General features: G+C 42.5%; 11 protein-coding genes and 1 pseudogene across 20 annotated transcripts in view; 9 read left to right on the top strand and 3 right to left on the bottom strand.

Annotated features, from left to right (window-relative positions):
* The first annotated feature begins 22,978 nt into the window (after positions 1-22,978).
* Positions 22,979-86,327, top strand: gramd1bb (GRAM domain containing 1Bb). 6 transcript variants are annotated; one of them, XM_084020208.1, is made up of 23 exons: positions 22,979-23,480; positions 30,039-30,116; positions 32,849-32,875; positions 64,588-64,798; positions 66,689-66,709; positions 68,759-68,782; positions 70,781-70,801; positions 71,437-71,460; positions 77,435-77,519; positions 78,517-78,620; positions 78,795-78,890; positions 79,235-79,315; positions 79,437-79,552; positions 79,950-80,112; positions 80,229-80,421; positions 80,587-80,730; positions 80,826-80,944; positions 81,028-81,170; positions 81,333-81,436; positions 81,518-81,818; positions 82,265-82,372; positions 82,735-82,855; positions 83,727-85,867. In XM_084020208.1, exons 1-23 carry the CDS (start codon positions 23,071-23,073, stop codon positions 83,814-83,816), a joined length of 2,784 nt encoding a protein of 927 aa, XP_083876334.1. In that variant the 5' UTR covers positions 22,979-23,070; the 3' UTR covers positions 83,817-85,867. The 6 variants fall into 6 exon arrangements, 1 of the variants encoding a protein (XP_083876334.1); XR_014597887.1 differs by lacking the exon at positions 68,759-68,782 and adding an exon at positions 85,928-86,327 and having other exon boundaries at positions 22,981-23,480; positions 83,727-85,789; XR_014597888.1 differs by lacking the exons at positions 66,689-66,709; positions 68,759-68,782 and adding an exon at positions 85,928-86,327 and having other exon boundaries at positions 22,982-23,480; positions 83,727-85,789.
* Positions 86,328-89,322: 2,995 nt separating this feature from the next.
* dact3b (dishevelled-binding antagonist of beta-catenin 3b) lies at positions 89,323-98,927 on the top strand. The gene is made up of 4 exons (XM_084019048.1): positions 89,323-89,777; positions 95,019-95,151; positions 95,525-95,632; positions 96,146-98,927. The coding sequence occupies exons 1-4, from the start codon at positions 89,547-89,549 to the stop codon at positions 97,627-97,629; spliced, it is 1,956 nt and encodes a 651-aa protein (XP_083875174.1). The 5' UTR covers positions 89,323-89,546; the 3' UTR covers positions 97,630-98,927.
* A 136-nt stretch (positions 98,928-99,063) lies between these two features.
* On the bottom strand, positions 99,064-100,620 carry c5ar1 (complement C5a receptor 1). Its single transcript, XM_084019055.1, has 2 exons — positions 100,466-100,620; positions 99,064-100,181 (listed from the first exon to the last, which is right to left on the bottom strand). Exon 2 carries the CDS (start codon positions 100,167-100,169, stop codon positions 99,126-99,128), a length of 1,044 nt encoding a protein of 347 aa, XP_083875181.1. The 5' UTR covers positions 100,170-100,181; positions 100,466-100,620; the 3' UTR covers positions 99,064-99,125.
* Positions 100,621-101,611: 991 nt separating this feature from the next.
* lbhl (LBH regulator of WNT signaling pathway, like) lies at positions 101,612-107,372 on the bottom strand (the record flags this gene model as incomplete). The annotated part of the gene is made up of 5 exons (XM_084020487.1): positions 101,612-101,866; positions 103,446-103,749; positions 103,885-103,957; positions 106,792-107,061; positions 107,260-107,372. 5 exons carry the CDS (start codon positions 107,370-107,372, stop codon positions 101,796-101,798), a joined length of 831 nt encoding a protein of 276 aa, XP_083876613.1. The 3' UTR covers positions 101,612-101,795.
* Positions 107,373-108,696: 1,324 nt separating this feature from the next.
* On the top strand, positions 108,697-109,482 carry LOC311019583 (complement C1q and tumor necrosis factor-related protein 9-like). The gene is made up of 3 exons (XM_084019123.1): positions 108,697-108,764; positions 108,898-108,960; positions 109,060-109,482. Exons 1-3 carry the CDS (start codon positions 108,722-108,724, stop codon positions 109,455-109,457), a joined length of 504 nt encoding a protein of 167 aa, XP_083875249.1. The 5' UTR covers positions 108,697-108,721; the 3' UTR covers positions 109,458-109,482.
* A 2,862-nt stretch (positions 109,483-112,344) lies between these two features.
* Positions 112,345-113,628, top strand: LOC311019585 (complement C1q and tumor necrosis factor-related protein 9-like). The gene is made up of 2 exons (XM_084019125.1): positions 112,345-112,413; positions 113,195-113,628. Exons 1-2 carry the CDS (start codon positions 112,371-112,373, stop codon positions 113,587-113,589), a joined length of 438 nt encoding a protein of 145 aa, XP_083875251.1. The 5' UTR covers positions 112,345-112,370; the 3' UTR covers positions 113,590-113,628.
* A 192-nt stretch (positions 113,629-113,820) lies between these two features.
* Positions 113,821-115,896, top strand: polr2i (RNA polymerase II subunit I). The gene is made up of 6 exons (XM_084019453.1): positions 113,821-113,982; positions 114,161-114,215; positions 114,371-114,444; positions 114,642-114,716; positions 115,326-115,377; positions 115,572-115,896. The coding sequence occupies exons 1-6, from the start codon at positions 113,921-113,923 to the stop codon at positions 115,632-115,634; spliced, it is 381 nt and encodes a 126-aa protein (XP_083875579.1). The 5' UTR covers positions 113,821-113,920; the 3' UTR covers positions 115,635-115,896.
* Positions 115,897-116,370: 474 nt separating this feature from the next.
* Positions 116,371-118,577, top strand: pglyrp5 (peptidoglycan recognition protein 5). 2 transcript variants are annotated; one of them, XM_084020421.1, is made up of 5 exons: positions 116,871-116,970; positions 117,130-117,237; positions 117,338-117,533; positions 117,604-117,722; positions 117,905-118,577. In XM_084020421.1, the coding sequence occupies exons 2-5, from the start codon at positions 117,225-117,227 to the stop codon at positions 118,078-118,080; spliced, it is 504 nt and encodes a 167-aa protein (XP_083876547.1). In that variant the 5' UTR covers positions 116,871-116,970; positions 117,130-117,224; the 3' UTR covers positions 118,081-118,577. The 2 variants fall into 2 exon arrangements, with proteins under 2 accessions (XP_083876546.1, XP_083876547.1); XM_084020420.1 differs by lacking the exons at positions 116,871-116,970; positions 117,130-117,237 and adding an exon at positions 116,371-116,443.
* LOC311020401 (fatty acid-binding protein, liver-type pseudogene) lies at positions 116,554-116,953 on the bottom strand (annotated as a pseudogene). Its single transcript has one exon. The product of its transcript is annotated as a fatty acid-binding protein, liver-type pseudogene (transcript).
* A 1,736-nt stretch (positions 118,578-120,313) lies between the features above and the next one.
* foxg1c (forkhead box G1c) lies at positions 120,314-122,251 on the top strand (the record flags this gene model as incomplete). Its single annotated transcript, XM_084019054.1, has 1 exon — positions 120,314-122,251. The coding sequence occupies one exon, from the start codon at positions 120,314-120,316 to the stop codon at positions 121,523-121,525; it is 1,212 nt and encodes a 403-aa protein (XP_083875180.1). The 3' UTR covers positions 121,526-122,251.
* A 2,478-nt stretch (positions 122,252-124,729) lies between these two features.
* On the top strand, positions 124,730-127,460 carry snrpd2 (small nuclear ribonucleoprotein D2 polypeptide). The gene is made up of 3 exons (XM_084019334.1): positions 124,730-124,846; positions 125,605-125,784; positions 127,039-127,460. Coding segments are annotated over exons 1-3 (357 nt in total). The 5' UTR covers positions 124,730-124,844; the 3' UTR covers positions 127,214-127,460.
* A 6,962-nt stretch (positions 127,461-134,422) lies between these two features.
* Positions 134,423-142,719, top strand: part of vaspb (vasodilator stimulated phosphoprotein b) — a 24,711-nt gene continuing 16,414 nt past the window's right edge. For all 3 annotated transcript variants that reach the window (XM_084019052.1, XM_084019053.1, XM_084019051.1), the window contains exon 1: positions 134,423-134,582. In XM_084019052.1, coding sequence (XP_083875178.1) covers positions 134,578-134,582 — 5 coding nt within the window. In that variant the 5' untranslated portion in view covers positions 134,423-134,577. The remainder of the gene's footprint in view (positions 134,583-142,719) is intronic.

Raw genomic sequence — 142,719 nt, 5'->3', positions numbered from 1 at the left:
TGCTTTGAATATATATGAATTTCAACATAAAACCAAAGCAGACCACAGTAAGGTCACTTACCACTGTTATTCATTGTGTTGAATAGTGAAGACAAGAATAACAGAAATTATAATATAATATTATAATATTATATTATTATAATATCTATTTCATAGGGAAACTATTATATTAATAGTGATTAAGTAAAAAAGTGAGATAAAATTATATTAACTCTAAAATATAACATAAATTTACAATATGAAGTCTAAAATACACAAATCTTTGAATAGAGTTATCACTTTTACACACACTTATAAAATATAAAATACATTTTTCACTTTTATTCACTGAAAACAAAATATTAAAAGCTGAAAGAAGACAAAAACATTGTAGTTACTGCACTCTGCTTTTGCATTATGATGAGAACCTTTTACAGCAATGCAAAACCAAAGTGCAGTTACTACATTTTTGGGGTCAAAGGTCAAACACATAGTGATGATTTTTTTTTAGCATAAAAATTACATCATCAGTACATGTAGAAATAAGTGTCATATCATATCACTTCCCTACCTGAAACCCATTTGGATGGCTGGTTAAAAAAACTTTAAAGCAGTAACAGCAAGTAATACACAGAGTGAGACGGCAAGGTGAAACTAGATTTCAAAATTAGTTATAAAGAATGGAACCTTAAGTGACAGTAATCAGCAAAAAGGCTTATGTCAAAGGTCCATGCACAGGAAATGATATATGTTCTTCCTGTTTATGTCTCTATATTCCAGTCTGCTGATTTTGTGCAGTTAATGGTGTTCCAGACATTATAAAACATTAGTTCAGTTCTGCTGCTCTGTAATCTCGACTCTCTCGTCTAGTTGAACAGAAAATTACAACATACAATGATCATTTAGCTAATGCAAGGAAACTGCTTACTTTCCCTCCGGGAAATGAACCAGCAACTAGCAAGCAAAATAACTTCCTACGTGTCACACAAGAGAGCGGCTGTGACAGAAACAAAAAACCAGAGGGTTGGCACGGCACCTGCTATAATTAGCAGCTGTCATCACGATGCTTGTACGAGAGAAGACGGCTTTTATAATTAAGCTTACTGCGAGGAGCGGTTGTCTCTGAGAGCGGTCCTGGAGCCCCTTTAACGACATCAATTTGCAAGTGTTGCCTTCATTCATATTGCACCTGGTGGTGGAGTCATTTCTGACACACGACTGCCGCGCTGTGTGTGTTTACCATGATACAAAATTGAACTTTGCAGATGACAGGAGACACGCTGACTCAACCCACGCAAATAGGGCTGAGGATCTATACAGTGTGGTCCATAAACACAACACGTCAGTGGTGGAGTAGACATTTGGCACGCCTTAAGGGCAGATTTGGAGCATCTCTCCCCCATACGGCTGCCTGAAAGAAGAATCAACATAACTAATGGCAGGCAAGTGTGACACAACATCTGTCAGTAGCGCTGGGTTCTAGTGTCCCATGAAGGAATGTGGTGATTCAGAGTGCAGAAGGAGTTGGAGGAAGGAGATGAGGTTCAGAATGAAATGTCTTTGTTCAGACATTTATGGTCATCAGAGGATGAATCCTCATAACTTTGTTGATCCCCACGTTTCCATTAGTGCCATCATGGAGTTCACATTTGTGGTTGTGAGTGAAATAACTATTTGATGGATTCAAATGTATTTTCTTAGGCCCCCCTCAGAATGAATTGTGATAACTTTAATGCCCCCTGGACCTTTTTTCAAGGGTGTATGTATGTAGGTAGGTAGGTAGGTAGGCCACTACCTATCTCTGCTTTACCTTTTATTTTTCTTTGACCAGTTTGACAGACCTGTCTCCTGCTTCCTTCTTCTTTTTGATTGATTTGGATGGAAGCAGCTTTCATTTTATCCTTTGTCTTTGCGGATGTTTGATGAGACCGTTTACTGTGTTTGCGATCTCTGGCTGCTTCTCTATTTTGATTAGTGTTATGGGCCTACCCTATCAATAATTGTATTAAGCCTTTATTTGAAGCCCTTAATGAAAAGTGTACGTGGGCCTTGTAAATGGGCAAAGTCTATTAGTCCACACAGGTCTTATTAATTCATTTAAATAGCTCATTTGTTGTTCCAATAAATCACTCGTTTATTGCCCAGGACCCAAACTTGCATCTTTTATTTGATTACCTATTGCAGTAAACGGTGTAAAACCATAATATGAGACCATGTTCAAGATCTCCGTTCACACGGATCACGCCAAGCTTTTAGGAAAAAATGGTGGAGAGACAAAAATACACCCAAATGCAAAAGAGCACTGAGGTGGTGAAGACCATGAAGCCGCATGCAGGTGAGAGGATGTGTTGGATGTTTTGAGAGCAGAAAAAAAACACAAATGCAACACACAGACAGTCAGACGGGACTTACAGGGGTTTTAAGAGCTTGGGAGCACATTCCTTCCCACCAGTTACCTGCGATAAAGTCAAGACTGCAAGCAGAGCTCAGACACCAGCACCTGCTGACACAAGCCCAAGGCTGTCGCACATTTCACAGATTTAATTAAATGGGCCCTAATGGCATCGCTACTACATGGAGCGATTACGCTGTTCATTAAAATCCTCATTCTAAAACAGAAACGGATCAATCCGCAATCTAGAAGCATCATCTTGTGCTCCCTCTTCACTGTCCGTGCATCTACAGTCAGGCTTCTCAGGCCCCTGAAACACCCTTAAATAACATCCTTGTCAAAACAACACTTGTATGGTTGCAGGACCGGTGGCACTATGGAAACAATATGTCCGCCCCCCTCTCTTTGCAATCCAAACTTGTCAACTTTCAGCAAAGTTTGCCATTTTGCATCCAAAATAGATCACTTACATGATGAGTGCCGATCCCATGAGTTTAAAAAAAAAAAATTGAGATGCAGCACATTTCACGAGCAGCCCAGTAGCGTCTCTCCGCCGGAAACTCTGAGCAGTGTCCTTTAAATCCGTCATGCTGTCTCTGACTCCTCGATAGGTGTTGCATCTCTTCTTCTCTGCAGTGCTCCTTTTGTGTTTTGACGATCACAACACAAACTGTAACAGGGTTCAGAGCTGTAAACTGAGAGATGCAAATCTGCACCTTCAGTTGAACCTGTGTTGTGTTTTGTCTATTTTTTTTTTTTTTTTTTTGCTATTTATCATCGACTAGCTGTCGTACGCACTTGAAGTTATTGGAAACTAACAGCTGTAATCTTGCAAACAATATTGGACCATTTTTAAGTAACTGGGGGAAAAAACTGAAATGAATGTGCAGTAAAATAAACAAGCAAAGAACAGATGTATAACCTCTAGGCTCATACACTTCCTTTGTGTTTTTGCCAATACTATACGTGTGCTATAACAGTGCATTGTTATATTTCTGATATCAGTCTGCTTGCAAATGCAGGTGGGATTATCATCAGCATGCAAGCAACACAAAATGTCAAATAATGAATAAATCAAAAGAAAAATGGATGAGGAATGTGCAAAAAAGGTATTTGGCCTTTCAGTATACAAGAATATAGAATAGTACAATGAATATTTTATGACTTGTCTTTCTATCGTGTTAAACAATTAAAAAAAAACCCCCCGAAACAATCACAGTCAAAATATGAGTAAATATGCGTCTCAAATGATCTGCACCATTTTTGGTTTGATGTGGTTCCGTTTGCCCTCTGGATAGATTTTCATACACTCAGACTGAGCGTGTTAAACCATATGTGTTTTCACTTTTTAGATCAAAGTGAAGCGGTCATTTCATTTTCATTCTGTCTTCAGGGGCGTTTATTATGCTGACTGATATGTATGGGTGAATTAATTTCATACAGAAGGCTGTTATTGTACATTTATTATGTGGAAACTTCCAGATTAATTGAGTGGCTGGATTTCACTCTCTTTGGCAAGAAAGGGAGATGATTCTGTCTTGAAGGAGAAGGTCTCTGTAATTTAAAAGAACTGTGACCTCTTTGAAAACGGATTCATGTTTATCACGGGGACTGAAACTGAGCCATATGTAGCTAATTTGAAAATTGTATATCCAGTAATTTATTATTTTATTTCTTCATGACAGATCAAACTGAAAAGAGAGTAGGCTTGATGTTTTTGTTTTTATTTTGAAGAGCAGGAGCCCTCCGACGCAATACAAATTGAAAATTTGCATTTGTTGACATGAGAGCTATTCACTATTGGAATCTATTGTAATTGCCGTTATTTACGCTACAGCCTGAAAACTAAAGGCGGAGTCTCACTCATAAAAACATTGCTCCACTGCACTACTAGCGGTCAAAAACTCTTGATGTTCTTTGTCTCGCTCTAAAATTTGGCCAGTTTGTTATGTTTTTTTGACGTGAAATGTAGATCACTGTCCATTTTGTTTTCATTATGGTTGCAATCGTCATCACCTCAGACACAATCGCAAATCAGGAGCAAATAAACCGTTGTGGTTGCAAAATGTTCAATCATTGCATATCTGTTCTGATGAATTGCAACAGCATTTAGATCGACAGGACTAATTTTCAAGCGTTATTGCAATTATGTAGTCAAAAGATTACAGTTGGTCTTTGTGGACACTCGGAAGGTAATTGTGATGAAATGAATATTATATTATGAATGGTTTCTGCCTTGCAGATGCTACACCAAAGGGTTTATGAATAAAATATGAACCTCTTAAATGTTTTTTGAGAAGGAAATGGCATGAAGTCCCAGTTTCCTGGAGACTAGGACTGTGCCACCTGTTGACTTGTATTAAAGTGTTTCTGTATGCTGAATCCCAAGGTGCTGCATCTGTACAGGCGCTGTTATGGAACGGTAATGCTAAGTCTCTAGAGAAATGACTTCCTGTGTGATTTCGTCGCATAAATCAATATCTAATTGTAGGCAATATCTGGCAACTGCAGTCAGAGAGCTTTTTTAATTGAACACATAAGGGTTGTATTGTAACAATGCATATTGAGTCGGGGACAATTTAAGCCACCATTACCATCACAGAGTAAAACCTTTGTCCTTCATTTAGCAGTTGATGCTGTGGTCCTCGGAGAGAAGCCCAACATATTGTACATTTTTTTCAGCTACAGTGGCCTGTTACTTTCCAGCACTAATTACCTACTTGTAGCTGTTTCCAGATGGCTATACACTCCTGAAGGTCCTGACTTGTTTATAAATAATAGCCTCATGAAAAATATCAAACCTCAAGTCTGAAATAGAAACGTCACTTAACTAAACTGCATTCCTGGGTTTTTCCTCACAAAATGTAAAGAAAAATAGAAGTTCCATGTCTGCAAGATATATTCATATTGGCACTGCCAAACGGGTTTAGGCTCTAAAGTGGAAATGTATTCCAAATGCTGAAAACGGGTAGATCTGCTTTTTATGTAATATAAGTCATTGCAGAAGATCTCATTTAGGCAAATGTAAGCATTTTGCTGCACATGATTAGCCGATGCAAATGTTCTCTGGAGCAGCAGACTTTTATGTAAGGATATTCATGATTGCACACTTTAATGTTTGAGGTAAGCATTAACAAATTTGCCTTATTACCCAACAGACTTGCAATTTATTTTTACGTTTCATCCCTTCTATTTTAAGAAGTTCATGTAGAGTTGTCGATGACTTTAATGCTAGGTTCACAAATAAGATAATTGTAGGTTATTTAAGATTCAGAGTTGGAAACAGCTGTTGAGAAAACTGTGTCACCACAAGCTCCATCTGGTATGCTGTTCTGGAGCTTTTGATTGTATCCCATCATCTTCATCAGCAGATGGACTTTGCTCTGTTGTCATGAAATGTAAATTTCAAGTTTTCATTTCATCGCTGCACTATAAGGACTTAGTTGTCTTTGCTGGCTCAAAAGCTGAGGTTGACAGGTTGAAATCAAAATTAAATTGGATTCAAACCATCAAACATTCAGCTTGTATCGGCCAACAAGCTGAGAAATAAAGAGCTCCAAAACAAGAATGAAAATGTGAACGTCTACGTTCTTTTTCAATGCTGAGGAAATCATTGGACACAATACAAGCTAAATTGACATTTCATTTTTGTCTATATGATCAAATATCACCTATGTAATTGTCAGTCCATAATTGCCAAAATGCAGATTGTATGAATTAAAAGCTATATATTACCTTACATATAAAAAATGTCCATCAGTAAGATGTCCCTAATGTGTTGCCAGTCACTATAATGGGCAAGTGTGAAGTGTTTACTGTGAAACGTATCCTCCATCATTACAAAAGAGCTCCGCGGGGAGGACATACTTGAAAATCCCAAGGCTCATTATCTGTGCTGAGGTACAAATGCACACTGTATAGACACTGACTTAGTCTCTGGTCCCTTGATAAAAGAAATAGCACTGGCTTCTGTCTGCCAGCTGACTTTAATTGCCCGCTGACTCTTTGTAGTCCCCCATCTCAGAAAGTTTTCCTTCAGTTAGTGCTCTTTCTATAGTTCTTCTTTTCAATGTGTGATAGTTAGTAGTTTAGGTTCATTTGATAAGATGACTTAGAGTGAGTTTGTTCCAGTCTATTGTAGAACTGCTGTCTGAGGTGCACATCATCACTTTATTCTGCCATCTGCAGCTGTATCCTGCATCCTTTGACTTCATCACAGTTTGTCAAAGAATATTTTTGGTGTTGGTTGGTGATATCAGATCAACCGTGTGTGCACACTGTTTGTCATTCTGTTACAAAAGGAACATATTCACTCACGGAAAAGCAGACGGGCGGATTCTTTCCAAAAGCTTTTCCAAAGAGACTGAAGAGCTGAAATCCTCCAAAAGCCAACTACTGAGATAGCTGGCTGTCGGCTTCATCCAACAATAAGCAGCCACGCTCTCTGTGGTGCATCAATCACTCGGCATCCCAAGGTACATACAGGCTGCTTTTCAATATGCAAACTTGCGCTTCCTTGCCTCCTCTCACCTCATTTGAAAAGTCTTTAAGCACCAGCGATATAAAAGAGGCACAGCTGTAATAATCTCAAACCAAGGCAGGACTCTTCAAATGTACCTGTTCCTTTTGTGTTCATAAATTGTTATTTAACATCATAAAATGTGCTTTTGCCTTGTACGGCACTGTTCTAAGTGTATACTGGATTCAGAGCTCCAATACGGCGACTTCTCCTGTTATAGAGACGTGTCTCTGTGCCGTCGGGGGGCCATGCAGTGAAGGTTCATCTGGGAGTTAGACGTACTGTCAAACCAGCATGGACACGATGCTTTGTCACTAAAAAACAAAACAAAATTATATAATATATAATAATTCACTTTGTTACACAGTGACTCATGGTGACTCACAGCTGGTTCATTTATAATAGTAGCAGGCCATAAAGTCCAAATGTCATTTTGTCATAATCTCTGGGATTTATGGTCTGCATTGTACCACGCAGAGGAATAAACTGCGGAGAGAGATGGAGATGAGTCTTTCAGGCAACACTCTGCTCCTTTCTTGAGCGGTGTACTGATCACCACAATAGGACACAAAGAATCACAGTTCATCCTTGCTTTGTTTGGGATAAGTTGTGCATCCTCTCTGTATGTTACGACTCTCCCAGCATGAAAACATTAAGTTGACGAGATGTTGAATTGATTTGACGATCAGCAAAAACCATCCACATGTGTGTATGTAAAATGAGAAATATATAATTGCCCCATGTGTTTGCAGGAGCGGTCATTCATATATTGAGTTAACGACAGTGGCAACACTTGTTAGATTAAACTGCAGTGTTACTTGTCACAATTACTAACAACCTTGGCATACTCTGAGTTTAGTATATATTTTGCCCTTGTTGCAAAATGCAAAAAAACTCAACAAAACAACAACAATCGGTATCATTTCATTATCCTACCTGGACATCACCAGTGTGACGGGAAAATCTTTCATTTCAAACAAGACTACTACAATTACAGCATGAAGACAAATCTTCATGTCAGTGCTTTGTCTGAAATTTTCAATTTAGCTTGGAAGTATAGTAATGATTCATGGCTGGCCCCATAGAGCCAAGGTCACTTCAAGTCTGTTATTTTGTGTAATAAATCAGTGGCATTCCTGTTCAAGTGCTGTCAGAATGATTTCCTACAGTCCGCTGTTCAATACTTGACTACCAACATAAATTGACTTGTGCACCAAAAAAAAAAAAAAAAAGTACGCAAGTCAGGGATTAATGCCAGTAGATAGTTAGCATACTATAGTACAACTTGTGTATGAGAATAGTAGAATAGTAACATCTAATGGTAACCAGTTGGAACTGCAACATCAGCGATCAAGTCTCTGCCATGACTAAAGCACAATATAAGGAATGGAAGAGATGCTTTCAATACTGAACCCCAGTTAACAAACTTGTATGATCTGAAGTTAAATATAGCAGCGAATTACTATCTTTCTGTTGTTGCCAAGTAAAATTATAAACCCCCACGCCTGTTCTGTATATTTATAACCTCATCTTACACGCCAAATGTGTGTGAAAGAGTCTTTTCATGGATCTGTGGGGAGGTGGCTGAGGGGGAGTCGATAATAACAACTAGATTCTTCTCCATTCTTCTGCCAGATAGGCGGCTGAAGATGAATGTGACGTAGGAGCATGCTGCAATTACCTTTCCAAGACTGGTGCAAAGCCTGCGCTCTCATTCTCCTACTCCATCTCTCTGTTTTTATTTGTCTCCACTTTGTCTCTCCAGACCTCACAGACTCATAAGAGTATTAAATTATACAGTGCAGCAGGCTGTGCAGTATAGCTATGCAGCGATATAGTGAAATACATGTAGATGCTTTTCACTGTCGTTGCCAGTGCTGTCAGTGTGAGGCAGCTGTTTCAGGTGAACGGTGAGTAATAAGGTAAGCATCACGAATGGTAACTTAGAAACTGGGTTATGAGCCCGTACTGTCTTACCATACTTGGCCAAAGAAAAATTATGAAGTTTAAACACTTCACAAGACTTGTGACTTTATTGGACCAAATTGGCTTTTTGATAGCTGGCACGGTTTTTATGAAATGGTTTACTTTCGGGGAAATTTTCCAGACCGTTCCAGATTTTGTAATGGGTGTGTATTGAAGGGAAATTTCTGAGCTATACGGACGCCATCACAGCTGGAGAGGAGCTTTAAAATCTTTTGGAAAAAATATTTTCAGCTTGCTCCCACAAATTTCTCTCATACATCATATATCACTTCACCAACTTGAAGTCCAATATTGTATTCCTTTGGTGATCACATCAAGTATTAATCTCATCCCCTCATATTGTATTTGTGTATCTATGCGCCGTGTTTGTCTTGTTATTATTGCTGCAAGTATGGAAGAACCAATCGGCCCCAGACAAAGAAACGGTCTTGGTCTTGAATTGACCTTTGAAAAGCATCTCCATAGCAGATAGCACCGTGTGTGGAAATCCGAGGCCAGTTTGATTTAAATCTCCATTCAGCAAATACACCCATGAGATCAAAATGTATCTCAAAGGGTAACTGGGAGATTGAATGCTGTGAGAGGCTTCAGTCAGCCCGCCCAGTAGCCTTATGTCTCGGACAGTGAATGATGATGATTGTAATCTGACAATAACTCCAGATCTGTCTCTTTCTCATCTGTTGGACTGTCTGCCTTTTTTTTCTCTCTCTGTCTTTCTGTCACGTTCTTATCAAAAGAGACATTGTTCAAATCGTCTGTAGAATCCAGGAACCGAGTCGTTTCTGCCAGACAACAGGCTTTTGCGAGTACAAGGCCCCAGAAAAAGTCACACTCTTGATAGGGAGGGGTGGAATTACACAAACACACACAGTTCAACCACACACCGACAGACAGACTGCCCACATTGTTTGTCTGTGACCTTTAACCCTTTGTTCCCAAAGAGGAGAAAAGGTCAGGCTTCATGATCTGTGACATAAATTCTCTGCAGACTGTAATCTTCCCTTTTGTGCCATCTTTTAAACTGGTGGATCCCTGGTGAGGGTCAGCTCTACTGCGCCAAATTATATGTTCACACTGCCAGTGACAAAGCGGCCATGCGTCAGTCATTGTCAGTGGTCAACGTTGAAGTGTTGCCCAAACTCTCGTTGACTTAGTTATGTCATTAAATAGCACTGAAAATTGCCTAACGGCATTTTACATTTTTTTTTTTTTAGACTGGGTGAGGGAAAAAAAAACATGGCTGATGCCTCCAGCTCAACTTTGATTTGTTGCGCATCACACAAAGACGAGTATCAGGCGTCCGTTTGTAGCTTCGTGCCACCGGCTTCCATTGAAAGTGACTTGTAGCCTGTTGCTGTGTCGTGTGAACGCAGCATGAGAGGATCAAATAAAATCTGGATCTATCGATTTAGTTTTATTTAGACGGTACTTGAAAGGGACATGTTGACATGTGCATGTAGAAGAAACAACCTGGATACAGCTGTTGTGTTGTCTCTTGATGTCCACATGCAGTAGAAGGTTATATCTTTACATTACAGTGGCAGAAGAAGCTACTTTCGACATGGCTTATGTTAACAAAAACACACATTGTTAGAAAGTCTTGTTGTCTTCGGGTAAACATCTGAGGTTTGCGTCCCCTACTGGTGACTTTCTCTCTGCAGCAACTGTGTAGAGACACCATTGCAGTGCTTTGATGAATGAATGTGTAGCCTTTTCTTCCATCTATTGTCATGATCGTCATTGTGTTTCACCGCTTGTGCAGCAACTATTAAAAGTATAGAACAACTTTTCACAGATTTACGAGGAGTGTTCTTTTGCCTTAATGGCAGAGGTTTTGCAACAATGCTGACTCACTGAAAAATATACCTTCCATATACAGTGTGTCAGTAAACACAATAGCTTGGCTTACCCTAAATGAAATACAGCTTAATGTTATTGAGTACACCAGGGGTGTATTCCAGAAAACAGGCTCAACCAACTCTGAACCTAAACCTGAACTCTGAGTCAACTAACTCTGAGATGGGCAACGCTGAGTTTTCAGTTCCAGAAGAGCTGCTATGAATTAGTTCAATCAACTCTATGTGAACTCTGAGTTACGCACGTGCCTGCCGACTCTACAAAGCCATCATCAATCATCAATGGAGCTCCGATACTACCATTCACCATGGCAACCGGCAGAGAGTTAGAGATATTGAGTGTTTATGGAGAAAACCAGCTCATCCTTAGAAAGTGGAGCAACATAACTGCAGCAAAGTAGGGATAGTTGGCGTGGAAGACAATTACTGCCCGACTTAATGCGTATAACTGAATGAAACAGTGGATTTATCTAAAGTTGATCATGTTTTATTTTCAACTCCCGTGGTTCACGAGTGGAAGTAGCGAAATATAGAAATAATCATTTTCATATAGGTGTAATCCCACAGGCACAAAAAGAACGTGGCTGCAGCTGAAAATCAAGCATAAGAATATTGCGCAAATAAGTAGCCTAAGGCATGTGGTTTTAATCGTATTTCACATATCAAACTGAGTAAATATAAGTGACTATTTCAACACAGAAATGTCCTTAAACATTTCAGAAAACTGCCGTTCACAAAAAATCTAAAGCCCTCTGCAAAGAATCTAGTTGCGGATTATGTATGAAAAGTTGAAAATGTAAGTTGGAGAATATTGTTTAGATATGTGATCGGTAGAAAAACATGGTAATTTTCTACTAAGTAATCAAAATCCTCTCCCGACATAAAGCTGTTAGAATCACTTGTTTGGTTCGGATTCTGGAAAAAGGCGGAGACATGTAGGAGAAACTCAGGGTTTGTTGAGGAAAACCTGCCAAGTTAGGTTGACAGAGTCAGTTACCATGGTAACTCAATCAATGGTTCAATCTCTTTATGGAACGGAAAACTCTTCTCAGTGTTAACAAACTGAGAGTTTTAGCAAAACCTGCTTTCTGGAATGGGCCCCTGTGCCTTTCCTACCAATATGTCACCTTGCTGTGTTTTTTTTTTATTTCTATCAGTGAGCTGCAACAGTAATGCTATAGGCGTGTCCTTTTGAAGGGGAGGGGCACTTATAATAACATGCATTAAATGTGTAGTTGATTCATATCACTTTGCAGAGATCTGTTTTCACTTTGATATGTGTTGATTTAATTTTATTCAGATATTTTTTATCTTGTCAATGAATCAGCTTGGTGAGAATCCCCTGACTAGATCTTTAATACACTGCCAAATACACCCTGACCCACAGATCGCAGGGCTACGACGTGTTACGAATATTAACCGTCGGAATCATGCAGATTAAAAGCGCACTGAGCCACTAAGGGGTTAAAAGGAGGGAGGTCAGTCGCGGTGTTTGGTCCTACACTGATAGGTCACTGCTCGGTGGTGTGCTCTCCGCGGATCTCATCCGTGAAGTAACGGGCTGCCGGTCTCCGCCTCCGAGATGCACTGATTGCCAAAACGAAGCGACGGACGGATCTATTGAAGCCGGCAACATGGACGAGCGGCGTCTATGAAGCGAGAAGTCCTCTGGCCTCTTTCGGCTGCGTGAAAGTGGCGGAGCGACAAGTTCGTGGAAGAAGAAAAAGAAGACGAAGAAGGTACAACTGACTTTTACCGGGAGTTTGCTCAGCTTTCATCTACTAACAACGGTCGCTTTTGTAAAAGAAACTTAGCGAGCAGTAAAATAAACAAACGGCAACTCGGCGCGCGCGACATAACAAAACGTCAATTATCCAATCGGGTGACATCAAAGCGACAATCCCAAAATCACACGCAAGTGGTGAGCAAAGTGCTCTCGTGCACTTGCTGTGTCCGTCCACTTCCTGCTGCGTGTATCGCACAGATGCCGCCGTGTGTGCGTCACCTGTTTGTTTTTAATAAGCGTTCACACAAACGTGTCCTCAGTTGACTCGCATGAATATGAAGTTGCTCTATGAACCGGTGTCTTTTCACTTCTTTTTTAATAATGGAAGAAACGGCCTGAACAGCGCTGTGAGCTGCAGTAGAAGGGTTACAGGTTCGATTCCCACCTCCTCCTGTCTGCTGTTGAAGTTTAAATTAGTGGGCAACGTTCATGGAAGAGACTTTTCACTTTACTATCAAGTTAAGTAACGTGTCATTTATTTGCATTGCCATGAACTGTCAAATGCTAAAAAGAAAGCAAGAATGTAAGTTCTTACTGTGCATACAGGAGTCAACCTGATACAAGAAACCCAGCAGCAAACAATGCTCTTACTTGTTCCACATCTTAACCTTGACATTGGCTGCAACAGTCACCTGCCCGTCCTGTGTACAGTAAAACTGCCGGTGCAAGTTGGAATGAAACGCTTGGTGGAAGTTTACTAATTTCCATTCAAGTATTTTGTCACATTATTTTACAGTCAAGTGCAGACTGTTTAATTTAAATCCTGACTTTGGCCACATCTCCTGTGTAAACCACCACCATGTTTGCAGTGCGTTTGCTCGTGTGAAGGTGAGGTCAAAGCGGACACGCACACATTTTCTGAGCCAAAATTTAGTTCCGTGAAAAGGAGTCGGCACCGTGCAGTAAATGCAACACAGAGTGAAAACACGCTAACATCATATGAAAGGATGTAACCTGTTTTCTCTCAACTTTTTTCCTGTTTTTTTTTTGTTTTTTTTATTTAAATAGTTTGTGTGATTGATTCTGTTAATCCTGTAAATCTTCTTCCCATATAATCTTGCATTCTTTACTTTTTGTAAGAAGTTGCATATTAGGGAGCTGCTGATTTCTTTTTTTAAGGTTATAATAAAAAGCACTGAAAACAATACTGAATTACATCCATAAAGTAATCAGTATATGCAGGTTCAAAGGCCGCCACAGCTGTTGTGAATGATTTTGAATAGGTCTACCTGTGCTGATCAATACAAAGATGTTGTGACATGAACATCGTGTGGTGACTGTAACAGATGCTCGGTTGGTTCTGTCATGTGACCGCCATCCAGCTGGTTGAGAGGACACGTATGGTGTGTTGTGCACATGCAGCACAGCAGGAGTGTTGAGCGAAACGCTTCTGGGGTGCTCAAGCAGTTCATCCCCATGTGTCACAGCAGGATCTCCATCAGTTCAGTGTGTGTGTGTGTGTGTGTGTGTGTGTGTGTGTGTGTGTGTGTGTGTGTGTGTGTGTGTGTGTGTGTGTGTGTGTGTGTGTGTGTGTGTGTGTGACATGAATTCATAGTCTCCGGCATTTTCCTTTCATACAGAACATGTGACACTTGAAGGGTAACCGTTTTTTAATGACCTTCTTATTTATAGCGCACATCATAATTAAGAGGTTCAGAAATAAACGGTTCGAAACAGAAGGTGTTTTTCTACCAACACAATGACTGCAGCATCTGAAGGCTGACACTTTTGTTCCTCTAGATCCGGGCAACACTTGAATGTATCACGGTTCTAGAGGTGTAGTTACTGTGTAACCTGCAGCAAAACAACAGCATACTCAGGACAAGAGCAGTCACAAACAGTGTGGTAGTCGCTCTCTCTCTCTCTCTCTCTCTCTCTCTCTCTCTGTCTGTCTCTGTCTCTCTCTCTCTGTCTCTCTCTCTCTCCCCCTCTCTTTGAATGAGGCCACTTTGAATGCATCTCACAGTCTAATCTCTCCTAGTTTCCGACAGGCCTTCTTCTCTCAGCTGTTTGCGACTGTCAGGCCTGGGAAAGTGCCTGTGAACCCCACAGGAAATGGCAGTTGGTTAACAGAGAGTGCTGTTGCTTGCAGTTGTTTTTATCTCGGGGGTTTTGTGAATCAAGTAGTTGTACAGATTGTGCTGATGCACAAGATTCTTCAGTGTTTTTCAAGGTTTCTGTCACTTGTTGATTACTGATCTATTGTTTATTTCCCTGTCTTATCTGGCTCTATTATTATCTTGGCCTGCAACCTATAATATAATATTTTTATAAACAGTGGCAATAAATAAGTATTTTCCAGACTTTTGAAATTGCTGTGTTATATATTCTTCTGAGAATATGCAAGTTTTGTGGGCAGAGCTCTTTTCCTGTTGAGCATTCTGCGTGGTCTAGACATGGATTTCCTGGCTATTGAAGTTTGACAAACAATTTCTTCATTTCGTTAGTGTTGTGTTCTTCAGTTTTCTTTTCTTCAGTGTCAGTGCTGCAAAAACAAAACATTAATCCATTCATTAACGACTAAAATAATAACAGTTTGCCAGCAAATTCATGTGATTCTGCGTTAATTAACCGGCCATGACAAGTTTACGCTGCGAAGATGAGTTGTCAGCATGAATCCAGAAAATAATCCTCGGATGTGAGAAGATTGTTATTACTGCAGATTTTTTTTATATTTTATTTTTTTGTTTGATACAAATGAAGAAACTTGTGTGAGTTGTGTGACACTTAGTGCAGTGTTTGTGCAGCCAGGTGGAAACCTACAGCTATACAGCAACACATCACTCTTATTGGCAACAACAGTTGTGGGAGGCAGTACAGCGTGATCCAATTAGTGTCTTGTCACCACTTCATTAACTACCATCGCTTAATGGCTCCTAATTACGGCCATTAAACAGAAATCTAATGGAACCAATCACACCTCATTCTGACAAATCGTGCTGTCATTTGGGCTAAAACATGGTTAAGAAGCATAAACCAGCTGTTTGTTTGGTGCCTTGAATGCAGAATCCAGCCATTATGGAGTTATGGAAGCCAATATGATTCCTCTTTGGATTTTTTGTTTAGAGTATCATGGCATCTTTTAGGGACTGATATTGATTAAACGCTGCACAAGCTGCTGCTTTCCCACATGTTGAAACATGTTAAAACGAGGCATCATTCTGCAACTGCGTGGTCCGATTCTTCATCTTAGATTTACTCAGAAAAAGATTTAACCAATTCTGATCAACACCATTCAATCACGGCTTTCCTTAACCAACGAAATTCATTCAGACAGATCTTTTTTAATCAGTTGATTCCGTTTATCTCAACTCCCTTTCATCACAGTTGTGACTTTGATTGAGCTACTACAGGGTATCGCAGCCTCACAGAATCCTACATACTGTGTCGTACTTCTCCCAAAGAGCCGTGCCTGGTTCTATAGATTAACTTGGCTATATTTATAAGGCAGGGTCTCCAAATAAGAAATGAAAGCTTTGAATTTGATCAGTATGGCAAGTCTCTATAGACCGTAGAGTAGGAGGAGGCAACACGTTTTGGGATGAGAACCGTGAGTCATAAGATTGTGTACTAGCTCTAATTAAAAAAGGGTACACTTAGTGACGTCAGAATTTAATTAAAGCATCTGTATGTTAAAGTTTCTGTAAGAAGCCCCCTCCCAAATGTGTGAAGAAGCCTTTTAGGATAGTCTTTCAGCATGTTTTTGTCACTTTATAGCTGGGACTTGTACGTAAGTAATAAATAACTGAAAATAGCCTTCCAACTTCCTTGAGTCGGGCTCCACTAAGAAAGAGAGTGGTCTGTTTGCATTGCAATTTATTTGCAGTACAATGTGTTCCTTCATTGGTCTTCACAGCGAGTCAGTGTGCAGTCAGATGCCAGCCTGACTGGACCGGTAGGGAGATGTATACAGCAACGCAGCGAAGGGAAAAGGCTAGGAGTGATGCATATTATGTGAGCAGGGTTTTTAATCCCATCATAGCGTCACGGTGCATCTAATAATCTCCCATCACTCGACTAGCTCCACCGCGATAACCTGCTGCAACCCTGTTGTGTTGCATGACGCACTCCTGTGAGTAATTGTTCAGGTTTAATAGGGAGGGGGGGGGGGGGGGGGTGTTTAATATGGACTCCACATCAACAACAGCATCGTGCCTGTGAGAAAGACATCACGCAGAATCCGGGTGTGAACATTTAATCTGAAAATATTATTTCATCTCGTTTGTCTAATTCTTTTTTTAAATTTGTATCCCCTTTTGAAAGTAGACCGTCTCACATCACACATCAAATTAGAGGTTTCTTACATTCGTTCTTGTATGTGCTTTTTTTTTTGCACAAGTCAGAGTTAATAGAGAGGACTTCTGGAGCTTGGTTGCCATGGTTCCTACATAGATGTCATGACTGTTGAACCTCTGGTGTGGTCACATTATATTCGCTACACTTAATTACTTTGTAGCACGACTCACTGTCATAGGTCACTAATTAACTTTTTAGAGTTAGACTTTCTGAGTTTAACTAGAATACAAGGAAACAGCAGTAGGTCCTTTATTTTGCATGATTGGTAAAGATTGTTATAGTTCATACTTCATCAACCAAAACTAAAATATTTCCCAGTCCCCTATTTTTTGCTCTTGTACAGAATTAATATGATTAATGGGAGCACTTTATGCTGCGTGTATTTTCATGAGTGTTAGTTTAATCAGCATCAGCATGCCGCTGTAATCTGCCCTTCTGTCTTTGACATTGTGCTGAGCCTGACAGGGACACAGCACTAAGAATAGAGACGCGGGGAACAATAGAGCTGAACTTTAATGGTCAGTAATCACATGGTTGTTGTGTGCTGCGTAGCCATCGCGATGATGGAAAACTGTGATCTCTCTCTCAGCTGTAACAGCAAAGCTTCTCCGTGGTCGGTCCATCTGTTGACACCGCGGACATATGCATGGCAAAGTGCACAAGGCACTGAGACGCAAGATGGCTAGACCATCAGGGTCCTTCCTGCTGTGAGCTCCATTTTTATTAATATTGTTATAGTGTACTTACACTGCACAGGTGCATCAACATTCTCTCCAGCTAAAGAGCAGCGTTTCACACTTTCTATTTTCTAATATATGATTAAACTAAAAAACACCGCGAGACATAAAAATCATGGCAGTGGCTTGAAACGACACTAAATCCCTAGTCATGGCCATATGGTCAGCCATGACATCACCTGCTCATCTGAGTTGAGCCCAGCGATGCCAGAGCCCAACCTGAGGCTACTAGAACGTGTGAAACTGAAACAGGAAGCGTTGTCGTGCCATAATTAATGTATGATGTTTCCCCACCTCCGTTCTCAGCCTCCAGGTCAGTGTGTGTGTGTGTGTGTGTGTGTGTGTGTGTGTGTGTGTGTGTGTGTGTGTGTGTGTGTGTGTGTGTGTGTGTGTGTGTGTGTGTGTGTGTGTGTGTGTGTGTGTGTGTGTGTGTGTGCATAAATAGTATCATGATGAAACATGCATAAATTGTATTGACACCATAATGAATGCTAAACAGTAAGTTCATTATGATTTAAACATGTAAGTCATCTATGATCATATGATCTCTTCTATCTCAATCATTTGTAACAGATAGGGGTGGGCGATATCGCAAAAATATCATCACGATTTTTTTCGTGATCTATTTGTGACTTGAGCGCCAAAAATGAAGACAACTGTTGATCGTTTTTTCGTGCAGAAAGTAACACCTGTCTCCCCTCGCACCGTAAGATACCGGTCCTGTCTCACTGTCTCCCCTCGTCCTGTCTCACGCGTCTCCGTCCGACCTTTACTGTCGGAGTGTCGTCTCCGCAGCGTCTCAGCAGCAGGCAGCCACAAACCTGAGCAGTGAAGACTCAGACATGATAGTTGGTTATTTTGATTTCTTGTTTTTGTTGAGATTTAAATAAAGAAAAAACTAATTAATCTTTAGATTTTTTTCCTTTCTTTTTTCTTATCTTTATTCCTGTTTATAGTCATTGACTGAATGTGTTACGAAATAAGTGTATATGGGAACTATATACAATGTTAATTTTTTATCTGATTAATCGATGGAATAATCGGTAGATTACTTGATTATAAAAAGATTCGATAGCTGCAGCCCTAGTTGGCAAAACAACCGTGTGACGATTATTCTAATTTTATTAATAAAAAGCAGTATACAAAATGTTGATGCAGCCATTTTTATTATTTCAGAATATCAGAACATGCAGATGTTTCAAGTAGCAGAAGGAATTTGAACGGTTTTCACCAGGAATGGGGAATGTGTTCACTGAACTGTTTGCCTGCCTTTTAGTGCTGACCTTTAAACAGGCCAACTGCTTTAAGTCAAATATTTGCAAATGAAGCAGTGCTGCTGAGGTCCAGGGGAACCCTTAATATTTGCCTGGCTATCTCTATTACATTGATAGCAATGTTTGCTTTTACAGTTTTATCTATAGTGCCTCAAATAGATGGTAGAAAAGGAATAATCTGCCCCTCAGACCTAATTCTTGTTGAAGTCATTTATCTGTCAAGTACCTGCCTGCATAACTATTGGTCCATCTGCAAATAGCTTGAATTACAAGTTATTGAATAAGGAATCTCCTTGCAAGTGTCAGACATGCTTCTTTCAGCACCACAGCATTGGTTCTACATTGCTCCATATCAACACTGATATTTTTATAGCTGCAAATTAAGGTCAATACACAGTGCCGGTGCTTGTTGACCTCAATGCTTTGACTCAACGTTAATAAACGGCTTGATGCAGTGGGTCACTGTTTAATGGTGTGAATGGTTAACATTCACATTTTTAACTGGAAACCTTTTGTCTGCATGCTTTTAAAATGACTTATGGACACAATATTTATTGATTTCGGCCTCATCCGGGACGCTTGACGAGTCTGCATACAGACATAGAGAACTGTCCCTCTGGTGTAGTCGGATCAACTTCGAGCCCCTGGCCCCGACACTGCCCCCCATCAGCGTCCTGAACACTTTGTGTCTGTTCTGGAAGCCTTCAAGTTTCCACCATCTCCCAGGACCTCAAGTGGACCCCCAACATAGACAGTAAAGAGTCCCAGCACAGGCTCTACTTCCTGCCTATTTGCCTAAGGAGATGGTGATACAGTTCTATACATCAATAATCCTCAGTCAGTTCTCATGACAGTCAGGACTGCAGACGAAATCCTTGGTGCCTCCATCCAGCATTTAGACACCTCCAGAGTTGGGAAATGGGCAGGAAACACCATTGCAGACCCTTCACAAGCTGTTTCAACTTATCTCCTCTTGGAGGCGCTAGAGAACTCAACTAGACACAAGAGCAGTTTCTTCACACAGGCTGTCACTCTGGCGAACACTCAACAGTCATACTGGCAATAACCATCTTGCACCAAAACATCCACTGCTGCCATAATAAATAATCACGTTTAAGGCACAATTTGTTCAATAAGTGCATATCATCTCTCACTCAATATAATACTGTTCAGTCAGGACCACTTTGTCAAAAAGAATCTTTATTTATTTGCACAAGTTTCATTTGGCGGTATGGTACTGCTCTGGGACTCCCTGCTCTTCCACGCACTTGCGTGGAAAGCCTGAGGCAGGAAGAGCACCTTCCTGCCCTTCATGAGCCATCATGAACGGCATAAGCAGGGAGCGCAGCAGCAAAGAAAAACCCCAGACAGAGCAGAGCAACCAACAAGAACAATGGTAAGGTACATAACAGATGACTGGAGGAGCTGGGGTGGAGGTGGGTTGAAACGCCGGCAGAGGGAGCAACGACGGAGGTCAGGCTAGAGCAGTTTAAATAGCGCGCTCTGAATGCAATTTCCCAATAGGAAGCGAGCACGGGGAGTCAGCTGAGCCGTCAGCTGATCTCCTCGGTTTTGACAGCTACGCTGTTGCTGCTGATTTAGAGCTTGACGTCGTGGCCTGCCAGAACTAACGCTACGCTTGATTAAATCCTATGTAGACATCATTACTTGTATACTCTACATAATCCAGTCTTTGTATATCAATTCAGTATTTATTTCTTTGAAATAGTTTACAACTTAGAGGACACTTGACTTGTACATTTGAATCATAATATGTATATTTACACAATTATTTCACTGCATGTGTACCATTAGCTTTGTTGTTTCTGTTCCTACCCGAGATGGAAATATTTTAATATGTAAGTTAATTGAAAGAGATTTTTTTTTTATTCAAATTCCCTGCATGTGCAAGAAAGCTGATTCTGATAACATAATATTGCTACGCCCATGACCGCTGTATCTGCGTGTTCACCACAGTTATAGGTTAAATGTTGTATTACATCACATGGCACTCATGATGTATTTCTTCCGACACTGACATGATGAAAGTTATTTTTGTCTCATTATATTTCAGCAGTCCTTAATAATCCAACTTTCGGGATGCAAGATTAGATGAGCTTTATAATCACGTAAGCTCTCTTGGCCGTAGCTTTAAAACCCTCTGCCAGAAACTTTGGAATCATTTTTTGTCTTAACATTACAGTACCTTCTGTAGTGCACTCGTCAAACTCCACTTCTGTTAAGTCTCTTGGATCAACTCTAAGATCAAGCCTTTTCTCAGTTGTCCCATTTAAGAAAGGGCTTTTTCATGTTTTCCCCCCCTCTAGGGTAGATTATTGCATGGTTGAGTTCCTCTCTCAGTAGGAGCAGCAACAAAGCTTAGATTTACAGGAGACACAACGCCTGTTCAGATTCCGAATCAGTTACGCACAAGCCCCTTCCACATTTATGATCTTCCAAGTCTATAGACCGTTTCCACATAATTGTATTGCTAGGCAACAGACTGGGTCCATGTTAAGCTGATTCACGTACACTGCAACACGTGTAGTGCTCTTGCCCTCCAATAGGAAATTATATTGAAATAGAATAATCTTCTAAAGATCTTTGACACTGGAACTTCCTGGCTTAACCTTTTGACTATATTTTAAAACGTATCATCTGTAAACGTCATATAAATATCATTTGCCAGCTCTAATTGATTGGGAAATAGATACAAATTATTATTAGGTAGTACGTGCTTGTATTATTATTCAGTGCTCTCTGTTCTATCTCAGTAGGCACATAGCTGTTCCACCTGCGAGTTGTTTCTCACTTCATAGATGCCCAGCTGAGAAGTCATATGTACAGACCAATTATTCTCGTCATTCTTCTGGCGTAGGCCAGGAGAAGAACGCAGATGGTGTTTTTTTTCTGTCGTGTTTTGATCTCTCTTAACTCCGGCCGCTTCCTTTGCGATGGTTTACCCCAATTTATTTTATTTTTCCTCTGATTGCTTGACAGTTCCACCTTCAAAACTGACAGGTTTTTGTCTTGGCCCACATTCAGCCGAACCGAAGCTTTCTCACTAAACAGGCAGCCAGCTGTTGCTCTTATCAATTTTTGTGAATGCCCTTTGACCTTTAAAGCAGTTGGCCACTATTTAGATATCTATTGTGCACATTGGCTGTGATGTATGTGGTTGTCTGATATCTCTGACTTTGTTTGTGGAGATTGACGGCATGTTTAAAGATCTGTGACACGTGCAGTTTTTAGGACAAAGAGGTGCTGATGCATGGTGGTGGATAGGCACTGTATGTTCATTAGATCAGAGTTTAGTCATGAGCTGCCTGTTTCCTGTGATTGGTTTTCGTGCTATCTGCCTGTGTGTGTTCCTGTGCACTATGCCTGCCTTTGTGATATTATCTGCCTGTGTGAATGTGTGTGTGTGTGTGGCTGGCTGCTTAAATTGGACATCGTCACCCTCAGTCTTGCTTTGTACCTTGCAGTCCCTCTCACCTCCCTCTAACCTGTAGGCTTTAACTGCGTGGAGAAGGCGACACACCAGGGCACGAGACGGACCTCACCATCCAGCATGGGCACAACCCAGTGTCTTCCTCTGCTGCAGCAACTTTAAAATGAGCACAAAGGGACAACGAGCAACCTCTTAGCACGCCCGTCAGCACCGATATTCAAGGGCTGACAGTTGGTGCCTTACTTTTAGCATTAGCAATAGCAGCTGAGGTAACAGCTTTGGCTGTAGCGTAACCAATGAGATGTGTGTGTAACTTGGCCTGCCAGTCCCTGTGGAGGACCAGCAAAGGAGTTGTGTTACACTCCCTGACAGACCTTATACATGTTTCATCCGCTGCTCTCAGAACAGTAGCCCCCATTGTTATCTAATCCAGCCCTCTCCTCTCCAGCCTGAGAGACTGGGTTTACTGCCACAAGACTGCTTTTCAGTCTGTCAGCCAACCACTGAGCTGATACATATCAACCAACAGCTGAGGAACAGCAGGACTTGATCAGGCTCCGTTTTGCTATCAGGACTACTTAGACAGTCTTTTAATCCATTGGCTGTCATGTGGAGAGGGTTTTAAATGAACAAGCAGGGGCTGTGAGAGGTGAACTAAAGATTGTCAAGGACCTAAATTGTGCCTCATCTGTTCAGCACTAGACCTACCTTTCTTGTAGCTAATTGCCCTTCAAGCTGCAGTTCTTGTAACAAAAAAGAAAGTGTATTTGCACTTTAGAAAGCTAGCCAGGACTATGAGTGACACTCTTAGACCCCCTTCGCTCCAGGTGAGCGTCCCAAGCGATGCCCCAGCATACTCAGACGGAGGACGCAACGCAGTGTCGGATGGCTCCGTGCGATCCAGCTCTTCGACGCCGACGCTCCGACGCAAGAGGTTCAAGATGCGGCGAATGAGGAACGTGCCCAGCGAGAGGGAGAACGAAAGGGGGCAGCTGACCGTCGGGCGCCTCATGGCCAAATCCCGCTCCGGCTCCAAGGAGTACCTGCAGCTGCCTTCCATTGAGATCACGCCATCCAGCGATGAGGATGCCCCCTCCTCCTGGTCCAGCTGCTCCACGCCCAGCGCGTCACCGCGACGTAAGCGTTTCCTGTTGAGAAAGTGGCTGAAGGTTCGACAGAAGAGGGAGCAAGTCAGTGAGAGCAGGTTGGTATGGGCCCTCCCTCCTTCCCTCTCCTCGTTCTCCTCCTATCCCCCACATCTTCCCTATTGCCTCCATGCTGCTCCAAGGCTCCCTGCTACCTGCACTAATGTCTTCCATCACTAACTGATAAGGAGTTCAGTTGTTGTCATGTCAACTCGGGTATTTTAGGAGCTTGAACATTTAGAGTTTTGTTTTGTTTTCCCATTTCAGAGAAATCTCTGAAATAGCTTGATCAACAGCGTTCAGCTTAATGACCACTCATCATTTAATTACAGGAGGTAGTTAGTGTTGATTTGTCAGGTACTTTTCTAAAGATTCTGAAGTGAAACATAACTGTTTTTTAAAATGCAGCAACCCAAAGACACAGAATGGCATCCCTTATCTCTCTGTAAAACCATTGTAACGATTCAGCAGTGCTCTTTCAGCAGGATCCATTCGCTTCATCTTTATTCCGGTCTGTGGTCTTGTAATGTGCTTGGGATTTGGCTTCATGACTCTGCTGTTTTGTAGTGAAGTGTGACCAGATGAAATTGACTGTCCTGAAAAGTACTGGAAAAGCCTCCTTGCAGGAAAACCCTAAGTGACACATGACACCAGTTTTAAGAAAGCCAGATGATTTCCTGACATTAGAAGACCAGCTAATCTGTTTTGTCTTTTCTATATTTAAAGCTAATCCTTGTGTTTTGATTGTTGAGCTCTACTGTTTGTTTACATGTGGATCAGAGAATGTGAGATCAAACGATGGATTAGAGAGGAAAACTTAGGTCTAGGTTACACTAACAAGAAATGTATCGTTCACACATTTGAGCTGCTGGAATGATAATTAATCAGAGAATGGATTCAGCAGAGTGCAGACCTCTGCAGGGGTCACCAAAGTTAACAGCTTGCTTCCTCTTGGCAACATTTACACACTAGATGTTGTGTGTTTAAAAAGGGCTCAGGAGATACTGCAGGGTCATCCGAAACTTAAAAGCTTGGCTTGACAGCAGTACTACAGCAAAGGTCGAGGAGGTTTACAAAATCAATGGGTTTCTTCCTATCGGTTGCATGGATGTGAGATAAAATGACACCTGAGATGCAGCATGTGACATTGGCACAGAGGGAAAGGTCATAGGGTCCACAAAGTAGAGTAGCTTAACTGTCCTCATTTAGACATGTTGAATTAGAAGGGCTCCGTCGTATCCAACAATGTTAAAGGTGCTGTTGACAACATTGAAAACATCCAGCCACTAGATGTCGCTCTCAGTCATGTCAAGTAATGAATCTTTTGTGCTATGAATTAATTTTGCAACATACATTTGGGTTACTTTTGTTACTTGGGACTGGTACCGAAATGCCGCCCGCTTACTGGCAAACTCAGCCATTTTCCCGTTTTTTCCACACTAACTGGCAACCCCAAGGACTCTTGACCCCTGACTACGCAGAGATACCACGTGATACCAACGTCGTTATTCTATTGGCTCACAAGCCTTGCTAGAAGCTGCTGCCACACGTCACACATCTACACAGAGGTTAACATCAATTTTGGACCCGTCAAAATAAAAAATAAAAAAAGACTAATTCACAATCAAAAACATTTTTTCACGAGAAGCGATACTTTGATTCTGCTCTGTTTTTTAAAAAGTATTAGTTTAAATAAAAATGTTGAGTATTGCACAGGGCAAAGTTTCCTCTATGCCCCTCCTAAACATCAGATAATTTTGTTTTTTAAACTACGTGTTTTACAAATAACCTCCTTCAGGTAATATCTAAAAGGTTGAAAAACATAAGAGAAATAATGGTAATATTCCTCAAGACACAAGCCATGTTCCCTTGTCTTACTTGCTAACTTGCTGATTAAAGTGAAGGGGGTTAGCCCCAAAGTTACCGTTGGCTCAGGCTCACTTAAGGTGGCCTGACAGTTAAGCTATTCTCATTTTAGGGATAATCCGCTCCCTTGAGCAACACTTGGCTGTCAGAAACCCTGATTCAGAGCTGAACAGAAGTCTTTTCTAGTCTTTCCAACCTTTCAATGTGCTTTACCTGACACGTCAACATTCTCTCACACTCACACACACACACTCACACTTTCATACACTGATGACAAGTCCATTGGGATCTGACTAACACACGGAGGACGACTCACTCTACCTCGGAGCCACAGCCGCCGTTTTGCAATGTTTTCAGCTGGCTGTGATTAAAATCAGGGAACGACGCATTGTGAGATGAAACTGAAGTACTTGTAGAGTACACTGACCCAAAAGATTTCAATCAATTGAATTCTATCATGTTGAAATCATACAGCACACCGACCTTGGACTCGGATTAGTCATAGAAAATGAATCAGACGTGGCCAACTTCTTTCATTCGTGAGACATAATGTCATTTTTTCCACAATCTACAAGTTTAAGCTTAAAGGGTTAAAATATTCATATTTATTCTCATGTCATGTCTCCAAGTGTTTGCCATCTATGATCTATCCTAGTAGTTATCACTGGTAACAGATGGCAGACAGGAAAGACTTCATTACTCACTCCATCAACGTGCTATCTTCGTCTGAGTGGAAGACATCACCTCTCCAGAGACGTGAGTGCATAACCCCTGACAGCATCACTGAGTGTGAAATACTGTCATTATCCAGCGCACCATGAGTAAGTAAGTGAGTCTAACAAGCCTTTTATTAGCTTAATACCACACTGTGACGTTAAGACGACGTGGCTCCTCCTCGATCTGCTGCTTGTTCCTAGCAGCACGTATGAAGCAAAAAAGTACAGGCTTAAAGCAGTGTGGGAGTGACATGAATAATCCAGATCGTAATGTTTAGCTTTGTTTCATTATTGATATAGGTTTAGTCATGTTAAATTGCGAGGATACAGTGTACTGCTGTACACAATGTTCTCACTCACAGTTTGTACTCGTGCCTACATTAAATTGTTATTATTGCCTTGTGGGCAACCTAATATTTAATGGAGGACTGTTCTAAAATAGCGCTATCCAGCTGCTTGTTGAGACACTTTGTGAATGCACAGAATGCAGTATGGAGCATCTGCTCACCGATGATGTTGTCTGTGAGATTCAGCTCCTGCTCTTCTTACCCGAGCTGCACCTGCAGCAATGCACGGCCAGGCAGGTTTATTTATTGCTCGACACAATACTTAATGCTTAATCAGCTAAAATGGTCTGAAGCAAAATAAATGGGGGGGAATAAAAAATGTAGTGCAGATACAGTACAATGAGATTTGGAGTGGACCTCGGGAGCTGCACATATGTAAAGACCCAGGAAGCAAGCCCAGTATTTATAGATGACCGAAGGCAGCGGTGAAAACTCAGCTTGCATAGAGGTGCAAGAAATAATGATGCCCATTTTCAGACAGTTTCTCCTGGAAATAACTTGTCGTGTTGCACTCGCATGAAAAAAAGAGAACTAGAGAGAGAGAGAGAGAAACACCTTAAAACAGCTGACCAACGATGGTGTGAAGTGGTTGTTATTGTCAGATTGTCAGTCACAGAAATGGTCAGACACTACAAATGAATACTGGACACTCATGGCTGCCCAGCACTTTGACTCACAGGTGCCAACCCAGGGGTTGTGACTGAACCAGCCGTAGTCGCCGAGTTAATGTACGACTATGGCAAATCGTTACTAGTCAAATTTGATGCTTTCGGTCTGCTCATGGGTTCTGGTGAATTGTGAACGATGTTAATGTAGCATTCTGCTCATGGAAACGGTTGAATACTCTTAATATTCATATTTTCTACTAGGTTGCTGTGTTCTCTTGTGGGTAGTGATTAATTACACGCTGTGTTATGTTCCACTCCGACTGGTTTGAATCCATAAAGCTTGTGATGAGGTGTCCAGTCTTCTTTGTTCTCTGACCTCAAAGTGGAGCCGGTCAGTTAATCTTTCTTTGTCAAGTGTTTGTCTTACTTTCTGTGATGCAACGGCTGTGTGTGCACATGTGTGTGTCCGTGTGTGTGTGTGTGTGTGTGTGTGTGTGTGTGCGATTGTAAGTCCATGACACACAGAGTCCGCTGCTCTGCAGGCTGATAACAGCAGGGCTATTTTGAGGAGGTGGTGCAGTATCTTTCACCCGGCTTCACTTGCTTCCACCTCGTCCAAGCATTTAAATATTTCAGACACACAACCTCTCACAAAGCAACTTAGAAAAACATGAAATCCAGGGAGTTGCCGTTATTATTAATACGTCTGCCAGCTCTTAAAGTTGTTTCATCACAGCAGCAGTAAGATGATGCAAATGTAGTTGAATAACTTGTTAGTTCACAATTTTTCTCTATGTTGTGCACAAAGAGAATGGAGAATGAATCGGAGCGAGTGGCGAGATACCACACATTACCCTGAACGTTACCATTGCATCAACTTCAAATGTATCTATTTAGAATTTAGAAGGCCGTGTGGCTAAGATGAGGAGATCCTTAAAATATGCAGGTATGATTGATCTGGATCAAAAGAAGGGGGTTGGAGTCTGTGAGTAGAGAGCAGCTGTGTTTTGCATTCTAGATTGAAAAAAGAAAATCCCAAATAATGCACCATTATAGGAGTTTACTGTGTAGTGTGGATGGATGTGCTTACGCCTCCTCGCTGTCATGTTTGTGTAAGAGTAATAAATAATTCAGCGGGGGCACATGCCATGACGACTTTGCGCCCTCGTCATTTCAAAAGGACATGCTCTAAAGGAAAAGGATACAGGTACAAACACTTGCACAAACCTGGAACAAACAACATCTGCTGCGTTTCCAGCCCGTTTGTGATCCCTCTGGGAGACACACTGCACCTGCTGCAGAGGAGGTGTGAGCTTTGAGGGATGATCCACAATGTAGGCTGATATGTGGTGAAAAGTTGGCAATTTCTGAATGAACCCACTGGTTTAACTGTACTTTTAACTAGGCCTGTTCGATTCATCGATTTTAAATCTGAATCGTGGTTATGTAGTTAGGACGATGTTAAAAACGTGAAAATCGTAAAATCAATTTTTCAAAAAGTTAAAGTTTTGCATTTTATTCATTCATTTTTGTTCAATGGACACACCTTAAGATACATGTGAAAGTGAGGTTTTTCTCTCAATCCCAAATGGATTGTTTTTTTTTGTTTACAAGAGGTCTAAAACAAGATAACATGGAGCAAAGCCAGATGGCAGAAGTTCATTAATTGTTCTTTATATTAATCCCTTGAGGGATTTTTTGTTTAATAAGAGCAAGGTTTGCACTCAAATCCCAATGGGGAAATTATTTGCAAAATGTTCAATAAAAAACAGCATATTTGAAATAATTTCTTTGCCTTTTGTCATTTCACAAAGTAATCGTAATCGAAAATCGGATTTTGAGAGAAGAAAATCGGGATTTTATTTTTGGGCAAAATCGAACATCCCTACTTTTAACATATAGTATAAATTTCATGTGCATCCATCTCAAATGCACCAAATGTGTACTCAATTTGGAATTTGACCTTGAAAGTCTTTGCTTTTCATGAACACATGCATATTCCCAACATTAAAGTAGCTTTATTTCACTCCACACTCATTGACAGTATAAAAAATGCTTAAAGCAGATCTTTACTTAAAGATTTCACCACTAAACCTTCATTTTGACTGCTCAATGAGTATTATACTCACTGTCTAAATTATATTTTCTTTAAAAAAAAATGTATGTTGGTGAGGTAATTCTATGTAGTTTCATTGATGAGATAAATTAATATTGAGTTGATTATTCCACTTTTGTATTTTCAATTCCAGGTTAAATCATTGGTAATGGCTACTATAGAGATAGAAAAACTATTTTCAGGGTACATCTATACGGAAAGTGGCTAAACTGAAAATCTGCTTTTTTGTACATTCCCTTCCCACTATATTTAAAGTATCAGAGTGTGAATTAATGAAGACCAATCCCAGCAGACTGGCTTTATTCTTAAATGTCACCGTGTGGAAGGAATGACAAAATGGGGAAATTATCCTTTATTTAACAGCCAAGCCTACGTAGTGTCACACATTTTTGCAACTTTAACTATTGACTTTTGACAATTAAATGTGAAAGTAACTAGATAACAAATATCTTAATTTAAACTTCTTAATGAACTTCATTGTTTTGAAAAGTAGTGACAGTCAGAAATCCCTAACTTGAATCCTTATCTTTTTCATAGTCTGTGTCATATAGCCCCCTCTAGTGTGAACACTGGTTAGGTGCATGAATAGAAGGGGACACTAATCCAAACAGGCCACATTGCCATAAACAGTCAATTTCACAGTTGCTGTCAAATTTGACCCTTAAAGTGAAGAAAGTTGGACAGCTGATGTCGGGCAATGTAGCAAGAGATTTATGACAGAATGTGATATGTTTGTCCTGCAGGGGCCTAGATACATGTAGTGTCCAAAATTAACTTTATACAACAGGGTTTACTTTTTCCATGCTGTGTTTGTTTTCTTCATGTTTTCCTGCCTTGTATGCAGTGTCAGTGTATACCATGGCAGTTTACATAGTAACTTATAAATGAGGAGAAAACCCTAATTCATGAGATAACCCACGCTGTAATGATTGACAGCCGCACTTCTTTTTCATGTGCTGTGCAGCAGCCAGCAGAGCAGCCAGCAGAGCAGCCATGAAGATGACAGCACTCGCTTCTTGACTCCATTAATCCGAAAGGAGAGGTGAGCAACATATGCACGTGTCTGTGTTGTTGTTGTTGTTGTTGGCATGTGTGTGTTGCCTCTGAAAAGAAAAAAAAGTAGGTGTTTTAACTGTTGCTTGTTCAAAATCAGAGAATTGATTCCAGGAAATTTTGTAAAATTCACTGTACTGGACATTCAGCAAACTGAGTGCTGGTGATATACAGCGTATTTTGCTTTTCTTATTTTCACAGTTTAATTCAGGGGCAAATCAGGGCACGTACAGTGCAGGTTTTTGTGTCTATCTGGTGTACCAGTTCCCGTGCCTATTCATGCCGCTGGGATGAATAATCAACTCAAATTGTCAATGTGTCATGGTCACACCAGTCTATTTATTGCCTGCATTCCCCATCAGGCGGCACTTCTTTCATCCTGCTACACAAAATGGTTAATAGATTGTCTGTTCCATAATAGCTTTGATTTATTTTTCCTTTTTTTCTCGCTTCAAAATAGTAATTCAAGCCTTCAACTAGCTAAGCTGATTTTTACTTTTGACTTATATCTTACAAAAAAATCTTAAGGCAAGAAATGACAGGAATAGCCCCGAGGTTTCTTCTGTTACTCTGGCTAATTTTCAACTAAATTAACTTTTTTTTAAGCCTCTGCAAAACATCAGAAAATAGAATGTAATCCAAGGATTTTGAGAAGAAACTGCTGGTGATTTTATCATCGTGGGTGTGAATACTGTGGGGATTCCAACTTTCTAAAAACCGAAAAAGTTGTGGGAATGTTCTGATAAAAACAGAAAAACGTGTAGGAATCCTCTTCGTCTAGCCTCGTAACAACCACCCACTTAGCTGCTTTCAGCTCTGTCTGCCGTTCACTACACCTCCTGCACTCTTCTCTCTCTGGCTCTCCCTCCCGCACACTCTTTTCGTTCGGTGTCTCCACTTGCTCGAATTAGGAACAGCACCTGTCAAACCTATGGGATTTCTCGCTGCTCTCCTCTTTGCTGTGCTGGTGATAGCTAGAGACGGGCGTCTGCAGCAGCTGCAGGGAGAGCAGCGTTCTGTAGCCGGCGTGAGAGGGCACGGAATGTCATGTCTCCTCTGCAGGTAAAAGCAGCTGCATCTCTGCCAGGAGGCTGCACCGCTGCCTCTGCACAACTCCTCTCGTCGTCTCCATGTCCGTCGGTCTTGCTTTGCTCCTGCTGCTGTCTGTTGCCGTTTGTCTTGTGTGCTGCAGTGTGCTGTGTGCAGCTGCGTGTTCTGCAGAAGGGACAAGCCGGCTGCTGGTTAATACGGAGCACTAGCTGGGATTTTAAGCTGCTTCGAGCAGATTATCAGCGCATGCATGGTGGTGCAGGGAGAGAGAGGCGGATGAAATTTGGGTGATGACGCCAAGACGAGTTTGCTCATTTGCGTCACCGTTGTTTATTTGCATCTTAGGCTTCTGCTAAGTTGAACTCCACTATAACTGCAGATAGAGTTATGTAATATGGCAGTATGACTTCACATAGACAGCGTAATATGACTCACCAGTGAAGATGACGCAGCACATGATTGTAGATCGGGATTACACACTGAGACATGCCATCGCAGTGTAGAATTATGTAACTACTGTACAGTGAGAATCTACTTCAATCCCATCATTAAGCAGGTATTAGCAATGCAAGTTTATTGGTATAGTAGAAGTGGGAATCACCAGAAGCCCCACAATACGATTTTATTACTCAAGTCACTGTACAATCTCACTGCGCTTTTATTTAAACATTTTGCGACACGCAAGTATATATTGTGTTTATATATTGCCATATATTACTAACTATGAATACATAGTCCCAAGTCTAATTAAAAAAAAATGCAATGGCATAAATCTTAAGCCTTAGTTTAAAGGGAATGTGGTCCAGATATGCTGTGCATAAAACTGATCACTGCTTCTCTGGAAACACCTGACAGAGCAGCAGATCAGAAATGTGTTTTGGCCCCAAACCATTCATCACCAGTATAAAGATCAGAGGTCTGGAGGGATGTGATCCACTTCCTGGTCTTTGTGTCCATCAAGACTCCTGTCTTGGCTTGTGGTCTTTAACATTAGTGACTCAGTAATGACTTATACTTGACTTTGTTAAACTGGAGATATTTAAGCACGTTATATTTGACATGTTGAATAATGCACTAAATGAATGCTTATATGAAACCGTAGACACCTGTTGATATTATTTAAATCTGTGTCATCTGTATAATATTGTGTTATTTTCTGAAAAAAGTGATGTAATAGCAGGTGTAATAACACTACTGTATAAAACGGTTCCATAAGAGGACATTTTTGTGTTAACGTATTTGGCAATGATTGACAATTTCTCCTTTCACCCATGATTATTTAAATTAGATATAATTATGCGGTGCATTCTAAATAATGAATCCCTGTTAATTCATATGTACACATCATTCACAGGTAGATTTAACCTGATTATATCAGTATTTATGAATACAATGTGTTTGTATAATTGTATTTGTTTACCTGTATTTGATGCTTCAGGGAAGGAGTGGCTTATCAATAAAAGATATCTTAATATCTGCTAAAAGTATATTAGGTGTTTCAAACCATGTTTTTGTTGTTTTAAACTGCTTAAAATGGTAAATAAAGTAGTACCCACTTAAAACTATTACTATTATGAATGATATTTGAAGTGGACGTGCGTTGCATAAGCCCACACTGAATTGCAGCTGAATGCCAGAACTGAATTCTCTCTCCTCTCTTTTCCTCTGCAGATCTGACAGTGCACCGGACAAAATCAGGTAAGTCTGCTTTCTGACTACTCTTCCTTCACTAGAGAGGTGTGAGCATGCATCGCGGTGTTCGTGGGCTCCTGGCGATCCAGTGGGACTGGCCTCCCTGTCACCCCATTTGCCCAGGCCCGCCCACCCCGCATGTGACACAGATTCACGGCTTTGTCCGCCCGACCAAGGTGTCTGAATGCGCTTTACATTTGGAGGGGCCTGCAGTGAATACAGTTGCAAGCCATGGAATGCCATTGTTTGCTTTTATTGGACAAACAGCACCAGACACAAACAGGGCTTTGTGAGTTGGACACCATTGTGGAGCTTTTAGTCTTTTAGCTAGCAGGTCAGCACTGTGGACACACACACACACACACACAAACAAACACACACACAAACTGTGGGCACAGACACTGTATTCTTCAGGGTGTGAAGGCGTTTGCCGTCACAAGAAACACTGTGCCGGTCCTCAAGCAAAGGGGTTCAAGGCACAAACTGAAAAGGTGAGTGATAGGTGATGCGATGTGTTTGGTCTTGTGGTGTACCACAGGAGACATGCTGGGGGTTTCATGAATAGTTGGTCCTTCATGCCTAAACTTGGTGGAGGAGAACTTGAATATGCATTTATTTAGTATTCCAGTTTTATTTGTATATCTCTATCTACATTTTGTACATGGGGTTTTCAACGTTTTTACTTCACGTGTACACAAGTGGCATTTTCCACAAATCATGTCCGGTGGTCAGAACATAGTAGTGTTTAAACCATAATTTAAACTTAAATGTAGCTGTGAGAAGTGAGTGAGTCATAACCATGGTAGCTCTTACATTTTTGGTGTGTGCGCGTGTGTGTGCGCTCTGGTATTGCTGGTATGCATATATCTGCTATGCTTTGAGTGGTCAGTCATGCAAGGTGGGTGACTAGCAGGCCGGGCCAGGTTTAAACCACTAGGAGACCCTGTCCACACAACCAAGAGATGGTTCATTTGAAATAGTTTGTTGTCTGCATACACTACACTTTCAGGCCAGTAGTTGTGCAATTTAAATGGAAATAGAGTGGGAAGTTAATGCTTAAACTCCAGTTGTTTCAATCTGTGGTTGAAGTAGTCGGGGGGGGGATACATAAATGACTTCGCAGATGGACGGCACCGTTCGAGAAAACAGGCTTTCATGCAACAGTTCTGTTTCTTTTTGTTCCCGAGTATCAAGTGTTGTTGATCTTGCCAAATGAAAAGTCCCTGTCCACTCAAAGATGTGTTTTGCTTTTTGTGACTTCACATGGATGTTTGAACGTCACTGTGCAAAATGATGTGTGTACAGAATTTGAGAGGCTTCTTTTAGCATTCATCTGCTAAAGGCAGACATTTTCACACCTTTCTGAGTCTAAAGTGTGTATCTCTACAAGCATGATTTTGTGACATCACAACTAATTTGGAAGCAAATCATCTTTCAGTATGTAACTATAATGTGTAAGAATGCTAATGTTGGCTTCTTTTCCGAGGACTCCACTCAGGCTGAAGCAAAGCTGCATACATGTCAGCCTCATACAGTGGCTCAGCAGTGAGCACACCACACACTCCTTATTTTAGACAATTGTTATTGAATTTGATGATACGCTTGACTGTTTACTGTGCAGCCTTTCAGGCAATGAAGATGGCATTGAAGATCTATGCATCTCATATGACCATCTAGTCACGTATTAAAATAGTGATAATACATGAAAATACGGTGTCTCCTGGATCTACAAACCAGATCGTGTCACATCTGTTTCTGTATCCCTTGTAGCCTTGTTGTTGTTGGTGTTTTCTAAGTGGCCATGAGTCGTACAAACTGCACAAGATCGATCCTTAGTTTGTTATCAAGCTAACTGTAAATAATGCATGCAAAAAGCCCTCCGTCTGGATAAAGTGGGCAGGATGGGAGTGCATTTTGAAAGTTTGCAATGTGCATGTTTAAAAACAAACAGACAGTGGGAGTCAGTTGTCAGCGAGTCTGGTTGGCAGACAGAAGCTCTGATGTATTGCGGAAAAAATAAGTGGCTGCTGCGATGAATAATGTGACCGTAGCCGATCGTGTCCTTGTCGCGGCTATCATGCCAGCTGCTGTAGAGATTCTCGTTAACGGTTCTGCATTGGACTTTCCGCCTTTTCTGGCTTTTGTTCTGATGTCCGCATTGCTCTTCCGCTGTCTCAGTTTGCCGGATTATCGATCATCGTCTGTGGTTTGAGATATTAGCTTCCAGTGATGGAGGTCAGCATAATCTGATCTTACTATTTACCTTGTGCAGGAGCCTCAGAAAAGCAAGGATCCAGCATATTGAGAAAATGATACTCGCAAAGAGACGAGTTAGACAAGTGTCGTGTTCCGGATGACTTTCAAAAAAGGAAAGGATGAATCCGTATAGTTGAGCATAATTCACCCAAGCTAGGCCTATATGACATATTGTATTTAAAGCAACACTAAAGAGTTTTTAGTGCCTTAAAATATTTCATATAGCCTACTATTATAATTCCAAAATAGTTTCAGTGGTTCATCACCTCAAAACCGGGTGAACGGCACTTCAGCAATCGCTCTGCAGCCCTCTATTGGCTGTAACCGCACTATGTAACTTTGCCTCGTCGGGTAGCGGTTTTGTAGTTCTAATGAGACTACAAATTTGACCTGCTTAAGGCAAGCGTTACAAAAGCCGGTAGGTGGAGGCTCTGCGTAGAGATCAGTGGGAGAACACCCGGCAGGTGCGTGGAAGATACCTTGCAGCTAGGTAGTTTTTAAATTGGCGTCATGGCAGAGCCTGCAAAGAAAAGGAGGAGTATAATGTCCGATGAGGCGAAGAAAAGAAAACGGGAGCATGACAAAGAAAGAGCTCGTACTGGAGTGAATATCGGACCGGCTCACACTCGTTGGTGAGAGCTGAAAGAGGCTACAAATGCAAGACGGATGGTGACTTGGCTTTGTTGCTGCTGGACTTGTAAATAATACCGGTAATAATTTTTTTCCAACAGTGTGCATCTGTGTACAATACATTGTCGATTATTTTATTGGCTCATGTTAGCTAAGGCGTTAGCTATTGTGCTAATATATATGCAACTATCGCTATGGCTCATGTTAGCTAATCTTAGCTAAGGCGTTAGCTACTCTACCTTGTCACTGGACATCGTTCAAATCGTTCATCGTTTCCAGAGCCGGTTCTGCATACAAACAAATAACGTGCGTGCGACGGTAGGCTAAATTATTTACGACGGCAGTAATGGACAATTCCGCTTCCAACCTGTAGGGGGACCGAAGAGGAAAACTTCTTAAGTGTTGCTTTAATTACTATCCAATCCAGTATGAATTCAAGTCAAAACATAACTAAAATTGTCCTTATAATCTCGTATATTCCAATAATGTATTACATTTTTTATTTCATTTATTTTACAGGTCGCATTAGTTGGAGTCATTTCGGTGCTCATGTGTTCATTCAGTCGTCTTTATTGTTGTTATTGTGCTTATATTTGTTTCCCTTTATTTATTTTGTATTCATCTCACATCAGTACACGCTTTCTGTCTAATCTTATTCTAGATTTGGTTGTTATCTGCCTGTAGCTGCACACCTGGCCAGCCTCAGCTGCACACGAGATCACAGCAGTACATCCCAGTGGTTATTAGGATGCAAGTGTGTTTCTGGTGAATTTGGGTCATGGGCTTTGCCTGGGTACTTATGTCCCTAAGATTCTACGAATCCATGACGTAACTGCTACCCTCCTTCTACATATTACATGTTTGCGTTTGTGTGCATGCAGCCACCGCATCACTGATTTCGGTCCTCACAAAGACGCTGCGGCGCTTTGGTCGAGGACGGCGAATGCATGCCTGCAGCTTGTAGCGCAGACAGAGGAGGAGGAGGAGGAGGAGAGGAAGAGAAATGTGAAGGGGAGCAAAGCAGGGGAGGGAGGCTGATAAAGCAGGGAGAGGAGGAAAGGAGGTGAAGGACCACCCTTATCAAGCATAGCCGTTCGCACGGAGCCTACCAAAGGGACCTTCCCACACACACACCATGGCCAGCCAGCCAATCAGAGCGCTTACATCCCTGACCCATCCTCCCTCGTACAACTGCTCATCCATGGCTCAACGAAGCAGATGTGAGGTGATGCGGTAGGAAACGAGGCTCCGATCCACCTGGACATGAAAATTGAAAGTCACTGTGTTTTTGATATGCAGGGAGGAAAGACGATGTGTCGATAACAGCTGTGAGGAATTGCGAGCAAGAAGGAGGACACCGGTTTAGATGTGTTTGCGTCCATTCAGTCTGGATATCCTGCAGCTTCTGAACAGGCAATTTAGTTTAATAAGTGTTGTCTGTATCACCTCTGTTTGCAACTTTCAGTTTCTGAGTCGGTGACATTACTTTTCCTCTGATTGATTTCGGATGTGCCGCATGAGAGAGGAGGACAAGGGGGATTTTATGAGGCTTGGCGATGATGACAAAGCATGCTGGACAAATGACAATCTGACAAGGAAACAGCGGGACAGAGATTGAAGAGAGGCCATGAGAGCCAGGAGAGAGGCCAGGATGGTGTCTGCCTGTTCACCATGCACAAACATAAGGTCAGGTCTGATTTCTGTTTCCTTTTTGAGCTTTGGCACTTTCTTACTCCTGTAGTCTCAATCTGATCAAATGGCACACGTATAACAGTCCATTAATATGACATTTAATGTATCCCTAGAATAATCTGTTAAAAGTGTGTAGAATCGGTAAAAAAGTATTTGTAAAGGTATTTGGAATTTATCTTGAACCATTTCTCATATGAAAATATTACAAAGTGCAAGTGAGTATATGTGAATTGATGTATCTAATATCTGATTTGCATTGTTATAAGAAGCCCCACCCTGGTTATGTATTTTCACACAAACTATTATATGTGCTACTGCTCTATAATCCATTATATACTATAAAATCCAGAAGTGGGTGTCTGAATTCAGTGCTAATGTAGTTTCCACTGGCTGAATCACATGGCCTCGACAACCCTGCTAGTGTTCTGCAGCTGTACCCTTTTCTGTTTGACCTTTGCTGCCCGCTATCTCTCTGTCCACACCAGATTTTAAATGTCAATTACATTATTATAACTTGCTTAGGAAATTCAACAAGCCTTTTACAACATAAGAATAATTTGAGGCTGCATGTTGGTGTGGCAGGGCTTTTTATTTGTTTAACACTGGATCTGCAAATTCAGCGTTAAAATATCCTCTCTCGTCAGCTTTTCTCTTCTTCTGCAATTAATTAAAATGAGAGAAATGTGTTAAGTATGATGAATATACACATACATTTACCTTAACCTGATGAATGCAGGGCGTGGTGTAAGAAATCACCTTATGTCACTGTTTGTGCAATATACCACACAAACACACACATTTGAGTAGAAGGGGTTTTCCAGCTGCCTTCAAGGCCTCCTAAATCTCTGCAGTGATCTCTGCTCCCCAGGTCCATAAGGGGCAATTTGGTTAGATTTACTGTGCCTGTCGATGGGGATACAGGGCAGTCTGAGCGCTGCTTTAGGTTACCACCCTGTGATAAATACTCCTGGCAGGTATTGCTGTCTTACCCTCACATTGCGATCTCTATAGCCCTTTCATGAATCAGGAATGACGGTCATTACGGAGCAAAAGAAGCGGTAGTAGCTCGAGAAAATTTTTTTTTTGCCATTAGGAATTGTTTTTTTTTAATTGCTTATTTTCTTTAATGGAAAAAGATTGCTGGCTAAAGAGTCTGCGTCGGATTCCTTCCATAAAACGGGCTCGCTGCTCCATACCTTTTAACATAAAATCTTGATAAGACATAATGTGTATAATTTCTTCCTGTACTATCAGCATTAATCTGTTTATATAAGTATATTTTTACTTAATTTTAGTGTTTACAAATTATTTAGAGTGTGGAGAGCAGGCTATTGACAAAACTGGAAAGAAGAGTTCTGCACAATACAATGTAGGAAAATAAAGCGAGAATATATAATATATTACCGATGCATTCAGGATGTAGACTGGTGAGCTAATTTTCTTGATTTGGAATAAAACAGACATTTTTCAGACATTATTCATCTCATATACAAAAAAATATGCTTTCAGTCTTTAATTGTGTATAATAAAAGTCAATAGGAAATATAAGAAGAGGAACAACTGACTGTTGACTGACTGTGAATGAAGCTCCCCTGGATGTGCAGCGTCCAATTCTTAAAAAAAACAAAAAACAAAGATCAAGTATCAATATCTATAAAATGCTACAATATATTGGGATTCATTTTCCATGACCCCTTTAAAAACCACATAATTAGCCCAACCATGTTAGAAAATATCTTTACTTTGCTTCTGTTTCTTATGCTGTGACCAGTGAGATGAATATGACACCGCTGTCCATTTGTATTAAACACACACTGTGTGACAATCTTTTTAAAATTGTAATATCAGTTAATGTGAATGTTTGCCCTGTGTTGAGTTGATGACGCATTTAGAAGGGATAAAATAAAGGAAAGAATATGTCTTGCAGCACCCCTAGCTAGTTTGTACAATACCCAATTTGGGAAGCTTTAAATACTGAATTTTAGAAATAAACTGCACAGCAGAGCATATGGTCCTTTCATATACAGCCTCTAATTTTTGGATGGATTGAATGGAGCTATTCAAAAAAAGTAGCCATTCTTAAGTTCCAATAAATGTCTAAAAATCTGAAAGACTTCCAAAAAAAATTTCACCAATCTGAACCTGAGTCATTATCTTTTCACAGCCTGTACTCCGGGCCAACTGTTGACGTCCTTCACTGTAGGTGATTCATTAAGTACCCTGTCTGTAGACAATCTGTCTGCCACTGGCACACTCACCGCTTTTGTGAAAGGTCCTGTTTTCATGCTAGGTGGACATCTGCCTCACTGTTACAGGAGATATGTCATGTCATGCACACATGCCTTTTAATGGTATGAACTAAACTAAATTTAGACCCGTCTGTCTGTGTCTGTCCACAGTTGGAGCCAGTTGAAATTCATTCCTCATTAAAGCCACTTAATCGTTTTAATAGTATATTGGTTCCAGAGGGAACTTTGAGGTCTGTGAAATAATGAAGCTCATTCAATCTGTTGTACCATCCAAAGTATGCGTCGGAGCACTTACAGTATGTGGGCAAGGATAAGGAGACTGTGGAGCAGGCTAGACCAGCCATAATGTACATCCAGCCCTTCCTGTACCCGTCTAAGTCGACCGTGTGTCTGCATTCAGCAGGACTTTACTGCTGATTCATCACAGTCTCCGGTGACTCACGGTGTAATTCATATATGTTCATCAGCAAATCAATCCTGCTGATCAGGCTAAATGTCTCAACAACTCTTAACAGGCCAACATTTAGTGCATTTCATTCTGCAAACAAGCACAATACCAGGATGCATGTCAACAAGGATGATTTAAATATGTTGTAGGTGGAGATCAATCAAATCAATAACACAATGTAGAGACAAATATGTTTTGAACCTGTTGTGCGAGTTACATACAATTTGGCAAGTCAAGAAAGTTGCAGTTACCTTTAGTTTTTAGTGAAAAACCGTTCAGTGAACTATCTTGCACGAGGTATGTCACCAGCTAGCTAGTTAGCTTGCTAGCTAGCAAGTTAAAAACATTTGTTTACTTCTTACCCCCCGTTTGCACTGGCATCTAATCTATTTCCTCTGCATGGCGCAAGCTAATCTGACAAGGAAATACACTGATAATCTATTACAAACCTTATAAAATATATATTATGGATATGTGTATGTCGTCTTGGTAAATGATAATATATTTTAACTTTCCTGGATGGCAAAATTCAATTACAATAGCTGGGTTTTGACCAGTAGACACATTCATAACTTCAAATACCTAGCACTCAAATGTCAATATTTGGACCTGAATCCATCAACAACCATATGAACTAGCACACATTGGGTTGTCAGCTGAAAGTCTTTTTGGGAATTTAAGTAACTCTTAAACAGCCCAATTGAAAACGGATTGCCTTTTATATCCATCTTAAGTGGGAAGTCTGTTTTTGAGGTTTCATAAATCAAGCGGTGTAATCTGTAATCTTTCGCCTCTGTAATGCATTCTACTGTATCAGACATGATTGATTTCCCCTCTAGCTGTTCCAAAGGGACCATGGATTATTCTAACATAGGGCTTCTTCTGTTCCTCTGCATCCTACATTTTGCAAGAGTATGAAGCAACCAGGGTCAACATTTTTTTTTTCATTACATTAGTACAGTAATTAAAACAAAAATATATCCATCAAGCAGAACAGCATTTGAATAAAATATTAATGCTTGTGTGTTTAATCTCAATAGGAACCTTAATTACTCAATATCACTCAGTGAGAAAATATAGGAAGGCGAATAATTTCATTAGATGGTGCACAGCCAAAAGAAACTTCTCAATTGGTGCTGGGAAGCTCCGTCGGGAGTAAAGGAGTGGGAAGAAATTGCTCTGACTGGAGAGGCAAATGCATTATCAGGTGCCACAGCAAAAATGAATTGATAGAAGAGATGGAGGAGTGGTTGAGGGCCTCTGATCACAGTGATTCATGGTACATGTGGGCGCTCTGTATTGAGTCACAGCAGCGATTGGAGCAAATGCAGTGAAAGGACTGCACTCAGCGAGCCCGATAACACATTTCTTTGCTTTATATGTGCTTACGCACATGCACATGTCATTTTATGTGAGATGTTATTCTCAAACAATTATTGTTTGCCTTCAATTGTCTGGATTGCAATAAGATGAGAAGCAAATGTCGGAGCATATTCACCACCACATTAGGGATCGTCTTTTCAACTAGCCCATCAGATAATTATACCAAGAGGACTGAAAGCGTGGTTTTTGGTGCCCTTTATAGCAAAGGGTGCTTTGTTAGCTCACCAGTAAAAAGGTTATTTGACCCAACTCCAGGAAACACCAATAAAAGGTTCCTTACCTTGAAGACCAGAGATACAGTCCTTTTATGAGTTGTTTTGTTTGTTTGTCTGTAAGTCTAGGGACTCCTAGCTGTAGCAGACTTTAGACATCATGAACAGTGTATAATAAGTTAACACAAGCTGCCGTTAAGACGATCGCATTATTGAAAAGAAAAGCTACCAAAACCTCTCATTCACTCTTCTCTACCCTCACTGATAGGCCAAGCAAAAGAAGTGGAAGAAACTGATATGGAAACCCCAAAGGTAGGATAAAAACTCAACAAGCAAAATCACTCCACACATGAGCATTGACATTATATGGTGGCATTCTGTCATTAAACCCAAAATAAATAATAGGTTGTGGCACATTATACCATCCTCCATCCTCTGTATAGTCCCCCCCATCTTTATAAATGTATGTTCTTTGTCATCAAGTGAAGTGATTCAACACATCTGAGAATGCCATACTCACACACACAAACCATAAGAGGGAGCTGTTTCATTGTGGCATACTTTCCATAAAGCCCACAATTATATCTACTTCCTCTCCACTTCTTGTGGCTCTCAGATTTCACCATGAGTGAGATCCAGTAACAAAATACTGCTGCAGCATAATATTCTGAATCACTGTCAGCATTGTCCCCTGCAGGAGCACCACAGGGCTAGAGGTGGGGACACGGTAGTCATTTTCTGTCTGTGGTCTAAAATAAAGTCCAACACTAGTCAAACTCTCTGCTATGTCCGTGAGATTTTTCAGGTCTGTGAAATGAACCCTGATGATCTCATGACGTTCGACCCATATGACAAATTTACTAAACGAAACCTTCATGTCTTGCATTGTTTATTATTTAGTATCCAGTGTTTTAATTTTGACCATTCTTGTTTTCATCCATCTCTAGTGAGTCCTCCAAGTTAAACATACCATTTTAGACATTGAATAGCATATTATTATTACAACAATTTTTCAATTTCTTAGAGATGCACTTTCAAAGTAATTTCGGAAAAATGCAGCTTTAAATCAAATACTGTATGTGTATAGAAACAGTCCTACATTTCAGTGTGTTTTTGAAGCACTCTGGGGTTTTCAAACACCTCATTGCCACTGTAAGTACAAGTACACAAGTACAGATTAGCATTTAAAGACACTGTTCTGTTACTTTTGTTAAATTGTGTATTAGTAATGTGCCAGTGCTTCTAGAAAACAACTGTAGTTTCATGGATATAAATCCTTTGGCGGGTGTAATTTTGCATACACATGCAGCATGTCAGTAGCTTAAGGTAGCGTGTACAGGTAGGTTTTGCTGTGACTGCAGGGTAACAGCTGAGATGACTACAGTGTATCTGCATTTATTAACATGTTTATTTATTTTGGCTGGACAAGAAGAGGGCATCATGAATATATGAATAAGTGGTGCAAACTGGAGTTTTGGTGGAAAACATTGCTAAGAAATTTATGGTGTGTGGCCTGAAATGGTGCAGTCTAACATTTCAGCATGTTTTCATGCAGCTGGACTGGTTCTGCTTTTCTGTGTGGAATGCTGACGGACCTGAGTTATTGGTTTGAGAATGGATAGGTGCCGTCTCTTCCTCCAAGGAATCCATAATACATAAATCCTTCGGCAACCAGTTTCTTGCTCCAGGGCACTTCTGTAGTTACTGGCCATGCTATTTTATGACTATTGTGTACTAAAGATCTGGTGAAGGATGCCAGATATCATGTTCCAACGGTGTGCATTTGTGTCCTGTGAGCCCCAGGTTGGTAAATATCATAACCTTGAATGGTATCTAATGGATTTAGGAGTTACGTAAGATGGAGCTGCATTTTTTCTGCTATCTAAGGACATTAGAGAACAATCTCCATATTTGACCTTGTTGATGTAATCGGGGGGTTTCAGGTTTCTGTCCACAGCCGAAGCACGATGCGCAAAAAGCAGTAGGTCTTGATTGTGATTCATGGCATTAGCTTTTGCAGATTTAATCTGTGAAAAGTTGGTGTTTTGAAAGTCTGCGGCCTTGCCGGGTGATTATAGCTTTGTCACCATGAGTGACGTTGATAATTTGTGAAGCTCAAAATAGCTCAAGTGCCGTCCTTGAAGGCTGTTTGGTTAATAGCATAGCAACCAGTGGTAAGCACATGTAAAGTGTGTGTGTGTGTGTGTGTTTGTGTGTGTGTGTGTGTGTGTGTGTGTGTGTGTGGGTGGTGTGTACATCTTATGTCTGAGTCAAAACATCAGGCAAGGTCCACTTGTGGCCCTGAAATGGCAAGCTGGACCGCTGCTGGCTTCAGTGATGACAGGGTCGTCTCTGTGGCAACAGCCCTGAATGACTAGATGGAAGGATTTTCTGGGAGGGGTCAGTCACAACCCTACAAGCATAGCCCTTTAATATAAAAATAGCTTTCCTCATACCTTCAAGCATTTGTCTTTGCTTCAGAGCACATGATTGTGTCAGAAAAGTTGCACTGGTACAGAAAGAACGCGCACGCTACACGGCATCATCCACGCAGCGGCTGTGATTTTGAATCAACTCGCCTGTTTAAATAAAGGTTAAAGAAAGGTTGCTTTGAGGACAGAGCATGAGGACACAGATGGGCTTATTCTTTCACCCGCGGAGGTTTGTGTTTCGGTTTTACAGACAGTGAACAACCCCTCAGCGACAGCATGTCTGACCACGTTGGCTTCCACACCACAGTATCTCACGCTCACTGGTGATGAGGTCATGTGGAGCTATTTTATAATTGTGTGACGACGGGGGTGGCATTGTGTAGTTATGTAATGACGAATAGGTGCCAATGATGAAATAAGAAAAAAAATACAAACTGCAGAGGAAAGCCCTAAAGGCCCTCCAATTCAATGTTGAGAGGGTTTGTGCCAATTTTGCACCACACCAAAAAAATTTACTTAAAAGACCAAATGCATTTTTAAATATTTGATTAAAGAGCTTCCTTCACATGACTAACATATGGGTCTCTTGACAGGAGTGTCAGCAGTGAAGTGATACAGTAGCAGTTAAAATGTACACCCTACACTACAGGATGGTGGACTAGACCCGGGGACAGCAGAACCTGATCTCTCTGTGTCGTGACATAATTTTTCTGGACAGAGCGACTGAGTATGTGAGGAGCTCAGGGTCACGGATGTGATGAGTCATTGATGTACTGCATAATAGCAGAGGCAGTTCAGTAAGGAGGCGGCACACTCAGTCAGTTTCCTGTATGTGTGTCACCTGGGTTTCGCCACTTCCCCGCCCCTTTAGGAAACTCTTAGTGGGTCCTGACTATTAACTCCAACTGGAAAGTGGATGTGAACACAGATTGGTGCAATGAGGCAACAAAATTGGTCGCAAAGTTTTTCACAAGCCTTATATTTTCCAAACATTCTGATGTTTCAGAACGACAAATCAAGAGAATATTAACCGTAGCAAGAAAAATAAATAAACAAATTTCAGAACATTTCAGACTTGTCCTTTAATTTTCTGCTTTGCAGATTTACGTACTCCAGTTTCTTAAAAGCTGTAGCAACACAGATGATAGCAAAGACATGAGTTTTGACTAAAGTAAGGCTAGCTAGCTCGCGGCGAAAGGCTGGTTCTCATTGTGTTTAACTTATGCTTTTTTCATCTGATAGTCTTTCGCTACATTTTGTCAGTCTTGGGGCTTCATAATTTTGTGTAGGCATGCAGCAGTCTGACCTTTTCTCCTTTTTTGGGTATCAGCGAGAAAAAATAAAGCTGTATATGCATGTGACTGGTTGGGATTTATCTTATACGGTAACTTAAAGTAGAAGCTATGAGTTGATATTTATATAGAGCTATTAACCCACAACATCAAATGAACAAAGCAGTTTAAAAAGAGCACTTTAAGTGATTCGAAGAATAACTGCTGGAAAGTCTTAGATTAAAAAAAAGGCCTTATGCACAAGTGGTGCTGCGACTCGATGCAGATCAGTGAATATGAAAACAGTGGAGGCCAGGAAATGTTTTACCAGAGCTCTCAAATAATCTTCACATGAGTTTTAACCAAACTTAGATTAAACATTTCTGGATATTGACATTCAATGTAATCTGTGTTAAACACTGTACTCACATCACTTTATCTGCAGTGTATAAACACAAACTAGACGTTCCAAGTGCAATAAGCTTTGAGCTATTTAACTGTTACAGTACGAGACACTTTTACTTTACACTTTAATACTCGTTGACTTACTACCATCAATGGAAGTATATTCTCAAGACTAAACCTATTGTTTAGGTTAAGAGAGATAATCCCAAACTCCATTTTTCACCACCTCTTCTCTCTCACGCTCTGCTTTGTTGAGGAATGTGTGTGTGTGTGTGTGTGTGTGTGTGTGTGTGTGTGTGTGTGTGTGTGTGTGTGTGTGTGTGTGTGTGTGTGTGTGTGTGTGTGTGTGTGTGTGTGTGTGTGTGTGTGTGTGTGTGTGTGTGTGTGTGTGTGTGTGTGTGAGATAGAAGTTTGTTGAAAAACCTATTTTCATCCTGCTTGCTGCAGCAGAAACAGGAAATGGAAGGCTTTTTAAACGAGTGCTTTAATGTCAGCACGTGCCGTACTTTGTTCTTTTATTTATGGCACACGTGACAGCCGCGCAGAAGGCCATCTGTACTTCACTTTATCGCTTTTTTTGGGGGGGGTTGACCTGATATTTAATGTGATATCTATCTATCTATCGGGGTGTCTAACATATTCTGTCATTCATCATCACTTTCATCGTTCTGTTTTTCACTCTCCCTCACTGGGCTGCGTGTATGATTAGTCAAAGTGTCTGTTCTGTCCTCAGTGGGATGTCTGCTACTGGTGTGTTTGCTGCATCATATTAAATTCACTTTGGCTTCCCACTGAGCCGGTTTCTGTTGTGCATTGCTGTCCTATGTTTGCATCTGTTTAACTTTATTCCTATCTGTTGCCTGTGAGTCTGTTAATCAGTCATGTAAACCCGAACTACTACGCCATCTGTCTTTAATCCACACCTCCTTCTCATTCAAAAACATGGAAAACATGCTCTCCCTGAAGGCTCATTGCAATTCTTACCTCTATCTAATAGATCTCTGCTTTTTGCTCCATATTGCATCATATACTGTATGCACATGTGTGCACACTGCATATGCCTGTGTTTGCATGCTGTGAAGGCATTTCCTGCTCTCTGTCTCCTCACTGTGGCCTCGAGCGCTCGGATTGTCCATCGTGGTCGGTTTAACAACAAGCAAGCAGCCATCCTGTCACCTGGTCAGCCCACTTCCTTCTCTGATCAGATAGTAGGGATCAATCTATGGGGGTTTGTTCAACATGAGTAGAAAAACAGTATGAGCGTAATCCATAGTGTTACAGAGAAAGGAACGCCCACCAGGTAGAACGGGAGAGAGTCAAACTCGCCACAGCATCCAATCCCACAAAGCAGCGTAGAGGGATTAATACAGATTATCTGCCAAGGTTATTCTTAGAATTAAATGAAAAATCTCTGGGCTAGATTAGGGTTCAAGGCTGCTAAAATAGAAGCTAATGCAGAAATCACATGACTGTTGTTTTGCTGACTAATCATTTATGACTGCAATCTGTGCAGGTGTGACTTTTTTCTTGTGACAAACTTCTTTTTGACTTGTTCGAATAAAGGGTGCTTGAACATATATTCAGTGAAAAACTTGAATCAGTTAACATGAAATTAAATTAATTCCTGTTTTTGCCTGAAGCCAGTTTGAAGACTGTTTTTTTTTTTTTTTTTAAATCCTAGCAAGTATTTGACTATACCAGAACTATAGCTGTGGTCTGGTCAGCAGGGGGCGTCAGTGAGAGGTTGATTCAATGGTTGACTCTTCTCTAGAGGAGCTGTCCGTTCAGCACCACTGCTTCTCAGCATGCTGGACAGAGCACTAACTAACTATAATCACACACAGCAAGAAAGATGACCCAAAATCAAGTCGGGAAGGCTTCAAAGGCCACAAAAGCCTCAAATGGAATCAAATATTTGTCCTAAATATAAATACAATAAAATCCATCTATCAATAATCAAGCATGGTGATATTTGTGCTATGCTGACATCCTCTTTCTTATGGGCTGGTTTGTGTAGCCAGCTTCTCTGTGTTAAAACTGAGGTAAACAAACTCCTGATTGCATTATTTGACATAACGGGCTGAGGTCCAGTCTAATGTCTCAGATGAGAACATCCTAACTGATTCTACATGGTGCTCCATATTTTCATTTTGGGATAACTCCTCTATTTTTCAATTGTTATTATTATTTTGGTAGCGATAGCACAAACTGTGCATGTAGTGCACCAGTGTTTCTGGGAGATGCTGAAGTAATGGAGTGTCACAATGACCTCTCTGGCTGTTTTGATACATTCTTTTTCTAAAGTAATACGGAGGTAAATTAACAATGCATGCACTTTGATGCATCAGACACAAGAGGAAGCTAGGTCAAGATGAACTGCTTCTCCATTACAGTGATTTTCTCAGCATTCAAGACGCAGGTGACATCATACTGCCTGAACACTGCGGCCGTCCTGGATTTTTCCAGGATGCATGGCCCCCGATGTGGTTTATACGAGCATTAGAGAGGTGCAACACGGCTGCAGGTATGGTTTCTGGGGGGGTTACAGCAGTCACTGCTTCACCTGGAATAGGATAAGAGCTCTCTCATATCTTTGCCTTCACTTTTCTCCCCTCACTTTTCTCTCCCTGCAGCCTTACTGCATTTGCAGTTGCCACGGGGGAGAGACAATGCTGGCCAACAATAGAGAGAGAGCGCGTCGTCCTCACTGCTCTTGCCTGCCCCATAGTGCAGAAAACAAAGACCCACTCACTGATGCTCTCAACTCTTGGGAGAGTTTTTCGTAATCAAAGTAGTCCTGGTATGGAGTTCTTTTAAAAGTCTACCGCCTTTTGGTTGCTGATCATAAATAGTTTTCTAGAGCTCGAGATACACGTGCAAATACGCACAAAAACAAATAAGTGAAGAGACGAGGATAACACCTAGTGTTGTACTTGCCAGGCTAGCCTTTAGAATAATGCCAACTCAGTTACATAATCACAAAGTCATTGAGAAATGTGTTTTAAAGAACCAATGGAATGGCATGTTTCCATTCATTTGTGCTACTTTTTACTACTTGTTTTTAGCACATCTGTCCATTGAAGCCTGTACTGAACCTGTGATGGAAACATGTATCGTCCCAGACCAAGAGCATCATCTTTTCTGGTTGATCAGTCCGTCATGCACTCACTCGCTCTTGATATCATCTGCATATGAAAAAAAACACAGTAAGAAGAATGAATGAATCTCTCGGTGACTCAGCAGGCTAAGCTCAATATCAATAATATCAACAGCTTTATATTGAGTTATACTTAAATAGATTACCAAGGCCTTTACTCATCGCAAAGCAAATTAAACAACAAATGGTTATCAATTAAATGTGTTTTAATAATTTAAATTAAACAATAACATGAGTGATATCTGAAATCATCAGACCGGTGTCTGTGTGCGCAGGCCAACCAGAATCTAAGTTCTGATGATGTAGCATGGTTTGCTTTAGCCTTAGTATTCACCATCCTTAATGAGGTGTTATTTTTAATATGCAGGGCTTAAGGAAGATTAAACTGGGAGAATGTGCTGCCCCCTGACCCAGTGTCTGTGAGCAAGTCAGCGATTGTTTTTGATGCTTTCATTAAAAGCGAATGGTCGGTTGCCCTCTGACCCCTGTGGCCTGATGTGGTCACAGGAAGAGATTAAGTCACGGCTTCTACAGTCAGGCATTTAACTGCATTAACATAATGGGTTCATCCATCACAAATAGAGCTGAGTTGTGTTTACATGGCGTTTTATTCTTATTCATTTTGTCAACGCATTTTTAAATATTAAAGCAGCTGTCAAACTGTGCTCATGGCACATAATGCAGTCGACACTGATAAGGGTTTTGCAGGTTTACCTCTCAAAAACGAAAAGCAACGAATTAAACAAAGGGTCTTTAACTTTACACAGCAGTAAATTGAAAGCAGGCCGTGGACAACTGTTGCCAGCAGATGATGCATAAGTGCTAATTCTAATGCTTACAAGTCCACAAGTTGGTTGAAAACTGTTTAATATGATGCAGAAAATTGAGGCTGAAGGCAAATTCATTGTTGCCTATAAAGTTGGAATATTTTGTTTTCAGACACAATCGTGTTTTTTCCTATTTAAATACATCACTAATCACTTTTGACCAGGTGCAATGATTACATTATGTGTCCCAATTACCCAGGTGAAATAAATTCAAGCATAACATTTGTTTGTTTATTTGCAAATTATTCCAACTTTATGGGCGTTACATATCACCTGCAACGCCGCAAAATAACGTCGTTAGCTTGGACATAAGGCAGGAGCATAATGCAAGCATGATGTCAGTAACAGTTTGTTGAGTGAACAGATAAGCACACAAATGAATCACTTCCATACACGGTTTTTGGAAAGGTAGGGGGAAAAAAGACAAAACCCTTCTAACTCTTGAGATCCAGAGTATCGCTGTTCATCCGGAGCTCGACTGGCCTGCTGTGCCGGTGAATCAGACGAATGGAGGCGACTGAAAAAAGGTCCCCGGTTTGATTTAAACTTCTGTTATTGCAGTTAAAAAAGCCTCCAGTAGTCAAACTAAGGCCAGCTGAGTCACCGTGATGTCCATCTGGTTCATCGTGTGTGCAGAGCACGCACACAGCACACAGCTATAAACATGGGGAGTACCCCGGGACTCTCAATGCATTAAGAGATTAACTGGGTTAGCTGCTGACACTGATCAGGGCTGGTGTCCAATCCAAGAGGAAAGGATTGCACCAGGTACCCCCACTAAATGCCCTTCTCATACATAACGTGGAGGGGGGGGTAAGGTGCTACTATCCTGCTCGAGTCCTCCACACTGGTTGAGGCTTATCGTGGAGAAAAATAGAGAAAGGGAGCCATCTAGGGAAGAGGACGGAGAGCGTGGGGGGGAGGGGGGGATCCTGCGCGTGCTCACTGTGAACACAGCAAGTGCAGTTTTCATCCGCAGCGGAGACCGAGGGAGAGACGGGAGAGTTTGAGCGAGCGAGCGGCCGCTGTGAGGGGGACGGACGGCGCGAGAGCTCGGTAGAAAAAGACGCAGAGTTCGAACAGCAAACGGCGACGCGTTCGTGCTCGCGGTCGTGTCGCTGTCGCTGAGTGCGTGTGCGCAGAGCCGCGCGTGCGCTGCGGTTTGCTGTTGCGAATATTGCGGCGCATGTCCCTTCCTCGTCTTTTGGGAAAACCGAGGGACCTCGGGGAGGCGTGAGTTTCTGGCACAAGTGCTCAGCACTGCGGCACCCTCGATACGAGCGAAGGAATGTAGCAGAAAGGCGGGCAACGCCGAGGATCGTCCTTCCAGACTTCGGTCCCCCCCCCCCCAACCATCCATCCATCCCCCCCGCCTCCTCCTCCGCGCGGCTCCGCGCTCTGTGTATGGGAGGTGAGGCTTTGGCAGGCTGTCGGTCAGCATGCGGCGGTGTGAACGGGCAGCCCAGTGCCCACAACGCGCTATGGACGTCAGACACCCCTCGCTGTACTAATGAAAGGCTTCAAGCTCGCCTGGTAAGCCTGAGCAGACAGCAGAGATTTCCTCTGGGTGTGTGTGTGTGTGTGTGTGATCTGCGTGTTGGAAATGTAAGCTGTTCTTCTGTATAGCTTTTAAAGGCTGCCATGTATGCAAAGCACATCCCAGCAAGGCGCTAGATGTCTGAGAGCATTTTCTGGCATTATGAGGCTGAAGACAACGAATGCACTGTCAAATGTCTGTGATTTTTAATTGTATAACTACGTCTTGTCTATACATCTTCGCCCATGCGTTTCTATATGGTTATGTAAATCTACAGGAAATGAACCAGGGCTAGATCAGGACACTGGTAAGCTGTGACCAGTGTGTACATCCAGTGCAGCCAGTCTTTTTTGTTTTTTTTGTGACTGGCGACCCTGCTCTGCTCCCCTCTGGCGGGCTCAGTGTGAGAGGAGCAGCTGAGGAGAGGCACTCACGTGGCTGCCTGGAAGAGAGCAGGCGCATGCTCCCTCCTCCTTTCCCCGCGTTGCCCCCTCGCCGTCTTCCCTCGCTTGTTTTCCTGTTCCCTCGTTATCTCACATGGACAAACAGATCCACATCCAGGTGGCCGCGCTCTCACTTTCCCTTCTAACCTGTTTTGCCACAGTGTGTGCCCTTTTCCATCATCCCTCCTTCCCTCCTCTCCTCCCCTTGTGTTTTGTTTATGCTCCTCCTCCTCTTGTCTGATATTTTTAGAGACGAATTACAGAGAACTGCAGGAGGAGGGTGGGGGGGAAACAGAAGCAGGAGCAGTTTCGGCAACGTGCGTCCCGCTTCCTTCCTTCTCAGCTTCGTGAGGACCACTTCTTTTCCCCACAGGATCTCCCTTTTCCCTTAACGTCTCTATCTCTTTCATTCTCGCTATATTTGTCTATGACCTTCCATCATTTACATCCCTCTCCGCTCTCCACTTCTTTTTATACCTCTCAAATGTATCACCTGATCTTCTCGTCTTCTCTTTTTTTTACTTTCGACTATGGACTGTAGCTTTGAACCTTTCCTCTCAGGACTTGTTAAGATTAATTAGATTAAGTGCATACTGTGTGTGTGAGAGAGAGAGAGTCAGCTAATCTGTTTGCAGCAGGCACATACTGTATATACAGGTTACTCTACCATCGAGCAGCCATCTGTTAGCATCCCATAGTCTCTTATACATGAGGATGACCTGCCTGGCTAGCTAGCTGTGTATAGTTTGCATGCCTTTTGTCATGTTATGTAACAGCACATATATGGAGTTGATGCATCCAATAGCACAAAATCTTACAATGTTTTTTTACCTTTTTAATGAAGGATGTGTTTGTGAAAGGGAGTTTTAAACACGAAAAATGCTCTAAAAGCTTCTATGCAATTGTTTCAGTTCACTTTGAAGGGGGAAACAAATCAGTAAAGGAACAAGTGATAGCGATGCTGTCGGTCACAGTTCTTCTCGTAGATCCATCAATGAGAGGATCCAGCTGAAATCTTTCTCTTTTTAATGAATCTACTAGATCTGCGTTCTGTCCTCCCAGGGACAATCTGCCAGGTAGGCAAAGCGGTGTGACCTCGAGGTCATCCCATCAGTCAATACCTCAATCAGTTCATTTGTAGCTGCCATGGGTTATTGCAGCTTATTTATCTACCCTGGATTTATCCAGGCTAACTGGTTTAGCTCTCTCCAGTCTTGCGGTTTCACAGTGGGGTTTTTGTTAAAGGAAACGTAAATGGCATATTTGGGAGTGTAGAAAAAATATTGGTCTTAATAATGAGAAGAGAATCTCTTGATGCAAGTTGATGTCGGGGGAAGCAAGTGTCGAGGAGTTTTTCAAGCTGGAAACCAGGCAGTCCGGTTGGGTGTGTTTGTCAGAGTGCATGCTGTGGTTGAGAGCCAGGGTGAGGGGATATTTCTGCAGCATTACTTACTTGTTAGAAGACAAGGCAGCGATAAGGAGAGAGGGAAGGACCGTGTGTGTGTGTGTGTGTGAGATTGCTCAGGATTTGGCAGAGGCCCCAGTGTTGGGATGTTTGCTCTTGATACGACATTTGGTGTGATTTAAATCTGCACACAAATACACCCGCGTCCACACACATGCGCTCAGACACAGATGTGCACACACAGCCGACAGCAGCAGCCGTAGCAACAGCGAGGCACCGACAGCAGGCTGGAGCTGGAGCTTACTCTTCGCACGTGGCACCATGGACAAGCCTGTTGTTGCTGCGGGATGGTCGGCCAGACCGAGTGCGGACTTGCATACGTAAACGCCCGCGTGTATCTTTACCCCAAACTATTCTGGTCGGTTGCTCCTATGTCTTATTGATCGCTGCCAATCTGATGAGGCTACTGCAGTGTTTCCTCTACTTCCTGTCATGGCAGGAGCGCTGTGGAGCAAAGGAGTTGAACACCGGAGAGAAGTGTCCCGTCTTTGATTTCTGCTTTTACATCCCGAGTCTGCAGCTCTTGCTCATGCATGCTGCCATGCAGACAAACGGAACATCAAAGACTTGCAGCATCCACTACCAACATATGCACGGATGCTTCAGATCCTCACGCACATGAAAACCGAACCTCCAGGCGTGTACAGTACAGAGCCGTTAATGTCTCTCTGGGCTATTTTACACTAACTTCAAAATTGAAGCTTCCAGGCCTCTGCACCAAGAGGGTTCATTTCAATATGGGAAGTTTCAGAGAGGAACAAGGACTTCTGCGTTATTGCAGGTGAGCTGGTAATCCTCTAGATATAAAATGGTGATCAGAAATGATGATTAAAATGATTTAGCAAACTAGTTCTACTTGCATGGAAAACATTCACGTCCACAGTGAAGAGTTTGTTAGGAATGAACTGGGAAGCGTGCAACCAACTGCAGCCTTAAAGATAAAGCATTGCACCATCAGACTGGGCCTCAAAGGACTTCCCGAGTTCACAGCAGGGACTCTGCAGTGAAGAACGAGCGCAGAATTGTTTCCCTCCCGGCCACAGCTTACTAACTCTCTCTCATCCCCTGTCCCCCTTTTTGTGTTTCTTTTTTTATTACTGCATCCTTCCCACAAGCTATTTGTCATCTCTGATTAGGCTCTATATTGTTCCCCGCCACACTCCTCTGCCTGCTCCCAATACAACTGTTTTTCTATCTGTGAGGGGATACGATCGATTGGTTTGCAATGATTGATAAACCCACAAGTGTTAGCTTTAACAAGGACTTGGGAGGCTGTTTGCGTTAATCTTACATTAATTATAAAAAGTAATGCTTTCATAAAAAAAGAGGCTGACAGGTACATTTACTCCCAGGTACTTCTGACACATCAGGCATGTCGTGCTGCATTCAGGGACAGATGGTGTGTACCTCCTCCTGATGGATGTCTGATGAAAAGGCTTCACGTTAGCGTTCCATTCACTCAATTTATTTTTCAATTTCTCAAATGAAGACTGTCCAAAAAATAGGACCATCTTCCATTAGGGTTTTATTTTTTTATCAGCACAATCAGAACCTGCTCCAGTATTCCCTCTTTTATGTGCTTTTCTGTACATAGTTGTTGTTGTTTTCATACAACACTTAAGGATTCCACATGCAAGAGATGCAAAGAGCTTTGCCCTTTTAATGACTAACAAATAACTTCCGGTGATAAATGAAGGCATTTATAGGATTCATCGATTCTTCCTCTATTGATCAAATGATTGATTGTTAGAAAATAAAGAAAATGGCCAGTATAATTCAAATATACTGATACAGTAGACGTCAAACTAAGTGTTATGTCATGCAAAAATATAATAACTTTAAAAAAAAAAGTTGAATTCCTGTACACAGTCAGCACTCCGTTTATTAAAGACATGACGGGATAATAGGTGCACAAACGGAGTGCATACAGGTAGTAGAGACTTGAAGATCAAAACAGAATTACTTACTGTATATCTCACACAAGGCGAGGTCCACCGTGATTTAAAGTGGGAGTGATGCATATTCATCCCTTTGAGATATATAGAACTTGGAAGCATCAAAGCCTCCTGTGTGGCTGGTACTGATAGTCATATCAGAGATGACAGAAATCCTCTGAAAAATTAGTGGAATTTCTGGTCTTTTGTCCAGAGAAGGTGGATCAGTCATTGCTGTGTGGTTTTTAGGTAAAGTATACAGCACCAGCTTAAATTCAGATTTATATTTTTAGGAACTACAGGGTTTTGGTAAGATGCTCAACTGCCTGCAATGCACTTTAGAATATAATACAGAGAAGGTTGTTTCTAATAACATGATGGTGTATGAATTAAATCTTTTAATTCGCCATCATTCATCTCACTAAAATGGAAAAGGGAATCTGTCTTTATGTCTGTCCTTTGAGCGAGGCCGAGTAATCCGTTCCGAACGTATGGACGGCCACTGCTCTAGTTTGAAAGAAAACACAAAGATGTCCTGGCATCATGGCAACTTTTGTTGTTGCAACAAATTTGAACTAGTTTGAAAAAATAAAATTGTATCCAGGTATACATTTCCCTACCATCACACCTTCCGCTTTTTTGTCACCCAGCCTGCTTCCTTCAGCCTTTCTTTCCCCTGCAGATGGCAGTGACTGTGTCTGTCCCACTGGGACAACGTGTCCCACAGGGGCTTAATCTGGTTGCCAGTTTCCTGTCCCCAACTGCCCCTCTTTGACATCTCCACTGAGTCCTTGAATTACCTCACGGTGCCGAGGAGCAGTGCTCTTGAATTTCAAACCAGTGTGTTTAAATATAGCTGCTTTTAAAACGGGTTCTTGGACCCACAGGTACAGTAGGTCGTAGCTTCAATGAGAACCCAAAAAAATTGACGGGGGGCCTATGTTAGGTTGCCACACATTGAGGATAATTAGGCAGTTTAATTAAGCCTGGGACTAAATGCTTGTGGGATTGTATTTAAATAGTTTAAGGTAACAGCATACATGGTTTCCCTCTGTTTTTTTGTTTGTTTTTGGGACCCTGATCTTCCAAACTATGCTAGAGTGAAATGGAGATATCAGCTGTCAGGGACCCACCGATCACTCCTTTCACTCCGAACACAAAGTGCACTTAAACCTGGAGGCTCTGTAGATAACTAATCGTGTGTGTTAACGCTTTATGCTGCAGCATCACCCCCTTACACGCACAAACACACACCCTCCTGCAGCGTTCTCTCTCTCCCTCAAGTTGAGAACACTTCAACTGGCCGTGCACATGAATGGCTCGACGGGCTGCCATGGCAACCGCACTGGCGTGACACGGTCGGTCTGACAGACATTTCCGACCCAGCCAGGCGTCGCCGCATTGATGTTGCCATGACGACTCTGTAAACAGCACGCCTTCCTCTCAAAAAGATGGAGACATGTGTTGTCGCATTTAACATCCGGGGTGCGTTTCGACTTGCATTTATAGCGGTATGAATTGGGGAGGGGGGCGGTGAAATTGAAACCACTCCTGTCGAGTCAGTGACTCGTCAGTGACGAGTGAATATGATGAATGAATCATAAGCTAAGTGCCCGTGGCTGTTGATTACATACCATATCTCTGTGTGTGTGTGTGGTCAAGTTGACCCTCTGCGTGTCCTCCGGGCGCAACAACAAAGACAGTAGAGGTCCCGTAAGTAGGTCAGTTGTTGGTGTGAGGTTGGGCAGGCTTATCTGGGCACACAGTGGTCCGGCTCAGTGGACCAGCTCCCTTTGTTCTACAGCACGGCTCCGCTCGGCGCTCCCACAGAGGCAGCCAGCATTGCTGCAGCCCCGGGGTCAAGTCTTTCCAGCAGCACAGCTCTGGGCTCCATTTGGTTCCTTATAGAGAGCTGGTTGCTGACTGTGGTCTTCTGTATGTCTGCATGTGTGAGCGGATCACTTTAAAGTTAGTTATTTGTTTAGTGAAACAGTTTGTGATAGTTAACAAGTAAATATTATTTGCAAGAGCTACTTTACTTGTGTGGATGTTTGAGATTAGTCCCCATCCAACTAAGGCTTTGGATTACTGAATCCACCAAGATAATGAAATACTTTACTACGGTGTAGTAACACATTATGTTTTAAAGGGATTTAACGTTACGCCCACGGACTAAATGCGTGGTATAATGTTCCAAATGATACTCAGCTTTTTCACAGCAGACATTTTGCATTGTAGTAAAGCACAGGTGTTACTACTATCATACAAACCATGACATTAAAAAACTCAGTCAGGGGAAAAGACTGGGAAAACAAAACTGGAAAACTCACATTAACTTCAAATGTTCTGGAAATGTGGTTAAACGTTGCACCTTGTTGAAAACCTGATTAGTGTGGAAGTGAGCCAGAAGGCACAATACCAGGACCCTGAAACTGAAGCACCTAAATAGAATTCAGCCATCATTCATCTTATTATTTACACCTGTGCTCTCATCTCCAATGAAAACCACCTGTCAAATGTCCAAATCTGCAGGTTTGGCTTATTTACTCAGTGTAATGTGTTACAGTTTTTTTGCAATATTTGAATTTAGAGAGAACCAACTTCTTGACACTAAGAATGTTGCCCGTTGCATTTCATTTTGCTAGTTAATTGCTAGTCAATTTATGCGTGAGGAACCATGAAACGTGTTTACCACAAACCCTGCTCCAGCTTATTGTGTGATTTAGAGGGAGCTTCGAATGTAAAGTGACCTGAATGTCGGTGATGTCAGCCCCTCCATTCATGAAACACATGAATAATTGAAGAAGCTGCAGGCTCAGTACACCAACACCAAGTAGAGGTGGAATGCAAAGTGAAAGCCATCTCTTTCCTCATTTGCTCCGTCTCTCACCCCCCTCCCTCCTCTCTCTCTCTCTCTCTGTCTCTCTCTCTCTGTCTGTCTCTCTCTCTCTATCCACTTGTACATTCTCCCTCAATCTCTTCCCATCTATTGTCAGTCTGCAGCCGTGAAATTCTGTGAGCAAGGAGCAGAAATCGCGAGAGGAGCCTTTCTTGGATACTAGCCGATGCCGTAATCGCGCTGATGTTCCAACGGCTGGGAGAGCAGAGGAAGAAAAATGGGCGAATGGAAAAGTGCAGGTTGCAAGAGAGAGCAACGGCTTACCGGCCTCAATTAGACAAAGGAGGAGTGGAGTGAAAGATAGGAAGAGAAAGAGAAAAGACAGAGCCTTCTCTTCAGAGGGGAACCGCTGTTCTCGCCGCCTGCCAGGAAAAGACGTTCTTTTCATCTCCCTCGGCTGCGTCCGCTTCCTCCTCCTGTTCCTCCCATCCTCCTGGCATGATCCAGATATCGACCACCCTGCTCCCCGTCATCCCTCATCCCTCTCTCTTCCCTCCTCCATCTCCTCATCCACGGCTCCGGCTCCGTGAATGAATCCATTCGAAAAGGGCTGATCACTGTGGAGCTCTCTACATGGCTATGACCAGGTTAGTGCGAGGAACAAAAGCCTGCCTACCTGGCTGCATTCAGGCAGAACTACATGGAGCCCGCATAATGATTAGTTTCCCCGCTTGGCAAGATCAACATGTACTATTTAGAAGGCGAGTCCAGACCACCAATGCTTCGTCTTTGGCAGGTGGCGTTAAGGGCTATGTAAGCTGGTTATTAGGGGATCAGAGCTGGCCGGGGAAGATCAGTGGCCTTAAGCCCGCTGAAGAAAATCTTCCTGCCTGCCTCTTCCATCTTTTCTCCCCCTCTCTCTCTCTCTCTCCATTTACCAATCTTCCACTGTTAGAGAAAGGAAAGTGCGGTGCACGGTCCTGGGGATGATCCGCTGGATGAACAGCTCATTACTCGGCGCTGCTTCCGAGGACATGGTGGTGTTTGAGTGTGTGACGGTGGCCAACGAGGGTTGCCACTGCCTCGAGGGCTGCTACGGCGAGGTGTTGAGGGACTGTGTCTTTCAGCAGCGGTACGGCGGGCTCTGTGATGTACACGTGTGTGTGTGTGTGTGTGTGTGTGTCAGAGTGGATGGGTGGGGTAGGATGATTTGACGATGTAACTTTTGCAGTTCTCGGGTGTGTTTACATGTGGAGGTTGATTGAGTTTGTAGTAGTTGCTGCATGAGTTGTGTGTTGTTGCTCAACGCAGTATGTGGGCTCTGTGTCCACATGCATGCTTCTGCCTGCTGGATGTGCATTCCTGTATGTGCATGCGCAGTGGTTGCCGGTGAGCCTGGTGTTCCTCATGGCCTTTTCAGACCAAGCGGAGCTGAAGGGCCACTGCCAGATGGGTATTTTCCAGGGTCAGCAAAACTGTGAAAACAAGCGGGGCCCTCAGAAAGGCCCGGAACTCTGTTCTATTGTGAAGCTGAACGATCGGACAGCTTGAGCCGCTTGGATTTAGAGCTTTAGGGCTTATTTAAAGAAAAGACTGTAACAAAGTGGTGCAAGCAGCATGCTTGTTCCTTCTTTTTGTTTCACTCTATATGTAATGCATGACCCCATATTGAGTGACATCTAAGGGTCCTGATCAACACCTTGAAGTCAGTCGTCCTGTCTGCCTGTGCAGAGCTCTATTTATAGTCTCTTATTTATTACTTAGTGTGGATCAATTGAGCTTTGATTTACTGTCGGTAACCGCTTTGTAATATGTTTCTTTTTATTAGATTACAACACTGGGTTACGAAAGCTTCCTCAGCTATATTGTTTAATTTATTCAAAATCACTGATATAGAGCCCAAAGTATTATCATTCTTGAATACGCTATATCAACTTTTATTTAACTATATATTTCTTATTATTCTTAGGATTCGTTATAACAGCCATTGTTTGGGGAGAAATTAATGTGGCCTTAATCCAGTTAAGAAAAATACATCGCCGGTACAAATTAACCAAAGAAATATTGCGGACAACAGCGGACTGTTATCATGAAATATGAATATCCATAAATTGACATACAGTATCAAGAAGTCCAGAGATCAATAAAGCGTCCTGATGGACCGCGATGCACCGTCTGTCACTTTGCCTCCCTGCTGCTTTTCCCGCACAGACAGCACCTTAACAGCCGAGCTGGTGAAGTATATTTAGTAACACACTGTGAATATTTAAACCACTCTCTCTGTTCACTGTTGCTATAGCGATATTCATTCTAAGCTGAGCTTTGTAGATGTGTGGGCGGGGCTCTAAGACATATATAATTTTTTGTTTTTTAGTAGTTAAATTGTTTCAGAGCTCAGATCACTTAATCAGTGCGACTCAATAACTTTTTGAAAACATTTACGTTTATATTTTTTATATATATATATATTGCTATATTCTTTCACAGCATCAAAAATGACTTGCATGTCATGTTTAGGAGTAATAGAGCTGTGAATGGCCGTCTATTATTCTACAGCTGAAGAACTCATTGAGCTTTTTCATGTCACTCCCCGAGCATCACAGTCCAGAGATAATGCACCAGCAGGTACTCTTGCTTCATGTCAAGCCATTACTAACAAAGCACCTGCATTCAATGCTTTTGTTTGCTCCTCCGCAGACTAGCGTCAGCTGCATGTTCACTCTATCCACACCACCACGCTGGTGCAAAGGGCAGTTGTTTGAATGACCGGTTTAGTCATTCATATGCTGATGATGGATCCGTGTTCCCATTGTGTTTGGCTGTGTACCTGGAAAGGTGGTGATCTGTGAATTCCTCATCTGTTAAAAACAACAAGTAGGGTTTCATGCATCGAAAGAAATCCTGTCTCTTTCTGCAAAGAGGAAAAGTATTGAGAGATGATCCTCCCCTTTTCCCTAAAAGGCCACGTCATTGATTAAACCTGTGTGGATAGGAAACGGAGTGATACATTTGTGTGCTGCTCCGTGTATTGTTCGCAGTAGAACTTGCAGTGCCGTTGGATGCGGTTACTTGAGAGTTGGTAACACAACACACTATCTATGATGGCATTATCGCCGGATCGTTTTTGAGCGGCCTGTTCGGATGCTCTTGGGATACATGGGAGGTTGTGAAAGACCTTAAGCATTTTGTAATGCGATCCAACAGTCCCAAGTTTGAATGCAAACTCAGTAGGAACTGTGACCATCCATGCATAAATAGATCATTTGCTGCTCATTTCTTGAGGCTGGTACACATAAACCCTTTGAATAGATTGATACCAACCCTGATTTGAGCCACCCTGGTTCTGGACCAGTACCCTAAAAGTATATTGTGGTACTCATCTATATTGTACCCCTAATTACCTAAAATGTAGCTTTATGCCTTGGTATACACTTTAGGAAGAGGTTTACCTTGTATGTACCCAGTTATTTTTCCGTAATTCACAAGTGCCAAGTCTCTCTGCACTGCAGTCCTTATTGATTTCTGTCTGAGAGGAGTGGAGACAGGAGGATGCATCTGAGCATTTTAACTGGCATGCTACCCATTTTGTGCCCGCTACATTTGTAAAATGTACTTTAAGTGCACAAAATATCCCCCCAGTGTGTACTTTCAAGTATTTCAATAATTCATTCATTCAGACGGATGAGGAACAGACCAAAAAGTTATTCCCAAGAGTAAACTGATGACCTTGAGACAAGACATTCAGAATGGCTACACGCAAATATACAGCATGTTAGAATAAGACATTTACATTTAGGGCATTTAGCAGACGCTTTTGTCCAAAGCGACTTACAATAAGTACATTCGTCAAAAAGATGCCAATGGCAATAAGAACATGCCCCGCTGCATATGATGATGATGAAATAATCCTGGGGGGAGATAACACATTTTATTAATGTGTCGCTCTGACCGAGGAGAACTGTGTAAGAAACGGTTTAGTGATGTCAGACAAACAGGACCGCCTGCCAGTAGCTGATATGTAAAAGATGTGGCTACAAAAGTAATGATTTTTAAAAGAAAGACTTGTCCCACCCTCATAAAATGAGTCCAAAGCCCATGCTCTGATCACACTACATCCACCCTACTGCCCTCTTCAGCTGTGTAGAATCAGTAATTAAATCTAGTACCCTCATGCCAGTTGCAGTGCAATCAAGAGACAATATTGCTAGTAGCCTGATTTTAGTTGATTGTACATCATTCATTGTGCATGTTTCCAAAGATGAGTGAAAGGTTAATTTGCCAAAACAGAGCTCTCCGTTTTAATTTAATTTCCTGAAGCTTATTTTTTGTTGTGCACTCCATTGAATATCAATCAAGCCATGTTTTTACTGTGCACTCTACGGATTGTCAATGCCATGTTATTGGTTTATTCATTTTTTTAAGTGGCTTTTACTAAATCCGTTTTCGCTGAATCACATTTTTGTGACCCAAAAGAAAGAAAAAAACAAAACTTCTCATACTTTGTTTGAGGTTTGTATCAAATGTGTTCCTATGGAACGAGCCATCGGCGCTCAGAGTTTCCCTGCAGCGTTTTATGTTGGAGGCAGCCCCTAGCCACGTCTGCTTACATCATAAACAAATAGATATAATGATGAAATCATTCATATTTAGTGATTATTGTGGATGTTGTTGAGGACGTCATCTATTAACAATTGATTGCTTGATCAAAGATGAGATAGGACAGAATGTGGGTGACTTATGATCTCTCCTAAACAATTTCATGGGGAAACCCTGTTTTTTTTGTATGCTCCTAAACATGGGTACTGCTTCTGTGCGTGTGTGTGTCTGTGCGTGCTTGTGCGTGCGTGCGTGTGTGTGTGTGTGTGTGTGTGTGTGTGTGTGTGTGTGTGTGTGTGTGTGTGTGTGTGTGTGTGTGTGTGTGTGTGCAACCCAGACCTTCTCCTAGCTCAGACAGATTATCATCCGTGCTGAATATCAATGTCCTCTGCTTTCTCCCATCATATTGAGCATTTGTACTTGGACTTGATGCCCTGATGGATGAACTACATCACCTGACGTTTATGTTACATAATTATATCATAGAATAGATGAAAACAATCATGGCAGAAAGGGGACATGGAGATTACAATTTCCAACTGCTGCTCTGCACAAAAGGAATCATCTGGCGTTATCAGGCCATTCACTGAGCTGTGGCAGCAGGAGATGTCTACTTCAAAGGATGAATGTTATAACATAAAGTGTCTTTCTAAAAGAGATCTCCCTGCCAATGTACTCCTTTCAGGTCAGAGGGAACTAATCCGTAGTCAGCACACAATGTACCTGTACCTGAACAGCAGCCATTGGTCGCCATATAAGTTGAAAGGGTACCACAATACACCAGGCGTGCATTATCTATCTCCATGCATTAAACAGTCATGAAGGCTCTTTGTTGTTCTTGCCTTTTGAAGTCAACCAGCTACTGGTACAGCAGACCCCGACGGTCAGACAGAAGCTGTCAACGCTGCCCTCTGTGATTCAGCGCTCTGAGCCGCACTGAAGTCCCGAATGTAACAGTAGATCAGTAATTCATGGCCACTAACGGCGGCCATTGGCTGGCGGTGACGTAATGGCTTGCATAACGCCATGTCAGTAACCGTGCCCGGCGGGCGCGTTGCCACTCGGATCACTTACAGGGCCTTTTGTTTGCTTCCGTCATTGTGAGGCTTCTTGGTGAGCAACTGTGTGTGTCCGTGTCCGTGTGTGTGTGTGTGTGTCCGTGTGTGTGTGTGTGTGTCCGTGTCCGTGTGTGCATGTGTGTGTGTGAAAGACGGTGTCTAGTGCTGGATCACAGAGGCTACCTGTGAGCAACAATGGAAGGAAAGGCACTACCCGTCTCAAGACAACAGCCCTAGCACCTGGCTGGAGAGCTGATGTATTAAAGCACATTTCCATGTTAAAGTCAACAAGTAGCCACAATGCTGCTCTCCACCAGGCATTGTATCTGGGATCATTTAATCCGTGTTATGTCTTCCAGAGTGGCATTTCTGCAGCCATGGAAACAGCTCTAGGCTCCCAGGGGCAAAAGGTCCCTAATTTTTGTAGGGCCTCATATTTAACAGGATTTGAAATAAACAATGAATGTCAGCCTTGAGACAATATGAAATGGATGTGTTTTCGGACTCGACACAGCTTAATCAAATTGACGGTGGGCTCAAAAGCATACATTTTCTTTTTCGTTCCCCTCGCTGCTGCTTCTGCTGCTGCTGCTGTTTGTTGTTGTTGTTTCCTGTATTAGCTTAGCTGTCATTAGCCAGGTTAGCACATGATGCTTCAAGCTCGTTAAGCTTAATGATGTAAGCACGAGGAAACAATGTATGTGCCGTTCTGCTGTCCACACGGATCTTTGAACTAATGACATCACCTCACATGGCGTTTATATTGATACATTCAAGGAGCGTGACTTCTGTGATTCACTTCACTTCACTTCATTATATGTTGTATCTTAACATTTCTCGTGGATATCGTTTTCTCATCCCCCTTTCTGTCTCTTCTCTTTTAGCACTGCCAGTAACTCAAACAAGAGCACACCCGCCTGCTCGCCAGTCCTGCGTAAACGCTCGCGCTCTCCCACACCACAGAGCCAGGAGGGTGAGAACATGGTGGAGAAGGGTTCGGACCACTCCTCTGACAAATCCCCCTCCACGCCCGAGCAGGTCGTCCAGAGAACGTACTCTCTGCAGTCAGCGAGAAGCGGGGGAAAGAACTCAAAGGTGAGCGACCAGGAGGTGCTGCTGTTTACCTGTTTGACACATTTGATAGAAATGAAGAGTAGCCTTACAGTTTGCTGTACGTGAAGCTCTGCTGACATATTTTTATTTTTTTTAAACACAGCATGCTTTTAACCACTTCCTCTGACCAGTGTAGTCGTGCAAGGACACTTGAATATCATGCAAACGCTAACACTTGACTCAAAAACTCCTGCCTGTATTGCTTTAAGTTAAAAAGACGTTCACTATGACGTGCAGGGGGAAAACCATGAATATGAGAGTGCACGGGAAGCAGTTACACAACCAACATGTTTACTCACAGTAAGAATGCGACCTACATCAGATAGAACAGTGAATTAAAGGTTATTTTCTAGTCATCGCGGTGACTTTAGGAGCCGAGATGATGCTGCAACTGTCACGTTGTCACATGTGCGTTCATTCATAAACTGTGACCGCATGAACACGTCAGAGTCGGCCCAGCTGTGGTCCTTGTTGGCAGTGTAGTGACGCACCCTCTGTGGTTTAGTTATTGACCTGAACATACTGACATGTAACTAGCCAGCTGCACCCTCCTCTCCATTTCAGCCTTTTCATTTTGACATCCCATATACTCCCTAGTCTCTCTATCCTCTCCTACTATGATTACAGGGAGCTATTAGTAGTTGAATTTGTTGATCATGTTTAGTCACTGTTGGGATTTGTTTTGAATGTTCATCGAGAAGGGGACGTTAGAATTAGAGGTGAAAGAAAGCTTGTGCCTCAGCCAACTCACATCGGTGCTTCAGCAGTCAGGACAAGGATCCAGGGTCTGCAGGGATGCACAGCCTTAAATCAGGTGCAGCGACTAGCAAACAACGTGTCTTCATCAGAGCACTGTAACATCAGTTACCCTGACTAAAACCCTGTGCCTTTGTTGCCACAGTCAAGCTAGTTTTGTTGTGAAGCTTTTTTCGGTTGGATGAATCTACAGATTTCCACAACACACTTTTTAGACAGGTCATCATAATATAGGTACGACATTCCCAACACTTCATTACCATTAGCATTTAATTCCTCTTGATTCTCAGATTGTGTTTGAAGAAGTCATTTCTGGCGAGAGTTCAGTTGACAAGTGTTTGAAGGGCAGGTTCATGTTTTAGTCCACCTTAAAACAATAGTTAGGGGCTCGTGTGAACATTAAAACAGGTTTTACTGGCCATCAAGACATTGTTTCTTGATGTGACTCCAGTGTAAGTAGTGCTTGTAACAGAGGTTTTCTGTGTTTCCTGGTTACTGCATGGAGACAGCAGTGATTGTTGCCTTTCAGACACATTTCAGACTGTTTCAGCTCTTGGTCTTAACAGTTGTCGATAACTCGATAGATCCGTTAAGAACAGTAATAGAGCCGTTGCTTCTGTCGAAACCAAAGGTTCTGAGTGAAGAAAAAGGTGACAAACAGAAGATTTCAGGTGTTGTATTTGCTGCCCCCCTCCCCCTCCCCCCTTCATCTGCATCACCCCGTTCAGGTTGTTTCACAGAAGGGAGCATGTGGCTCTAATGTTTTGTTCACTCTGCAAAATGTTAGACACGAGCCATGTCACTCCCGTCTTCATTTACCTTCTCATCTGTCTCTGCTGTTTTGAATCACTTAAATCACTGTTGTTTTTGTCTCTTTTTCTTTATCATTTTTTTGTCTTCACGACAGTGTGCACGCCTTCTCTCTCTCTCTCTGTTTCTCTCTCTCTCTCTCTCTCTGTTGCTACTGCTACATGCCATATGATAATGTGTGCCATCTGATAATGACTGTTCAGCTCTTCTGTTGGTACTTTCAGCTGTTTCTTCTTGCAGTTGATTTCTTTTTCTTTTCATTTTTCTATCTGATTTTTCTTTGTTCTTCTCCTGATTGCATGCTAGTCTCACAAGCGACTTTCCAAAGTAAGCATTACTCTTTTTTCTGTTCTTCAAATATCTCTGTGCCCACCCTCCCTCTGCCCCACCTTTTGTCTTGTGAGCTGCTCTGTGGAAATGTCCAAGCGCCTGTTTGCAATTGTTCCTGTGCACACTGCAACCGTTACAAGCCCCCATCTGCACCCACAATCATAGCAGATGGACATTTCTTCAAACAGACAACCCCCCACACAACCTCACTCACTCCCTCTCCTGTCCTGTCTTTCCCTTTCTGGTGATATGCAATGTAGCAAATTCCTGATTACATTTTCAAATATTTGTGTTAAGCTTGGTACAAAAAACCTGTAAATATAGTCAGGAACTGGCCATGCTTTCTTTTCTTTCTTTTTTTTTGCAATTCAATTGTAGAGAAACAAAAGAAAAACAATACAAAAGTAAAGACACCCATTTGAGGGAGAAACAGAGCCTTATTTTTGAGAATTTCGTCAGATTCAAAGAATGAAAATGAACATTTCTGGTGCCAATTACTAATAAATACATTTTTTTCACATGGATTTTTAGTATACCATTGAATAATGACTGAATACATAAGCTTAAGCAACAAAATATTGTTTATTTTTGTTCAACCAAGTTCAACAGACCAGTGCAATTTTTGCCATTAACGTCCACGCTAGCTACCACGCCAGCGTCCACGCTAGCTGCTATATGTTTTGCATTGAGGTGATACTCGAGGCTCGATGTGCTGCGGTGATATGCAAATTCCTTGTTGCATAGCTTGCACACAACCATGCTCTTATCGGCGCTTCCATCCGTTCGTTTTTTATAACAAAATTTCCCATCCACGGGGCAAACCAAAGCGGTCTCATGAGCTTCTTCGTTCATGTTCACTGTGGTTTGTTGTTGTCTGAAGTCATGAACGCTAGTTGGTGCTCCAGTATAATCGGTCCGCCTGAAACTCATCCAGTGAGAAACGTTCCGCTAGGCAAAAATATAGTGTACAAATACACGTTCCGCTAGGCATACAAATAAGTGCGATTAAAACGCGTTTTTGTGTAATTAATTAAATCTTAATTAACGCGTTAAAGTCCCGGCCCTACTAATAAATAATACTAAGTCTAAAGTCGAAGTCTAAATTCCTCTCTCTTTTCCTCTTCCCCTTTTCCACTTTGGCTCGTGTCCCTCTCTGGAAACATATGATATTGTTACATTTTGGTAATGAGAGCTTTATATCTGTCATACTGTGTAACGGTCTGGCTGCAGAGGGATAAACTCCTAAAATCCTGCCAGCATCTGAGTTCAGAGCTCCAGGACTACATCATTATTTGAGCACTGTGGCGAGAGGATCCCTCCTGCTGCTTTTACCACACCACTAGCCCAAAAATCCCCGTTTCCTGCCTGTACATGGATGCAGGCTGGTGTCACATTTAAAGTGGATCGCCCATATTGTCGCTTCACCCATCCGCTTTCATCACACTTTTTTTTTTTGGGGTCAAAATGTGATAGACACAGGGAGACAATACATGGGTGTGAATAGCAGCCTCATGCTCTATTTGCAGAATCTGTTTCACACACATACTGAATACTCACACACACACACACACATATCTACATTGATTACATCACTTTACATTTCAGTGCCACAGTCCAACCCCCCCCCCCCCCCCCCCCCCATCTGAGCCTCTATGGTCAGCCGCAGTCACATGACCCCAGACATGGCGTGAGGTCGTCCCAGCAACGTGAGCTTGATCACCCTAGCTTTAATGCAATCCAAATACAAGAGTGCATTCAGCGAAAGGGGTTCCATGCCTCTCTGAAGCAAAGGCCATATGACGATAACGGTGACGATGTCCCGAGCAGTAATCAATCAGGCTCCTCATGGAATATACAAGCTAGGTGGAGAGTCACATTTAGCAGCAACGTCCGACCCCTGAAACCATGGCATTGTAATGGCAGTTTTGTGCGTCAGAGTTGCTTATGAGTCACAGAATAAATGGGCCTCTCTCATTACTCCTTTCTGTGTTCATGTTGCTCACTGCTTTGGTTAACGTTTTGTTTTCTCTTTTAATTTTCTTTCAGTATGACAGACTAAACCTGATTAAAGTAAGCATTTCTTCTTGTTTTCATTTGACCCATTGACAATCCTTGCTGGCCCCCCATCAAATCCCCCCCGGCCCTCCACTCCCCTTTGTAGCTCTGCGACTGTAGGATCCCCTTTGATAGTTTTTGCCCCTCATGTCCTTTCCCATGCTTCCATCCCCTGGATTACGGTGAAAGGACAGTGATTTGTGAACTGTGTGGAAATAATTTCTTCAAATAAGTCGTAGTGAAGATTCTGCATTATTTAAAGTCTGTTGTTATATGTAACTCACAGCAGATTTAGTTTTTCTTTACGTGAAAGTTGAAGCCAACCAGGGCCGGTCGGCGGGGTATAAAACCATAACTTGCACTATTTTAAAGGGCCTGCTTGCCATTGGGGTAAAGCCATTTGTTATGTTTCTTTTGATTTATTATTGTCTTTTCATGACAAATGTCCAGAAGAGAGACACTATACTTAATCCTTTCGAAGCTGTGTATCCAGTTTTTTTGTAAATGGGGAAATTTAAAACAAAAGCTGTCGTTCAGACAGACCCAAACCCACCGTAAATCACAGAGGAGTCCCAAACCAAACTCTGTTCAACTGTTGGATAGTCTCTCTATCTTTTTCTCTTTCTCTTCACAATAAATGTCTCGGTCTGTGTAAACAATGCCGTCATAAATCTCACAAGCCTGCTAGCGTGCAGTCACACCAAGTCAAAGACAATGGTACACACACACACCCAACTTATCCAGACAGTGGCTTCAAAGTAATTCCTCTCGCGTGTCTCTTGTCACCTTCAAATCAGATTAGCCCACATTAGCCCAGCTATCGTCACAGCCAGGCCTCGGGCCTGCTACTGTGAACACCGCACACACCAGATAACCACCAAACCCTGTCAGGGAAACCTCACACGACCTGGGGCACAAAAGAGGAATTGAATGCGTTTTGAGGTTTTGGAACGAGAAATGTACAATGACCTCAGTCACATTTAACATGTAAGGCCAGTCTTTTCCCATCATGTCAAAATAGGAAAAATTAATCAGTGGTCTTGCTAGGAAAGTCCAACTACAACTCATCATAAAATAGGAAAGAAAATAGATTTTTTTGTTTGCTAATTTTGCTCTGACGTGTTTTTGTTTAACTTAAAATGTGGTGCTTTTATTTATTGTACTACTGGAATCAGACACTGGATATCACTGTTTACCCTTCTATTCCCGCTCTTCTCCCCCTGAAAATCCTCTTTCTTGTTTCACCCTCTGAATGATCACCTGCATGTTTCCCCTCTGAGACTTTTGCTCTTAGACTGTTGGAAAAGAAAGTGTGTTTATGTGGCTGGAAAATGTTGTCATGTCATAGTCATGATTATGATGCATCTCTGCTGCCCTCTGCTGTTGTGAAGCCTGCAATAGAATACATTTATCGTTCATGAAGGATTGAATTTAATGGTTGTAAAACGTTAAACAGATAAATTATAGTTGAATTAATTATTTTTTTTAAGAATTTAAGGAAATATTGTAGTACATGCATGTTATATAAACGCATAGTTTTTAACAGTATATCTAAGGTACCAATGTAGTAGCTGACAGGTTTGGAGTGAAATTACTTTAAATTCTGCCAATACAGAAATGCTTTTATTTGGAAATATCCTTTAATTTGATGAATCAATAAATGTCTGATTAAAAGAACTTTGTGTCATTCTGTAAATATCAGTGTCCAGTGGTGAGGTGAGTGAACTGAAAGAGAATTTCACCCTTTTCTGATATTGAAACGAACAGTCGGTCTCTGGCTATTTAAATAGTGTTGATCGTTTTCTGTAATTCCCGGCAGGACAGACTGTGAGGTGCAGTAAGACCTGACTCGTAACGATCAGGTTGATTGTGTTTCTCAACCACTTGTATGTCTGTATGAGCCCACAAGCCTGCTGCAGCATGGACACGATTCACAGGGTTAAATATGTCCTTTCTCTCTCTCTCTCTCTCTCCCTCCCCTCTCTCTCTCGCTCTCTCGCTCTCTCTCCACAGAAAAGCCAAAGCTGGTACAACGTAAGTCACACTTTGTTTTGATCTACATGATGTGAAGTATTTCATGGGTGTATACGTGTACTGGTGTGAATTCACGTCATGCGAGGGACTCCCAGAAGTCTCCTGGTGTTTGATTTTAGCGGCGAGTGCTGCTTAAGGGATGAAGGGTTGCTGTCCTTGACCCCGTTTACTGGAGCACCAGAACACTAGTGTGGGTTACTGGTCCTCCCGGCAGGGATTATTAGCATGGGCTTAAACGAGCAACAGGTGCAGGGAGTCAAGGGAATGGGAAGACAAGGCTCCTTCTCCATGGCGTACAGTATAGGCGGCAAAGCAAAGGGTGTTGCAGTTTCATATTGCACCACAAGATGGGGCGCTGACTCTATTTCTGACCCCAGCGTGAATTCTTTTCCATGTGGTGGGTTGCTGAACAGCCCTTTTTGTAATTCTGTTCAACCAACTTTTACACTGAAAAGCTGCCTGTTATTGTTATTATTTAAGCCCACAGAGTGTTGGACTTTGACACCACTCAGTGTCGAACCCTACTTTCTCCAGAAGTGTGTTAGTTGGACTTTATGTTGTTTTATTTCTTTCTTTTTTATATATATATCCATATATATATTCCCTGTGTGTCCACTCTTCCCCTCTCTCCCCAGCATGAAAGACAACACATCCTGAGAGTAAGCATGACTTGTATTTTTGTGCAACCCTGGATAACTTCCTGTCTCTCGCGCTCTGTCTCGGTTTGTCAGACTGGTGGAATGATAACATCCCTCCTGCCTGTTTCTCATTCCATTGACTTCAATCAGGGTTGTTACCACCTAAAAGCAAAGCCGCACTTGGGGGAAGCGAGTTTGACATGTTGAAAAAAGACAAATCTTAAAGATTTTTTCTCAAACTAAATCGCAGAGTGATTCTTTACTCTTATTTAATTAATTAATAGTATTTGTATTTAAAATTTGTGTTAGGGATTTGTGTTTCACCAGTCCCTTCAAGGCCGATCAAAGGCCCGTCACCGCTCAAACTTCTAATTCTGGTACGCAACAGGTGGTAACAAGCCTGCTGAGTTTCTCACTGTACTAAACAAATCAACAAACCATCACAAGGGCCCCTGGACGAGCCTTGGATGCCTGTGAACACCAGGGGAATGGAGCATGGTGCTTTAGGTCGTGGCATGTTTCCACCCTGTCCGACCCCTGTTACCGTGACTGTGTTACTGTGTCCTAAAAAAAAACATAGGACACAACAGAAGATGCAGATAGGGAAAATGGAGAAATGCTGTTGAGTTGAAATGAGGCTTTGGCTGAAAAGTCCAGACACTTTCTTAAATATTGCACTATTGCACCCAGATATAGTAAGCCACTGACATTCTGCAACTCACATTTCCTCTACTGACCCGCTATCTAGAAATGAGCAGCACAAGTAACAACGCAGAGTTGATGTCGCTAACTAACAGATGCAAATGTCATGACGACATACAGTCCATGTACAAGATACCAGGACCATCTGGTCATAAAATACACTGCAAAAAATGAATCACCTTTGTCAATTTGCATGTCAATTTGTTAAAGGGGAAATAAAAATAACATATTTTTTATTGTCAAAAAATCCCATGCAAAGACCAAAACCAGCAATGCGTTTATCCTCCTACCAGTTCTCTGTAGCAAAAACCTGATGTAGTCTATTCCTCTGGGCCATAGTGTTCCATTTTTATCTAAAAATTATTAAAAACAGCAGTGAGCCACACTGCTGCCTTGGGTGACATTACCTTTATTACCACAAACATGGGCACTGCAGTGTATTTTGACTCATTCCCACAAACCCCATCCTGCTCCCAGAAATCCCAACTGGTGCAGCACGTAATCCACAGCTGAAAATAGTCCCCAACAATGCACTGTTAACCCTTTTTTTTTTCCTCAAAACTGCATAAAATAATAAAAAATTATAAATTATAGTTATATACATGTGACTTGTTTATAGATGTTCATCTTAGTAAGCGTCAGTGGGCTTGGAGCTCAATTCCAAGGAATCGTTGGTTTTGGTCTTTTCATGAGATTTGTTGACAATAACAAAAATGTAGAGCAACACCAGCCTTAAAGGTCCCATATTATGAAAAACAGGTTTTCTCTGGTCTCTACACCTATAAACGAGTCCTCCCTGAGCCTGTCAACTCCCAGAATGAGGAAAAACAAGCGACTCCTGCATGGTCTCTGCAGTGAGATAGCAGTGAGATAGCGGTGTTTCACAATGTCGTCGCTCAGAGCTAGACATGCAAATTGCTCTGGTTAGTTGTACAAATCAACATAAGTGCTTATATTCTGTCCCAGCTACAGAAGAGAGCATGGTTGCGTTTAATTTTTAATGCCGGCTACGGTTCGTGTTAGCTTGTATGTGTGTTCTAACCAGTTCACATCGGACTGCTTCAGTAACGAGGGTCAGTACAAAGCTGGCTTTGCCTCGACACTGACCCTCGTAAAAGGATCTGTCCCAACCATACGGGACCCAGCAACTTCACCTGAGCCACATAGGCGAGCCATAGCGATACCATGCTACGGCTAGCATAAGCGGCATCGTCTCCGTCACTTTCCAAGTAGGCGATGACAGATGGAGCTCATTAGCATTTAAAGGTACAGACACAGAAACAGCCTGTTCTCAGGAGAGCTCATTTGAGCAACTTTTAGACAGCTGAAATTCAGGACCACGGATGGGTTTGGGGCAATGCATATCGATACAGTGTTGTTGGACCTCTGACAGCTGTGTGGAATTGGTGAAAAACAGTATAATATGGGACCTTTAAAACAAGTGTGGGGGGAGGGGGGAGGTGAACCCTCACACCTTTAGTGTATTTAACTCTATAAGCTTTATGCCTTATATCGATGGATGTGATATTTTTTTGGCAGTGTGAAGGAGAGGAATTTTTAAAAATGATTGTGAGATTGTGTTCCTGACATCTTGTACACTCATCTTTACTCACAATAAATAGCTACGCTCAATCAATCGAGTGAAATGCGTCCAAACGGTACTTTCGTGTGTGGAACCCGCGATGCGCCGGCATGTAGGACGGTGTGTGCATGTGTGTGTGAGTGTGTGCACCTCTACATGGCAATGATGACTTCCCATGGCACTGAAACCACAGTGATTGAAACTCTATCCGTCCTCATGTGAGTTCTGAGCCTGTTTAGAGACGTGCACAGTGGCCCTCTGGTAGCTGATGGCTGTTCATTCAGCGTTGCATCAACACGGGTTTGTCACCCCAAACCCACATGCTCCGGGAAGTTAGCAACAAGAAGGAAACACTGACAAACGGTACACGAATAAGTGAGTGAATTGTTTCGATCTGCATAGATCACACCTTTTACATTGCTTCACTCGGATCGATATACGCCCACATACCTCGCCTTTTCCAATGAAGAACAACCACATTAAAACAGTTTGGTTGTTGTTAACTGGATGGACCTAACCCCTCCCTTAAACACTAAAACCCCACCCTGGTTTACAGTACCAGTCTCCTCCATCCCCTACTGTTTGACCAGCGTTAATAGTTAACCAAATCAATAAATACTGCCTCATCCCGTGTCTCGTTATCGCACCTGACTGCATCGGTCACAATGGCTCCTTTCTTTGCTTGATTTATTGGAGAAAATGAACCCGAAAGAGGAAATAAAGGACTGCTCTCAGCACGGACACCACAAGTGTCATTTTGATGAATGAACACTCATTTCCCTGAAATTTCATTCACATGAAATAAAACGCATTCTCAACAGGATGAAGGCCCATTTAGAGCTGTGCATGAATGATCAGCACCGTTTTCCAGGAGGCCTGCTGCTGAAGAGTATTTCCTCATCTATTTTCCTGCATCTCCTCACTGTCTGGTTAAAGTGAGCATCGCTAAATGACTGAAGGGGAAAGGTGGAAGCCATGGCACAAATGTGGGCTACATGTTTGCTTCATCCTGCAGGAGTCAAAGAAATGCAAGCTGTTTAGTTTTTTTTTTTATTGCTGCTGGGGTTTCCATCACGACCTTCTTGACGCTTGAAATATTTTTGGGTGAAGAACAGTCCGAGGTCATGCGCACCAATTGTTTTTTAAGTCATGCTAAAATAAGAAGTGCGACCTCTGCATCTTTCATGCCTGCTGAGAGTAACAGAGCGCGATCAAGTATCACAAATACATAAATGACCCCGAATACCAAGGCAAGGAAACGGGAGAGAGACACGGCATACCTTCAAATCAGCACCATACTTCTGGCACCCTTAGTTTGGATTCCAGCAGCTTTTGGTACATGGATTGAATGTTCAAATGAAACGGACAGACATAGAAATATTTACAGTATGTTGGTTGGGTCACTTGACGCTGCGATGTAAGCTCTGGCCTGCAAACCATTGCAGACCCTGTACAAGATTGATGGTGTTGTTTTGCAGGCGGAGGTAACTGGAGGTTATGCTCACATCTGTTCTCTGTAACTCAATCACTTGGACGGACAGCAAGACGGACTCGGCACATACTTCTGCAACTGAAAACATTCATTTCTTTCTTTTTATTCAATCCTGTTTTCTTTCCTCTCAACTTCTTTGGTCCCCGGCTACGTCTCTGTTTGTATTAGCCCTCCTCTCCACAAAGTCAACTCGCTTCATTCTTTTCTGGTCGTAAACTGGGTAATTACAAGGCACTCCGACCTGGAAAGCACCCAACACACACACACACACACAAACACTCCGCTCACACACTTACCAGGAGGAGTAAACAGGGAAAAAAGGAAAAAGCTACCAGCATGATAATAAAGGACTTGTTGGCCGGGGTTACTAGAGGGCAACGGCTGTAACTCCTCTTCCCTGTGTGTGTGTGTGTGTGTGTGTGTGTGTGTGTGTGTGTGTGTGTGTGTGTGTGTGTGTGTGTGTGTGTGTGTGTGTGTGTGTGTGTGTGTGTGTGTGTGTGTGTGTGTGTTTGAAGAGAGAGAGAGAGCCAGAGAACGACGGAGCGAGACAAGGATCATGTGGCTGGAGTGTGCCGTGTCCACTGCTCAACACTGAAAGGGAGCAGCACCCAAAACAGGGGGGCGGAAACTTACTGCAGCTTGCAAACCTCTCGACTCACATTTGCTCTTATTTTCCAAAACCTACTTTAACTGACAAGTCCTCCGACGTCAGAAGAGCCCACTGGGGCCCCCGGCCCACCCCACCGTTTTGGAAAAATTCGCTGACATCCAGGCGCCAAATAGGATCTGGTGTGGTGACTATGGAATTGGATGAGGATTGTACGATGTCAGACTGGGAGGCTGTGCTGGAGCTGGATGAGGCGCTGGCAGGGTGGCTCCTGCAGGGTCCGGCTAGAGGGGAGTGGGGTTGGGAGTGGGGCTGGGCTGCCTCGGACCTTCAGGACCCAGAGTGGGACACTGAGGAGATTCCTGCCGTAAGTTGACCTCCACTTCTAAGCTGAAACCCACAAAGGAGATTAGTGGAGAAAATGTTGGGGTTTGGATAGATTTACTGGGCTCAAGTCAAGTCACAAGGGACGGGTCAGTGGAAAGGCTTTGTAGCAGTTTTTTAGGATACGCTGCTGTAAGCATTCTGTGGTAATTCCCCTCTACTACAGAAAACAACTGGTTCGGATGTGAGTCATAGCTATCTGAATTCTCTCAGAGGCCTGTGTTCATCAGGCTACCGTGTGAGTGACCCGATGTAGAAACAGTGTAGGTGCGTTGTTGTTTTTGGTCACGGACATGTCGGTGTGTACAGTTAAGGCAGTCCAATTCGATTTCCAAATAATTATTAAGGGCGTCCAGAGACGTCACTCACTCGCAGTGTTTCTCATCACCACACTTTTCTCAAAGGCGAATAGAAGCAGGATCAGATACTCCCCAAAGACTATTTCAACTGCTTTGTTTTAGGATCTTTAATGTCAACAAGCTGTTGTTTTCCAAGCAGCGCTGATCCAAAAGAGAGAGATTTTTCTCAAAAGTCTCCTAGTAGTATTAGCAGCTATTGTTTCCTTCTTTCCTGAGCAAGGGAAGCATCTGGCACAGACAGTGAGAGCCCTCAGTTTGGCACAACTTTGGAGGTTTAATAAATCAGCCCAGCCCAGCAAAGAAAAGTGTGATCATGTTGAAAAGGATGTCTTTACCCAGTGCTGAAAAGCTTGTGTTTGACCAGGCTAACTATAATGCACAGTCTTGTTGAGGTTTCATCAGTTGTTGTCATTAGACAAAAGCCTCATTGTCATGCACAATAGGGCAAATCGGAGAATGTGACTCATGTTGCAACTGCTCGAGAGTCGTGGCAGCATGTGTGTTCATTGATCTGCAACGGGGCTGATGTTTTTGGAATTGCGCTTTGTTATTGACTTTAAGCAAGGTGCCAATTCAGGCCGAATACCTCTGCTTGCCATTCCCTATACATCCATTTCCACCGCCGGTCAAAACCACCCACGGAGTGACATCTATGGTGTGATTAGAGCGAACCACACATCCCGATCAAACCTGTGGGTGGTTTTAACGAGGTAATCGCACATGTTCACGGAAACGAGTGTCTCGGGGCTGCCTCTGCGTGGCGGACACGACTTGAGGAGTGTTCTGGTTGTGCAAACGTGTGTGTGTGTGTGTGTGTGTGTGTGTGTGTGTGTGTGGGGTGGTGTTTCTGACTCTGCCTGTCACTTCAGGTGCTGAGCCCAACATACAAGCAGCGCAATGAGGACTTTAGGAAACTCTTCAAGCAGCTCCCGGACACAGAGAGACTCATTGTGGGTGAGTGGACGGCCGCCTTAGGGTGCAGCTACGTTATTGCAAAAATATTCATCCTAACAGAACAGAGAGGAGACGCAAACAAATATTCATGACATGATTTAAATACATCTAGATCACTGATTATGTAAAAACATACCACCCTCCACTCGTTTTAGAGGAACTTTTCCCGCACTCTAAGCTACTGTGCACACACAAGTTTACAGCGTGGCATCATGACTTTTCATAAATATAGTTATCTGTACGCAATTCGAGCTATCTGCGTGTATGTGTACGTTCTGAGCGAAACGACCCATCACATCTGCGTTTGTCGGCGCCCTCTAGCAAAACGACCCATCACATCCGCGTGTTTGTCAGCACCCTCTAGCGAAACGACCCATCACATCTGCGTGTTTGTCAGCACCCTCTAGCGAAACGACCCATCACATCCGCGTGTTTGTCAGCGCCCTCTAGCGAAACGACCCATCACATCCGCGTGTTTGTCAGCACCCTCTAGCGAAACGACCCATCACATCCGCGTGTATGTAAACGCCCTTTAGGGTCAGGGTTCGGCGTTGATAAACAGGCGATTGTGCGTAGTGATAACACGCCATAATGGCATACGAGTTGGCGTGTCATACATACGCCACTTCATGAGATCAGTCTGAAGTTTATGTTCTTCCGTGATTTTCCCCGACTCTCCAATGATTGTCTGAAATCCCTTTAAAAAGTTAAACTCGCTGAGCTTCATGGTTCGATATTGGATGATTTCACAGCAAATAAACAAGATTTGCACACAGGTGAAGTGTTAGAATGCACTAAAGTGAGGATTCTTTGTGACCGTGAAGTGAGCGCTATCAAATGAACCATTTATTTAAATGAATTTGATTGGACATCAGCACGTTCTTATCTCTTATATAGCCATGGACATACTTTTCAATTGCATTATTTAGCAATTTTCTATGAACGTATATGATGTAATTTAGCTTCATACTTAGTAACCATATTTTTTTTTTTTCAGACTACTCCTGTGCTCTTCAACGGGACATCCTACTGCAGGGACGACTCTACCTCTCTGAGAACTGGATCTGTTTCTATAGCAACATCTTCCGCTGGGAAACGCTGGTATGCTTGTTAATGCTCAGGACCTCTGCGCATTCCCATACATCTTATTTTGGCACTATTGGGTCATACTTGGAACTGCAATGTGTGTATATGTATAATTTATAGTGTGTGTGTGTGTGTGTGTGTGTGTGTGTGTGTGTGTGTGTGTGTGTGTGTGTGTGTGTGTGTGTGTAGCTGACAGTACGGCTAAAGGACATCTGCTCAATGACGAAAGAGAAGACTGCCCGCCTCATTCCCAATGCCATCCAGGTCTGCACAGACACTGAGAAGGTAAAGGTCAGAATGATTAATACAGACTGAACAGTAAATATGTTTTAGAGGGAATCGTCTCCGCCTATAGAGACAGTCAGGAAGCCTTGAGGTACAAAGTCTGGCTGATTACAGCTGTCACTGGAGAATGGTTGGCAAGATATTAATGCCCACCATTATTGCCAGTTAAATCCAGAGTAGAGGGATTTTAAACCGTGCTCCTTAAGTGGACTAAAAAGACTAGAAAAGCGCTATAAATGCGGATCCATTTGCCATTTACGCTACAATGGCCATTTCATTTCCACAGTTTATTTCATTCAACTGCTCACCCGACTCGTACGTAATTACCATCCATTTCTCCGCAGCACTTTTTCACCTCATTTGGAGCCAGGGACAGGACTTACATGATGATGTTCAGGCTGTGGCAGAATGCGCTGCTGGACAAGGTACGCTAAAAATCTGACCCGCTCGTATACGATCCCGCTGATATTCCATGTTGATAGTTTGACACTGCCGTGTTTTTGAGTCTTCTCATGTCTCACTTTGATTGGTCGATGCCTCATGCAGCCCCTGTGCCCAAAAGAACTGTGGCACTTTGTTCATCAGTGCTATGGCAACGAGCTAGGCCTCACTAGCGATGATGAGGACTATGTTCACCCTGATGATGACTTCAACACCATGGGGTGAGATTATTTATGCTACATCTTCAGTTACTATGGTTATTACACTATAAACATATTTCAGTTGATTACCCAATTGCCCAAATTACTAATTAGTTAGAGAGCCCAATATGAGCTCATGTGATCTGAACGATGATTTTTATTCATTTTGTATACACTTTTCACTTGATGTGATTGGATGGCCCTGCAGTCATAGATAACAGTCTACATACCAAATACTAAAGTGAAGTGGAGATCATTTTCCCCACACATCGAGTATAATAAGCCAACTGTGCTCGTCCAAACGTCCAGATATCAATTTTGTTTTCCCACATGTCAAATGCTGCCCGTCTAGCCACCCACTTATACATCTGCAAACACTAGAACTGAGTAGAACTGATTAAAGTCTGGTGCGCATCAGGTTCAGCGAAGAGATTCCCAACGAAGAGAACGAGATCAACAACGACAACTTGTCTAAGAGCAGCGCGGAGGCCAAGCCTGATGGGAGCCCTCCTCTGCTACATAAGAAGGTCATCCCAAACAGCACCATCCCCAGCCTGGGCAACCACGACACACCCATCACAGTAAGCCGCACACAAACACATGGTTATACATGTCAGATCAAGTGCAACACCTCTATGCTTTGGGAAAACCACAGGAGACATTATTGATGTGATTGCTGCTACTTTTTTTGCCACAGTTTGACCTCCCAGCAGAAGAGTACGCAGACTGCCTACCAGACGGTGAGCTGCTTACTCTGCCCCTTTTGGTGGAAGAGAAGACCAATGATACCAGCGGGCCTGGTGGTCCCGTCCCCTCACCCTCTCTGGACTTCAACGACAACGAAGACCTCCCCACTGAGCTCAGCGACTCCTCCGAAACACACGACGAAGGTAACCGTGCGTAGCAGAAGGAACGCCTCCCGTTTCACACGAATCCTTAAGTGGAAACTCTGTTATTACCTCTCACAACATTACGATGCAGGTGACGCTGGTAACAAGACTTGATCTTGTGAAGACACCTTTGAATGTATTTGTCATCTTCTCTTGCATGCGTAGGCGAAGTGCAGGCCTTTCACGAGGACCTGAATGGAAGGCAGTACATTAATGAGATCTACAAGTTCAGTGTGGACAAGCTCTACGGCATCCTCTTCACAGAGTCGCAGTTCATGAGTGACTTCATGGAGCAGAGGCGATTCTCGGGTCGGTGTTTCTGATATTTTTTATGTCTGACCTCTCTGGAGTTAAAGGCCTTGCAGCCATAATGAATTCAACTCTCTCATCGTGTTGCTGTTTAGACGTGGTGTACCACCCGTGGAAGAAAGAGGAGGCTGGGAACCAGACCAGAGAGATCATGTACACCATCTCGCTGTCCAACCCCCTGGCCCCCAAAACAGCCACAGTCACTGAGACACAGGTACGGTCAACTCGTGTATCTCTCTTTATTAATACGTTCTGAGTTTGAGATGGCTTACAAGCTGCATTTCCTCCTCTGCTCAGACTCTGTACAAAGCTAGCCAGGAAAGTGAGTGCTACATCATTGACGCTGAGGTAATCACGCATGACGTGCCCTACCACGATTACTTCTACACTCTCAACCGCTACATGCTCACCAGGGTGGCCAAGAACAAGTGTCGGTTACGGTGAGTAAGACGTAGTGAGACATCGACAGCTGACACACATCTTAATGCAGTCCTCATTAGTTTGACTCTTTTGTTTTTGTTTCCAGCGACATAACTATTATGTTTTCCTGTTTTGTTTCTTCTTGTGAGATGTGTATAAATGCATTTCTGTTTGTTTCTCAGGGTGTCGACAGAGCTGCGCTACAGGAAGCAGCCGTGGGGGCTGGTAAAAGGCTTCATAGAGAAAAACTTCTGGAGCGGCCTCGAAGAGAACTTCCGCCATCTAGGTAGACTTGAGTCTGTTTTGACGGTTCTAATATGTTCTGATGTGTCACAGATTTACAGCAAGTTGTCTTGTTCCCTCTCAGAGTTGGAGCTGTCCAAGCTGGAGGAGATACTGACCGAGTCCCACCAGCTGTCCCCGAAGGCCAAGGTGGTGAAAAACTCGACGGTGAGGCGGAAGAAGAGGCCCCTCCCCCACTTGCGCAGCCAGCATCTGGACGAGGCGCTCAGCCCCGTTACCACGCCGACGGATGAGGAAGTGATTCAGAGGATCAAACAAGTGGCAGGCTCCACGCAAACCAGACACCAGAGTCCAGAACACCATCACCTGCCCGGGGGCCTCGCTCTGTACAGCGTCTCCAAACTGCTGCTCATCATCAGCTTTGTGTACGCGACGCACAAACGCACAAACACGCTTGTATATCTGGACACCAAAATACATTCCAAACATTCTCATCTCATCATAGTTAGAACAGAGACTCTTAACTCCTCACCTGTTGACATGATTTCATAATTTTTAATCGTTTTTGTCCAGTAGGCTCTGTGGCGTTGGTCTAATTTACCATTCAACTTTTTTTTTTTGTTGTTGTTTTCTTATAAATATCTCATTGTTGGTGTCTTGAGTGTAACCTCTCTCTCCTCTCCTCTCATTGCCATCCATAGGATCTGTCTAAGGTACATAATGTGATTAGTCAGCATAGCCAGACGAATATGTTGAAAAGCATTCGCAGCCTAGTTTGTCATTTCCATGTACAGACTAGCTCCTTAATCATGAATGAATGACGGAGGAAATGGGGAGGACTCATGTGTTTTCCCTCCTGCCCCTCCTTCAGCCTGGTCCTGCTGGTGTTCCTCAACATGATGCTCTTCTACAAGCTGTGGATGCTGGAGTACTCGGCACAGTCCTTGACAACCTGGCAAGGTCTGCGTCTTCATGAAAGGTACACACAAATGTACAAACACCTCAACTTTTAGCGCCCGTCGTTATTACAGAGATACAACCTGGCTGATGAAGTTTTGGGCAATTTAGAATACAAAGAAATCATTATTTGTCACTGCAGAGATGAGCCTGAACGAAAGTCTATTTGGCTGTTTGCCCGTAAGGCAGTCACACACACTAAACTGTAGCCATATGGCCGTCGACGTGTGTGACAGGAAAACAGCTTCTAAAATTACCCCTGAATGGCTCTGGGCTTACTGAAACAATTTACCAAACTGTTTGTTTGGCAGGCCCTCAAAATGGAAGTCATGCTTCAATGGCTGCACCCTGATGTTGCAGTGTGTGTGTGTGTGTGTTTCCCAGTAAACTGCCTCAGACGCAGATGGAGTGGGCCCAGCTCCTGGAGGCACAGCAGCGTTACCATGACGCCGAGCTGCAGAAGTGGAGGGAGATTATCAAGTCGTCGGTAGTGCTTCTAGACCAGGTACTCGGACACTAAACATTTTCAAAATCATGTCAGAGCTGCGATGTAATGTTGGGTGGACCCTGCAGGAGTAACTACATACAGAACATACTGCTCAGTCATAAAGTCACATACCTAGCACACTTTAAAGGGTCAACAGGTTATTTTTACCCCACAGCTAGCAAGGCTTTTAGCCAAGTGCAATATTTTATGATATACGGTATGACCACTGTAAACGCCATTACATCCACCACTGAGAGAGGGCGCCAGTGAGCCTGTAAACCTGAACTACTGGGTATATGGCAAGTGGAATCACACACCATATAAAGCCTCTTACAGCGGGGGACCTCTAAATTTTTACAGTGTATTTCTCACAATATGATTTTGAAATGTCTATGCAACACAATGACACTAGAAACAAGCCTATGCCTATTGATTCTGAGGCAGCAAAAAACAGACTTTTCATGTTCTAGATTGCCGAATTGTTGTGGACTTTCGTCCCATTATCCTAAAGAATCATAAGAACAAACATAGCGCCATTCATTTTGGTATCTGTCACTCCTTGAAGAGGGTTCAAATGTGGAAGGTATCTCAGGTGGAAAATACAATAAATATCTGGGGCAGCCTTGTTAGGAGTTGAAACATCTCCTCCCTGGTGACAGTTTTGATTCTACATCTGAAACATATTCCAGGAATCAAAGCGTATGTAGGCTGATCTGATGCTACGTTGTCACTTTCCACAAATTAATGACCACCACTTGCCCAATGGTAACAAAGTCTGCAGCACCGTGGGGAGATTATGAATTTAATTATCTTTGAGGAGGAACGGGAATTGTCACTGTCTTTCATTTTTTATTTTTTTTTAAAGCTAACTCTTGCCACTCTCCTTTAGATGAAGGACTCGTTATTGAACCTCCAGCGAGGCATCGGTTTAAGGGACTACAGCTCCGAGGCTGAGGAGAAGAGAAGTCGCTACCACTGACACACCACCACCAAGGCCATGAGGGCATGCTGTGCAATATACTGTAGGACCTGTTTTGTTTGTGAAGCAGTATGCAGGCAGCAGCGAGACGGTGAGAGAGAACAGAGGGGGAGGTGGGACCAACAGTGAGATGGTCCAATAGACACAAAGAGAGCAACAGTTGTCTCCAGCGCACAGAGGTTAAAGCCCCCCGGGAGGAGGAAATCACGGACATAAAGTGCCCCTATCTCACACACACACACACACACACACACACACAGGAACTGAGGTGTCCCCAACATCACCGAGGCATTGTGTGAAGGTGCTCCTTCTCTACACCTGTGGGATGAACCGTTTCCTTCTACTCTCTTCTTTCCAAGTGCATCCTACTGTAAGCCATGTCGACCAGAGAGTCGCGGAGAGAGAAAGAAGGAAAACTACTGCATGCGTTTAGACAACCTAGCTCCCTTCAGTCAGTGTTAATGTGGTCCAGTTCCAGTCTATGTGTGTCAAAAAAAAAAAAAGAAGAACAGAAGACGAGGAGAGATCGAGTCGAAGAAAGGGGGGCGTCCTTTTCGAGTCTTCATGGCTGTCCACACTCTCTAGACTGTTCCAAACCAATCGTCCCTCTAGAGGTCCTCGCTGCAGCGTCCCTTTTAGTAAACCTCCATGTGATCAAAGTACAGTATGATTCCCCAACCAAAAAGGAAAAGGCGCGTTGTAGCTGTGAGCTGAGTTGAGCTTACCCATTGCCTTGTTTGAAGCTGGCCAGTGTGGTCTCCGTCAGGGCTGGTTCCCTGTCAGACTCTTGTGTTGAAGTATTTATAAGTAGAATCTAAAAACTGATGAGACCTCAGCCAGTACTTTTAACCCTATATTCACATCACCATTTGCCCCTGCCACACATGTTGGCTACCTTACATTGTGTTGTTCCTCATCCGTGTCATGGAGTAGAATGTATTAGCCTGGACAGAAAAAGCCAGACTTTGATCACAACTTATTCATTTTTTTTAAAGGGGGATGCTGCAGCCAGACCAATAGGGAGATCTGTGTTCTTACATGTTTTATTACTAAACTGTGACTATATCTCTTTAAAAAATGTTTCAAATTAGAAAGAATTCTATGAATATATTTGAAATATATAAGAATATTTCATTATTTAATATATATATATTTCAAAATATATATAAACATTACCTATATTTATTAATTTATGTACATAAAGAAATGATCAGATCTCTAGACCAGTTAAAGGATTTCTAACAAAAGTGTTTTTCTTTCTAAAAATGCATGCCAGATATGTCTGTGACATGTCCAGTGTGCAAGTATGATAGCGCGATTATATTCGCGCGCGTGTGTGTGTGTGAGAGAGGGCGTGTGTGTGTGAGGGCGTGCGTGTGCATGCGTGCGTGTGTGTGTGTGTGCACGAGTGTGTGCTGTAAAGTGTGACATTTTCACCATTCCACACTTGTATGTTTCTTAACTTTTCTTTTCTGGCTCCTGCAGCCAGACTGCCTTTTTTTTAATGCTAATGCATTTGGATGCTGCCTTGCATTAGCCCCACCAGGGTGCAGTTTACAATCGAAGAGGTTTGTTCCAAAAATGACATATCCAACATCTGATAAACAAAGTTACAACCTCCTTTTACAGAAATGATGGACTGCAGTTCATACGTTGCTTAAATCTATGGTTACAAAATCATTGAGCTTGATTATTTTTCTCTTGTAAATGGATATAGAACATTTTGGAGATGAACCCTTCATTTGCCCAAGTCTTTGTCAATGTCACCACATTAGACGTGCGACAACTCTTTGCTAAAAAAAGAATAGTTTTCAAATGTTTAAATTCACTTTCTTGCCTACAATAAAGTAACCACTAGCATGTCTGTCAGCTAAATATGACGCTACAGCCGGCAGCCTGTTAGCTTAGCTTAGCAAGTTGTTTCCTCCCATTTCCAGTCTTCATAGTAAGTCAGCTCTACTGGCTAGCTGCCAGTTAGCTGAGCTAACGACTAGTCAGGCTACTCTGTATGCTAGCCAGGCTAGCTGAGCTAACAACTAGTCAGGCTACTCTGTATGCTAGCCAGGCTAGCTGAGCTAACAACTAGTCAGGCTACTCTGTATTCTAGCCAGGCTAGCTGAGCTAACAACTAGTCAGGCTACTCTGTATGCTAGCCAGGCTAGCTGTTTCCCCTTTTTCCATTGTTTATGCTAAGCTAACCATCTCCCATCTGTAGCTTCATATGTAGTAAGCCTATGGGAGAGTGGTACCGATCTTCTGATACAACTCAAAATAAGCATATTTCCCAATCTGTCAAACTATTCAGAGAAAATCACCCACTTCGACCCATATTGTACTGATTTCGAGTTGTCTGTCTTGGAAGCATGAAAAATAACTTTACGCAACAAAATTGAACCAAAAGAAAGAAGTAGAAATGTACATTCACAAATGATCATGTTGTTTTAAAAGAAGTCTTTATCATGTATGTCATGTATTTTGTTTATATATATATATATATATATATATATATATATATATATATATATATATATATATATATATATATATATATATGGTGCAGTAAAGAGCATCTCATCAGAGTTTGTCAGCAGAGCCCCCTGACAGCTGACAGACTTCAGGGATGAAAGCACTTCCAAAAATAAGAAAAACTTCTTTGTGTTACAAAAAGAGAGAGAGAGAGAGAGAGAAAGCACTTTAAGGCCAGTTCAGGTAAAGCATGAAAGAAAGAAATGGCAGCAATTTAGTTTGGAGGTGATTGTAGGGCTGAGGAATTGTTTCTGTGGCGTGTTCTTGTTAATTTGACAATCACACCGGTGATTTACAACTAGCGAACTCATTAGGAAAAACCCGAGCTTCATTTTTAACCGTGCCAGTTCGTCGCTGCTCGCAAATGACTTCTGCCCGAATGGAATCGTTATGCATTATTCTATTCCACATGTGAACCTCTTTCAATGTCACAACCCAAAGCCCATTTCTGAGACTGACACGCTGTCTCGTCTATTTCAGGGCAAAACTGAGTGATTTGTATGAGGGAATTGTATCTTTACTGTGTGCCTGCCTGGCGTGTTACTGACTGACTTATTGAGATCACCATAAAAAGCTTCAGGATTGGACCCCTGCTGTGTGTGTGTGTGTGCGTGCGTGCGTGTGTGAATTTTACATTTGAAGTATTGATAACGCATGGGAACCTTAAGACCTGAATGTGAGTGGTTGAAAATGTTTTCTGTTTTATAGAAATCACTTTCACAACCCTGTTGACACTGAAAGAGGAGTTATGCATCATGTATATGATGGTACAGAAATGTCATATGATATGAACGTGTATCTGAAATGCTTTAAAGTGTTTTTCAAAGTGTATGATGAAATTGATTTTTTTTTTTTTTTTTTTCCAGATGCTTGAATTACATGTTTTGTTTTCAAAATGGCGAACACTCTCATACCTTTTTGAGCAAGACATGGTAAATGCTTGATTAAGTTGGTTGTACTCCCCAACTCCAGTTTTATTGTCCTGATTTTAACCTTGGTACACTGAAATGTTATTTCACTGTCGAAGCTGAGTGAAATCCTTTAGAAGTGACACATTTTAATATTGAACTGCTGTAAAACGCACCACCACAAATTAGGTATTCACTCAAGCCTCCAAGGAACTGTCACAGCAGAGCGGAATTTCAATTCATCAATCTCCACAGTTATGCAAATTAAACGTTTTTGTTCACCTTCATCGTTCCCTTTCAAACCTCACGTTTCCTATTGGATCCAACAGATTTGACTTAAATCAATCAAAGCTACAACCTCTGGCTGGTGTCACCTGTTTGTTTGTTTTTTTTGTTCTCAATCTTTCTTCTTCACACAGTCGTCTGCGTTACACGAATGACTGTACGATTGCTGTCGCTGCACAGCTGTGGAACCAAGGTGACCTGAGAGTTGTGGATGCCGCCATGTTTGTCACTGACATGTGTGCGCTTCATTGACTGCGTTGATTGGCGTTTGCCTTGCTTGTGACAGAACCAGGGAGACATCGGTGCCACCCACACAACACACCAATCACACACGACCTTCTGAAAATGACCACTGATCAAACTCATAGCAAATGCTCTTCTTCGAGTGTGTCTTGAAACAACAAAAAAAACATGTACTGGTGTAGTCCTTTTCAAAAAGAATTCTACTGTATGTTTTTTTTTTTTTTTTTTTTTTTTAGAAAATGTTTTGATCTCTTTTAGTGAAATTTCTACATGAGATAAATATACTGTAAGTATATGTTGTGTGTATCTGCAGTGTGCACAAAGACACACGCTGACAAAGAATCCAACCTGCGCTGCGCGTAGGTCTGACTTGCCGATGACTTTGCCTCATAGAGACTGAAGAAAAAAAGTGGCTTTCTGGTTCATGTGAAGTAGAGATTGGAAGTATGAATAAAAAAAGATGTATATGATATACAAATAGCGTTGCTATTTTTTGGAGAATTTGTTTACACTTTATTTTGACAGCACACTTGATGTTTTTTAAATTCCCCAATGCATTTGACCTCAGGAAGCTTTACAGGGGAGAAGCACAGCCGGAGATTGCATGAGGATGAAATATTCATCTCTGCACTTTAAAAAAAAAAACCCCCACATCAAATCAAGACTTTAAAATATTTATGTACGCTATTGAAATCGTTGTTATATTGGGAGCTGCACCTACAGCACACGTTTGTCGTCACGTTACATTTGTAACCTGTGTTGTGTTGTTCCGGCCCCCTGTCGTCTCACATCAAAGACCTATTCATTACCACTGTCTCTATGTATGAACTCACAGGGAACCTATGACATCATATCATTGAGGCTGGAGAGGATGACACTAAAACAGCTGGGTTGCACAATACATACACACTATTATGATATTTACCAAAACTGTGTTTGTTCACTCTCTTTTGTTTGCTTAAACTACAATTAAATATTCACTTTTTTTTGTGATAGCGTTAATGTGGACAACATAAGTGTGTCCAACATTCCTCAGCCTCCTGAAGGCAGGGCCAGCAGGCAGCGGCATGGAGACGGACTCAAAACCTGATTCCTGACTTGGAAATTGAGGTAACAATATGTCATTTTCTATAAAAGCACAACCAGCTGATGCATATCTATCTGGTGCATCACAGTCCCATTAAACGATGTGCGTTTGTTGATGCATACGTTTACACCCTGCACCGACATCATGATTGGATCCCTACTAGCCATCCAATGTTACAGCGTCTTTCACCCCTACACCACTCTGTTATGCTACATGGTGACGTAAAGTCGATGATGAACTCCCCCCTTGAAGCAGCCCATTAGTCCCAGGCCAGGATGGAGAAGAGGGGTGAGGTCAACGCGTCACCGTAATGAATCAAGGGGGATGGGACCGCGTCACGCGCACACAGCCTCGCGTCCAATGAAGGCTGCGGATGAATTTGCGAAGGGGGGGGGGGGAGATGACTCCCACTTTTCTCTCCGCGGCTGCTGGCAGAGGGCGGGGCTCCGCGCCGTGCGTTTGACAGCTGCGAAATAGGGAATGTATAGCGCATAGATTGGTCTGCGAAAGCATGCTGCTCCGAAGCGACCATACCAACACAAGAAATGGGACGCAGCATGGCCCTTTATAGTCTGCGGGTGCCCTCGTAAACCTGGGGCCAAATTGGAGAACGCGTCATAAATAAGGGAAGTGATTTGCTTTCATTTTAAGGCTGGGATATTTTTATTTTATTTTTTTGCGATGCATCGTGCATTTTCCTTCCCGGTGACCGTGGAGCGCAGCCGGACCAAGGAGCGCCTGGAGGCGAGTCTGGCCGGACTCTGTGAGCTGGAGCTCCGCAAGCAGAGGCAGGAGTGCCTGGTGCTGGGGGCCCTGGCTCTGGGGGATCCTCTGCTCGAGGACTGCTCCAGAGGAGAGCTGGCGTGTTTCAGCAGCTGGGGGCAGGAAAACCTGACACTGAGGCGTCAGCTGGTGAGAAGTTTTTCAGTGTCTTGTTTTGGTGTATGTTTTGGATTCCAGCAGACGATAAACCCCCCACTCCGTACTTTTTGCATGTCTAATCGCCTTTTTTCCAGCGCATCCTTATTGTAGTCCGCCTGACCGTTGCGTGGACTCTCGGGTCTCGGCGGCGCCTTTTGTGTGGAGGTGACCTCGATCCGCGAGAAAAAAAGTTACTCAACTTGATTAATAGGCTGTCTGTTTGAAAGGGTGCGATGCGTTTCTGCGCTCCGGGCTGAGATTTATGCGTGCGGGGAGCGACATCAGGGGGTGGAGCAGCCGCCGTTTGTAGCACAGAGCGACTATTTAATGGCCCATTGTTCCCTCATCATGGACTTGTGTAGGTTTTACTACTTAACAAGCTCTTATTTGTGTGACCATAAAGACGTGAATTATGCCTTATATGTACTATGCATATTCATGTCATAATTACCTTCCATATCATTGGGGAGATGGCTTTTCTTACGCCGAGATGGAGCGAACATATGCGCGCAGGAATTAACATGAGAATCAAAAACGGGGTTAACCAAGACAAATGCAACTTTCAGTGGCAGCGGGTATCTCCCGCAGAAAAAAAAAAAAAAACTTTTCCGCACCGCTGAGCCCGACGCTGGAAAACCATCTTTGTACATTTTATTTCTCGTTATGCTGCTGAAGTTTAATATATGTAAGTTATTACATTTTGGAGTTTAGTTTTGCTCTTGCGCAGCCCGCGAACGGTCTCAACGTTGCTACAATAGAAAGGCATTATTAAAGAGGGTGGAGAAAGAAATTAAATCAGCCGCCTCCTCTTCACACCTCCCTCCTCCTCCTCCTCCTCCTCCTCCGCCGGGGGTCTAACAATAGGCGCGTATGGAGCAGAATACTAATGATTCCGACCGAGGCCCCAGTGAGAGGATGAGGCTCGAGGTGGCCTTGCACCCTGCCGCCAGTTTGGGTGCGACGTGATGGGCGCAGTCATTTATTTTCAGCCTTAATGAGCGCGCACCTGAGCTCGCGCACTTGTTCTAGAATTCCCAATAGGAATCAATGATTTAACCAATTTGAAAAACCAATTTGAATTCCAACATGAGAGGTCACATTTTCTGTGTGCGCCGGTCTAGTGGATTCTAACCCCCCCCCCCTGGTGTCGGTGGATTTCATCCACACATCGGGGAAACAGCCATTTTTAAAGTGAAGGAGTGACACGCGCTCCCCTCAGGGCTGCACACGGTCCCTCCCAGTTTTTCCATTTTCTGCGGCTCGATGTTTATTGACTGCGATGCTTATCCGTGCGTGTGAGTAATTACAAGGGATACTCCTCGGAGAATACTTTTTTTTTACTCTAATTGAAGTCTGAAATTGAGTCGTCGTGATAGCAGGTCACCATCTGCGTCCGACCAAAATCCCTAATCTCATCTTCCATGTAGGTTAAAGTCTCCAAAATGCGCAGTTCGCTGTGTGACACAGAAATAACAGACCCCGTGGGACTGCCAAGCGCGTGCGCGTATAGCTGCCTTAGATGTGAATGTGGCCCCCAGACAGAGCTGAGGGGCACCCCCCCCCCCCTTTTTTTTTTCTCCTCCTGGATACAGTGTGTGGTGTTGACAGCTGTGGGACTCCAGACAGCAGCTGGGAAAGCATGAAGCTCTGACCTCCATCTCAGCTGTGTGTGTTTGAAGAGAGTGGTAGAGGATGTATGAATATTGTACGAGTGTGTGACATACATACATCCTTCTGCTTGGAGGAGCGTTTGTTATATTTAATCTCCTGACTTTGTACATCCACAATCAAGTGTTTATTTATCATCATCTGTGCATGTGTGTGTTTGTAGGCACGTGTGAAACCTCCCTCCTGCAGGATTGGTGTATGTTTTGCTTTAGTTCTGTGCCTTTGCTGGCTTGCCACCAATCTGGTTGTGCGTCCTCATGTTGACGCAGCAGCAGCACATCATTAGTGAGACTATAGTGCGGTTAGTCTGACCGATCACTCATGTGGATCACTGGATGGTTTCCTCCTCTTTGTGCCTGCATACAAAGATATAAATGAACCCAAGAAATCTGCATCTTATCTATCTTTATCTATCTCTATCTATATGTAAGCCTTGTGCGTATGAAAATACACAAACATGTCCATGACATCATCCCCTGAGGTGGTCTCCGAGCCGGTCCCGCACATGAGCACAGCCTGGTTCAAGACTCCATTCACAGCCAACCCTCCCTGCTGGCCTGCCTACAAGCCTCCATGCACGTCTACGATGGAGTCAGAGCATGCTAATGAATGCCTTTCACTACGGTTATGTAAAGACTAGGTGCGCCTCAGTGTCAACTTCTGTCAAATCAGAATTTAAATTTGAAATGTGTGTCTATTTGAAGCGAGAGGGGATCAGTGGTTTAGTTAAACTGGGGGTCCTTTCTCTCTCTGTGTGTGTGTGTGTGTGTGTGTGTGTGTGTGTGTGTGTGTGTGTGTGTGTGTGTGTGTGTGTGTGTGTGTGTGTGTGTGTGTGTCTGGTCTCCCACAGTCTTCTCTCTGTGTGTGTGTGTGTGTGTGTGTGTGTGTGTGTGTGTGTGTGTGTGTGTGTGTGTGTGTGTGTGTGTGTGTCTGGTCTCCCACAGTCTTCTCTGTGTGTGTGTGTGTGTGTGTGTGTGTGTGTGTGTGTGTGTGTGTGTGTGTGTGTGTGTGTGTGTGTGTGTGTGTCTGGTCTCCCACAGTCTTCTCTGTGTGGAACCAGTCACTACTTTAATTATAGAGGCTCCAGCAGGGCTGCTGCATGCTTCATGTGCCCAGTTCCATAGATTTTTAGATCCTGGGCTGGCGTTAACATTTCAAACCCCTTCAACCGGCGCCTTGGTCTATTCTATTGATCAAAAATCCTCTTTTCAACAGCCAAAATCCATATCATGCCTGTTTTCTTGGCTGGCAGAATTGCAAAGTCTCACATAATGCTTATTTCTCTCTTGGCTTAAAAACTCTCGCCTTTCGTCTGGCTTAAGAAGATGTGAAATCAGTCAGTAATCAGTGTTGTTGTCCTGGATTCACCTGCTGCAGCTGGTCAGTCTGTTTTGGTTTGGTTTTGTTTGATGAAAAGGTCCCGCTGTGTTGTACACCCAGTGTAACATCTTAATGGCTAGGTGAGGCTGGCTGCACCGTGTCCTCTGTCTCCCCCATCCCCCCACCAGCCTGGAGCAGAGGATGCAGTAAAACAGTAATGATACAGTGTGCCGAGTGTCAAGGAACCAGTGTGAGACCATTAATAATGGAGTGCAATCAAATGCCCTGCTTGTCCCATACTAGAGGATGAACCTACTCCAACGCCACACTAAATGTGTATCGCGTTTGGTTGGTTTCTCCGTCCGCAGGTTTGTCCGTTTTCCTGCAGCATTGTGATTTAATCACCAGCTCCGTGGCTTCCACTTTGTGAGCGCAAGAGGCGGCAAGCAATCGATTGTGTGAATTTGCATCATTGATTAATGGATTTCCAATTGTTTCCCCTCCTCCCAGCTATGTCTCCCCGCCGCACCAGAAGCTGAAACAAAGCTCCCCACTCTTCGTTTCTGGCAAACAAAACCCATATTGATGTAGAGATGCTAATGCTTTGTTTATAGTAAGACAATAAGCACCCTTGTCGACACAAAAGATATGACAGTGTTTGGGGTGAAGAGGTTGTGTGGGTAGCATAGGTTAGCTTCGGTCAATTGGCCCCTCAACGGCATTCGTATTATGACCGCATTTAGACTGCAGGACAAAGGAGTCGCGGCTCACACACTGATTGGTGCGCTGACCAAAAGATCACTCGGAGTCGTTGACCAAGTATCCAGTGTTCCAGCCATTTCTCTCCCTCTCTCCCGCTATGTTTGATGAGATAAAACATTTATTCAGATACATCACATGCTGCGTGTTCAAGCTTTAGCTAAGAAAAAATGGTTGCGTAAATGGAATTCGGTCCCGAAATGTGACCAGTGTGACCTTTTTTTAATGAACAAGCATCTGCAATTATCCTAGCAGCTCTGTGAGGATGCACTTATCACAGTGGCACGTTGAGCTAAATGCTAACATGCGGATGTTAAGCAGGCGTGACGTTTAATATGTTCACCGTCTTTGTTGAAAGGTTGTCTGTTTGTTTGTTTTGGACAAACAACAACATTGACCTGAAGATGGCACTAGAGGATAGGTGATGTTCACTAAATTGATGACATCCTGAGGGTCCGTAGCTGAGATCAGACCCCTACACCTACGCTGCCACCCCTAGAGCCATGCCACACGCGTGTCTACAAGGCTCTCTGCCAGGAGGACAACCTCTGCTTCCTGGTCATTTCTAACTGTTTGCACGCCGTAGGACCTGTCTGTATTTCTACAGGCAGCGTGCAAATGCATAAAGAGTTCTCCGGGAGTGCAGACGACTGTGGCTGCAGTGTGACAGGCGCTCCATCATAGCGGGCTCGTAATGTAAAAATGTGTCACCTTGTTACGAGGGCATGCTCAATCTTCTGGTAATGAAGTCTCTCTTAATGAGACTTGAGTGTCAACAGTTTCACCTCCAACAAACTGCCTGTGTGTGTGTGTGTGTGTGTGTGTGTGTGTGTGTGTGTGTGTGTGTGTGTGTGTGTGTGTGTGTGTGTGTGTGTGTGTGTGTCTGTGTGTGTGTGTGTGTGTGTGTGTGTGTGTGTGTGTGTGTGTGCAAGCACATTTGTCTGTATATCTATAGAGCATGTGTGTGTCTGAACACATGAAAGAACACCACTGCTGTGATGACTGATGAAGTCTGTCAGCCTACCTCTGTGTTTTGGCGTTTTGTGTTATTGTTGTTGTACAAACACCACAATAACGATGCACATCTTGCTTTCATCAGATTTTAAATATCCATCTTTGGAAATGTTGGACTGTTTCTTGTTCAAATGGTTCTAATTAAGCCACTAGTTTATGACATAATACTCGTACTAGCTGAATTATTTTCTATTTAAAACAGACTTTATGAAGCGGGTTGTGTTTGAATAGGGATTATAGAATAGGAACCCACCTACCTGTAATACAAAGCACTTACATAGAAATTTCAGAGTTTCGGAGCTTTGTCATCAGCGTTTCTGCTTGTGGTCATTTGATTGCGAGAATCTTTTTGGTTTATTGTTGAATTCCCTGATTGTCTCCTCTTTCCATCTACTTTAAAAAATCCCTTCTCCACAGCGCCATCAAATACGGACTGAAAGAAAACAGCTTGAGTGTGTGTTTGTGTTTCAGAGTGCCCTTCAGAGTTCCCCGTGGGGCCTGATGCAGGCGCTGGAGCAGCAGGTGGGAGAGCTGAGGATCGACGCCGACGATGGCTGCAACGATGGAGCTCAAGGAGATGCAGGCGACGGTCGGCCGACTTCTGGTACTTCCAGCTTTAAAACGTTTTTACTGTGATCACAGCTCTGACATGCGTGAAGTTAATTGGTTTCTAAATGCGGACCCTGTAATTTTAAATAAGGCCATTATGTAGATTTTTATTCTCCATAAAAATATATTCTCGATACTCCAGTCTTCTCTTTTCATTTAGAAATAAGCTTGTAATGAGTTTGTGATTCTGGTCTTATTGTTCCTTCATGCCCCAGTTACTTGTGATTTAGCTTTGTTTCCTTCTTGTGAAATGCGGAGAGACACTGCCTGCATCAAGCAGCGTATTTTTATTGACCTGGAATGATCCCTGAGCTATAATGAATAAGCTCGTCATCCCCGCTCTCCCTTTCTCTCGTTGTATATTTCAGGTTTCTACGAGTCCAGTGAGGCTCAGTCGCCTAGAGGAAGATGTTGTAACACTGAGCCCACAGAGACGGTCTCATCCTGGGCTCCCAACGACAGGCCGAAGTCTGTGGGTAAGAAAAAGTAGCAGATCTGGAAAGAATGAGGTACACAACTACACATAGATCAGGCTAGTTCCCCTAATGAGTGAAGCATGATCATTTATTATATTTATAATTATAATCTTTCCCTTTTTCTAAAACAAACAAAATATGGCAGAATTTTTATCCTTCTCTGCTATCTATTGTCTTGTTCCTAGTTCATAGACATTAAAAAACAAGGATGCAGCATATTATCTAGGTCCTTTTGAAGCCTGAAATCAGGAAATGCAGTGGAGATCAGGTGGAAAGAACAATCTGCCACCACCATAGCTGAGAGAGATGCATACAAGCATTCTGTTTTATAAGATGTAGATGTGAAATCAAGCATTAGGTCCCTGAAATCATTTAGAAAACTGCTGACTACTGACTTTGCCATCATGCATTTTTGTACTCAAGTCGTATTTATAGTTTGGTTTATTTTGTTTGCAGTATCAAAAATCATGCCCCTGCACCTTGGCCTACAACAGCTTTATTTTCTGTTTTTAGGAGACCCCCTCATGATGAATGGAGAACTCGATGTTACGACCTTACGAACCACCCTACCCCGCTCTTTCTCTGCACCGTATCCACCTCTGGAGGGCATCGCCGAGGAAGGCGCAGCCGAAGACTCCTGGCAGTGGCACCCCAGCGGAGCCGACCAAGCCTGGCAGCCGCACCATGCAGAGGATCAGCTCACAGAGGAGGACTACCAGCAGGCTTTGAGGGTGGAGGGTTACATCCTGAGTCTCGTCCAGCGCCATTCCGTTGCACCGCGGCCGTGTCAGCCTCGTACCACCCTGAGCCCCGACCCTCCATACTGCGGCGCCTCCGGACACAGCTCCCTACACAGGAGGACTCCTTCTCTTACCACGGAGCCACGCTTCCCTGACCCCCACTTCCAGCCCCACGTTGACCTTTCGGCAAACCCGAAGAGCCGGGGCTGGGGTTGTGACCTGCTGGAGGGGGAGGCCTGTGGAGGAGAGGCCCCGTCTTTGGAGGAGGACTGTTATCTAGCTCTGCCCTACCCCCAGTCCAGGCCACACTCCCTGGCTGAGAGGCTACCGTCACCTCTGCCCTCCCAGGACCCCAACTGTGGTGTTGGGGCTCTTGACCTTTATTGTGAGCCTCCATCCCCCCAGCATTACTTACATGCACAACCTCCTATTCATCACAAACACAATTTAGTAAGTGCTCAGTATATCCCTGGACAAGCCTGTCATGCCCCTGTGCGCTCTCCCAGACACTACAACCCAGAGCAGCCTAAACCCAGCCGTGCGGTCACCAACCCTGACCTCCCGAACTCCAAATCCAGAAAGAAGGGCCACACCGAGCGACAGAGAGCCAAGAAATCAAGCAGTAAAACCAGTCGATCCCAGTCTGAAAACAGCCTCCTGGGCCAGCGAGTGCTGCCTGAGCGCAGGTACAGCACCACCGAGAGGCACCAAGGCAGAGGGGATCTTGCCCAGAACCAAGGCCAAGTCGCCGGACAGCAGGTGGGCAACAACGGCAACCGCCGCTGGTGCTCCAACCTGGAGCTCAGCCAGGACGAAGGGGAGACCACAACAGGGCAGTCACATCGACGACCACCTCGAAAAGTTCGCCACGGTCATTCTTGTCCCCATTCCCAACACCAGAACTACCAGCAGCACACCCAGCCCTGGCACCCAGACTCCCAGGAAAAAGCACCGCTCTGTCAGGGAGAGGAGGGCTACGCTGGCGCCACCCCCGCAGAGTCCGAGTCCAGCATGAGCGAGGTGTATTCCCCGGCCTCCAGCTCGCTGTCTAGTGACTCAGACGAGAGCGGGGGGCTGGTGTGGCCCCAGCAGCTGCCACCGCGCCTCGCCTCTATCTCCTCCTCACCTTCGCCACAGGCCGCTTCCAGCGCCCCCTCTCAACCAAAAGCCTTCGTCAAGATCAAAGCCTCCCATGCGCTGAAAAAGAAGATCCTGCGATTCCGCTCCGGCTCCCTCAAAGTCATGACGACGGTGTGAGGACACGCTGAGACCTGTTTTAAATCCACAACCTTTACTACTGTGATGAAAAGCCATTGTCAGAGCAACGCTGTGGCTTCTCCTTTCAGTCACCTATATCTCATCTTAACTGACCAATCCAGTATTTTTGCTCTAACTACCTCGAAGTGCAGTATGTGCTTAGTGAGAGACATCTGACATCCCGAGATCATCTGGTTGAATCCATCTTGTAGCTGACAACCATCAGACACTGAACTAATGGGCGTCATCCTGCTCTAATTCATGATCATTAACGCCGTGCAGTTACACTGTGTTGACATAGACCACACTGAAGCTGAGTGACTGAACATGCTGCCAGTTTCTCTTGATGCCTTTTGGCCTTATATACAATCAATCATAGATTGGTGGTAAATTAAATACAACAGTGTAGCAAATTACAAGTCTACATGACTAATAGGTACATTGTCAAAATCCTCGAGTCTTGCCTAACAACAAAGCTCTAGAAATTCGATCAAAGTTTTTTATGGCACTGACTTATATGTGTCTAAATTTGCTTTATTCACATGTCCAACATTTCCCTCTAGTTTCCTGGAAGGCTTCCCACAAATCAGTACCAAATGACATTGCTCTTTCCAGGAAACCTTCTTGGAAGTGATTTGGAAATCATAAGAATATGATTCTGAAACTACAGGTGAATGAAGTAAAGCACTACGAAAAACATTACTTTGGTGTGCTGTACAACTAGAAGCTTTGGAGCAAGGATTTGTCCGACAGTTAGTCAGCAGTCCTATAGAAAAAAATAATCTAATTTGTGTAGGAAACGTGTAATAGTACAAAACTGATGGGGTGATTGACTGAGCATCAGTTACTTATTGTTGATGTAACTCTGCTGCTGTAGGGACCAATGAGCAGGCCATGAGTTTAGTAGCGGCCGTAGTTAGGGACCAGTGCACATGCATGCATGCACCTGACTTGGACACTCTTGTAAATATGTATTCTTTTGTATATACCATCACGTGGCCTTGCTTGAAATGAATGTAGTTTGTAAATAAAGGCGTTTTTGCTCTTAATTTTGGTACTTTAACAAAAAACATTTTTTTATTGTTTTGCTTATCCAGTTATTACCCTGGTACAACGAGACGTCATAGACTCGTGTGGAGTGTAACAAACCTATAAAGATCACCAAAGTTCATCTTTTGTCTTCTCAGTACAAGAGTATGTTTTTCAGCCCAAGAGCATCAAGTCAGAGATCAACAGTGTGTAGCGCCCTCTTGTGGTGGACTATGATACACAGGAGGACATGGGTGTCTAATACTGTATTCCAAAAGCAATGGATTCATAATTTATCATATAAAAATAATATTTATAACACACAAAAAAGTAAAACAGAGAAATTTGTGTTTGTTGCACGACACATGGATATCAACAGGAAATATTTAAAGTTCCTGATTTGCATAAAAAATGTTTAAAAAAGAATGTCATTCAACACAGCTCGTAAAAAAAAAAACCTGCGGGGTTCAGATATTAGTTGTCTCCTTCCCACCGCTCGAGCTCTTGGTGTCGGTCGTGGCGATGGTGTTCCTGATCGAGGGCTCCTCGCTGATGAAGTTCAGCATGTTGCGCACGGAGCGGTGCACGTTTTCTTTGAAGCCCCGGCCCAGACACACGTAGAGCAGCGGGTTGAGGCAGCTGTTGAAGTAGGCCAGGCACAGCGCCAGCACGTGCGCCAGGTAGACCTGTGGCCCGCGAGGGGAACCCAGAGGGACCACCAACACGACGAAGTCCAGGATGTGCAGCGGCAGCCAACACAAGAAGAAGCTCAGCACCACGGCGACGATGATCCTCAGCGTGCGCTTGGAGCGCGTGCGGCCCCGCGAAAGCCCTCTCTCTGCGCGCCTGTACACGCGCCAGTGACAGCCGACGATCACCAGGAACGGGAGGAGGAAGCCCGCCAGGAAGCGGTAGGACGTGACGAGCCAGGCGCTGAGCGCGACGTACACGGTCAGGCATTCTCGCTTGTCTTCGCCCCGCACGACCTCCTTGGTGTAGACGAACTGCGGGATGCTGCCTATCAGGGCCAGGCACCAGACGGCGACGCACACGTAGGCGGCCTGCTTAGGGCGCCTGTTGTTCTGACACCAGACGGGTTTGCTGACCAGCAACCAGCGGTCCACGCTGATGAGAACCAGCTGCAGGACGCTGCAGTGCATCACCAGGTAGAACAGGCCTTTGATGATTGTGCAGGCCGTCGGGCCGAAGTGCCAGTGGTCGTCGTGCGCCACGGGGACCATGACCAGAGGGATGGAGAGGCAGCAAAGAAGATCGGCCAGCGCGAGGTTGAGGAACCAGAGGGAGGTGACGGAGCGGGGCATGCAGAACCCCGTCACCCACACCACCAGAGCATTTCCGGGGACACCCAACAGAACCACGATACCATAGAAGACCAGGGCCACGATCTGGATCGGTTGGATCTCAGGTCTCAGATTATCGGTAATCACAGGCAGTTTATAATCAGTTGAATTAAAGTCAATTTCATAGTTCGAATACTGGTAGTCATCCATGGTTGGTTCGAGCTGTAAATGGAAAAGTTGTGAAAACATTAGCCTCCAATAACCTGTGAATCACGCTGAAATTATCATTATAAATAGACAACATTCTATCATTTGGTGCGACACAATTCATGAAAAACCTTCACAATTTATTTGTGGAAACTATAGATAGATCCATAAAATAGCCCAGATACAGTCAATTCAACATGAGTTGAATTATCATATAAATGTATAAAATCTAGTTACAAAAAAAAAAAAAACAGGAACTTTTAAAACTTTATTTAGATTTTGCTGATATTTCCACTTACGGTTTCAGTGGCCTGTTGCACCTTCGCAAGAAGTTGTGAGGATGTGAGAGATTCCAGTGTGCTTTATACCCTCTCTCTCTCTCTCACACACACACACACACACACGCACACACTCTCTCTCTCTCTTGCACAATGTTCCTATAGACCAAAAAAGATGAACTAAGAGTTGTGATGTTCCTTGAAAACCATGAAATCTGTACACAAAACAGTGCCTTTTTATTGTCATGCTTGATTTATATTCATGTTACGTAGCTTTTCCTAAACGTTAAAACTGAGATGTAAACCCTCAGCCCCCCACCCCCCCAAAAAAGATTTTTTTTTACATATTAGTGGGACAAAAATACTTTATTGACAAATTCATGATAATCATTTAACAATTACACAACATTGTTTCCATATATATACAAGTTATTAACAAACCAGCCTACACACAAATGACAGTATTATTATTACACAGCTACGATTCTCAATGGCGTCTACAACTGTTGTAATGAAACGCAACTAGAGCCGCATGCCTTTTTGTTCAGCGAACTGAATGTCCACTCCTGTGGAGTCAACATTAGTCACTCTCACATGCATGATGAGGCGATGTGCTGCCTCGTCGGTGAATCGTACGACCAGTGGACGTGGTCGATGACGTGGTGAGAGGAACCTCATCTCGAAATGGTTTGGATTACGGCCAGTCCGACACAGAGCAGCACTCTACTAAACACGGTTCATACTGAAGCTACAACCATGGACGTCCTCAAAAGCCATGTGGTGGGTCAAAAAGATGATCCGTGAGCATTTTTAATCAGGTACAGGCTGTTATCTGTACTAGCGGAGATGAAGTATAGAAACATGAACAAAAGCACAAACTGAAGAAAATGTGTTGCCAGAGCAGGATGTTCACTTTTAGCCCTGTTACGTCAGCAACCCCTTAACATTAACATTTCTAGGGAAGTGAATACACAACGTCTGCAAAATTTCCCTAAAAGTAAAAAAACAAAACAGCAAATGCCGTGTTGCTCAGCTCTCTGTCACCAGCGTCAGCTAGCGTGTCTGAGAATGTGTATTTGTGTCCCTGCTCTTTGTTAATATACAGCAGGCATGACGTATTCACATTAGCGTACACATAAAAATCACAGTGTTTTATATCTAAAACATTTTTTTCGATACTTGCCGCTTTTGTTCTTCATCAACATTGGGGTTTTTATCAGTTCCCTCTTTGCATCATCCGTGAATGTCAAAACTCCCGGTGGCTATGTGTTTTGTCATCGTTGTTGCCATAGGCTCTACTTGATATCAGGTTGCTTCCTCACCGGGTCGTCTGAGGCGGCATCAATTGAGGTCAGTTGAGGGCCGGAGCGCTGCTCGGCGGGAGGGTGGGAGTGTCATCTCTAAATGCATCTGACTGAAGGTCTGCAGAAAAACACAAAAAAAATATGTCGTTTTTCCGAGAAACTTACGTCAAATGTTGTGTGGAAATGGCATTTATTATCTGTTTTCTTGATCAAGAGCTTCAAAAATAAGTTTCCAAAGAATATAATACGTCAGAACTGTTATTGGATTATCTATTAATATAAATTAGATAATATGTGGTTACTAAAAGACTCCAGTATGGACTTGGGTTGATAATTCTTAGGTGTTAAGAATTGTGAGGGTGTTTCCCAGGAGATGTAAAGTTATATTTAGTCACACACACTTTTCCTCCCAGAATGCTAATCTACTGTAATAGAGTGCTTGTTATTTGGTTTGTAGTGGCCGTGCAATATGAGTTTCTCAGATGCATCCAGTCTGGGTAGGGATTCACTCACACACATTTTCTCACAAAAAATAAGAGAAGTGAGCTGATAAAAATGCTGACTGTGATAATGCGGTCTAATTATAGTCTGGTTTCCATTTTATAAATATTATAAAACAACGCCCAAAATAAGTGCTGTTGGCCTTTGAAAGTTAAAGGTTGAGAAGGTGATTCTATTCAGAGACACTTTGTTATATGACTTGAAATCCTCGCAATATACCAATAGCAATGAATATATTAAAGCAACACTAAAGAGTATTTAGTGCCTTAAAATAATGTTTCCAAAATAGTTTCAGTGGTTCATCACCTGGGTGAACGGCACTTCCGCATTCACTCTGCAGCCCTCTATCTGCTGTAACTGCACTATGTAACTTTGCCTCGTCGGGTAGCGGTTTTGTAGTTCTAATGAGACTACAAATTTGACCTGCTTTACGGCAAGCGTTACAAAAGCCGGTAGGTGGAGGCTCTGCGTGGAGATCGGTGGGAGAACACCCGGCAGGTGCGTGGAAGATACCTTGCAGCTAGGTAGTTTTTAAATTGCCGTCATGGCAGAGCCTGCAAAGAAAAGGAGGAGTATAATGTCCGATGAGGCGAAGAAAAGAAAACGGGAGCATGACAAAGAAAGAGCTTGTACGAGAGTGAATATCGGACCGGCTCACACTCGTTGGTGAGAGCTGAAGGAGGCTACAAAATGCAAGATGGTTGGTGACTTGGCTTTGTTGCTGCTGGACTTGTAAATAATACCGGCAATCTTTTTTTTTTCCAACAGTGTGCATCTGTGTACAATACACTGTCGATTATTTTATTGGCTCATGTTAGCTAAGGCGTTAGCTATTGTGCTAATATATATGTAACTATTGCTACGGCTGATGTTAGCTAATCTTAGCTAAGGCGTTAGCTACTCTACCTTGTCACTAGACATCGTTCAAATCGTTCATCATACAAACAAATGACGTGCGTGCGACGGTAGGCTGCGGTAGGCTAAGTTATTTACGACGGCAGTAATGGACAATTCCGCTTCCAACCTGTAGGGGGACCGAAGAGGAAAAGTTCTTAAGTGTTGCTTTAAATGCTCTGACATTAAAAAAATATAATCTGTGGCCGTGGCAGGACTGTAAAAACCCCGTCCAATCAAAAAAGTTGGACAATGATAATATAAAATCATGAAAGTGAGAGTAAAGCAGTGTGATAACTCACCAATGAGTGTCAAGCCTGGCTGCTGGTTCAGTATGACAGACGTCTCCTCTTCCTCCTCCTCCTCCTCCTCTTCTCCCCAGTCTGCAATGTTGGCAGGGGGGATGCACTGCTCCAAGAACAGGTCCTCCTCATCTTCCTCCGTGTCCATGTTGTCCGGAGGCCAGCGCAGCTCACCGCTCTCCACCTCGCTGACCTCCGTGGGCTCCACAACGATGGAGGGCAGACGCTCCTTCTCACGCTCGTGGTCCAGGCTGTTCAAGGTGGTCTCCGGGCCCAGGACAAGCTCGACGGGGTCAGGGAAGATCTGGAGCAATACGTAGCATTGAAAGTAAGTTCAGTTTACAGCAAAATACGTCAGTGGGAGTAGAATATGTCAATCTGCTTTTGTTTTTATAATATATATAGTTAAGTCTGGTCATATTAAGATGATGCAACATACCTGGAATGGCAGTCTTTGGTCCTTCCTTTGCAGGTTTTCACAGTTTGGATCTCCGCTCAACTCGTCCATGTACCTACGGAGGAAACAGATTCACAATGAGACTAGACCAGAGGTTAGAAACAAACAAACACTGTAAAGGAGCAAGTGCCCCCCCCCCCCCCCCATAGGCTGAATTACACTACTATCACAGTATCCGACATCCGGGCTTTTGATTGGTCAGAGATTTTCTGTCCTATGTCAGTGGCCAAAGCTGGTCCGACTATGTGAATCATGTGACTATGTGCGAGTGTGTGAGTCTCCTAACACACACACACACACACACACACACACACACACACACACATTGGAATGCACTCATATTTCAGATTAGTGCAAATAGGATTTGATAACAAAATGGATGATGTCCTCCGTCGCTCATATTTCTGTTTTCTTACAGGCAGAACAAACGTGCTGTTTTTGTCCGCTCTCACCGTGAGCCTTCGAAGCGGAAGCTTTTGAAGAATTTTATGTCACGTCTTAGCCGCTATTTGCACCCCACACCAAAGTCACCTCGCCTCTGTGACCTTTATCAGACTGTTTGTTGGGTTATCTGTAAAGTAGTCACTTGTATGAGTTACATGCATGAGCCTGTGTTCACAACCAGCGTCAATCTGTTTATGGTCTCCAGAAAAGCCGACGGGGGGATTAAGAAGGACTGAGGATCCGTCCGAATCCTCTTTCCATCCCTCTCTTCTGCTCCCTCTCTCTTTTTCCAACTCTGTCTCGGTGTCCGTCCTCCCTCCATAAGTACCAATCATGGTTTGGAGGCCTGGTTTACAATCTGTTGAATCTTGCTTACTCCTTAATGAAATTTCGGTTGTGAGACAGTCCTAATCTCCAATCTCTCTGTTTTTAGACACTGGGTTGGGTTCGTTTTTGGTATTTGCCCACAGCAGCGTCGGTCACGTGCTATGTCAAACTAAGGAGGTAAATCAAAGTATTTAGAAAGCGCTTGTGAATTCCCCCTGCAAATGGGCCGATATATTGATATATTTTGGCAGAGATCTGGAGGATGTCAACGCAGTGAAGGGTCTAGATATATTATAATCATTATAATATTATTATAATAATATTATCACAGGTGGAAAATCATATTAAAAGTATAGCAAACAGTAGTTTGGAAAATAGCAAATATTAGCTTTATAATCTACTATACTAAGATGATGAGCCTGTAGTTTATAGTTTATATTTGCTAAACATCAGTGTTGTAATGAGAGCATGTTAGAAATGAGTGTCGAGTTTCCGTACATTGACATTTTTCTGAGTAAAACAGGACGGGGCGGACATAGAGATGAACTTGAATTCATTGAGTTCATCAAGATAAGCCCACGAGCTCTGTGCACTGCTGATGCTGTAGATAAACTGATGGATGGATGTCATAATATTAGTGGTTGAAAGTTGCACACATCATATTTTGTTTTCCAGGAAGAAAAAGATAGTCGGTTTTGAGATAAAAATTCATAGAAATGGATTATTTTGTAAACATTTTTTTTTCGGCATATATCGTTGAAAAGTTGCACAATATAAAAAATTCCCCTCATCTTTTATCTCGACTTCAACACACTTCTGTACCAAAGTGCAGCCTCATTCAGCTGCAGACTGTTGTTAAACACTCGTGTGGTTACACACCATCTAAAAGTCGAGGTGAATGTCTTCTTTGAAATGGGCAGTTTGTAAAACATTCAATAAGCTTCAGGGCAGGTAGAACAGAAAAAAGACTCAATTTCAACAGCTGAGAATTTCAAAACTCTCTCTCTCTCTCTCTCTCTCTCTCTCTCTCTCTCTCTCTCTCTCTCTCTTGCATCAACATCCTTAAGTTCATTGTATGATATGTGGCAGATAAAGAAACACTAAGCCAGTTTGCCCGGCCGTCAAAACGAGGCCGCCCTGTTCTCGTCTAAATAGGATTGGCTTTGGGAGGATGCTATCATTTTTGACCCACTTGTGAATATGCGCAGCCCTACAATTCAATTTCTGATATTATGCTGCTGACAAGTGTGTCACGCTAAGCTGTTTGTGTGCCACCTGGGATGGAAACTTTCAGCAGCTATTATGATGAAGAAGCTTAGCCTCCGTGTAATCCCTCTCATATACACTCCCTCCAAACACCTGCACGTTTCAGCTCGGTCAACAGTCAGGCTTTGTGCGGCGTGGGATTCAACATGCAGTACAACACTAATTTAAAAAAACAAAAATAGTTTTAACTGTATTAACAGATTCTTAAATGGAAGATATAGAGTTATTATAGAAAAAGTCAGAAAGGTGATATGCAAACCTCATGGGGTGACTCATATTTCTGTAATGACCACAAATATCAGTGAAATACACCAAAGTGAGTTCACGCTAAGATTAGGGTGATTAGTGGACGAGGAAATTGTGGGCGACATATTATGTAATAATAACCTCCACAAACATACCTTTTAAGGTTTCTTGCAACATGCTGGTCTCTGAAATTACACTGATGAAATTCTGAGGTGCTGTTACCACACGCCACGAGGGTTTCCTGTCACACCAACGTCTCGGTATAGGATTTAAACGTGCTCAGGATTAAAGAAAGCCCTTGCACCCAGTCGGACCACGCCATGAAAGTATTTTGTTAATTATATTTCCTACTTTGATTGGGAGTCTCACGTGATGCTGAATTAAACTCACCTTTGGTTGACCTTGGCTGAGCTTATCTTCCTGTTGAGATGATGCACACTTTTTACAGTCAAGGGGTTAGGGGTCACGTTGAGCACATGAAGGGGGGGTTAGTCTGGGAATAACCCGTAGTTCTTATAGATATGTGTTCCTGAAATACACACACACACACACACACACACACACACACACACACACACACACACACACACCTCAGCAGCCTCTTACCCCTCACTTGCAGTCAGGCAGATGTCTTCCCCATCTTGACACAGCTCCACGGTGGTGAAGCCCGGCTCCTCCACAATGAGCACAGGTGACACGAGAGGGGGTGCAGGAGGAGGTGAGCACCCCCCGCAGCATTCCCCCTCCGCAGGGCCCTCAGCGAGGCTTTTGGCCTCCAGGGCGAAGCCTAGATGGGGGGAGGGGGGGCGTCCCCAAACCCTCAGGTGTCCCCAAAAGTGGAGCGGAGGATCAGGAGGCGGATGTGTGCCTGGTCTCCTTTGTCAGTCAGGACAGCAGCTGTCTCACTTGTCCAGTTGTTTTGATGAGTTTGTCTGCTAGCCCAGAGCCTACATGCGTTCCCGTGTCGCCTGTGTCCAACTTCCTTCCTCACGTCTCTCGCAATATCCCTCCCTGTCCCTCCCCACCCCATTGCCAGGCTTTGGAGAGGAGCAGATTAACGTCTCTTTCGATTACAGAGGCTGGATGGGTGACGTCAGCCAAGCTCGACAGTCCCTTTTGATGAGTTGGCACACTGGGTCGCCGCTGCATCTGTAAAGAACCATATAAAGGGCACACAGATGGCACATGGCCCCGCTATGATGACGAAAGCTAATTTGACCCAGCGTGGGGGATCATGAGTGCTCACAAAATTGACGAGGAGAAATTGTACACGTTGTGATAAGAACTACTTTCTGTCTTCCCCATCCTGTCTGTTCACCATGCCTCTCTCTCTCTCTCTCTCTCTCTCTCTCTGTGTTCCTAACTGTGTGTGCCATTGCTCCATCAGTGGATTTAGATTTGGACGATTCATGGAATTAGCCCAGGGATCAAGGGCTCAGGGGAGGGGGGGAGGGGAGGGGATATATATATATATATATATATAACAGGCTCCAACTATTGCTAACAGACAGACCGCCACCAACAGCAGTGTGTAATCCCCTCTGTCGGTTAAGTCAGGAGGGTTATCTATGGAACAAGTTGTTGTAGACGGAGTTTGTACAATATGAACGGCGTCCTCCTCCTGCAGAACTAAAGATTCTGAAAGCATCTTCCAAATAATAGTTACATATATATATATATATATATATATATATATATATATATATATATATATATATATATATATATTCTGATATTAATGTTGGCAAGTCCCTCACACAATGAACCCTGATTTAAATTGAAAATTTAGAAGCTTATGCAGTTTTCAGTCAGAACTACATTGTCAATAACTTAAAGCACAATGCACACAAAGAAAGCATCACGATTTTGGAATAGTTTTTTCTATGCAGTGCTTCGGGGGAACTTCCAGTTCAACCTCTCAGAAAGTCTCCAACTGACACTGATTGATTAATAGATGAATTGATTCATCGATTGATTCACTGATTGATCAACTGTGACAGATACATCAATGGTTTTAAACTACTAGACAGACAAAATTAAAAAAGATACTATGCTCAGAAAAACACCTCTAAGCTATATTAAAGGGCTGCAGACTACAAACCAGAAAAACCACATGCATTGTCTTCTGTCAAGCTGACAAAACATGTGTAGCAACCACTCTTTCTACTCCAAGGCAGTAGCAGGTAAGGAACTCTTTGTTAACTCTGTTTGAGACAAATGCCTTGAAAACCACCCCTCAATATGAATGGTCAGTATATTTACATTAATGGCAAGAATGTTAGCATCCACAACTGTTGGTGTCCCAGCCCAACCTCACCTTTAAATGTATTTCTGTGTGCTATTGTATATTGATTTGTGAGAAATCACGTAAAAAGGGATTTTGAACAGTATCCACTCTGAAAGCACTTTTACAATATGCAAAAAGCTGAAATTACTCTGTATTATGCCAAAAAACAACAACAACAAACATGAATGTAGACATTGCAACTGATATATTATATCTTTTCGGCAGAAGTTCATCATTTCATCTTCGGTCATGGGGAGTATGTGCACTTGTAGGGACAGCGCTGGAGAAGCCGGTGATTATTTGATTATTATATGTAGAAAAAGCATATTCTAATCTATTCTGTGTTTATGTTATTCCACCTTTCATGTGAAAATCAGAGTGACAAGACGTATTGATCCTAAATGTCAATGTTTTTACTGTTTTAGCCAAACCTATTTCAGAAGAATCTAAAAAAGGAAGGATTCTTGTTCCTGACGTCCCACCACCAAGTAAGCCTCTGTTCATCTGAGGAAAATAACCCACACGTTGCTGCATATATCCGAGCAGGAATTCTAATAGCCAATCTGCGTTGTTGTCACCACTAACAGGGAGAGTAGTTGCCTTCACAGCCAAGCTGAACGTCGCTCACAGCACCCCCTACCACTCCGGTGTCCTGAAGCTCGTGGATGTGCTGCTCAACGAGGGCGATGCCTACAATCCCGACACGGGCGTCTTCACCTGCCCTCTGGAGGGACTGTACCACTTCACTGTGCACATGTCCGTGTGTGGACGGGCTCAGTGCGCCGTATACAAGAACGGAGAGAGTTTGGCTTCGTTGTATCACACCAGTCTCCCAAATGGATGTAGCCAAGTGGCCAGCATCAGCAGCGCAGTGCAGCTGTGTGAAGGGGACATGGTGTGGGTGAACCTGTGGGGTCACGGCCGACATGAGATCATCGCTACGGAAGATAACGACACTGTCTTTGTTGGGTTTTATTTAGGGTGATGGAAATGTGTTCGTTTATGTTGTGTGACTGCAAATGTATCAGAATTTATTGTGTAACTGATCAGTAACTGAATAAATTATGTTATAAAATTTGATTATATATTTTTAGTTTATTTTTGCACATTCAACTTCTAAATAATCTGTTTATAAAAAAATATTGTATATCACTCTGAATTTTATTGCAATTATCCATTTAACAATAGAGCAAATGTATGAAAATTGATCATTTCAGTTGTTTGGTTTAATTGTTGTGCTTTGGATCCTCTACAAATCAACGATCTCAATGCTTATGATGACAGAGAACCATCCATACATGTTCTTGCTTAGTTGCAAAGAGCATTTTTGAAATATTTGTTTTCTAAAAAAAAAAAAAAAAAGGATCCGGGCGGCCAGTTTGTGAGGCCATGGCTGTGTTTATTTTTCAATTCTGCTCTTAATCTCCCCTCTGGCTTAGGTTTAGTCACTAATTCTCACTTATCCTGCCACTTGCTGCAGCAGTGTTAAGGAAGATTAATAGCAATTTAAAGAAATGTGATCAAATGTGATCCATTTTAGATAAATCACAGTCAATAACAGCATATCTATTTGATATTCTGTTATACTGAGTTAAAAGGAATTTGAAGAATTTGACAAACAATGAGACTTGATCATAATTCAGTCATCTGAGTCTGGAACTAGAAATACAAAAACATCTATGTGTCTTCTTAATTATAGTCTCTTTGAACTCCATAGGTGGTGTAGGCTATAGGCTACCACACCTGCTCTGTCACTGTGTCAGGGTCTAAAAATGCAGCTTACCTCTAGAACTGGTATCTCGGCATAACCTTGTTGTAGCAATGTTGCATCAGCACGTGACGCTCTGTAAACCCAGAAAAAACAACAACCTCCCTTGTGTCTGAGCTGACTCTACCTGACTCTTCTCCCTGGCAACATCAGGTGGGTCTCTTTGTTGTATGTAGATATTTATTGTATTTGCATCAGAATTCATAATCAAATCTTATTAAAACGGATCGTGGTATTTTAGCTGATGAATTGTGGTACTGCAATTGATATTTTTGATCAACTTTGCCCTTTTTTAACAGAGTGTCCCGCCATCCTCGGTCTTCAGTCATGGCTTATGACAACTCTTCCTCACCTGGTAAAATGCTATTGGAAATGAATACGTGCTGTACTTTGCCTGTCAATCATGGTGTTAAAAAAGTTGCAATTTCATGGCTGTAAGGAAATCCTTTATTCTGAAAAGATTAAGAAGGGTAACGCAAACAAGTTTGAGTTTCTTTCATACTGTTTAACGTCTATGTCTATGTCTCAACCCACGTCAGGCAGACCTGTAGCCTTCACAGCCAAGCTGAACATCAATGACAGCTACCCAAAACCATCTGGAGTCCTGAAGTTTGCCACAGTGCTGCTCAACGAGGGAGGAGGCTACAGTCCTGACACGGGCGTCTTCACCTGCCCCGTGGATGGCTTCTATCACTTCATGGTGCACATCACCGTATATGGACGAGGACAATGTGCTCTATTCAAGAATGGAGAGAAAGTGGTCTCGCTCTATCACACCAATGAGCCAGATCATCTCAGTTATAACAGTAGTCAAGTGGCCGGTATAAGCAGCGTGGTCCGACTGTCAAAGAAAGACGAGGTCTGGATTCATTCATGGGGTCAGGATCGAAATGACATTTTTGCAACAGAGGATAATGACACTATCTTCACTGGATTTTATTTGCGGTAGAGCTGCCATCATTATCTGTTATGTTGCGTCCTTCCTCGTACAGTATCGTTATCATTTTAACAATGATGTTCTGAGTTCAAATGTCAAGTGCTGCTTGTCTGAATTAAAATAAAATATCAGGCGGGGATTAATAACTTTGTGAATTTGTCTCTATTTTAGCATTGTGTTGGTGCAATACTCTGCACATTGTGCTAATGTTTGCTTCTTTGTTTAGTTAGTTTGAATTGAATTATCAATTAGATTTCTGGTTTTCTGTGAAGTAGAAACTTCGGTGAGAAAAGGGGGCATATCAATAGCTGCTATCACCCCCAAACTCCACAGAGTAACATTGGAAAAAGACGAAAAGCTCTCACATGTGTACATCAGTAGTAACAAGGTGCAAAACAGACCTGAATGCAGCTTTTCTTTAAGTATGTGAGACATCCAGCTCTGCATCCACCGCAAGCAGCTCGTCAACAACAATTGGAAGAATCTGAAGCGACGGTGGTTTTGCTGCAGCAGGAATTTGCATTTTAAGTCTGGGTCATAACTAAAATGCTTGAGTTTATACAATGCAAATACACTGAATTTGCATTGTTATACATTGTTTACGATAAGCAAATAAGATGTGTTTCTGTACTCTTATTAGAGCTGTCCAGTGCTGCCCCGAGGCGTTCCCAGGCCAGACGTGTAATCTTTCCAGCGTGTTCTGGTCTGGGTCTTCCCTGGGGCCTCTTACCAGCTGTTCTGGAAAGTAAAATATCCTTTGTTTCCTTTTTAAAAAAAAGCTTTTAAGTTGAATGAACAGACTGCACCTGGAAAGCTGCTGAACAACTTCTGCTTCCCTGCTTGTGTCTATCTGCAGCACTTCCTTGTAAGACAGCAACAGGTAAGAAGCTCTTTGCTCCCTAGTCAGATTATTTTAACGTTTGCCTTGAAGTGTTAGTATCTGTTTGATTTATATGTCAGAGAAATGCAGTGAAATTCAGATGGGGAGAGTAAAATTACTGTAACTGTTGAGTTGACTTTCTAAAAAATGTTTTATGTATGAGATGTTGTTTATAACTACGGTTCACTTGTATCTAACAAGTCTACAAAAATGCAGCTTGTAGAAAGTAACGTTTATTGACATTGTGTTGTCGTCATCAAGGTGTTGTACTTGTTTTTCTTACAGGCGTGCACTATCTTCAGAAGTTTTAGTCATGGCTTACGAACCAGCCCGAGGAGACAACATTTCTCCGTCAGGTAAAAATAAAAGCATTCTACAATATTATTATTGTTGTTTTTGTCGTTTTTGTTATGGAGAGCCATAATACAAATATCTGCCAACACTTCATAGACCTACTTTTTAAATTGGAGAGTCAGGCAAACACTCTAATCATTGATGGCTTCATACATAAGCAGTGCAGTGCTGGGTGATATGTGCAGTGTTACTGAACATGGGTGAATAAATAAATATATTTTAAACACAATATATATATATTTATGTGACTGTACTTTTGGTGAGCACTAAGCTGTAATGTATGACCATGGGGGCTGTACAAAAATGATGAGGGAAGCAAGATGATACTGTAAGTAAAAAGGAAGGGTTGTGTAAATTTTATTTTTCTGAAGGAAGGATAACTTTTTTCAGGCAGATTTAAGAAGGATCTTTCAAGATAGCCCATCATGTCTCACTAGCAGCTTCCACATTGTATTTATACTTCACCTCAGAATTTCATTAAAGTAAAAAAAATGTTAATGTTAATATAAATAATGACTGGAATATCTACATCCTTTTGCATCCATGATTCTTTTCACTTATATTGTGGAATTAATTGATTGGTGTGGACGTGAAAATGATTATCCCACAACATATTTAAAGTGGAGCACACCACCTTAACTTCTTTAGTTCATTTTGCCAAACACAGGATAGAGCAATTGATTGCAGTCATGAATGCACAAGGTTTTCGGACTTGTGACATATACAGAATAGGTTTAGTTTTTGCCATATTGCTCTAAATATCATGATGTCCCCCCACTCTAGGCATTGTAGCTTTCACAGCCAAGCTGAACATCAACGACAGCTACCCCTGTCACTCTGGAGTCCTGAAGTTTGCCACAGTGCTGGTCAACGAGGGAGGAGGCTACAGTCCTAACACAGGCCTCTTCACCTGCCCGGTGGATGGCTTCTATCACTTTACTGTGCATGTGTCCGTGTACGGGCGTGGACAGTGTGCCATATTCAAAAATGGAGAGAAAGTAGTGTCTCTGTATCACACCTCTCTGCCTGAGAAGTGTAGCCAAGTGGCCAGTATGAGCAGTGTGATCAAACTGTCTGCCAAAGACGAGGTCTGTGTTAATATCTGTGGGCCTGGCAAAAACGACATATTTGCAACTGAGGATAACGACACTGTTTTTGCTGGGGTTCGTTTGGGTTAATGATATTAATTAGTATCAAAACATCAATGAAGTTCTGTAGTTTGGTACACAAATGTGAAATTCTTGATTCTTTATTGTTGAATTCAATGAAATGAACTTTATGTACCAATGATAATTAAAAAGAATTGCAAGACTCCCGCAAAGTGTTTTTCGGTCTTCCCCACACCTGGAGGCGCTGTCTCAGAAATGATCACACATTTGATAGTGCGCGCATGCGCAAACGGTCTGTTTTAAAACGAGCAAGAAGCGGCGGTGGAAGAATAAGTGGACGAAGTGAAGGAGCGTTGCATTTATTATTTGTCCGGTTTAGTTCCCACCTTTAGTTTTTCCAATGGATTTAGAAACTGGAGCATACGAACCGGGATTTGTTGGGATACGGTTTTGCCAAGAATGGTGAGTTTGTGACCGAATACAGGATGAACATAAGTTACGCTAGCTAGCTAGCTAACGTTAAGTTAAGTGCGAAATCTGAACGTAACGAAAGTTAACGTCCGCCTACGATGCGACTTGTTTTATTAAATAATTACAAAAATCTCGGGATCCCCCTAAACAATCCGACTTTGTTTTACAGTAACAACATGTTATACCCTAAAGAGGACAAGGAGAATCGTATCCTGCTGTATGCGGTAAGTAAAGCGATGGTAATGTTGATGTAGCATAGCTACGTAAGTTAACAGACATTACACTACCGTATGGTTTGTTGTGATACAGGAGAGCCTGAATATCCGCTGTATGCCTATCACACGTTGCTGAACGTGTTTTTATTTAACTCGATCCACAGTGCAGGAACTGTGACTACCAACAAGAGGCAGACAACAGCTGCATCTACGTCAACAAGATCACCCACGAGGTTGAGTGAGTAAAATAAACCACATACATTACCAAGATCGTAACTTGTTGGAAAGTGTACACATACGTCCAAGGAAAAAGGGAACAGATGGTTACGTTCTAACTACTAAAACATTACAATGCACATTTTATGTGTCAGTCACTTGATGACTCATTGTTAGTCATTGTAAGTCATCCAGCATCTTGCTTCTGTTTTTATCCAGTGAGTTGACGCAAATCATCGCTGATGTGTCTCAGGATCCAACACTACCGAGGACAGAGGACCATCCATGTCCCAAGTAAGTCTAACCATAATACGTTGACCTCACCCATTATCTCTGGAGACACTTATTTGTTCATTTGTTTTAATTGTAACATTATTGTGTTGTTAGTAGTTGTTGTTTTTTCACTGCATGAGGGCAAAAACTAAATTCCAAAAATCAATGCAACATGCCTGTGTAAACTTCCTTGTGTCTGATGTACTACCCAACAATCACCTAAAGTTCCACTCATACCTGAAACGGAGCAAACTTGGTTTCTCATCGGAATCCTCATTTACATCGCCTGCCAAACAAGCTGGATACTTTGTGGGAATTTAGCCCTTTTCGACCGGCCAGGTTCTGAGCATAATACTGTACCTTCATCAGCCACACATTTACTTCACCGCTTTTCCATCTTAAACTGGGCAAGTAGAGTACAACTACTTTCTGACCGTCCAAAGATTTAAATTGGCAAGGGGGTCTGGAACACAAGATTTCAACTATTTTTGTTCTTTTCTGTCAGACCCCCAGCTTATGTACCCATGGAGCATGCCAACATCCTTTCGGATTTGAATACTGATTGTTCAATGAGATGTGACTTTGAGCAGCTCTGTTTGTAGTAGCTTCTAACGCAGTGTTTCTTCCCAGATGTGGTCATAAGGAGGCCGTGTTCTTCCAGTCTCACAGTATGAAGGCTGAGGTAAGAATAGTTGTCAATGAAACACATGATGCACATGATGTTGTAGTCTTAATATTGTTTGTCTTGGAGGAATTTGTTTACTTGCTTTTTGTGGTCGGGGAGGAAACCCATTGTGCTGTTTTAGTTTTGTTTGGATTTTAAGAACCGAACCGAGGATGTAATATGTTACGTTTGTGTTCTGTTTCTCCCCACAGGATGCTATGAGACTGTACTACGTCTGCACAGCTCCTCACTGTGGACACAGATGGACAGAGTAAAGCTGCTGATAATGAAGAGGTCTAACATGTTCATCACTAGTGTTGCTGTTTACAAAAGGCTTCAGCTCATATAGAGTACTTTTTGGTACTCTTACTGCGCCGTTTGTTGTCAAAAAAGCAGAACTTCTGATTTTTGTAGACCCTACAATTATCTTTGTTTGGCGACTTTATTTGTCAAACACCATCTTGTGAATATAATGTATTAATAGTTTTTTTTAAATAGCAGTTGTCATTTTCAAATGTGTTTTGTTACATTAAAATAATCAGATGTTTCAAATGTCTCAGAGTATTTAATGAAGTGATTCGCGTTACCAGACCCACCCATGCTGTTGCATGGACACTTCATGGGCTTCGTCACTTTTCAGTCTGCTCCAACATATCTTGGTTGTACCACTTCTCGTTTCCTCCCCCTGTAAAAGCAAACACTTCTTGATCGTACAAATCAGATACTAATGATTTCCTCCCAAAACTCCCATGACTCTTCACATATGTTTTAAAGCAGTCGTGCCTCATTGGCGTTTAAGGAACTGCTACAATGTTCCTGTCTCTGAATTTATGACCGTGCAGATATGACTTCCTAACTTTTCAAACACTTATATATATTCCTAAAAAAAAAACATGTTTTGCAACTGTGGACTTTTAGTCAGCCAGCAACAGTTGGCCAGTATCGTGTGTATTCGTGTATCCACATAAAAAAACAAGGAAGGTGTACTTCCCATGACCACACCTCCTGAGGCAGGCTCCTTGATAAGGCAATTGAACACTCTGCTGCAGTCAAAGGCATCTGTACGGAGGTATGGCACAAAAAGGTATGAAAACAATGGCTTTACTCTGCAACTTTTGATGCTTATTACTATTTAAATTATGGCATAAGTCAACTTTTTTTATTTATTTTGTTGCCTTTTTAAACTTTTATTATCCCGAGTGCAGACGTTCACATGTGTTTACTTGTCCTCTTGTAGACAATGTTGCCAAGAGTCATAGTATTGACAATTGTGTTCCCATCCACCAGTTCTGTCACTGACTCTAACCCCCTTCATTGAGACCTTCAGCTTGCCACCATCACGCTGAACCACCGCCTTGCCCTTCTCCCCAGTGACTGTCTCCAGCTCTGTCTCCTGTCTGATACGGAAGGTATTGACAAGGACCTTTGAGCCAGTGGTGACCGTTACCTTGAAATTGTCACCATTCTCCTCAACTTCGGAGATGCTCTTGATGTCTTTGCCTTTCTGGATGAGTTCGTCAGGGAGACCAATGGCCTTCATGAAAGGCTCAAAGTTCTCCTGAGACTCGAGCTGGTACTTTCCAGAGAAAGACATGGTTGCAGACGGTTTAGGTAAGGGGCATTTATGACCGTGCAGCTACGACTTCCTCCTTTTTCATACCCATATACATATTCCTAAAAAAAAACATGTTTTGCAACTGTGGACTTTTAGTCAGCCAGCAACAGTTGGCCAGTAACGTGTGTGTTCATGTATCCACATAAAAAAACAAGGAAGGTGTACTTCCCATGACCACACCTCCTGAGGCAGGCTCCTTGATAAGCCAGTTGCACGGTCTGCTGCAGTCAAAGGCATCTGTACGGAGGTTATGGCACAAAAAGGTATGACAACAAATGGCTTTACGCTGCAACTTTTGATGCTTATTACAATTTAAATTATGGCGTAAGCCAACTTATTCATTTTGATCATGCTGTTGTTCAGTGAACATTGTTTCAAGGAAGCAGTGGGGAGCCGTTGCCTTTAAACAAAGGGAGGCTTTGAAAGGCCCTGCCCAGAGAGTTGTCGTACACCACACGGCCCTCCCAAGATGCAAAGACCAGAACGAGTGTATGCGCCGCCTTGTTGCCATTCAGAAAGCACATATGACTGAAAGAGGCTTCGATGACATCGGATACAAGTGAGTAGCTCTCAGTTTCTGCTGTTTTCAGTGCTATAGGACCATCAATCATACTTTCTACGTGTTCCAGTTTTCTGGTTGCAGAAGACGGTACGCTGTATGAAGGTCGAGGCTGGGGTGTGCCAGGGGCCCATGCCAAAGGCAACAATCATGACTCACTGGGGATTGCATTCATGGGCAATTTCAAAAGTAAGTGCACTTACTCACTTTTTGAATTGCGCAACAATGAGAGCATGTATGTGTGTGTGTGTGTGTGTGCATATGCAAAGAAACAAACAGGAGTTGTGTAAAAAGCTGCAGCTTCCTTATGCCTTAAGTATGCTGTTATGAATCCAGATATGATGATGATATAAAATGCTTTTTTATTACAGACGACACACCAAACGCAGAGGCAATTTCGTCAGTCAAACAGCTGCTGCAGTGTGGAGTTGGCCAGGGTTTTTTAAGCCCAACATTTGCTCTGTTTGGGCACAGAGATCTGGGAGACACCGAATGTCCAGGAGGAAACCTGTATGCCGCGCTACCACAGCTGAGGGGCGCCCTGTGAAGCTCACCGCAGATCATGATGGACTTTACGGTCAAATTTATTTCTTAGCTTTAATTTTGCACACACCATCATCTGCTCTTTGTTTATCCCAGATGTGGAATAAACAGGGTGTCGGGATGAAAACGAACCTTTCTATTTTAAACCTTTATCATGGCTGCCCTTTGAACTAAGAGAAGGTTTGTGTACTGCAGGTTTCAGAGACGTCCTCTTACAGCAGAGGGAGCCATCGCCATGGCTTGGGACAGGTGCATAAATGCCTGCAAGTCAATGCACTTTAATTCACTTGGGGGAAAATTGTCACAGTTGCTCTTACTTTTTCATTTGAGTTCATTTTGACATGCTACTAGTTATATAAATGCAATATTAATATGGCGGGTAATGCATTTTACTTATGAATACTTTGCTTGTTATTTAACCATCACGGTATAAGCATTGATTTGACCTGTTCTGATGTTATGCTACAAGTCTTTTGAAATTAAATACCACGTTATCAGCAATATGATTATTTGGTATTGTTTTACTACATTGTGAGGAAGTACATTTTTGCTCACCCTCAAGGGTCACGGTTAGCCAGGGTGGCCTGCGGATTGGGTTTCACCATCTGGGGGTCACACAAGTTCTCTGAACACTATAATACACTATATATATATATATATATATATATATATATATATATATATATATATATATATATATATATATGTATGTATGTAGGCCTAACAAATTTCTCTTTAGGGTGCCACTGCAAAAATTGCAACACAGGACATGAAATTGAATATTTAACAGAGGAAAAAGCACCAAGGGGGATTACAAGTGTTGAGACAACAATGTGTGCTTTCTGCAGAGCATGAAACATTCCCAACAAGTGCTCACTTGTGCAGCGCAGGGATTATGGAGGAAGGCCCCTATCAAATGGAACAAGAGAAGGTGTAATGGTCACAGATGATCTGTGCAGTTCCGGTTGTCATGTCTGATGTCTGGCATATGAACTGTTATACTCTCAGCATAACAGCTGATTTGATTATATCGTCTTACATTCCTTTAATTGGCTTGATAGTTGTGATATATGGCAATTTTTAGGCACATAAGGCACGGAGGCCACTCAGTAGTTGTACTCTTACCAAACAATAATTAGATGTCAGATGCCATTTATTCTTTAATATTCACTTCATGGATTGCTTTCATATGAGAAATCAGGAAAAGCTAGCCATCTGTGTTTTGTTGGGTTTCTTTTAATTTACCAGAAAGGCTAAGAAGTCCCTGTTATGCCACCTTTTAGAGCCCGTCCTGCTTTGATCGTACATTTTTGGTCAAATGAATGAAACGCCGGTTTTGGACTATTCTCTTAATTTCAGCATCAGGACAGATGTGACTGCACTGACTTTTCATCCCTTTTTGTCTTTGGGGTTTGGGGGAGAAAAGACATGACGACACTGAGCGTCCACGCTGCAGGATGTGTGGGGGTGAAAAAAACATCAACATGAAACCGTGGCTTGATGAGCTATTCACTTGCAGTCTAGTGCCATGGCAAAACATAATTGTGTAATCAGCTTGCCTTATTTCCATTTTTTTTTTTACCCACCATGCATCTGTTCATGTCTGTATTACTCTGTTTGTTTATACCTATTACCGACAAGGTCGTTTTCACCTACTTCTTAGTTGGCCAAATGGTGCCGTCAACAGCGCTGAGAGAGACAGAGAGACACAAAGAGAGACAGAGAGAGGGTTGAGTTTCATGAGTCACGGAAGTGTTCTGATTGAACCCGGGAGTTCACCCACCAGTCAGACAGACTGACTGCATTTCAGCGTCTCCTCGCAAACTCAGTTTTTGAGTTTACCTTCGATGTTTTTTGTTTACATTTTGACTAAAAGTCTGCCAATAAAACATTAAGGCGCTTTTTGTTATTTATGTATGTTGTTCATAAAAGATATATATATATAGGCCTATATATATATACATATATATTGCTTTGATTTTATAAGTGAGTAACTTCTATAATGAGGACCGCCCCATATGTCCCACTTAGGTCCAGCTTCAAAGTAACACCGCAGTACTTTTTTGTGGGTAACGAATACTGAGCCGCGGTGATCATGCGCATTTGTTGTCACGCTGTCTGGCCAGCGCGTCTTTGGCTCTTTACCACTTTGAATCAGCGCGGCTTCGGGGCTGCAGTGACGCGCTGCGCTCTCATCAACGAGCTTTTTTTTTAGTTCTGACTTCAACCTTTTGGAGATGGAGGACTTAAACACTTCGGACCGATTCCTCCACAAGTCCTCATTCAGCATCAGCAGCCTGTTGTTGAGACGCGACGGGGTGATGGGTGACCGGGACTTTCCTTCTCCGCCCCAGAAACTGCGCTCCTCACACCCTGATGAATCCGGCCGAGAGGACAACTTTGACAGTGAAAAGAACTGCGAAGCCCAGCGCAGCAAAGCAGAACCCAAACCGGCGACTACGTCTGGGAAACGTGCAGGAAATAAAGGAGAGTCAAAGAAAAGCGGCGGAGCAGAAGAAAGCATCAAACCTGAAAAACCCCCTTTCAGTTATAACGCGCTCATCATGATGGCGATCCGCCAGAGCCCGGAACGGCGGCTCACACTCAACGGCATCTATGAGTTCATCATGCACAACTTTCCCTACTACCGACAGAACAGACAAGGGTGGCAGAATTCAATCAGACACAACTTGAGTCTGAACAAGTGTTTCGTCAAAGTGCCGCGCCACTATGACGACCCGGGGAAAGGCAACTACTGGATGCTGGACCCCTGCAGCGAGGACGTCTTCATAGGTGGCACAACGGGGAAACTCCGGCGCCGGGCCGCCGCTGGCTCCAGGACCAAAGTGGCGCTAAAAAGGGGGGGAGGTCGCCTGATGTCCTCCAGCACTGCGACCAGCGTGACCTTGGCCGCAGCAGGTTCGTTTTACTGGCCGGTGCCGCCGTTTCTGCCTCTCCAAACACCAGTGCGCGCCCACCTCGGCGCGGGGACTTACCTGAGTGGTCGCCCACGCTTCCCAAACCACTCCACATCGGTGGTCTCGCAGCGGTCCCGGTTGAGTGCAACAAGTGCCGCGGACGCCGAGCGGTTCGTGCAGACGCGCCAAGAGATGTCTTACATCGGTCTCTGCTCGCAGTCCCGCCGCCATCAGATTGGCACCGCCTGCGCCGCTTTCTCCACAGCCATCCCTGCGTGCACCCTGCCGCTGTCGGATCCCTACTCTTTTAACATGATCTCCGGACAGGCCAGCTACTTTTACTCTCACCCGTTACCATGTGGCGCAACGTTTAGTCCGTGCCAAGAGGAGTGCCCCGCGTCGGAGACGTCTCCGGGACGATATTTGTCCAAGAACGGCCACTCAGACCTCGGGGGGTTCTGTAATGACTTTCCAATTAACTGCCCGCAAGTCAGTTCAAGCCCTCTGTCGTCTTGGAATATAGAAAAATAGAGCAACAGTCATAGATATATCGAAGATTTAAAACATGAGTGTAGAAATAAGGTGAACAGCAAATAAAAGGCCAGAGCATCCTAAAAATAGTAGCCTGTCCGCAGATTGGAATTTCTTGAGTTTATGAAAAGCCTAGTTTATGAAAAATACTCCAATATTTCCCCAATAATGTCTTTGTATTACAGTTAAATATAAAGATTTAAATTGGACACGTGTTGTTGTCAGATTAAGAACATTTTTTAAAAATGTAATGTATTGCCACTGTTAAATTAATCTTTATGGAGCTGTCCAAAATGTCCAAATATGATTTTGTACTTGACAGTATAGAATTTGAAGTGATGTCAGTTTGAGAATGAATGTCATCCTCTGGTTTTGTCTAAACGTCATTTTAAAAAACGAAAATAAATGAAAAACGAAATTATAATGCAGCCTGGAGTTATTAGTTTATTTGCCAGCATGTTGACGAGACCGTTAAATGCTGCGGAGGCTCTGATGTGAGCGACCTTCAGCTAACTTATTAAAAAGAATGTAATTAAATATGTAGTCAGGTGGACTCGATGTATAATATAGAAAAGTAAACAGTGACTGGAAAAGTATACATTTTTAAATGTGCTGCATTTGTTGTCTTCGACTTCGTTAATGTTGCAACAACAACAAAAATATGACATTGCTGTTTTAATTAGCCTACATGTAATTAAACCATAAATAATGCATCTCTAAGTGTATTTTTCTTTTCACCTCATTAAAACCTTCTGTTGTTGATCGCTCTTATTTGTGCTATTAAATGTTTCACTCTGGAGAATTGAGCCCACACAAGGACGGTAAATAGATGCTGGTTCAATTAGGCTATTCAAAAGGAATCGCGGAGTGGAGGCCTCTTTATGGACATGCTGTCTCTTTTCTTTCTTTCTTTTTTTTTTGTCTTTTTAAGATCAGAATTGTGCACCCGAAGCTTTCTTGACGAGACATCGTGTTACAACAGTGCGCAGACTGTGAGGAAACTTCAGCAGGTAGACACAGCGCCGCCGCACCCACCACGCGCATCACGCGCTGTGCAGGCCACCAAGTGCTGAGGGGGCACCAAAAATATTATGAAAAATCATCACTGTCATTAAAATGATCATGCCGATATTATGTCATTATAGAAATTTTGGGCACATTTTAGGCATGTTTATCACAAAACAGGGTCAGGGCGCACAGCAGTAGACATAATGCATTTATCATAAAGGAATTATGCTTAGGGCACCAAAAATGGCTAGCAGCGCAGACATGACATTTCCAGTCCCGCCGATCTTAATGATCTGTCTCGAAGTCCCTGTTCAACTCGCCCTCTTTTCACCCGGAGATAGAGATTTCAAACAAACGAGTCTTTATACCAAAAACGCCCCTCATCCGTCACCTTCACGAGCCCGCGCCACGTTCACGGACGCGCGTAGTTAAAGCAGGTTGAGCTGGATCGGGTAACTTCCCTGTTGGCAAACTCGCAGTCTAGATGCGGAGATTACAATAATATTTCCATTACCTGCGTGAGTAATTGTGGTCGCAGAAAGCAGAGGACGGAGGTGCGAATCAACAGGTTTATGATGCAAAGTAAAGTTTAATGCCCCGGGGCAGGAGTATAAATTCTGATGCTGATATCTGATGTTGACTGTGAAACCATGTCACCAAAATCAATGTTTTAGGATTATACAAAACATGTAGGCTACAGAGTTGTGTACATTTTTGATGAAAGATGGGAAGTGTATTTATTTTCTTTTTTATCATTATTATTATTGGAATCAATCACTGATATTTGAATCAATTATTCTCTTGTTAGATGAACTGTAAACAAATAAAAAATAATAAGTCATATTCTGAAAGAAAAAAGAAGCCTTTCCTGTGAGTCATGTGTAGGGAACGTTTCTCTATTTATTTTCCCCATCAAAATCAGATTGTAGGACTAATGTCAGTCTCGTGAATCAGAATTTATATGAAGACCTGCCTATTACTTCTCCACAGAATGCATTAGCTTCACTATTCACATCACAAACAAAAGAACAGTGGAATGTGTCAACATGCACCTGTAAAATATTTAGCTCAGCTATAGTTGAGCACATTATTCTGTTGTTTCAGAGTCATACAAGTATTCTCTGCTTTACCACCTGTTGTAGGCTAATGGTTGTGTTTAATTTCTGCTCTCCTACTTTGGCCAACTGCAAAAAGATTACTGCAGTTCCATCAGGCTGTTGCTACACTGAGCTCACTTTACAGACCCACTCCTCCTCCACAGGTTAAGACGTGAGGGTCTTGGCCAAGCAAGGTGTGCGCCTCCTTAAGATATAGTTCAGCTCTGGAAATCGATCCCACATGCTCAGCCCTCTCAGCAGCACACAGGCTGCTATTATCTGCAGCAAGTAGCTTCCACAGGTAGATCTGCCACCCTGAAATAAGGTGGGTGGGTTGTGCACAACCGAGGCGTCTGTATGTCTCTTGCCAGAAAGCCAATCTCTCAAGCCGTCCCCCTCTCTCTCACACACACACTTTTTCCTGGTTCCTGTGGTGTTAAAGAGCAAAACAAAGACTTATCTGTTTGTCTGTGGTATCACTTTGTCAGCTCATCTCTTTTCTTTTAACAATAAAGGCCCTTTATGGTTAATGTGTTGCATATGATACGTCTTATCACCAGCTGCAGCGGTGGAATAGGTCTGTTCAGAACATTTTTAGTGACAGTAGCAGTGAAAAAACTACTCCTTTGCATAAGTAAATAAGAATGTACCTATCCTTCATTCTCCTCAATTATTTTTAATTAATAACATGTTTGACTAATATCTGATGTGGCCTCATTAACAGCTTTAGATGAAGACATAAAACAATGTGCCTTATCAGTTACAGACTGTCCTAAAGAAAACTCATATTAGCCCACCCCTAAAGCAGTATTATCGTGTTGTAATAGTTATTAACTGATGCATTACAAATATGAAGAATGAGCTCTAGCATTTATACTGTATTTTACATGGACACAAATTGTCAAATACTTGTAGTGGGGTTAAATTATTTAAAGAACTTGCCTATGAAATTTAGGTCTGACGTTTAATGTGTAATAAAATGCAAATACTAAGAGTTCAAGAGCCCCAAATTGCACAACAAGACAGTGTTGTCATTGCTTAATATACATTTTCACGGAATCATAGTAACCCGGAAGATATCACGAAAATTTGAAGCGCGTACTGGTTGACCCGGAAGTAGTTCGATCCACGCGAGTTAGCTACAATCGTTGCGGATACGGAGGGAAGAGGAGAAGAGCAGGATACGATCTCATACGACTTATACATCAGCAAACATGTGAGTACTTATCTAAATCAACCGGTCTTTGTGAGACTGGTCGTTTTTACGCTCGCAGCAGCCAGAAGCTAACAGTTGCAATGCTAACACGATTAGCATTTTAGGCAGTCAGCGATAGGAGCTAAGGCCGGTTAGCCGGAGTCGATAAACCCTTTGTATGCCTTTCCGAAGCGCTATATATTCTAGCCCAGCTAGGCTGCTGTTACAATGTACAAATAAAACACGCAACAACACCTCGTATGAATGCTGTGGTTCAACATTGAAAAGTTAGGGGTCAGAAGTCGCACAATAGATCGATGCCACTAGCTTGATAGCCAAATGCTAACATCGAGCAGGAACGTTGCTGTGTGTGAGCATGGGTCGTCTTGCGTGTGATACGTTCATTTGTAAGAATGTAACTTAATCAATTGTTATATATGGTGACGTTAATCGTCTTGCTTTTTATGCTAGAGCCACGCCGTTAGCTGCCAGTCTTTAAACCACGTGAATGAACTACTTTTTACGTTAAATAACGTCACCCACCGCCTTTTTCTGTAAGCAGACACACAACCAATTAGACAAGGGGGGAAGAAGATGGGTAACAAGTATATTCAGAAACATAAAAAACATATCAGAAGATTAGAGACTGAGAAGGTGTGGGCGGAAGGATTGGTGTATTAAAGTCTAATATATTACAATATACAGCTGTTTGGTGTTATATTAGACCGAAACTGACAACATTCCTACTGCAATAATGCCCCATTTTTAATCGTTTTCAGGAGTCTGTTAACAAAGCCCAAGTCAGAAATGAGCCCCGAGGAGCTCCAGAAACGAGAGGAAGAGGAGTTCAACACTGGCCCTCTGTCTGTGCTCACCCAGTCTGTCAAGAACAACACGCAGGTCCTCATTAATTGTCGCAACAACAAGAAGCTGCTTGGAAGAGTCAAGGCTTTTGACAGGTACTGGTCACTGGCTTGTTGCATAACATGTTTGAATGTAGGATATGTGATTGATACTTGATTATATCAGGTATTTATGTAATATTCCACTTTTTTCCTACATACACTGAGTTTAAAGCAAATGTATTTAATAAATATAGGATAATAGTATTAAAAAAACCTATAGTGGGAGTAAAGAAAAGGCATCACGGTTTTTATCGGAACATATTAATTATCTTTGTATAAAAACGGACAATTATCACATGATGATAATGTTGGAACAGTTACAACTGTACATTTTTAATTGTTTTAATTCAATCCAATCCATATATCACTGAGCTTCATGCAAAAATATTTTGATATTGAGAGTGTTGAAGTGGGATTCCCCAGCCTCTCTTAACCGGATAAACGTCATAAATTGCCTGATGAATGCAACTTTTCAGGAGTAGCACACAAGAGTTGTTTATTTGCATGTTTGATGCCCATTAAACTTGCCAGAGAACACTTGTAGGGTTGCACAATAACATATTTATTATAAGAGCACAAACCTTTAATTTAAACAATTACTAAATCTATTAAATAACAATGCCTCCTCTATTCTAACGACAGTTCCCTTTCAAAAGTGTGTCTGCATCAATATCGCAGCATTGTGTTCTGTTTAACATTATCTTATTTTTAATATCACAATCCAAATCATTTTCATACCACTAACTAGCCTTATGGAGTCCAGAGCAACATTTTGTTGAGGCGACATATAGAGAACAGAGATGCGGGGCGTCAGATCCATTGAAAAAAGTGCCTCTCCGTGTTTGGGCAAGATTCATTCACACATTTGCTACCAAATATTAAAAAGGATACTCACAGTTTCTGGTCCTGCTGTAGGAAGTCCGCAGGCAAAAACACGAAAAATGTATCAGTCAGTCATGGGAAAAAAAATGCTTAATGATGCAGCTGCCAACAAAGTGTAATTAGAGTCGTCTGACATGAAGTAAGACACTAAAACATCTTCTATTAAGTCGCTGTGCCAATTTATGGACAAAAAATCATAAAAACATCTCGGTAAATTGGCATTTTAAGGATAATTATCTGGTGACAGAATATTAATTTTCCAGTAGTTTATCTGAATAATGTATTGTATTTGTTAATTTAAGTCAAATATTTAAATTCCAAATTCATCCAGATAAAGCTATAAAAAAATTGCATGTTGCCCTTTTTCCCCCTTTCAAAATCTATATTACTGTGTTTCTGTGTTTTACGTCCTCGCTGTGATTTCAGGCACTGCAACATGGTCTTGGAGAATGTGAAGGAGATGTGGACAGAAGTTCCCAAGAGCGGGAAGGGAAAGAAGAAGTCGAAGCCAGTGAATAAAGATCGCTACATTTCTAAAATGTTCCTCAGAGGGGACTCTGTCATCATCGTGCTGAGAAATCCTCTGATCACAGGAAAATGAACTCTTTATAGGCGTCCCGTTGAATCGGTCAGAACCGGCCTTTTTCTTTCCCTTTTTTTGTCTTTCTTTTGTTGAATAATTTGGAGGCAGTCGTTGGGTTACTGTAGTCGCTATTTGGTAAGATACACAATGTCATGATGATGTCTGATTTTTGGAGAGCCGTTTAGTCAGAAGAATACCTGGTTTTGCGTTGACAACAGTCCTCTGTATTTTTCATTTTAATAATAAAAGTGATGAATAAATTCAAGTGTTGCAAACGTTTTTTCTTGCTTTAAGCTTCCAATATTCTCCTGGTTTGAAATATTTAAGACTGATATATAGTTTATTAATACTCTCACACATATCGTTACTGAATCTTTGGAGATTATATTATGCCAGGAGTGTGTTTCCATTCTTCTAACCTAAAACAAATTATTTTGTCCGTTTTGTTTCATCCAATCTATTGTAGAAAGCCTCTGCAAAAAGTTATTTTATTTGTGTATCCTTGTCATCCTCCTCCTGTCCTCCTCCCGCTGTCCCCCCTTTCACTCTCCCCTGACAGCATCTTCGGTGTCTGGCTTGATTTCAGTCAGCAGCGCTCAATATGCGACAAACTGCCGTTTAAAGGCCCGCTGCATTATTGATGAGACCAGATGTGCTGACTGTCACTTCACACCCTCACCTCGCTCCCATTTCAGGCCGTTCCCCTCTGCCGCTCATCCCCTCCTGACCACTTTGTTAATTGTCTTAATAGCTTAACAGCTAGTCTCGCCTTACTTCTCTCTAACAGTTGGCACCTAACTTCTCGCTCTTCGGCGCTCTCAAATTTAGTGGTCAAGCCTACAGGATTTTCAATCCGAGTATGTTTGTTTTAAAAGCTTGTCCGTGTATTTTACCGTTTTTGGGAGAGCCAGATGGCATTGATTTCTGAATCCGCTTTAGTTCAGCTACAGGCCTTATAACCTGAGCATATATAATGTTTGTGTCTAAAACCATCTTATATTCCACTTACAGTATTCTGTTTTCCTAATATATTTATGTTCAAAGACATTACTCCTCTCACCTTTGACCTTGTCTGCCTAAGGCCAGCACCTGTGGTGATCTGGACGAGGCCTTGCTGATTTACGGCTCTCAGGTGAAGCCTGCTGGCTCATAACGAGGCCTGATCCACCACAAGAATCCACCTGAACGCTGAACTTCAAATGCATTGAACTTTTATGACTCTTCGAATGTAACAGTATCTATTGAGCCCCTGCTTCAGGCAAATCTTGACTTGTACCAAACGTTTGAGGAGATTGTGTTGCAGCGGCCGGAAAGCTGAAAAGATTCTTTTCAAGGCCCCAGGAAACGCAGCATGCGTAGTGCCTTGTGGCCACCAGGAGGCCCCCAGATGAGTTGGATGCTTGCTTCTTTTAAAGTTCAAATATCAAGGTAATTTTGAATCACTCCTGTTGTACATGTGCATTTGTGTAATATGCTGCACAGACGTTTTCTAGGTTTATCTAATGAGATGACTAATTATGAGAAAAGATCCAAACAAAAGCAGTGTATGAAAGGATGCAGTTGAATGAGGAAAACGGGTCAAACTTATAGAACATACCCTGTTATTTTTTTTGTATGTGTGTGTGTGGTGAAAACATGTACTTTTCCCTCTTTGCATCTAAATGTGTAGGGCTGCAGTAGAAACACATAGCTGCTCTATATGATATCAGTGTTAGCCGAGGATAGAAGCTATCAGGCAAGTGTTCTTTTAAATAAACTCCTGGTGTACTTACAAACTTTCAAATGCCTGGTTTTGTGAGTACAGACCCTATGTGTACTACTGCAGAAGTTTGGTAACATTCCATGCAATATTAGTGGGGTAATTTACGAGATATACAAGATGTACCATCGCGCCAGTACTAAGCCATTCGGCTGACAGCCCTATCTTGACCAATGTTGACCATCGCTAAAAATGCTTCCAAGTGTTTGGCTGGATGTCATGGTGGAAATTACTCAGAACCATCACTTTAAATGACTTTCAGCCCCAAATCATCAGTTAAAGTCTCATCATTTATAGTATTTTTTAATAGTTAGTAAATAGCTGCAGACCTGTGGACTCTGGCTGGTACCTCAGATGCACTTTAATTAATAAGAAAAAGATGTATATGATAGTAGGGAATTTAATTTAGATTGGGGTGTAGCTGCAGCAGCCTGGTTTCCAGGAAACTCATTTACATGGTCACTATTTTAATATCGACAAAAAGTCGTCAATTGAACTAAACTGGAATAATTTACTCCAACCTTAATTTATAACAATAAACTGAAAAGGGTGAAGCACCACTTTAATAGCAATTAACATGAACATACAAAGGAGGAAGAGGAGCTCAAGATGCTCCCCGACCTGCATGTTAGTGTTGCACTCGAGCTGAAGTTTGGTCACTTTATTTTGTAATGATATAAGGCAGAGTTTAGCTGGACTCTATTTATGAAAAGTGATCCGTTTACAGCTATAAGAAAAATGTTTGGTGAGGTGTATCGAGCGGATTTGTAGATGCCCACAGAAATGCTGTAGAGGGCCTCAAAAAACCTTATTCTAACCACGAACATTAGTTTTAAGGATCACAAAGGGTCACAAGCAACATTAGGACGGCTCCACTTTTAGGTTATTTAATTTAAGTAAAGTGAATTTATCTGGGGGCTATCTTTGAATGACGCTGCAGCATCCTGGGACCAAAGCACTGTCAAATAGCTGGTGGGTCTATTTGGAGATGCCTGAGATAAAAACACCGTTGGGGACCTTTGTTGGGCATCACTGTGCGCACGTTTCTCATGTTACTTAACTCATCTCAAAGACGCTTCAAGAAGTCTCTTTCCCTCTCGATTTTTTTTTTTTTTTGTGGGGGGGCGATCCGTGAGCAGGAAGGCAGATGTTTTATTCAGTAGGTAAGCGATAAGAGGGGGGAAGTGTGATTATGATAGCGATCGGCTATGCATCGATACTCGAGCCTCCGGGCAACGCGACACCTTGCAGCGCATCGATCGGGCCCCGGTAACCGGAGCTGCCGCCGCAGTTTGTTTTCAAGCAGAGCCACGGCCCGGGTGTCAGAGCCGGCAAGGCCAGGTGGGGAGGAGGAGGAGGCGGAGGAGGAGGAGGAGGGTACCAGCTCTGTAAACACCGCCTTCACTCATCTCTCACTAAGTGTGAATGACAGTAACGGTAAGGACACAGTCAGTGACATCCCAAACAAGAGGGATCAGGTGCATATTTACAAACAAGTGGGGCTAAAGTAGCAGGACTTTAAAATTACAAGTTCTCTTTTTATATATAACAGTTTTGCCTCCACAATAATCCATTCAATAGCTTTAACATATTTGTCTGTGGTGGTTTTCCTGGATCAGGATTGTATCCACAGTTAAGAAGCTAAATCCAATTGACTAATTCATGAATTAACTAAGAGATTTTGAGAAACTAAACAAAAAATTACATATATAAATATATATTTTCATTTATAACTATTTTCCAAAAACTGTTCCACATTTATTTCTAATTAAGGAGATTATCGCTGAATCAAAATGTTGAGCTTGACAGTTCATTGGTTTTGCCTAAAACTGTAGTAAACATTTTCATTAAACGTTGTTGCCTTAAATAATTCAAAATATGTAATATGAACTTGAATAATATGAATGCATTTAATTCCATGCAAACCCCCAAACATTAGGGAGGATGTGACCTGTGTGCAGCCAAAACATAATGCACAGATTTGATTGTCATTTTTTCCATATTCAAATAATATCAAAACTGTCCACTATTTTGGCTTTACACTTTGTTATAAATAGGCTACGTCTGAAATGCATAAAGGATCATGGATTATGGATGCTAAAACAAAAATGCAGCTGTTATTTTAATACACAATGGGAAAATATATTAAATTAAACATGTCCATTCTTTTTATTTTATATTTTATGACTAAGCCTGATATAACTCTTTTCCAGGGAGACCAAGATCAGCACACATTTCTTTCACACAGAGATTTCACTTTTGGGTATGCTTTAACATCGTAGTGCCACCTAGTGGATTATAAAGGTATTGCACCTAGTTTTCCAACTGAACCCCTGCTTCAGTTTGACAGACAGGTAATTTCAATTTCCTCATCATACCTTGGTCCCGTAAACTGAATCCGTTTACTGGATCAAATGCAGGTCAAGATATTTTGTATTCTTCTTTTTAAGGATCGCCTGACAGTGGTAAATGTATGGGAGTATATTTACTGTAGGCTACTTGAGTATTTCTATTTTCTGCTTCAACAACATACAGGGAAATGTTATTTTATATATTTGACAGCTTTATTACTAGTATATACCTGAAAAGTATGATGTGTGATAGTAAATGAAATGGCAATTGCAAAAACATTTCATGTTGAGTATTTGCTACTTTTTCCTTTTAATTATGTAAATTATTGTATTTGTTTTGAACAATTCTGTACCGTTCCTTGGACCAAACACACCTTGTTTACTGTGTACACTGTGTAAATGTGGTGGCCTTTTTTATTTTATTTTTTTTACTATTTTTAGAATTTTAATTTTTTTTTATTGATTAACTGAGAAAATAATCAGCAGGTTAATCCATAATCAAAATTAGTTAGTTGCTATTTAATGCAAAATATTTAAGAATGAGATGTACCTCAACCAACAACAACAGTATTGAATTTACCTGCAGCATTCAATATTTTACAGAGTATTTTACAGTGTAATATTACTACTCTATAGTAGTACTACTTCTACAAAGTGTAACAATCCTAATTCTCCCTTTGAGGAGGTCAGGGCCTACATTTCAGGACATGTCATTTGGACTCCTTCTGCTGCCTTCGCTAAACTGGCCTCCAGCCCAGACCTCTTAGTTGTGTCTCCGTCCTTTTTACAGATCTTACCCTCCTCCGGTCACATTCTTCCCTGTAAAAAGAGACAAAGAGAGAAAAAAACTGGAGTAACAGTAACACTCATTATCTGTGTCCACTGGGATTTCTTAGAAAAATACACTCAAACATCGGCTCATCTGGAATTGTTCATAATGTTACGGCTAATCCCTGTCTGGCTAACTGTTGCCAACCACGAGCTCCAGACTGACACTTTGTTTCCTCAACTGAAGTTGTATAATTCTCTTTTATTCCTCTGTCATTCAACCAGCAGTGAAGGCTGAAGCTTTCAAATGCTGCCTCGGGACTCGGGACGCTCAGATGTAGTAGAAGTGCAGTCGGTTTACATAATCGCCTCTCTAACTCCCAGGGATAGAGTGATAGAGGTGCCATCCAGCCTGGGTGACTCTAGACATCCACTTTGTCAAAATCCCCCCCCCTCCCACAGCTGTCTCCAAGGCCTTCTCGCTGTAGTCCAACAGGTCTTCTGTCAGGCTGCCATGCTGTGGACGCCGTTGAACGTCTGACGTCAGGTTGTGGAAATAAAGCTGTGGTGGCCACGGAGGAGGAGCAAAGGAACCTAAAATTACTGCATGACTGTCTCTAATTCTTTACGAGCTACTTTCTGGGAATGGTACCAACCTTTTGAGGCTGAGCCAACGTGAATCACACAAACGCCTCCACACATGTTTGAGCACAAGCTCACACAAGACCTGGCATTAATGTTTGCATACTCAGCTATGGGGGGAAAGGGGGGTTGCTAGCCTTTTTGAGCTTCAGCAGAGTTAACAGGGGACACATGGCTAAAAAAAAAAAAAAAAAATCACACTAACAGTTGCTCAGAGCTGTCAGCTTGTATGTCTAAGTGTGTGTATGTGAGAGACTAAAGGCATATTGGCTTTCTGGATGTTTACACATGCCATGCGGACGTAATGCATTCCTTTCTCATCCTCTCTTCCACTTCTGGCCCCGTTAAGAAGAGTGCTTTTAGTGTGTACACTATCTCAGTGTTTGTATATATATATAAATATATATATTTATATATATATATAAAATTATCATTGTACTTTTCTCTATCTTTTGAACCAAAGCTCGGGTGTATGTATCTTTTTTATACCGAAACATGATTCATCAAACGCTTCATGAGGTCATGAAATGACGAGGCTTACTAAAGTCATTGTAGAAACCTGAAGTTACCCCGACAGCCAGTAGGGCGAGGTGGAGGGCTTGGCATGGATGGGATGCTGCCTTCAGGTGCTATTTGAAATTAAACATACCAACAACCAGAAAGAAAAAAACATTCACTGTATGATAATTGAGCAATATTTGAATGGCGGTGTGGGTTCTTGTGATATCTGGCATGTATGCAGCATCAAATATTAAACATATTTTATATATATAAAAATATTGATTGATTATCATAAGCTGTATCAATTTGATATCTGCTCTAAAGGCATGTTATATTTACTAATTTATCACAAAATGGACTGCACATTTAATTCATGTTTTACTCCTCAATCATCAAACTTGGTTAGGTAAATGTGCTGGACCCACCCTTTTACTGGAAGTGTAATATTTGCATGAACAAACTATGAATATTCATCAAGCGTAGCACTCCTCAGATCGTTCTAAATGCATGTTTCTATTTGTTGTTTTATTTTATTCCAGTAGTGGGGCAGTTTAATAATGCACTGCAGTTCATAAGCTGTTTAATAGGCTGTGCAAACTTTTTTTGTCGTCAAAGTAACAGCTATGGAATAAATGTTGCTCTCTGAAATGTAGCAACATGAAATTTAAATACAGTACATGAAGTAGAGAACACGTTCTTCCAACACAGCGCATGTTTGTGTTTTTTCCCACAGATGCTTTTTTCACATGTCTAAATTCAGTCTCTCTGACAGTCAGGGAGACGCCGATCACACTCCCGCATTGACGTTTTACGAGGTGCGCTTGAAGGCACCGCGGGATCATCGCCTACTTTGAAGCCGGCGGGTTGGGCTAGACTCCAGTGAGTTTACACGGACCGACCAACCGAGGGAGCGGCGAGGAGTCGGGCGCAGACACACGGGCTTAATCTCCAGAAACAGCGCTGTAAAGCGGCGTAAAGTGTGACAGGAGAAGCTCCACGGTTCTTGACGCAGCTCGCTTATTCTCGGCTTCGCCTCTTGAGCTGGTAGAAACCAGTGTGGGATAGTGATTGGAGTTGACAAGCCCGCTCCACTACTGTATCTACTTCACCCCCCTTCTTCCTCCTCCTCCTCCTCCTCCTCCTCCTCTCCCGCTCCACACAACCAGGAAATCGTCGAGGTGTGCTTTCCTTTATACCGCTAGTTGCTACCCCGTTTTCGGGTGTAGATGCGCTTTTCCCGCAGATTTTTTCCCGATTTTTTTTATTTCTATTTCACTAGTTTTGACTTTTAATTGCCGGGCACCAGCTCTGAAGTCAACCAAAGTCGCCTACGAGGAGAGGAGCTCCACTCTGGCCGAACAATGAGGTGGGTAAAGCGGCTAAAAAATCCCTTTATCTTCATTGTGTTTTCAAGGCTACATTTTTGTGTGTGTCTGTTTCGCCCACAACGGCCACTGTTTAATCCCCTCCCATGTAACATCTCGTTTATCGCCACACCACTTTGTTTCCAACACGTTAAATCGTGTTTCTCGCTCAGAACTCGAGAGTTTCGGGCTGTTTTTTCCCTCAGTGTCGTTTCGACCAAGTTACAGGGGGGACACGCATGACGCGGTGTAGCAGGTTGTGTGACCTTCTTCTGGTGAATGACTTGATGCTTTTTTGCGTGTCAGAAGGTGTACTGGAAGCTCAGTGTGTGTGTCTGGCTTTCGGGAACATATTCCCCCAGGTTGGAGTTGTTAAGCCGATCAGATGACAATAACATTTTGTGACTTTTGTTTTTGCTACTTTTGGCTGCAGCACTTCAGCATTATTATTGTGCAAAACTACACCATTATCATGCAAAAAAAATTACTCAGATGTCAGAGGTCAGATTTATAGAACATGTGATAGGAATTCAGTGCCTTGCTCAAAGGCACTTCAGCACAGCAGCAGTTTTATGTCACATCCCACATTCCACTGCAATGCATTAAAACATCTACTATTTTTCTCCCTCTGGGAATACAGAGGTTTGCACCAAAAGCTGGTGTCCACAAATTCCACATCCTGTCACGGCCTGTGCACTTGGCAATTACATGCTTTTGAAATCACCGATCCTGGTTTTGGGCTCTTTTTTCTCCCCTTTTTCTTTGCGGAGTATGGCACTCCACTTGAGTCAAGGAACAGCTTTTGTCATTTTGAAAGCTTGGCAGATGCATGTTTAATTCAGGACAGTGAGGTACGGCGGTGCACAGGTGATATATAACCTGTGTGACAAGTTTTTTTTGATCTCATACCGATTGTACTGCTTTCTCTTTTAACAATATATCTCAGTACGGCACATGGGTTGGTCCAGGCTTTGTATTTGTTTAGCACATATTTCTGCAGAGTAACTTTGATTACGGCAGGAACAGGAGGCCCTAAGTCCTGCTACAATCACAGTAATGCATTTAAAACATACGTGTTAACGTACTTTACAAAAGGTGGGTTTAAGCTCGCAAAGCAAAAATAACTAGCATCATTAGGATATTCTGTATTTCTCTTTGATATACCTGCGACAAGTTATATTCAAACACAAATGCGTCGAAATCACCTTGACAACACATTAGTCCTGCCATATGGTGTATATAATAAAAGTATTACACCACTATGGTAATGTGAATTGTTTCACATTGTATTGAATAATCAGGGCTCAACAATAAGCCTTCCCCGGGGCAAGTAAAATGCCACGTCGATCTAGTAAACCTAGCAGCCCGTGTAAAAATGGTAAAAAAAAAAAAAACATTGCCTCCCCAGCGCTGACGAAAGTACCTAAGGTGTGAGCCATATTGTATTGCTATGTTACCATTTTTTCCATTTGTGTTTTTTTTTTAAAGGTGTTCTATAAATAAACTGCACTTGAAACTTGAGCAACCTTTGCTTACATCTCATCTCTGAGAGTTGCTCATGCACGGCATCGGGCACTCAGGAGAAACTGGCGAGGGCTAAAGATTTCAATTATCCTGGAAGCCGGAGTTTAGCTGGGTGGCGTTAAAGAGGATGTGGGCAAAACTCCAACTGTATTGGTTGGTTTGCCACAAGTTTGAGAGCAAGGTGGATAAACATGACAATTAACTCTTAATCATTGTTGTTATTTAATAACCGCTAATAAATAGAGCAATTATATAGTGCCAAGAAAGTCGACTTTTAGCAAGTAGATTTTTGACCCACTTTGACTTCTGCAAGTGGAAAAAAAAACCTTGACCCTTGAAGATAAACAAACTTGCTTAATTGTCATTGCTCCGCTGCACTCAAAAACTACTTCCTCAACCACAAACCACTGCAGCAACTAGACCGCACCAGACACAGATTGTATAACCTAAAGTCAAGAGCGCTTTGTCTTTTATTCACCTTTCATCATGCTAGGTGCTGTACGTCTTACTTTATCTGGATACTGCTCCTGCTGGCCCTCCATTGTGGTCTGAACAGTTGATGTCACCTTGTATATCAGACTGGAATGCAGCCCTGCTCATGTTCATTGTCATTTCTCCCTGTGGTATGTGTATGTTGAACCACAAGTGCAGTCAAACGTTTAACTGTTTGACCCAGTTCAGAAAACAGTTCATTAACGCGTCCTTTAAGCTGCCTCTTACGTTCACAGTCCATAGAAACATCTCCCTATTCCCCTCACACAGCATCTCCACTGACCGAACTTCAGCACATCTGTTGGCTCAAAGCAGATGCTCCCACTGATGCTACGAGCACTGATCAGCATTTCAGACTATCTCATCCTTTTGGTTAGGTGGCACAGGAAGTGCATCCATCTGCATATGATTCACTGTTATTGTCAGAGGTGACTTCTGTCTCCCACCATGACTCACCGACTGGGTCTCTGTGACTAAAAGGATTGTCCCGTTTGGAAACCAGTAGCATGGCTGCCCCAGGCTCAAGAATTAGCGCATGTGACGTGAGCAGACAGGTGTAATGCATCTGCTTACCACACTGTTTGCAATCTTAACAAGTTCTCTCTGCTCAGTTTAGAAGCTTGACATGCCTGGAAGCGATGCCAAGCGGGGCTCCTCCGCTCTTCTCCTTACACTCTTGCATGAGCGTTTTATTGATCAGCCTTGAAAGCAGCCAAATGGCCGCCCTTTTACGTCTCCTTTGTGTCTCGGCTCCAGCCCCTTTTTTTCTGCCTTGGCAGTAACTGGAAAGGAATGCAGCTCTAACAGTGATCTCTGCAGTTATGCTGTCATATCCTCTTCCTCAATTAAAACGTTCAACTTCTTGACCCCATGTCCCAACAGACCAGTAGCTGTTATTTAAGGCATTTAGCAATATTATTATGCGTGTGTGTGTTAGTGTGTGTTGGTGTGTGTGTGTTATTCTCCATGTAAGAATAACGAGATGAAACTTATTGGTGTTGCGATAGCAGCGTGTTAACGCCACGGCGTTGTGTAATGTTCCTGTGTCTGTTGTGTTGAGATGCAAATTTCGTCTTGTCTGTACTTGTTTTTCTAATTCCATCGCACATTTTTGGCATCATTCATTTTTACTTTTGAAGTGTGTTACCAGTGGCAGTGTATAAACAGACTTTAAGCCTGTCTGCAATCAGCGTTACTCCATAAATGTCAAAAATAGAACGTCCACTTAAGTGCCTAACTACAGCAAAACATGGGAACCGTAATAAAACGGCATTGTTCTTGGCCGACACATTTCTGATTCACCTTCTTTTGCAAACTGCATCCGAGTACATGGGAGATATTCTGTGTACCTGAAACGATTGCACTTTCAGTGCAGAACATAGACACTAAAATGTGTTTTTGAACCAAAGACCTCCTCATTCATCCAGACCTCCCTCCGTGCCCGAGAAGCAATAACAATTTGAGGTAATTGGGGTGTGCTTGTGGGAATTCTTATCCATAATGGATTAAGAATTATGGCTTAATTTCATGCATCATAAAGAGTCGTATGTCGATGTCCACTGTACAGTTGGTCTGACGTGTCTAAATGATCAGAAAGCCCATATGCTATATAACTCCACACTGTTATTAAAATTAGCTTGCCTTGTGAGTTTGTCTCCCCGCAACACCCAATCACTGCAACCCCCCCCCCCCCCAACCAATTTACCCCTCTGTGTCCTCCCACCTCTCATAATCATAAATAGGCCACTATGTCGGCCTGCCCCTTGGATTAGACGCTTTGCTACAGGAGTTGCTCAACATACAAAACCTGCTATTGTCTACTTGGCGACAAATCCAGTTTCGTTGGGGGTGGCTGGTGTTTTTCTACTTTAATTGTCCCTCTCTAGGTTATTATGCTCTCTCTGTATGGTATTGTTTCTTCTGTGATCACTTATTTTAAACTTGACCTTTACCCCAACTAGCTTGATAGTCATGCCTCACCCATGTTTTAGTGGTTGTTCACTCAGCTTGGAGTTTTGAAGCTGATGCAGAATCGTTTGTGACAGTCTTCTATCGTGGTACGGTCGATTTTGATATAAAATTGACAACAATTTTGATGATCTATAAATAATTTTAATAATTTGTCAGCCAAACATGACAAAGATTCCCTGGTTCCAGCTTCTCATATGTGAGGATTTGCTGCTTTTCCGTTTTTTTATCTTTTGTAAATTGAATACCTTCCCGTTTTGATTGTTGGTCACACAAAACAAGCAATTTGAAGACCTTACCATGGGCTCCCGGAAATTATAATGGGCATTTTTCACTTTGTGCAATTAATGGATTCATCAAAATACATATTTGATAAATTGGATAATTCAGAAATGAAAACTATTCCCTAAACTCAAAATAAATCGTATTTACCTGACATTTGAATTTTCTGTTAATCCAATATGGCAGTCAATGATATCCAAACTAATCCAAGTGGTCCTCGTTGACAGTTTTATACACCCAGAGATATTAAAGGGATATGCACCTTGTTCTTAATGATATTGAATGAACATGATATCTGACTGTTGACACATCATCTCAGAGAATATATTCTCATTTTGCCTAATCCGAACAAGTAGTTCAGGTCCTAATGGACAGGTTGTTGCTGGTATAGTTTACAAAGATGACTATTCACAGTACTTAAGAGTAACAAACATATTATAAACCTATACAAGTCAGGAGCTGATGCATCTGTCTGCCAAGGTAATTTTCTGTCATCACAAAAGCGCTGGTAGTGGTTAGGAGCAGTTGGCACTATTATAAGGTACGTTGTTGCAGTTTTCAAATAAGTTAACTTTTGGTAAATTGGTTGCATAACACAGAAGGGAAATGAGGTGTAGCATTTTCTTCTTCAGCTAAAACACATTGGTCGCGTCTGGGTGCAATGATAAGTAAGTAATATCGGCACAATTACTTGCTCTGGATGAAGCCAAAGGGAGAGAGGAGACCCCATTGGTCCATGTGTAATAACTTCTCCTCCATTGTTGTTCAGCCCTTGTAGCCTACATGTAGGATGTGACGGTTGGTCTTTTATGGTATTTATACTACCACCTCCTCAGTTATGATAAGACGGCTGAGTAAAAGTGACGTTCATAAAACGCCAAATGTGCAGCACAGAATGGATCAGTGCCTTGTCACACCGCTGGCGTTTGTAGCATAATGCTGGTGCCTTTCTTAGTAGCGTGCTGTTGAAATATGGCTGTTATTGGCCCTGGTTCTCATACCATATTCTGCACAGCTCCCATGATCTCATCCACGCTTGTAGTCATTTTTCAGATGCAATTTTTCAGTCTCTGAGTGGATGATTGGCCTCTGCAGTCAAAACCATCAACAGACATAAATCGCTGAAGAAAACTGAGATGTTTCAGAGGTCTGAAACCAGGATGAGAATAAATGGCCATTAAGATTTCTGTATTTTAGCTTGTATGATTGTATATTTCATTCATTCATCACCGATGTGAAAAGTATGCAGAAGAAACGGCTCTGCAGTATCAGAATTTGGTGAAAGACGCATTTACAAACCCTGTGGTCTCTTTGCATTATCCGGATTGAGTGACCTCATCCCAGCTGATGGAGAATCTGGGTCCGACAACATAGTGAAACCAAAGCTCGTTATGGGCAGAAATGCCATAGTGATATATTGTACGGTCAGCACTGCTAATGGGCACAAAGATATATCGGGTTCATCAGGGGTCCACTCCTTAATGGAGCGTAATGGATGCCAGTTAGTATAAAAACAGCTTTATGCTGTCGGCTATCTTAAACATTACTATCTTTCAATCCTTGAATCTTAACTTCACTTATCTGGGATGATGGTGATTGCTGATACACAAAGGCTGCATTAGACAAAACGGTGTTGAGGAACCCCGGCAGGCGGTTTGCTTGGTAGTTTGCATTATCATTACGCACCACTGCCACTCTGGGTTGTTGTTTATAACTACACAGAAACGGATGGGCTTCTTCTGTTAAAGACTGAACCAGTTTTCGCATCTGATTTTTTTATTTTTTTGTTTTTGTTGCATGATTAGCGATGCACATGATCTTGTTTGCAGAAACATTTTGCTGTCCTGGATGCTGCATGCAAGCTCCCGCTGTGTCTCTTTCTTATCATTCAAGCAGCATTGGGGACTTGATGTTGAGGTCCATTGAGCGGTCAAAAGAGGAATACCCTTTTGTTAAAGAGTCATCTTTTAAAAAACAAGTTAAAGCTCAACTGTCAGTCATGGGTGAATATTAGCCAGAACATTACTTGTGTTGATTTTTGCACTAATTCAGTCAATAACAGGATACATCATAATGTGGATTGGCCAGTTTATACATGTCTATCTATTAGGGCTGGACTATTATGGAAAAAATAATAATCACGATTATTTTGATTGATATTGAAATCACGATCATATAGACGATTATTCATTGATTTCAAAAAAAGTATTTATTGAGCCACCAAAACTCAACTTTAAATATAATTTTAAGAAAAACAACCAGAAGTGATGAACGAATCATAGCAATACCAATGTAAAAACAATAAATAAAAATAAATAATACTCGGCAGCGGAGACTTCTTTTTCAACGTCAACCCCACATTAATCGTACGAAGCAGACAGTGCAACTCTGCTGAAGTGTTTGCGTGATGGCAACACGTACCGCTTGTCCAAAGTCTTGACTGGTGTCTTGAAGCCTGGTTGCTAACTGTACTGATGGGGCACATGTCCTCAGCTAGCATGAACGTCATTGTAAAGCGTATCCTCAATGGAGGATTGGGTGGTGGTGGCTGAAGTTGACGCTCTTGCACTTTTTTTGCGTTTTTTGCTACTTCAATACTTTGTCGTAGACCACATTATGGCTGAACGTTAAATGGTTAAATACATTTGTCGCGTCCTTTGGGGTGCAGACACGACGACGGTATGACAAACTTTGCAAACAATCTCCTTCTGCTCCACATCCGACGTCTCCAAATGACCGAAGGTGTCCTTCCTTTCTTTTCAACTAAAGGCTGATTTTCTGCCATGTTGTCATTAATCGTTTCTCTTCGTTTTCATGATCGTGAGAAGCCGAAATCCTGATCGAAATTAAATTAATTGTCCAGTCCTACTATCTAAGTATTTTCATTGTTTTTGTTTGGGTAGTGCAAAGGATCGGCTGAGGATCGGCTCACTTATAAAGGAACAGGCTACATTTGAAAAAAAAAAGCTCTTCAAGAGCGCTCAAATGCTTTATCACAGTTGGTCTGCCACCCTAAACTTATGCTGATGGAATTCATTTTGCTGGTGTAATGCATTGTATCCAAGTAGCCACTATCTGCAGACTAAGGTCAAAGTCCACTCACTCATGCCACTCATTGTCGGTGGAGAACGTTAAATATGATTAGGCATTGCCTTGATGTGTTTTCTCCTCTTGAGGCTCAGATTTGAGTAGAGACATTTCTTCTGCGTCTGAAGAGTGTACAAGTTGAGAACTGAGAAAGAGGGAGTTTTGTTTTTCTCGAGAAAAGAAGGCCCTTCTCCTCCTTGGCCCAAGTAGAGGAGGATGTGCTCCAACCTGTAAAAGGAATTGAGCTCAGTGAGGAGGAAAGAGGTGAGATGGTTCCAAATATGGGCATTGAGTGTGCTAGTAGTGCCCCCCTCCTGCACACACACACAACCGCCCCACACTGCCTCAGAAGCAGGAAGGAATTCATCTCTACTCTTGAAGTGGTCACACAACAAAATGAAGGTTCTCGGCCAAACGTCTATTCAGCTTTTCCACAATGCTGGGTAAACGATGCCAGGCAAAGGATGAGTCAGTGCTCCAAGAATGCTGAGGGGTTTTCTTAGTAGAGGAGTATCAGCTGAAGCTGTCTGACTCCATTTAAACAAAGATATTGAGAAGAAGAGCTAAAGCACAGCCGAGAAAGCCTGGGTGCCTGTCTCCGTGTGCCGGACTCGTGGAGGCGGAAAGCAGTAGCCTGCAGCAAATGTGTGTTTGTGTCCATTTGTGGGTGTGCTTTAGCCGCATGCTAGGACCTGCGTGAAAAGAAACAGTTATGAGGAGAACGACGAAGAAAGGGGGAGTGAAGTTAGTAGAGGATGGCTATTTGAGGTCTCCTTTTCTAACCTT

Source organism: Eutrigla gurnardus (genome assembly GCF_963514095.1).
Source record: "Eutrigla gurnardus genome assembly, chromosome: 10".
NCBI lineage: Eukaryota > Metazoa > Chordata > Actinopteri > Perciformes > Triglidae > Eutrigla > Eutrigla gurnardus.
Note: the sequence above shows the minus strand (reverse complement) of the source record. Positions and strands in the feature narration are given on the sequence as shown.

Coding starts and splice junctions, on each gene's coding strand:
- dact3b (XM_084019048.1), top strand. CDS start 89,547: ATGCATCGTGCATTTTCCTTCCCGGTGACCGTGGAGCGCAGCCGGACC. Junction 89,778..95,018: donor TGACACTGAGGCGTCAGCTG/GTGAGAAGTTTT, acceptor TTTGTGTTTCAG/AGTGCCCTTCAGAGTTCCCC. Junction 95,152..95,524: donor CGACGGTCGGCCGACTTCTG/GTACTTCCAGCT, acceptor TGTATATTTCAG/GTTTCTACGAGTCCAGTGAG.
- snrpd2 (XM_084019334.1), top strand. Junction 125,785..127,038: donor AGAGTCAAGGCTTTTGACAG/GTACTGGTCACT, acceptor CTGTGATTTCAG/GCACTGCAACATGGTCTTGG.
- polr2i (XM_084019453.1), top strand. CDS start 113,921: ATGGATTTAGAAACTGGAGCATACGAACCGGGATTTGTTGGGATACGG. Junction 114,216..114,370: donor ATCGTATCCTGCTGTATGCG/GTAAGTAAAGCG, acceptor CTCGATCCACAG/TGCAGGAACTGTGACTACCA. Junction 114,445..114,641: donor AAGATCACCCACGAGGTTGA/GTGAGTAAAATA, acceptor GTTTTTATCCAG/TGAGTTGACGCAAATCATCG.
- LOC311019583 (XM_084019123.1), top strand. CDS start 108,722: ATGGGGAGTATGTGCACTTGTAGGGACAGCGCTGGAGAAGCCG. Junction 108,765..108,897: donor GGACAGCGCTGGAGAAGCCG/GTGATTATTTGA, acceptor TTACTGTTTTAG/CCAAACCTATTTCAGAAGAA. Junction 108,961..109,059: donor TCCTGACGTCCCACCACCAA/GTAAGCCTCTGT, acceptor CACCACTAACAG/GGAGAGTAGTTGCCTTCACA.
- LOC311019585 (XM_084019125.1), top strand. CDS start 112,371: ATGGCTTACGAACCAGCCCGAGGAGACAACATTTCTCCGTCAG. Junction 112,414..113,194: donor AGACAACATTTCTCCGTCAG/GTAAAAATAAAA, acceptor CCCCCACTCTAG/GCATTGTAGCTTTCACAGCC.
- gramd1bb (XM_084020208.1), top strand. CDS start 23,071: ATGAGTGACACTCTTAGACCCCCTTCGCTCCAGGTGAGCGTCCCAAGC. Junction 30,117..32,848: donor CCATTAATCCGAAAGGAGAG/GTGAGCAACATA, acceptor TTTCCTCTGCAG/ATCTGACAGTGCACCGGACA. Junction 78,891..79,234: donor TCTGCACAGACACTGAGAAG/GTAAAGGTCAGA, acceptor ATTTCTCCGCAG/CACTTTTTCACCTCATTTGG.
- pglyrp5 (XM_084020420.1), top strand. Junction 117,534..117,603: donor TTCGATGACATCGGATACAA/GTGAGTAGCTCT, acceptor TACGTGTTCCAG/TTTTCTGGTTGCAGAAGACG. Junction 117,723..117,904: donor ATTCATGGGCAATTTCAAAA/GTAAGTGCACTT, acceptor TTTTTATTACAG/ACGACACACCAAACGCAGAG.
- c5ar1 (XM_084019055.1), bottom strand. CDS start 100,169: ATGGATGACTACCAGTATTCGAACTATGAAATTGACTTTAATTCAACT.